Source organism: Marmota monax, unplaced genomic scaffold (assembly GCF_021218885.2).
Source record: "Marmota monax isolate L192 unplaced genomic scaffold, Marmota_monax_Labrador192_F-V1.1 WCK01_AAM20220418_F8-fsc00149, whole genome shotgun sequence".
Taxonomy (NCBI): domain Eukaryota; kingdom Metazoa; phylum Chordata; class Mammalia; order Rodentia; family Sciuridae; genus Marmota; species Marmota monax.
In genome coordinates this window covers 3,225,142-3,329,501 of record NW_026693170.1, presented here as the reverse complement: position 1 = coordinate 3,329,501, position 104,360 = coordinate 3,225,142, and the positions used below count along the sequence as shown (strand labels likewise).

The window sequence follows — 104,360 nt, the reverse complement described above, 5'->3', positions numbered from 1 at the left end:
GAAGTGTGAGGGGAAAGGGGCAAAGGAGAGAGTGGGGTGGTGGACAGTGAGGGGCAAGGTTAGGTTGGGCAAGGAGGTAGGTGGAGGGGGACAGCTCTCAGGGTCCAAAGGCCAGTCGATACTGACTTGTTATTTTAAGGGGAGCAGATCCAGCTGCGCTAGGCCCTTGCCTGTCACCATAGGAATGAGTGTGAGTGCCTGGGACCAGTGGGCATATGAAGGGCTTATCAGTGTGCACGCCCTGGGTTCTGTGACAGTCGGTGTGGGGTGTGTCAGTGGTGTGTGTGGCCAGTGGGAAGGTGTATGTCACTGTGGATCTGTGTCCATGCATCCAGTTGGTGGGTCAGTGGATCAGGGAGTGGTTGTGAGTTGAGGTAGATATGTGTGGGCAGGCTGTGTGTCCTGGGTGTGAATGGTCTCTGTGCTCAGCAGTGTCTTGATGCATAGGTTGTTTTCGAATTCTTTATTAGCATGCCCCTGTGCACGGCCTGGACAGAGGGCAGGTCTGTGTATATGTGGGTCTGTGCCTGTCTAATTCGGGGAGCCCAGTGCGCTCACTAGGCGGTGTCCTGTGTGTGTGGCCGCACTGTGTCACTGAATCCATGCTCCCTACGACCTGTGCGTCTGCTATGCAGGTTGTGTGTCTGCGGTTCCCTGTTCCAGGTTGAGTCCAGCTTTGCGTGTCCAGCAGGGATCCTGGCCACATAGCTGCTACCTCAGCCTGGGGCCTGTCCGTTTGTCCGCGCGTCCTCCTCGGCAGGGGTGGGGCGGGGGCGAGGGAGGGAGAAGCAAAGGGAGAGGAGGGGGTCTCCCGGCCTCCCCGCCCCCCACCCCCACTCGCTCAGTCCCGGGATCGAACCTTATTTAGAGTCGCGATTCGACATCTGTTTTCAAATTTGATCAGCTCTGAACTTTATTTTCCGAGTTTGAGGAAAATTATATTCCATCGATCGCGCTCCCGCCCCCTCCCCCGCACCGCCCGCCGCCGCCGCCGCCTCCATATATCTGCGCGCCGAGCGGGGCCGGGCGGCCGCGAGGGCGGGAGGCGCGCGGCGCGCCGCGGAGGAGCGAGGAGGAGGAGGAGGAGGAGGAGGAAGAGGAGGAGGAGGCGGCGCAGGAGGTGGAGGAGGAGGCGCGGAGACAGGGCCGCCCTCGCCCCGCGCGGGCCCCGCCGGGTTCCCAGCTCCCCGCGTCTCCCTCTCTTTGCGCGTTTCGGTGGCGGCGTCTCTCTGTGCACCTCCCCGTCTCTGCTCGTCCCTGTTCTGCCTCCTTGTCTCGGGGTCTCTCTCGGTTATGGTGTCTCAGTGACTCCCTGTCCTCCTCTCAGTCTCCCCCGGGCTCCGGGCATCTCCCCCACGCCGCCCCCGCCCGGGTGTCCCCTCCCCAGGACGCCGCGGGGCGATGGCTGCGGGATCCGAACTTTGAACACTTCTCCCCGGACGGAGCGGATGCGCAAGCCCCGGAAAGTGAGTGAGCGCCGCGGGACGGCGCAGGGGCGGGGAGGGGGCGGGGATTCCTGCCCGAGGCGGGGGCCGGGGCGCGGGAGGTGCTCCCCAGAGACCCCGGAGTCGGGCAGGGCAGCCCGAGGCGGGGCCGGCGGAGGGGGTCGCCAGCCGGGCGCACTGCGCCTAACTCTGGGGAGGTGGGGGAGAGTGCAGAAGGTGCGGCCTCTGGACGGGGGTGCGACAATTGGGGCGCGGGAAGGAGGAGTGCGTGAGAGCGACTGAGATGGGGTAGGGAGAGACTGGGGTCTGAATGTTGGGGAGTAGGGGCTAGTGGGCGGGCCGGAGGGTGGGTCTGTATATTTGGGACTGAGGAGTCTGGGTATTTGACGCTAGAGTCAGAGGGGGACTTAGGGGTCACCGTTGAGGGCTTGACTATTTGGGACCTGGTGATTCCAAGGGAGGACCTAAATATTTGAAATTGGGAGCTGACTCTTTGGGGCTAGAGGTTAGGGCTGGGGGTGTGCATGTGTCCCGCTAGGGGTCAGCGTCAGGGTTTGCATTTAGGGGATCCATCGGGAGGTGTGAATTGGGGGCTGGAGTTCGAGGCTGAGGGGCTCCAGTTTTGGATATGGATACTTGGGGTCTGGATATTGGGCGTGGGGGACACAGGGTCTATGGGAAGGACATTTGGGGCAATCCTGGGGTCTTCGCAGTTTGAGCAGGGAGTACAGGGGCCTGACCTTTGCTGGGGGCCTCTCTGGAAGGCTCCTTCAATCCACCGCTCCTTCCATCACAGTCACAGTGTCCTGCTGGGCCACATCTGCCATCTCTTCTCTGGCTGGGTCTCTCCTTATTGTCTCTCTGTCTACCTCTGAACTCTCCCAGGATGTGTTTCTCTGTCTCTGTCTCTCTCAGCATCTTTACCTCTTTGGGTTCAACTCTTAGACTATCTCTCCCCAAATCTCTGTGCCTGTCTCTCCTGTTATCTCTCTCTCTCCCTCATCATCTCTCTGTCTTTCCATCTCTGCCTCTCTGTCTCTTACTATCTCTGTCTCTGTCTCCCTCAGCATCTCTGTCTCTGTCTCCCCCTCGCTGGTTTCCGCTCAGATTAAGCCGGGGACCTAATTCCAGGCCCAGGATCGAATTTTCTGGCAACAAAGGGAAATAGCGAATCGATCGGTCGCTCCGGAGATTAAGAGACAAGCGGCGCGCGGATCTATCACGGCTAAACGGCCCCCCCGCCCGGCCGGCCCGCCGAGGCCCAGACGCGCTCCGCATCGCCAAGCAGCCTCAGGAGCCCTGGCTGCCCCGCAGGCTGGGCCTCGCCAAGCCCAGAGCTTACTGCGTGCCCTGCCCAGGGCTGGAGCCATAGGAGGCACCTGAGAGCCGCAACTGGCTCCAAGGTCCGGGAGGAGAGGGGAGCAAGAGAAACTGAGGCAGCAAACAACCGGGCAGAGTCGCGCTGCACATACCTGTAGCCTCAGGTAACACCTTTTACCCACACCTATCAACACACCTGTCACATTCATATTGCTCTTCATTTTCCCGCATCTGGACTTTCAAATAGCATTAGTCTCGGTCCACCTGCCCTCCGCAGGTAACACCTGTCCTCCACACTTGTTCCACTCACCTACTTCTGTAGGTAACACCCGTGTCCTCTCACCTGCCCTGCCAGGTAACATTTGTCCCCCTCAAACCTGCACCAGAGATGCTTGTAACATAATGTCTCTCAATTAATTCATATCCCCTCTTACCTGCCCCTCCAGGTAACATGTATTTTCCAAAATCTGCCCTTCCTCCTGAATCCCTGCACTGTGTCATTTTTCATGTCACTATGTCCCCTTCATACCTGCACTGGCACCATCCCTCCTGTCCCCTAAAGCTGTTTCTCATCCATTCATATTTTTACCTCTGCCTCCCCTCAAGCCGCACCTGTTCACACACACAAACACACACACACAAACACACACACACACGTGTGGGCACACACACCTTCCTTTGCACAGAACAGTCACATGTGCAGCCTCCTAACCTGTGTCCCCCTGCCCACCCTCCTCAAGCACCCTCACACCTGTCCTTCCAGCACACCTTGCCCTACAGGTGTTACCTGTGGCTGAGAAGCACATGTGCCTTCCACACCACTCCTGCCAGTACCTCACACCCTCACGCCCTGCCCCCCATCACTTTACACCAACACCTACTGCCATCTTAGTCCCCTTGCCTGTCTTTGCCACTTGTGGTCTCAGACTACATAGGCATGATTCCCACCTATCTCCTAGTTCCCAAAGCCACGCTCAGGCACAGGGGTCCCAGCTGTCACACATACACTCCTTCCTCAGGCCTGTGCCCTGCCACAGGGCCTCCCCCTAGAAGCTACAACTGTCCCACCTGCACACTTGCTGCTTACCTGCACCCCAACTCCTTCTGTGTCCCCTACCCCTGCCTCTCCCAGTCTCTCATAACATACAGCCCTTCACACTTACTTGCTTTTGTGGAGAGAATCTGTCCTTGGCCATGGGTATTCGCCTCACCTGAATACCTGGTTCCTCACTCCTGTTCCTTTGGTACCACTTATCCATTTCTAATGTTTTACGTTTCTCACTTCCTCTTCCCCTGCTGTACAAGTCACACCAGCCCCTCCCTACATCTGCCTATTCCTCACCTGTTCACCTCAAGGATCACCTGCTCCAGCACCTTGAATGCAGGTCCTGTGACTTCAAGCCCCCCAATCTCTCCAGCACCTACCCACGCTGATCTCTGCTATCCATCTCTTCCACTGGGTCTCTGCCACATTCCTGGTCTCCCCAACCTGTCCCCAAAGGGGACATCTACACCCTAACCCACGACACACGTGGCTCCCCACTCTGGTCCCATGCCTCTCCTTTTCCTCCCCCTCATCTAGTAGCCCTCATCCCCTGCCAAACATGGTGAGCATCACGAACCCCCTGCACACCTCATTTTCGTCTTCACTACCTGCCTGTAGGACCCGTGTCCACACCTTCAGGGACCAACCTTCAGGTCCCTTCTGCCTTCTCCAGCTGCCCCATCCCAAAGACGTCTGTCCCTTTTCACGGCACACATCTCCAAACAGCTGCCTCCTGAGAGACCATTATGCTGTGTTTCTTGGCACATCAGCAGGGCTGGAAGCATTGGTTGGACACACAGCCCTGCTGTCCGTGCACCTCGCTCTCTGCACCCTTAAGTCTTTATCCATCAGACATTGGTCAGTGGGAGCCAATGTGTGAGCAGAGGGCTGCATCCGACACCTGGCAGATTCCTGGGCTCACACCGGGTTGGAGGAGCCAGCAGGTCTGCATTTCTAAGTCTCCAGGTACTGCTGCTGGTCCACCAGGTACCAGGCTTTGAGCAGCACTTATGCTTGTTCTCACCTATTTCATCTCACCTGCCCCCCCGCCAGGGATATCGATGGCCAGGATGATGATGATGATGATGATGATGGCAGCCACTGATTACTAAAGTCTCCATGACATCCATTGTCTTCATTCATCATGGGGCCCCTTAGGAGGCAGTTTCTTGACTCTTATCCCCATTTTACAGAAAAAAAACTGAGCCCAGAAATAATTTCTTTGAGGCCCTAGATCCTGAAAACTATAGAACTGAGTCAAATAGAAGCCATCTGACTTCAGAGACTGCCCTTCTAGCAAGTGTCCTGCCTCCTACACCTGCCCGTCAGGTGACCTCCTTCCTCCACAGACACACCTGTCTACCTGGTTGCCTTGGCAATACTGTTTCCTCGTCTTTCCAGCCTCACCCGTGCCCCCTCCATGCCTACCCTCAGGTGAGCCCCTTTGCCCACACTCTTGGCTCCCACTGACCTTGACTCCAGAGGTCAAGGTTCCCGCATCCTCACCCCACTCCCCTCCCCAGCACACACCTGCTGGCCCAGACACCCATTGGCATCCGGAACAACCCTTCTGCCTGCTCCTTTTCCAACATCTCCCTTTCATTTCCTTTCTGTGTCCACCTTTGCCTCCTTCTGCCCATTTCCCTGCCCTGTTGCCTTGGCCTCTCTCTGAGTCCAAGCCCCCACCCGCCCTGTATGTAGCTCTGTCTCTGTTTCTTGGTCACTCTGTCCCTTTGTTCTCTATATTCCTCCATTTGTCTTTCTCCATGTGTCTCTATCTCTCCATACCTCTGTGTAGTCCTCTGACTCTGTGTCCTCCACTCTCTCTTTCTCTCTCTCCTCGTTCTTTAGGGGGCTCTATCTGTTTCTCTCTCCTCTGATAGTGGAGAGATTGAGGGGCTTGACGTCACATGACCAGCATTCAAGTCTAGGCTTTGCCACTCACGGATGTGGGACTTTGATAAAGTTGCTTTCCCTGTGTGAGCCTCAGTTTCCACATCTGTGAAATGGGCATCACAGCAGTTCCTACCTCACAGATGGTGGTCAGGAGGAGGTACTGAGGAAAGTGAGGGTCTGGATCAGACAGGGGCTGGGCTTCTCACCACAGGTCCCCTTCTGGTACTGTCTCTTCCTTCCTTAGAGCTGCCTTCTGGCCTGGCCACCAGCTGGAGTGAGTGTGTGGAGGGGAGAATGCGGGGGAGAGGTGGGCAGAGGCGTCCCAGCCAGCGAGGCCCGGGCATGGGACCCGGTGTGGGGCTGGGGACAGGGATCGATCCGCCTCGGCGGCAGTGCGCGGGCCAGGATTGCATCTTGTCACAATAATTTATTGCTCTCATCCCGTCTGATCGATGGCGCTGAATTAGCACCGCGCCTGATGCCCCTGGAGCCCCGAGCCTCCCCCATCCCGGCCGGACCCTGCCCTCCTGGGATCCCCAGCAGCCAGGCACCCAGACCTAGCCGGCCCCGCCCCTCACCTCACCCAGGCATGGCCTACTCTCCGCGCCTCTGGATCTCTCTCTCCGGTTCCACTCATTCGCCCTCCTGGGACTTTGCCTCCATTTCTCTCCTTGACCTCAGTCACCCACTTCTCCCCATCTCCCTGTCCCTCTGGTGTTCTTGTGTCTAGTCCCTTTAACTCTCTTCTGTGTCCCTGATTCTTCCTCCCTCTGCCCCCTGTCCCTCTGCCCTTCCTTGATTTCTGGCTTTGGGTCCTTTGACTCACCTCCCTCCCCCCCCCCGCCCCGCCCCATGCCCAGACCTTACTGCCTCAGCACAGACTCCAGGGCACACTGAGCCCCTGGCCCCTGGCGACCCGTCTAGAAGGACACTCTCTTCAGCCTGTTCCTAACCCTTGGCCCTCCAGCACCACAGATGACAGACAGCCTTTCCCCACAAGCCTGTCACTCTGTCTGCACTGGAGACCAACAGGTCTAGCCGAGAAACTGGGGCAGGGTCTGTGGGGACAGAGCTGGGAAGAGGCTGCGGTTGAAGAGGTCCAGGTTGGAGCTGGGGACGACGGGTGGATCAGATGGAGAGAGGTGAGGAGGAGGGTGGAGCCAGTTTGGGAGTTGGGGTACATCTGGCTCCCAGGGGACATAGACCCCCAGACTGGAGCAGAGTGAGGTGGGCGACCATCCCAGGAGGCTGCGAATCTGCACTGCGCTGTGCCTCCTGGCTCCCCGCTGGCCGCCTGGCCTCTCTCATCCCCTCTGCCTCTGCCCTAATCCCTCAATTTTCCGCATCTCTGCCCCCTCCTGCCTCCTCCCTGACCCGGGGTCCCCCACGACCTCCAGCTCTCTAATTTACTTTGTCTCTGCCTTTCTCCACTCACTCCCTCTTTCTGGATGTCTCTGATTCAGATCTCCCCTCTGTCTTTGTCTCTTCCTTCTGTCCATGTCTGTCTGTCTCTTGCTCTCCTTCCTCTTCTCTTTGGGGACTCCCACTTTCTCTGGTCTAGGGTCTCTGTCTCGCTCCATGCCTGCCCCTGCATCTCCTCCCTCTCGGCATGCTTCCCCTTCCCCTCTCTGTTCTCCATCCCCCCCACCCTCCCCTCCTGTGTTCCTCTCTCTGCCCTCCCCCTCCAGCCCCCCTCCCCACCACCTTCATCTCTCTGGGTGTCTGCAGGGAGGGGCCGTGGGCGGGGGAGCAGCGAGCTGGGGCGCAGGGCTGGTTGCACCTCCCTTTCCCCTCCCCCAGAGCTGTTTGGTAGGCGGGGTGCGTGGCACTGCGGCTCCCACCTCCCCGGGGACGCTCCCTCCCCACCACCCCCACTGACACCATTCCAAGCACTGGCTGCAGCCCCAGGGACGTCCGTGCAGAGACTGAGACTTAAGAAGAGAGACAGAGACCCAGAGAGACAAACATGGTCCCAGACAGAGACACCCAGTGAGAGGGGGACAGAGGAGGGAGGGGGTGGGTGTCCATCCCTGCCCTCCACATCCACCGAGTCTCTGTGTCCCTGGCCTCTGCCTCCCAGCCACCCCAGACCTGGTCAGGCCCACTTCCTCCTGAACAGAAAGCCCTGCTCCCGACCCTCTGTCTGTCCTGCTCAGTGCAGCCTTGGCAGGTGTTCCCACATGTGCCTCTGTGTGACTTGTGTCGCAGTGCGTGTAAACATGACGTGCATGTCCCCGGACACAAGGGGCTACGTATGGGTGTGTGAGGCCATGAGTGTGTTTGTGGGACGTGAGTGGCGCTCAGGTGTGCGTGTCTAGTGCAACTGTCAAGAAGTCCAGAGTTGTGCTGTGTCTGGTGTGTCCAGTCGTGTGGCCATGCAGGGTGTGCTGAGTGACTGAGTGACAGCTCCCCTGTCCCAGGGCAAGGAGGCGAGAAGTCCAGGAGAAGGACCATGTAAGCACAAGCCGAGGGGCCCCACCCAGGAGCCCAGCTGGGGACACACAGCCAGAAGGAGCCATGGGAGGTGGCCAGAGCCCAAACCTCAGACACTGGCTGTGGGAGCTTGTGTGGCAGGGCGCTTGTGCTAAGGGCTTGCTGTGCCTCTCAGCCTGTGTCTGAGTCTGGGTTCAGGTGTATGTGTGTGTGTGTGTGTGTGTACATGCACATGTGGTCACTTGGGGGAGCTGAATGGAGCAGGCTGGTGGAGTCTTGGCTCCTGGTGTGAGTGTGCACGACCACCCTGACCACCCTGAGGAACGGTGACGGCAGTGTGTACCCGTGATTCACGTGAGGCTGTCAGTAGCACACGTGTGTGCAACTTGCATGAATGTCCAGTTCCACGTGTGGGCTGTTTCTCTGATCACCTGTGAGCACTGACGTGTATTTGGTTCTTTGTGTGTTGTGTGGGCTGTGTGTGGTGGGGACTGTGCTTCCTGTGTTTTGTGTGTCCACGTGAGGATTACATGTGCAGCACTGAGAGAAGTAGCAAGGTGTGTGTAAGTGCATGTGGTGTGTGTTGTATGTGTGTGGTATGTGCTTGTGTTTGTGAGATGTGTGTGGTGTGTGTGTGTGTGTGTGGCATGGCGTCGGTGTGGCATGGTGTCTGTGGTATGAGTGTGGTGTGTGTGGCATGTGGTATATGTGGTGTTTGTGACATGTGTGTTGTGTGGTATGCGTGTGATTTGGTGACTGTGTTGTGCAGTATGAACGTGGTGTGTATGTGACATGCAATGTAGTGTGTGGTGTTGTATGTGTGTGTGTGGGATGTGGTGTAGGTGTGTGTGTGTGTGGTGTGTGTACCCCAGCCACAGAATCACACCCACCAGGGCAAGGCCAGAGCATTTGGTTGATGTTGGCGGGGTGGGGACGGGGGTGACATCTGGGGTGAGGGTGGCAGGTACTGGCAGGAAAGCCCCTGTCCTGACCCCTTCCTCGCCAGGACAGCCAAGGGGTCTCCTGGTGCCTGTGGTGGGATGGTCCCTGAGCCTGGCTGTGTGCACATGGACAAGGCCATAACCTGAAGGGACAGTGTGTGTGGGTACAGGCACTTGGTGTGTGACAGCAGGGAGTGGGGCCATGTGCTTGGTGGGCAGCGTGCGTGGGCTTGTACTTGTGCAGACAGCGGGCCGGGGCCTGGCCCCACAGCCAGGGGGTTGCATGGCGTGTGGGTGCTGTGGGGCGTCCTGTGAGTCTCTGCTGTGTGCCCAGATGTGGCCTACATGGGTGCGTGGCATGGGAGGGTGTGTCCCCAGATTGTCTGGATGTGTGGCCGTGGGTGCAGTCCGGGCATGTGGGGGGGGGGGGGGCTGGGGTGTGTGTGTGCACTGGTGTGTGTGTGTGTGCAGGCAGGGGCAGTGGTGGGAGAAGGGTCTTGGGCCGCGTCCCTCTCCTCTTTAGACAGAGCCCTGGAGAAGATATGAAATTTAAAAAAAAAATCAATTTTCATTCCACTTGTGCAGATTGTGTTAAGGGGAGGTGGGGATGGGGGGGCCTGGGTGAGGGATGAAGGGGCTGGGGGGGGGTGAGAGGCCCGAGGCAGCTCCCAAGGCGGCCAGCGCAGCTTAGAGAAATCAAAACAACTGGTTAAACCCCAGCCCAGGGGGCTGGGGTGATGGGGGCTAGGAGGCAGGAGGAGAGGCGGACAGAGCTGCCTGGAGACAGAGGGACAGACAGGCGCCCAGAGACATGAGAGAAGCAGAGACTCTCTCGAAGATGGAGACATTTAGAGACAGAGGCATCAGAGAGACAAAGACCCTCAGTGAGAGACAGACAGACAGACACCGACACCCGGAGAGGTGCTGCAAGAGACAGAAGCAAGTCTGAGACAGTGCACATTTTACACAAACACACATGAGCGTGCAGGGTGTGCAAAAATATGCTTGAAAAGTCCACAGATGATGAATGGACAGACAGATGGACAGGTGGCAGCGGGGAGGCAGGGAGCCTGGGGTAGGTTACCTCTGAGCACACCTCCCCAAGCAGCCTGTCCTGTGGGCTGAGTGTGATTGGGACTGCAGCACAGGCTCCCTGCTGTGCTGGTCATGAACTGTGATCTGTGTGTGTGTGTGTGTGTGTGTGGTTGTGACTGTATCTGTGTGACTGTGTCTGTGAATGAACTGAGGCCACCAAGGTTGCTGTCTGGCTGTGGCTGTCTACTGTGGTGTGTGTGTGTCTCCATGATTGACCAAGTGTGTGCATGTGTGGCCAGGGTCTCTAGTGCTGGCCTGTGACTGTGCTTTTGTGTCACTGGCTTGGCTGTGCTGCTATGTGTCTCCTGTGTCTCTGATTCTGTGTGACCTTATCTCAGTGTGATTGTGTGATTGTGAGTTTCTGTATGTGAGTGTGAGCCTAGATGTGTGATTACATGTTTGTTAGTGTGTCCATCTGGGGATTTGTGATTGTGTGCCTTTATTTCTGGGTGGGATTGAACTGATGTGTGTCATGTATGTATCTGTGTAAAACTGTGTCTGTTTCTGTGTAAATGCGACTATGCTGATGTGTGTGTGATTGTGTATGACTGTGTTGGTGTGTGTGACGTGCACCTAAATGATGTGAGTTGTTGGGGTGTGACAATGTGCCTGACTTTGTTGATGTGGGAATCTCTGTGATTGTGTTGTGTGACAGTGGGGGGGACGTGTGTCTGTGTGGCGTGTGCCACTCTGTTGGTGTGCGTGTGTGTGTTGTGTCCTGTGTGAGGTGGCGTGTGTGCCTGGGTAGGTGTGGGCTGTGCAGTTGTGCTTGGCAGGAGAGGAGGGAGCAGCCTCTGCCCGCCCAGCCCCGCTGCACACGGCTGCCTCACACACGCACACACTCGGTGCCATGGCTGCGGGCGGTAGAGATGGGGGCGAGGGGGGGTGGAGGAAGCAAAATAAAATTAAAAATTAAAGCTCGCCCGGAGTCCCCATCCGCACCATGCCGGCCGGCGGGGAGGGGCGGGGTTGGGGCTGCTGGCTGCTCCCCCTCTACAGCCACCAGGGCTGGGGCCGCCTGTCCATCTGTCCAGCTGCCCTACCCGGCCCCTGCCTGCTCTACAGCCCCGGGCCGCAGGCCCTGCTCCCTCCATGGGTCGATCAGCGATCAATGGGGCCAGGGGGGCGCCAGGGGCAGGGCGAGATCAAAGGGGCCCCAAGAGAGGGACACCGGGACGAAACAGAGACGTAGAGATGGAGACGTGGAGACAGAGACATGGAGATGGAGTGCGGAGACAGAGACTAGGGGGCAGAGACAGAGACGTGGAGACCTGGACTTTCGAAGAAGTGGAGACGGAGACATGGAGACAGAGACAGGGAGACAGAGAGGCAGAGAGGTGTGGAGACCCAGAGACTCGAGGACAGACAGACAGAGAGAGATGTGGAGACCCAGAGATACCAGACTGGGCAGAAACAGCAGGCTGGGCAGGCGGGCAGGGAAGGGGACCAGCCGAGGGGTCAGGGGTCGAGGTCCCCAGGGGCCTGACATGGGGCCGGGGGCGGGCCCAGAGACAGGGGGACGTGGCAGCAGAGACCTGGAGAAGGCAGAGACGGGGAGAGACGGGGGCGGGCGGGGGAGCGTGGGAGCAGGGCCCGGAGCGCCGATCCCACGGCTCCTCGTTATAACGTGTCCGGAGGAGGCGGCGGGGAGTTGAAAGCGTCGGGAAGAGAAATCAAAACCAACACGGAAATGAGAGGGGCCAATGGGGGGTGGGGCGGGGGAGGAGGGGGGCCCGGAGAGGCGGGAGCGAGAGGGGCGAGGTGGGCAGGGAGGGTGCGGGAGAGGGGCGTCCAGAGAGACGGGAGCGGGCGGTGGGGGCTGAGGGAGGGCGAGGGTCGGATGGCGGAGGGAGGGAGGGAGGGAGGGAGGGAGGGAGGGAGGTGTGAGGTCTCTCAGAGACAGAGATGGACGCGGACCAGGGAGATAGAGGGGACGAGAAGAGGGCGCAGGGAGAGACGGGGAAAGAGAGGGGCAGCAAGGAACCAAGAAGAGAGGGACAGGGGAGAGTGGTGGGGACCAAGGGAGGTGGCCAGGGCGACAGGGAGGACTCCAGGTGGAGGGGAGATGGAGGAGGGGTGTGGGGAGGGAGGCCGCGGGAGGAGACGGGGTGAGCTGTGAGAGGCAGAGGAAGTCAGGAGAGGGGCTGCAGGACGGGGTGCAGAGGGGCCTCAGGCCGGGGAGACCCAGGAGGCAGGTGAGGGGGTGGTGGAGCTCAGGGGTCAGGATTGGGGCCTCTGGGGACATGGGTTATCGGAAACATCTTGCTCAGTGTCCAAGGGGTGAGGGGCCGCTCGTGGGGGAAGTGTCTGGGGTCTGAGGGGCTCCTGAGGGCACGGGCTGCCTGGGAGCCGTGGGTACCTGTGAGGGGTGGCCTGTCGGGTATCCAGGGGTGCGGTATCAGAGAGGGTGTCTAAGGAGGGAAAGGAAGACCAGAGGTGGGTCTGAGGGTGGGTGGGGTTCCTGAAAGTGCAGGATGTGTCCTGCCTGACGGGGTGGTGTGTGCAGGGTGTGTGGGGAGCAGATGGTTGTGGATGTGGGGTGGGTGGCGAGGGGCACGGGCTGAAGGGGAAGGTGTGAGGGAAAGAGGAGGGGATGGAGCATCTTAGGGCCTGAGGCATCTGAAGGGGGTGTCTGAGGGGATGGGGCCGAGGAGGAGGGGCCTGAGGGGGAGACTCAGTGGGAAGGGGTGTCTTTGGGGGGCTGAGGGGAGGCAGATCCAAGTGGCAAGAATCTTGGATGAGCAGCAGGTTTGAAGCAAGGGGGTCTTGGGACTCCCGGGGGCACCCTGTGCAGGGAGGGCAGGGGCTGGGCCAGCTCTGGGGTGACAGAGTGGGGGGCAGCTGGCCCAGATCAGCCAGGCAGGGCAAGTTTTGGAGCAAGATATATCTGGGGTAGCTGGAGAGACACAGAGGGAGAGGAGCCCCCCAAACGCAGGGAACAGCCCCAGAGGTCAGGCGAGAGACGGTGACAGGGATGGCAGCAGAGACTGCACAGGCGGGCTGAGGGCGGGCGGGCTGGCGGGCGGCGAGAGCCAAGAGAGAGTGAGTGAGAGGCGCGGAGGGAGGAGGCTGAGCGGCTGGCGAGAGCTAGGCAGGGAGTGAGCGGGAGGCTGAGGAAGGAGAGGCTGGCAGGGAAGGTCTGCTGTCCAGGCCGGAGGGGGACTAGGGACAGAGGGACCTGTGGGAGGGAGCAGGAAGGGAGGACCTGGGGGGCAGAGGAGGCGGGCACCTGGCAGATGCTGGGGACCTGGGAGAGGGAGAGCCCTGGCAGCACCCCGCTGCTGACCCCTGTCTGTCTCTCCCACTGTCCTCCATCCTGTCCCGTGTCTGTCCCAGACTCTGCAGGGTCAGCTCCGCCATGGACTGTAGCTGCGTCTCCGACCTTCTCTTCGCCCCGCCTGCCCTGCCGGCTCTCTGGACCCCTGGTAACTGGCCTGGACTTCTCCCACCCCACCCCTCAGCCCTCAGGCCTCCGCGGGGCCACACCCCCTTCTGTCTCCCCCTCCTCTATCTGTGAGTCTGTCTCCCCTGGTTTCCATCGGAGTCCCCTGAATAAAACCCCTTATGAAAAACTTGGCTATAAACTTTGCAGCCAGCTTTCCCTGCCATCTGCCTATGGGACGTGGGGGTCTTCTGGAGGGCAGGGGAAGCATGAGGCGGGAGAGGGACGAGGTCCTGGCGTCTCTGCCACGCACATCTCAGCCTGCACCTACCTGTGTGGCAGACAGCAGGCTGGGGGCTGGAGGAGAGGGACTAGGATAGATGGGCAGAGGGCATGGCTCAGCCATCCAGAGCCCAGGGAGACAGGATGGCTTGCCCAGAAGTGGATGCTCAGATCTGAGGATGTGGACAGTGAGGCGGGCTCGGACCTGCATTTGAGCCCAAGTCACAGCCCCCCAGATGGCAGTGTGTACCTGTGAGAGAGGGAGACTGAGGCTGTCCGGTTGTTTGAGGTCTCATTTGGAGTGTGTCCCTTTGTCACACTTCAGTGTTTCTGGAGAAAGTGGTCACACTAGGCAAGTGTCTACACGCATCTCCTGTCTTTGTGTGAGCTTGGGTCCCTGCTTGTACGCACATGGCGGAGGCCACCTCTGTCTCTGAACTGGCAGGCAGGTGGACATTTTAGGCTTGTGTGTGAGGGGGGTGTCTGCTGACCCGCCGAGTTGAGTGTGCCTCTGCCTCAGTGGGGTGAAGAGGCTTTGCCCATTTCCTGGGGTCTGTGGTGTGCTCTGTGGCATTCTAGGGACGTCTTGATACATTTGGGGCTGTGTGGGTGGATGTGCCCCTGGGTCTATGTTCTGGCTGCGTCTCATTTTTAGCCCAGAGGTGAGTGTGTGACTGGATCCTGGGGTTGCATGTCAGTGCATGTGCCTTTGACCACTGAGGTGGGATCCTCTAGCCATGTGTCATGTCTTGGTGGTGCATTGGAGGTCGCGGGTACAGGGCAGGTGGTCTTCAGGGTTGGGTTTTGCATTGTCATCTTGGGTTATATTGCTTCCCGGGTAGGATGTGCTCTGGTTGTGGAATGGGCTAGGGCTTTAGTCTTGACTGAGCCTGTCATCAAAGGTGACAAAGGAATTGGAAGGCCCCAAAAGGAATTGGATAAAATTCTCCCCTTGGGGAGAAAAGTGCCTGGCCTTCCAGCAGGGGAGTCTCAGCCCCCATTTCAACACAGCAGGCAGCCCGATGGGGCCCTGCTCCTCCTGCTCCCTGCCCCTAGAACCTTAAGACAGCGAGAGAGCAAGGGTCTGCCCAGTGGCCACATAGCAAGTGGAGAGGGGATCCGGGTCTCGCAGCTTTGCAGGTTCCTGCCCCAACCCACAGGCCATTGCCCTCCCTCCCCAGCCTGCTCCTCCTCTCCTGGGTCTGGGGTCTCTGAGCAGAGAGGAAAGGGACAGAGAATACGGCATAGGAGTTGGCACAGAAGCTGGACTCAGGGCTTAGGACCTTCTGGTTGGGAGGTGAGATTTAGGGGTGGGCAATAACCTCTCTTTGCACCCAGTTTCTGGGTGTATGTGGAATGGGACCCAACCCCTGAGTGTGAGACCCGTGGCTCCGAGTGAGCTGTGGCAGGTGCTGACAGGTGGGTCCTGTGGGTGTGGGTTTGGAGGCTGCTCTGCTGCGCAGTGTGGCTGTGTTCACCTGTCAGGCTGTGCATCTAAGGCCCCGGATGTCTTGATCCATCTCCATCACTGCTTTTGTCATTGGGGCCTTTGGGTTCCTATGTAACACAGTTGTTCAAGGGGTCCCAGTTCTGAGGCACCTGAGATGTGTAACTGTGTTGTGACAGGTGGGGTGTGCAGTGCTGGGTCGTTGGCATGACGCAGCCTTGTCTCGGGTAGCCGTGTCTGGTGTGCCTGCATGGGTGGTCCTCGGCAGGAGTGTGGCACACTGGCGTGTCCACCTTCCCTGGTGTAGTGTATGCGATGTGCTGCAAGTGCGGGAACACACGGGCACACAAGATCACACAAGTGGACATGCAAGACCTGAGCATGGACACAGTGGGTGGGTGGGGACACGGGGACATGAAGAGTACACACACACACAGGTAGGTGCAGAGACAGATGTGCCAAGGCTTAGCCAGAGTGTGCCGGGAGCCTCGGGGAGTGGGGGAGGAGCAGAGGGCAAGGGACTAGGCTACAGAAGACAGCAAGAGCTGGGTGCGTTTCAGGGTGCCTGAGATGCCAGAGGCCTCCTGGGGCAGTGGGGAGAATGGCTACCACTGTGGAAGATGTCCTTCCCCGCTACACCTCCCTGATCACCGAGGCAGGAAATGGTTCCCTCACATCCTTACCCCTTCCCCTGCTGAACCTGGGTAGTTGTGCCCAGGTAGAGGAGCAGGCTGGGAGGACCACTCAGGGCCCTCCCCCTTTAGGCAGCTGGGGGACTGGACACACCAGCGGGGCAGGTCTGGAGGTGCCTGAGGCTGGGTGGCTGTTCCTTTGGCGTCAGAGCAGCACTGGTGGCCTCTCTGGTTGCTCAGTTCAGCCTGGAGCTTCTGACTTGGCGTCCCCATCCAGGCCACTCCCTGCCTCCCGTCTCCAGGGTTTGCCTTCCCGGATTGGGCCTACAAGCCGGAGTCATCCCCTGGCTCGAGGCAGATCCAGCTGTGGCACTTTATCCTGGAGCTGCTGCAGAAGGAGGAGTACCAGGGTGTCATCGCCTGGCAGGGGGACTACGGGGAGTTCGTCATCAAGGACCCTGATGAAGTGGCCCGGCTCTGGGGCATCCGCAAGTGCAAACCCCACATGAATTATGACAAGCTGAGCCGGGCCCTGCGGTGAGGAGGGGCTGTGGGCCTGATTCCTACCTCACCAGCTTCTCCCCTCACTTTCCCTCAGGTCCCCACCCCCTGGGGGCTTTCCCTTCACATCCTGGGGCCAAATCCTGTTGGATCCCCAAATTCCTTGTGAGTAGAAGGGCAGCAAGGACCCCCAGCTCTGGACCCTGGAGCCATGCAGGACAGGATCCCAGCTCTGCCTCACCCTTCCTTGCCCCATGACCTTGGTTAGGGGACTTCTGTGAGCCTCAGTTTCCCCACTCTGCGGGCACAGAGCCTGTGCTAGGAAGCCCTAAAGGCCCCGTCCTCTCCCCACAGTTACTACTACAACAAGCGCATCCTCCACAAGACCAAAGGCAAGAGGTTCACCTACAAGTTCAACTTCAGCAAAGTCGTGCTAGTCAATTACCCACTGCTGGATGTAGCAGCTGCTGCCACTGGCTCCCCACTCTTGTTGACCCCTGGTCCCTTTGCAGGGGGCCCTGGGCCAGATGCTCCTCCCCTCACCCCAGAGGTGAGTTTGGATAATGGGATCCCAGAACTGGAATGGGGATGTCTGGTGCCCCCCTCTGCCATGAAACCCCTGGGAGGGGACAGTCTGAGTGGTGCCACCTCCCCCTCCAGGCCCTGCAGACCCTGTTCTCTGCCCCACGCCTGGGAGAGCCAGGGGCTCGGACACCCCTGTTTACCCCAGAGACGGACAAACTGCGGCTGGACAGCCCTTTCCCGTTCCTGGGCTCTGGTAAGAGCCTCAGGGTCCTGGGGGAAGATCTGCGCATGTTTGAGAGAAGAGGAGCAAAGACCAGGAGAGGGGCTGGAGGGGGGAGGCGGGGGAGGCGGTGACGAGATAGAGGACAAGGTGGGAGAAGGGCTTCAGGGGTACTAAAGGGATGGGAGACAGTGCGAGAAGGGAGGAGGTGGAGAGGGAGGAAGCCCTGTGGAGCCAAGTGGGAGGACAAAGGGGAGAATGGGATGGATGTGGCGGGAAGTGGCACCCTTTACCAACTCCCATGCAGGCCGCCCCCAGGGGGAGTGGCCCAGCCTGACCCATCCCCTGTGCCCCCCAGGTACCACTGGCTATTCCAAGCCCCCGGGCCTGCTGGGTCCCTACGGCCGCGCCTTCCCTGAGTACCCCTGGAACTTTAACCCATACCTCACGGGCCCCTTCCCCAAGCTCTCCCCTTCTCTCTATCCCCCACACTTCTACCCCAACTCCCTGGCCAGTTCCCTGGGCCACCTGCCTTCCACAGGAGCAGGGGGAGGCCCCACGGCTGCACCCCTGCTGGCTGCAACTGGGGAGGGCCCGGGTCCTGAACGCCCCTCAGGCCTGGTGGCAGCCCCTCGCCTGGCACTGCCAGGAGCGGGGGGTCCAGAGACCACGCTGGGCAGAAAGGAAGACAGTGACTCAGAACTGGAGATTACTGATGTCAGCGGCTGCAGCTCTGACAGCGAGGGCGATGAGGGCCTCCAGGTGCCTCCCAAAGCCAAGGCAGGCAAAGGGGGGACCGGCAGCTGAGCCAGCGTGGGGTGATGGATTCTGCCGAGGTGGGGACCAGGACAGCCACCCCTGAAGCCTCTGCCATCTGGTCTGTCCTCGATGTCAGCCAAGGCCTAGGACCAGGCCCCGGCACCCTCCCAGAGCCCAGTCTCCCTCCCCAACCCCAGAGTGGGGGTCTCGCCTTCCCCTCCATGGAGGGGGAGGGAAGAAAATGGCCTCCAGCCTCCTCCCCAGGCTCCAGTTTGAGGGGGGGTCCCCGCCTGGCCCCACTCCCAAAGTGCAATACGGCGCCCAGCCTCCCCTGCCCACCCCTGTGCTGTGACCTGTGTGTTTGTGTGGCCGTGTCTCCAACCCCCTGTGCCGGCCCCCATCCTGATACCCTCATACAGGCCCCCCTGGGGACAGGGAGCTCAGAGCAATAACCCCGCCCCCAGCCCCTACCCAGGAGGGGCCCCCTCCCCACCAGCTCCCCATGACCTCCACAGCCACCTACAGAGTTTACTACAAAAATAAAAGAACAGAGGGAGATGTGGGGTGCCCAGCATTCTGGATGACTGGGGGCTGGGGCCTCCCTCATATCGTGTGTGTGTGTGTGTGTGTGTGTGTGTGTGTGTGTGAATAGTTAATGAGAAGGACTGAATGAACGACTCAAGGGCAGCAAGAGCCACAGCGGGCGATGTGGTGGGTCAGACCCAGAAGTCGAGGTCGGCAGTCACGGAGGGGCCCAGACACTGCCGCACTGGGCTCTGCCCGCCCCTCACACGCACAGCTGTCTCCTTAGATAATATATATTAAAAAATAAACCTCCAATTCAGGATATAAAAACAGAGCAAAGGCACTTAGGGGTGGGGAATGGGGGGGTGGCCCCCACAGGCAATACTGAGATGGCCTGGGAAGTGGTGGGGGTCATGGTGGTGCCCCCAGAATGAAGCCCTGAGTCCCCCGACAAGGCAGGAGAGAAGGCCGAGGCCGGTGGGGAGACAGGGACCCCAGCCGGGCCCCTCCCAGGCATGGCTGGCAGCCCGCTCCCTCTCCTCAGGCCCTTGGGGGTGTGAGACGCTGCAGCAGCTGTGGGGTGGGCCCCCTCACGTCCTCTCCCCCATTCTCTCCTTCTTGCGAAAGGCCTGGGGGTTGGAGAAGGGAAATAGGGAGAGAATGGAGGGAGACAGCGCGAGATGGACAAAAGCAAAGGAGAGAAAAAGGGCTGAACAAACAGAGAAGTAAACTGGGGGAAGCAGGGAGATGGAGGGGGGTGGGAGGCGAAGGCGCAGGGAAGGGAGAGGAGACACCAGGGCTGCAGGGACCCCATGCCACTCTAGCCCCTCTCAGGGTAGCACCCCGGCTCCCGGCTCCCCCACTCACCTGCCTGGGCAGGGGCCTCAGGTGCAGCCAGGCTGGGGGACAGTATTCCCCCCAAGCTGAGACAGGAGAGGTCGCAGGCGGCACAGTTCCTCCTCCAATTCCTGAAGAAGGGTCGTCGGTGAAGGGGTGCCCTTCCTTCCCGAGCGCACCCAGGTTCCCCCTCACCCGACGTACCTCTAGCTGCTTTATGGCCTCTTCCAGGCTGAGCAGGTTCTCTTGAATTTCCTGGGTCTGCGCTGGGCCCAGAGGGCTGCCACCTGGCACCTCATCCCCGTTCCGAGGAGGCCCAGCCCCGTTGTCTTCCTCCGCAGGAAACAGGAGCTGCTTCAGGGACAGCACTGGAGCGGGGCCGGGGTGTGGGGGCACAGGGGACAGAGTCATGAGGGGCAGGGGCTCTGGGCTGGGCCTCAGGTGGGTGGGGCAGGCACAGGCCAAGGGCCTGCTGGGCTAAACAGATGGGGCTGGAGATTCAAGAGGGAACAGAGGTGAGGCTGGAGGTTGGGGCTGGAATGGGGTAGGAGGGCGCTAGGGAGGGAGCAGCTGCATTCAGGGTCAAGTGAGGATGGTGGCCCCAGGAGGACGGGGGGGGGGGCACCCAGGATGGTGGTGCAGGTTGGGTGGGTTGGTGCTTTTGTTTTCTAGCTGCTGGACATGGAAGAAATCTGAAAGGGGGAAGACTTTTTCTAGTTCCAACAGAGGTGCTATTCGGCTGGCTGGAGGCCACCCTGGAAAGGGCAGGGCTGGGCTACCTTTCTGAAGGGCTGTGGCAGCAAGCTGGCCCTCAGGGCCTGGTCGGCAGAAGGGCAGGAGGTCACTGAAGATTCTCTCAGTCCGGGCTGGATGGGGGAAGGGAGGGTGTCAGACCCGGTCAGCCTCCCCTGGACACCTCCCATTACCCATGAAGCCCCCGGACTCACCGTCAGCTGGAGGCATCTCTCGGCTGCAGCTGCCATTCTCAGAGCTGCTGAGCAGGGGTTCCCGGATGCTGTGGGGAGGAAGTACTGTGTGACCCCACACCCCTGTTCCTGGGGGGCAGCAGGGGCAGGGAACAGAAAGCTGAAGATGGGGAGGTCTGGAGATGGAGACAGAGAGAGAGGTCGAGGCCAGGAGACAGAGAGGCCTGGAAACAGGACATAGCCGGGTCGTGGCAGGACTGGTACACAGATATGCACACTCGAACGCTCATGCTCACACTCGCTGAGTCAGGGCTTGGGCCTGGGTTCTGGGGCTGCAAGGGAAGCCATTCTGTCCCTCCAGCTCCCTCTATGGCCCTCCTCACCTGCTTGGGCTAGGTCGGGGTTTAGGGCGGGAGGCAGGGGCGGGGACCTTCAGGGATCCAGCAGTCTCAGTAATGAGGGCACACCAGCTGGGGAGACAGGCCAAAGTCCAGGACAGTCAGTGCCCCTAGACCCTGTGCGATGCCCCCCATTCCCACACTGAACCCAGAGGCCCCCCTCTCACTTCTTCCGCTCTGACATGGTCTGTGCCACCAGCTCATATATTTGGGCCTCTTGGTCCCAGGTAAAAATGACGTAGAAGGCTTTGTGATCTGTAGGGGGCGGGAAGAGATAGGAGACAGTGCTCAGGGCCAGGGTCCCCGTGTGCACCCCTCCCTCAGCACAGGTTGGAGGCTGGGAAGCCCTGTGCTGCAATGCACCCTCACTGTCCTGCAGATACCCAGGGCTACCCCCACCCTATCCCTTCACTGTCCACTGTCCCTAGCCCCTGATCTGATGCTGTGGCCGGTCCCTGGCCACTCCGCCTACAGAAGCTCTCCAGCCACCCCACAATCCTGCCACTCCCACCGTCCAGGACCCCAGTGCAACTTCTTAGCAGTATATTTACAAATTCCTCCTCCCTGGGCTCCCTACAATTCCCATGCAGTCAGCCACAGTGTCTTGTCAAAATGCTGATCAGAGCGAGCGTACACGCCTGCGATCCCAGCAACTCAGGAGGCTAAAGCAGGAGAACTGTAAGTCCAAGGCCAGCTTCAGCAACTTCATGAGGCCCTAAGCAACTTAGTGAGACCCTGTCTCTAAATAAAAAGTATTTTGTGACTCAGTGGCAAAGTGCCCCTGGGTTTAATCTCTAGTACCAGGGGAAAAAAAAATACCGATCAGGGCAGGCCAGGCACTGGGGGCAATTCCCCTCTATTTTAATATGCCCCTACCTGGCCTGCTTATCTCTGCCTCAGCCAGCCAATACCTTTTTATTTATTTACTTTATGTGGTGCTAAGGAGTGAAACCAGTGCCTCACATGTGCTAGGCAAGTGCTCTGCCACTGGGCCCCAGCAGGCCTCTTCTTGCCCGCTACAAAGATCAGAGTGGTCTCCCTGGCCCTCTAGAGGGTCCATGGCCCACCCCATGGGGACCAGCCCTGAGCATACACCACTGCTGCACTCACCGGTGGCCACCTCGCGGGTCATGGCGGAGGTGAGCCGCAGCACAGGCCGCAGCATGGTCTTGCCGTCGGGCGTGGGCGTGAGCGTCCGGCTGTGCGACTTGAGCAGCAGCCTCTCGTCCTGGCGCTGGAGCAGTAGTAGTAGGTCGTCCAGCAGCAGCACGTGGACCTCTGTGGGGCGAGTCCAGCAGATGCTCACCCTGACCCTGTTTACTAACCCCACCCCACTGCCACCTGGCACTCACCCACAGCTTTGTCCTTGGTCACCCGCCACGTCAATGGACCCTCGTGCACCAGCTTCTTCTTGGTGATGTCCAGGTTCTTGGGGCAGGAGAGAGAGTGAAGGTTGGTTAGGGAAATTGGGGAGGGGAGAGAAGAGTGGCCACTAGGATAGCCACAGGGTCAAACGCAGGGGTCGACACAGGTGCCTGGTTGGAAATGAGGTGGGGGCAGAGGCGCACTGGGTACATGAACAGACGGGCAGGGTGGGCTGTGTGTCAGAGTATCCCCGGGGCAGCAGCCCTGGCTGAGCCACGGGGAGGGGCAGACAGGCAGTGCCCACCTTGAACTCGCTCAGCATGGGGTCGCTGCTCTGCCGCAGGTGGGACAAGTCCAGGCGCCGCTGGTAATCTTTGAGCCTCTGAGGCAGAAATGAAGAATGAAATGGGGATAAGTTCTGGGGCTGACCCTCAGTGACCCCAAGGAGCTGAGAGGCAAGGCCAAAAACGAGGGACAAGCTGAGCCAGGCCTGACCTCCATGGACCCGAGGGCGAGTCACGAGGGACAGTCTGGGCTGACCTTTGGACAAAGTGAAGGTAGTCCCAGCCCCCACACATATACCACACCCCATTCTTGCTGGGGCGGGGCCAGGCCAGGGCTCACCAGCAAGTCCTCCATGTCACGCACAGCTTGGTTGACATGGTGCAGAATCTCCCGGCAGCACTCAGCTGCCAGCTCCACTTTCTCTCGTTCCGTAGGCTCTTCTGTGGGCAAGGGACAGACTGGCTGCAGTGAACCCCAACCCTGGAAGCCCCCGGCTCAGCAGCCACTGCTGGAGAAGGGAAGTTAGGACCCAGAGGCGTGGGCCCCCTGGCACCTGTGTTCTGCCCGATGCTCTGCAGGAGCAGGGGGTACTTGGTCAGCCGCTGCATCTCGGTGGGGATCATGTCCTTCAGTTGCAGGCGGCGGCACCGTGGGCGGCTCTCAGCATCCTGTGGGGAATCAGCGCTGGGTGGCCTGTGGTTTGGCTCATCCCAGGGTTGGGACAACAGCCCCATCCTCCCCTGGGACCTGGAGTCCAGGTCCCACTTCACCTGCACGAAGGTACAGAATCGGGGCTCCTTGCGCTGTTTGGCCTTGAGCTGCTCTAAGGCAAATGACTGGCGGCTGCAGAAGCGGGAGGAGATTTTCTGGAACCAGGAGCCCTCGGCACCATCAAACTACAGCGAGATTCAGGCCAGGGAAGGTCTCAGGGGGGATGGGCAAAATAGGATCTCAAGCAGGGATGGGAGTCTAAAGTCGGACAGGCCTGGGGACCAGACCCCTAGCTGGGATGAGGGACTGGGCAGGGCATTCTCACCCTGGCCAACAGCACGTCGCCAATCTCTTCAATGAGGCAGCCACTTTCCTGTCTCCGTTTCATCAGGCGATCGAGGAACAGGGCTGTGGGAGCAGTGAGGAAAGCAGGTGCTCCGTTAGGGCCTAGAAGGTTGTCTGTAGTACTGAGGTGGGAGACAGCCACAGGTGTCTATGTCTGACCCTTGGGGTCAGTGAGCCTGTCTCCCACCCTCTGTGAGCTTAGACAGAATGTCTGCTCCCCTGAGGTATGAGGTCTGGGGGCCCCAGACAGGTGGCCCCCAGTAGTAGCACAGAGGCTGTCCATGGTGGGGCTCAAGGAGAACAGGCTGAATTCCGGGTCTACAGAAGCCTCCAAGGAGGAAGACAGGTGGGGTGCGGGGGCTATGGCCTGACACTCACAGTGCACCTCGATGAGCTCATCCAGGCTGGGGAAGATGTTCTGCAGTTCCTCCAGCGGGAAGAAGCCCCCATCGGCCATGGGCTGGTAGAAGAGGTCATGCAACACCCGCAGCATGCGCACGTGGGCTGCCTCTGTCACCAGAAGCTCTGCAGGGGGGACCCCAAAGCAGGAGAGTGTGAACTCTGGGGGATGGCTTCAGAGGGGGCTGGGAGAAAGAGCAGGGGAGGCCCGAGCCAGAGCGAGTAAGGAATGTTCCCGAGGAGTTGGTGTAGGGGACACACTTTCTAGGTAGGGTCATCTGCCCCCTTAAACAGTCAAGGAGGACTCCTTGACCCACAGTGCCTTTCCCTTCTCCCAGCCAGAGTGAGCAGTGGTCCCAATTTGCTGGTCATGGGGCTTTCAGTAATAAAACTGGGGAAGTCAAGTGGGGGCTGTAGCTCAGTGGTCAAGTGCTGGCCTAGTATGCCTGAGGCCCTGGGTTCAATCCTCAGCATTGAAAAAACACAACAAAACTCAGAAAGTCCGAGGCAAACCAGGATGAGCTGTATGCACCCACACCAGCAAGCCTGCAGCTGTGTATACTGTCCAACCGTCCAGCCATTTTCTCAGCCGTAGTTTCTGGTACGATGGTTCCCTATCGTTGGTAACTCAGATCCAGTGATTCCCCCTAGAGGGTGCCTGCACAAATTCCAGGGCCCCCTGAAGTCTGCTGAAACTAAATGCACTATTTTGTGTGTTATGCATATTTTTCTGGTGAGAGAAATTACTGTGCTGGCCAGTGGGGTAGCCACTAGCATCATACATCTGTTTACATTTAAATTAATTAAAATGCAAATGAAACACAAGAATCCAGTTCTCAGTTGCATCTACCACATTTCAAGACATATATGTGGCTGGTCTTCCCATGTTGGACATGTAGATAAAGCACATTTCCCATCATGTCAGAGATTTCTATCACATAGTACTGTCTACATTTTTATCATCTTAGAAGGGCTTGTGACCCCAAAAGTATTCACTTTGTATCTGAAAAATTCTTCAGGGTTTTGATTTTTGCCATGCAGTGGAATGAACCCAAGACTGCATGCTAAGAATCACCCTACCACCGAGCATACCCCCAACCTGTGCCCTAAAAACTCTGAATGAGCATCTTTCCTACTATTAAGTAACTTGTAAATAAACTTTCAAACAAGCTTCCAAATGTTTTTTTACTTTTGCCTCCTTCCCACACACCATCAGAAAGCACATGCACAAACAAATCAAGACCAAAAGATTCACCCACATCTCCCCATCCAGAAGCAAGCCCTGTTAATACATCGATCATTTCCCCAAACTTTTCCCTGTGGGAACCTTTTTCCCTTAAGCCATTAAGATTGTACTAATAACAATAATCCCATTAAAATGCTCACCCCCTGTGCCCCGCACTACACAGAATGTTCACAAGCTCATATCGTCTTCATGACAATCCTGAAGGAGGAAGTGTTAGAGCCCATGTTTCACAAATAAGGAAACAAAGGCTTACACTGGAAATGCAATTTTATATACTGTTTCTGGTACTTTATTTTAGCAGTGCTGGGGATAAAGCCAGGCCTCACACACGCTGAGCAAGTGCTGCCATGAGCTACACCTCAAGCCCCAAGCCCCAAATTCCCTGAAAACATAGCTTCGATAGCTGCATTCAAGTTCCATCAAGTGGCTGCTCTGTAATTCATGTAACCCGCTGACCTGTGCTAGCAACGAGCTGCTCCCCAGCACTCCAGATGGTAAATAAAACTAAGACGGACATGCCACGTCTCTGCCACCGGAGGACGGTCAGGGATGGCACTCACCGCTGATGACCTCCTGCCGCTTCACCTGGCTTTTGGGCAGGTTGAGGAGGATGTCCGGAGGGACAAGCTCCCGCCAGCCAGGAGGCTCTTCTGGTTCCAGCTCTACTCCTGACCGCCCTGGCTCCCCCTCATCTCCAGGCTCAGGGCTGTGGGCAGAGGCCTTATAAGTCCCAGCCTGAGGCACCCCAGGAAGGAGTCTTTGACTCCTTAGTGTTCAACTTCCCTGTGCCCCCAGAGTGGTCCATGCTGCACAGCAGTCCCCAAAACTCCAGACAGAAATGCCCCACCCACTCCTCCAAGGTCTGCGATCATAGCTGGCTTCCAGTGACCTCAGCATCTGCTGCCCACTGTGACTGGCAACAACCCCCTCCCTGACTCTCCGGGCTGCCTCAGTGGATGGGGAGAGAGACGTACGTGGCTCGTCGGGCAGGGCCAAGCACGGCCGTGGCGGAGCTGGGGTCCATGTCCACGTCGCTCCGGGAGCGGCCCCCACCCCGGCCCTTAGCCCCGAGGCTGCCCCGGGAAGGCCGGCGGCGGTCGCTCACCCGCAGGCTCTCTGAGCGCCCCAGACGCCCTGACAGCCTGGACCCCGAGGTCAAGGACAGAGTCAGGCAGAGGCCAGGACAGAGACGAGGACAGACCAGGACAAGAACAGAGACAGGGAGAGATCAGGACAGGGACAGAGGACCAAGACAGGACAGGAGGGACCAGGACAGGGGAGACCAGGACAGGACAGGGGAGACCAGGACAGGGACAAGGAGAGACCAGGACAGGGACAAGGAGAGACCAGGACAGGGACAGAGGAGACCAGGACAGGATAGGGGAGACTAGGGCAGGGGAGACCAGGACAGGGACAGGGAGAGACCAGGACAGGAACAGTGGAGCACAGGACAAGGATAGAGGGGACAGGGACAGGGACAGGGGAGATCGGGACAGGGACAGGACAGGGACGAGGAGAGAACAGGAGAGGGATCAAACATGCAACAGAAGAGAGGGGAGAGTTAGAAGTAGTGGGATCTGAGGTGCCAGGGCATGGAGGGTGGTGAGGAGTACTGAAATTTGACGGGGCAAGGGGGACCCAGTGTGGCACAAGGACTGACCCCCCCTTCCCTGAAGCAGGGGAATGGGGACAGAAGGGGAGAGAGGAAGATTTCAATACTTAGCTCTTCAACTGGGAAGGTGATGCTCCCACCCACCCCTCACAGGGGCTGAAGGGGAGAGGGTGGCCGAGGGGAGGGGACAGGGGCTGGGAGACATGGGGGAGGGGTTAGCCCTCCCCCACCAGGGCCCAGGCACCCACCTCTTCCACCTTCTGGGGAGAGAGGGGCACAGGGTCAGAGGGGGACCAGATGGACCCAACCCTCCTCCTCACACCCACCAAGGGGCCCCAAAGCAGCAGCACAAGGACAGGCAGGGGGCAGAGCCTGCCCCCCAACTGTGAGGGGGACAGGGCCCCCAGGGCACTGAGCATGGAGCATGGAGCACAAAGAGGGGATGAAGGGCACCAGGAGCAGAAGCGAGGCTGGCAGGGGCCTAGAGAAGAGGAGAGAAAGGGCCGGAAATGAAAGGGGTGGGAGAGGAAGAGAGAAGGAGGGAGAAACCTGGCCAGAGGGAGGAGAGGAAAGAAGGAAAGAGAAGAGGAGAAAGAGGAGAACCACAGCAAACCAGGAAGGAGGGGAAGGAGGGGAGGAAAGAGGGAAGAAAGGAAAATGGAGGGAGTGGAGGAAGACACAGAGAAAGCAGAAAAAGGGGTGCAGCTCGGAGCTAGCTCAGGAGAGGCAGGTGCAAACGGCAGCAGCCCCCTCCCCCACCCCAGTAAGCTGACCCTGCCCTGCCAGCCCTCCCGGGACCCAGTCAGGCACCTCTCCGTCTCAGCACTCTCCTCTGTGCTCTCTGGGGGCGCCGGGGGCTCCAAATTCACTGTGCCCTGTGGGGGTGGGTCCCCCAGGTCCAGGGGGGCATCCACACCTGCAGAGTGGAGGAGGGAGCTAAGCTGGCTAGAAGGCCCTGGGGTGGCAAGACTCTCCCTCTAGGGGCTCAGTCTCCCCTGCTGTGGAAGGGGGTGGGGGCTAAGGCACCCAGTGCCTGGCAGACACGTGCCATAGCAAGGTGCCTCAAGGAGAGACAGACGTTAAGAACGCTGAGCACACGGCAGGGGACAAGTGGGTGGTGATGCCTCGGGACTAGGGGGCCCCCTGCACACATCCACCCAGCCAGACTGCAGTCCTGGAGGCAGGAGGGAACTAGAGATAGCAGGGCCTCTGCCTCCATTCCTCCTCCCAGCCCTTGTGGGCAGAGGGAGACCCCACGTGGAGGTGAGTGAACTGGGGTTCAGCAAGGGGACGAGCCAGACAGCACAGCACAGGTAAATTGCAGAGAGGGGACCTCATCGAGGCCAGGCCAAACAGCCACCTCAGGATCCAAGGTGCTGAGGGCCACACAGCCCTGAGGAACATGAAAAATGAAGTTACTGGGGCAGCTGGCCTCAAGGCTGATGGGGGATGGAGTGGTGCTCTGAGGTGGACTGCCTGGACTCAGACTGGTCCTGGGAGACACAGCCTGAGAATAATGGAAATGCTCGTCCAAAGAGGGGCAGACACAACACTGGGCCTAGAAGCAGGGAGAGCAGATGCCCAGAGCAAAGGGGAGGCCTCCCCAGGGACCAAGGCCTTCATCTGAGCAGGCCCTGCCCCGGCCCAGGAAACTCACCTGGTTCCCGGTCTGGGCTGTCTCCAGACAAAGGGTGCAGAGGGACTCCAGGGGTGTCCTGTCCAGAAGTCCCAACATTCCGGTCCCGAGAAGGCATTCCCAGGGCTCCCTTCCGGTCTGTAGGGCCTAGCTTTTCAGCTGGGGAGACACAGGGAGAAAGAAGGAAATGGGAGGGCAGCACCGCCAAGCCACAACTGCAGGGGACCCAGGACAGCTCTGCCCCTTCTCCCTTTCACAGGGAGACCTTCCTCCCTGTTCAAGGACCAAGAGTCCTCCCTATCCACCGTCTCCTTCTCCAGACCCAGCCCTCCTCCCTGAGACCCAGGATGGATGATCTGGCTATAGGTCCATTACCATCAACCTCGCTTTTGAGGTGTCGAAAATCTGGAGCTGAAACAAGAGAATGGGACAGTGAGGCGGGGGTAGCCTGGAGGGGACAGGGTGGGGCTGAGGCCAGGGCCACCTTACCCTGGGGCTCTCCCCGGTTCCAGCGAGCAGCATCCAGGATACTGCTCAGTCCTTTCTTGGTCTTAGGAGGCTCATCTGACCGCTTGTTCCCCATCATCTGCAGGAGGTTGGGGGGCAGAGGAGGTCAGCATTTCCAAGATGCAAGAAGGCAGAATAAGATCCCAGGTGTCAGGGTCTTGAGGGTCCCCCAGGGCATCTTTGGAAGTGAAAGGGCCAAGTTTGGCATCAGCACCTTTTTCCGGAAGAAGTTCCTCCCTGACTTCTTGTCCCCGCTCTTGGTCCGCACCCCAAGGTGGCGCATGTACAGGCTGATGGCAGTCACCACAGCAGCACTGTGGGGAGGGGACAGTGAGGGCCCCAAACCCAAACAGACAAGTGCACACTACTGTGCCAGGGCAGAGGCGTGGCCTTGCCTCCCCATCCCCACAACCACTTCCTGAGTCTCTGAGGAAGGAGGGGAGGGCTCAACAGGACAGGGCCAGGGATGCTGCTCTTGCAGGACTGGGACCCAGGCCTCAGCCCCCTCCCGCAAGCCAGGGGGACCAATCGCCTCTCTCTGCCATCCCCCCACCCCATTACCTCTTTTCTTCGTCGTTAGAGATGGTATGCCTGTAGGGAGAAGAGAACAGTGTTGTGGCAGAGTGGTGGAGCCTGGGATCCCTGCCAACCAGCACACACCTCCAGGCTGCTCTTGCTCTCTGGAGTAAGAAGGGCAGCTGCTGAAGCACCGCCGGGGAGAAGGGAGGCTCTCTTCCAGGCGGATGGGAGTTGCCTAGACAGGGCTAAGCACAAGATCATGGACAAGACCCAGAAACTGCAAAGGGACCCAAAGCCAAGAAGGGAAGATCCAGAGCCAGGATGAATGAAAAGGCCAGAGAGGGGAGCAGCCCACCTGCTAGGAAACAAGCCCTAGGGCTGAGGGGAGCCTGCAAACGGGGGCTGAGGAGCGCGCAGCCCACCGGCCCACTCACTGCATCTCCTCCAGGTGGGTCAGCAGTCGTTCGGCCACATGCCGTTCCCGGGCCTCGTAGCTGGCTCGGTCCCGCCCAACCCAGGCCTCCAGCTGGGCTAGCTCCTGCTCCCAGGGCGTCATGCCCATGAGCCGCTTGGAGCGGAAGTCCTCCAGCTGCCTGCCCACGGTTGCCTGCTGGTTCTGCACCACCTCCTGCATGAACCGCCGCTGGACATCCTCAGAGAGGAGGTCAGGCCGTGTGCGGTCTGTAGGGACACACACAGGCTGGGGGCCAAGTCTCTGAGCAGGGCTCCCCACTCCCTCAGACCACAGTCCCCACCCACCTGCAAGCAGCCAAGCTTCCCTGGGCTGCCACTATCAAGGGTTGAATGAATGTGACCTCTCTCCCCAGGTGTCCTGGGAGGCACTGTCCCTGCCACAGACCCTCCCTCAACCCTAAAACCTTCCTTCTCTCCTTACCAAGTTCAAAGGTGACGCTGGAAGGGGCTGGCACCCGTAGGACCTGCTCAGGGGAGAGACTGGTGTGAGGGGGAGCTCTGGGAGCGAAGGGGGTGCAGCCCTGGAGGCCTGGTAGGAACAAGAGTGCGAGGGAGGATGCTGGGGAGGGCCTGAGGGGGCAGGGGGCGGTCACCCCAGGCCAGGCTGCCCTTTAAGCTGCCTTAGTGGGTGGAGGTAGGGAGGTGCATGGAGGCTCTCCAGAGCCAAGTGGGTGGGGATGGGTGGCTTGAAGGTGACTCTCACCGCGGTCTTATCTAAGAAGCTGTGGCAGAAGTCGAGGAAGGCCTTCTTGGTCTCCTTGGGGCCCAGGGAGCCCAGCATGTCAGCATGCAGGCAGCAGAGCTGGGGAGGACACACAGTGTGACTTCTTCCCTCCCAGGCCCAACCACACCCCCACTTTGGATAGCCTAAGGGGCTTCCCCGCCCCCAGGCACCCAACGACTGAAGGGCTCTAATGCTACCTCCTGGGGAAGCACTCCCTGATCTCTATTTCTACCCCCCAAACCCTTGCCTCCCTTAGCCTCTCTGGGGGTGATCAGCATGAGTACTTCCTAATTTTTTATCCCATATGATTCTTTGTGGTTCTGTCTCTTCTCCACTACTTCTAGTCATACCGAGGGCTCAGTGTATACCAGAGGTGGTTCTAAGTCTTTGTTGTGCATGAATTTATCTGTTCAATCACAGGGATCATCATTACCCCCATTTTTTTGTTTTGCCTTTTTTTAGAAGTACTGAAGATTGAACTAGGGACTCTTGCATGCTAGGCACATACTCTACCACTGAGTTATATTCCCAATACTTTTTTAGAATTTTATTTTGAGACAGAGTCTCACCAGGTTATCCAGACTAGTTTCCAACTTGCAATCCTCCTGCCTTAGCCTCTGCCCCAAGTAGCTGAGATTAAGTGTGCATTACAGATCCTGGCATTTATTACGCCCATTTTATAGATGGGAAAACTGAGTTTATGATGCCTACTCAAGGTCACACAGCTAGTAAGTGGCAAAGCTGGGATCTAAATGCAGAAAGCCTGACTGCCTCTACTGCTCCCCATTGTCTAGAAGTTATTGTGAGCAACTTGAGAGTCTGTCTGTGGACACAGCAGTGGTAGGTGGGTTCTGATTCCTATGGCCCTGTGCACAGCAAAGGCTTCATAAATAAATGGGTAGAGGAGCTGGGCTCACTCAACATCTCCTGAGGTTGCCTGGGTGCCAGCCCTGGGTTGAATGACTCTGGCAGTGCAGCAGGGAGTCCAACCTATCCTGGCTCCCGGGGGAGTTCTCAACTGGCAAGTGACGTGGCCTTAAGTGTGCTAAGGACTTACTCCACTGTTGGCAGACTCTTTGAACAACTTCAACGAATCTACATCCACTCTCCTTACCTCCACCCCTAAAGTACAGCCTGAGAAGGTCTACAAGAGGACAAATTTCAAAATGCCAGAGGCCATCTGAGGTCACTCCAGGCAAGCCTGGCCCTCTCTCGCTCTCAGTTTCCACATCCATAAACATATGGCAGTTGGCACCATCCCTGTGCTTAGGTCTAGGAGGGATCCTTGTGTTCTAGAACCCCAGGACTTAGGCTGGACCTCTGGTGGAGGGCCACAGCATTAGGGGAAGGGCCGCCACTTTCTGGAGAAAGCAGACAGGGACGATACTGGCAATTTCCCAATTTTCTGCCAGTTTCTAAAGCTTTGGCATCAGAACACCCAGGCTTTGCCTTTGATGTCCCCTTCCTTCTACACCCCAAAGGGTTTCCTCCTTGCTATTTCTTTGTCTCCCAGTTTTCTGGAGGAAGCATCTGTGTTTCCACACCGTGCATGCCTGGGGCTGTTTCCCAGCTGGCGGCCTGTACTGGGCTGCTCTGGTCTTCATGGCATGAGACATTGTCTACAGACTCCCACTGGCCAGTGCTGTGGCTTTTCCTTCAAAAATCACCTCCTGAGTTTTCTAGACTGGAAAGCATGGTCCTGGATCCACAAATCCCAGGTATCTTCGGCCTGGCGCAAGAGGTTTCTGGGTTAACGATTATGCCCTGTCCATATAGTGGGCACTTGTGGTGGCTTCCTCATTTCAGGATCAGGGGCTGCAGTGTCATCTGGGCTGGGATGGCTAACAGCTTTCTCCCAGGTACCAATCCCGATGGTAACTGGTAACACCTGCAGAGGCCTAGTTCGGTCCTCCTTCAACAGCCATGGGAAGGGTGCTATCACTGATGGGGGACCCCACTCCAGTCCAGGAAGACAAGCAGCAGGACGTGGTCTGTGCCAGGCTACAGGGTTCTCTGTGGCTCTATGCACGGCCTGCCATAGGTACACTCCAGGCCAGTGCTCATGGCCCACTGAGGTTTCTATGGGGCCCCCCAGTCTAGTCTAGACCACACAGTGTGCGTTCTAACTCTCAGCTGTGGTGCTAGTTCTAGATTCTGTGCTGTGCGCTCTGGGGCTGGTTCCCAGGCCCTCCTGGCTCACCTGCACTGGTCTAGCTCACCGACAGGCATGGCTTGCCCAACCTCACTCCCCCCTCCCTCTGCAGTTGTGTCCTCACCAGAGGTCCTGGCTCAAACTGCAGGGCCACATGCTGTAGGAAGGCCATGAGGTGGGCCGGGCGCCTCTTCACCTGCTCCAGGCTCTGGAACTGGCTGTTTTGCTCCTCTGAGCTCTGGGAATGGGAGAGAAGGTCGCTAAGTGCCATGGGGAGAGGTGAAGAGGCCTTGGTGGCCCCACCAGGTCCATGGCACCTCTCAATGGATCCTAGCTGGGGAGGAAGATGCTAGGAAGTTGGCGGTAGAGATATGTCTCCACCAGAATGGTGACAGTAGGGGCAGAAGGGTGGAGAATGAATGAGATTTGATGTTCTATTGGTGAGTGACAAGAACTGAAATTAGGAGAGAAGGAATGGGACTCCATGGTGGGGGCAGTGATAAATTGGGGCCAGAGTAAGAAGTCTGTGCTGAATGGGGGCACTGATGGCGCAGGGAGGTGAGGAAAGTGGTATCAGGAAGAGGAAGAATAAGAGAAGGGCAGATGGCACAGCCCAGGATGGGGGAACCGGCCCTATGGTGAAGGGGACACCGACTAAGGATGGGATGGAGATTTTCCACTCCATCTCCCACTCACAGCCTCCAGCTCATTCTCGAAATCCTCATCCTCAGCCCCGATGATGCTGACGGGCACCAGGCCAGGCCGCGGGGGCCCTGGAGCCTGTGGAAGGGGAGGCACGGCTTAGCCCACAGGGCTCCCACATGGCAGCCCCCCAGTCCCCACACCCTCCCAGGCTCTCTTCACTCACCACCCCTCGGGCGACGTCTTCCATCTCCAAGGCTCTGTGGGGCAGGGAGAGGAGGGGCTGTGGTTAGGGGTGGGAGGAGGCGGCCCAGGGCGGTTACTCAGAGATTCCTGGCCCAGGTGTGAAGGTGAGTAAACAGCCTCCCCCCATCCCGGCCTCGCAGCTCAATGGGGCCTCTGTGTGGCGACAAAGAGCTCTTCAGAGGCTAGCCAGGGGGCAGGGAGCCCAAGGACCAGAGGGGGGGCACAGGCTGGAGGCCTAGGAGCCTGGGTCCACAAAAGGACTGTGGGTGTGAGCTGGCAAACTGGTCCCTAAAAGAGGAGGGACCAGAGGCCTGGGGGTTGGCTCCCCAAGGAGGCAGGGCCTTTGGGCAAATGGAGTTAAAGGGAAGGTTGAGGGGAGGTAGGAAGGAGAGGACTGGGGTGTAGGGGGCTCTTCTCTGATCTGTGACAGGCCTAGGCCAGGATGTTGCCTGTGAACCCACCAGCCCCACTTCCTGTGACAGGAAGTCACAATGGCAACCCCCAACCCCCAACTCTCTCCACACAAGAAAACAAAACTCTGAACCTTCCTTTCTCAGGGACCCAGAGTCCCCAACCTAGAGGTTCTTCTTTCTTTCAGGAACCAACTATTTTTCCCAGCATTTGGTCCCAGAAAACGAGGGAGGGGGCCCTTGACAGCCCACCCCCAAGGTGTGAGTCTCCCTCTACATTATCTTGCGGGGCTCGGCCTGACTGTGTCTCCCTGGGATCTGTCTCCCATCTCTGTCCTTCCTTCTGCTTCCTGGGCTCTTTCTCCTCTTCCAGTCCTGTCTCCTCCTGCCTGGTCTCTGCCTGTCCACCCTCCTCCTCCCGGCTTTCAGGGCTCCCAGCCTCTCTCCCTCCGTGTGCCTGTCCTTCCACAGCCAGTTTCTGAAGCCCCAAGTTGCTGTCTCATCTCTCTCCATCTCTCAATGTCTCTCCCATCTTTGTGTCCCCTTCTCCTTGAGTCTTCCAAAGATCTGTGTCCCTAAACAGTTTGAACAATGCCAAAGGAGCTATGTCAGGGGGAGTGGGGGTGCAGCTTCTTACACCCCAAAGCTATTTATTATCCTAGCCACCTGAGACCCACCCTTGCCCAAGACCCACTCTTTTCCCTCTTCCATGGCACCTGATAAAATGGTAGCTGAGATTTTGCTACAATGACTAAATAATGATGTTTTTGGTGGTGTCCAAATACCACCTTTAGGGTCTACCCAAGCAGGCATCATTTTTATAAAAAGTGTGTCTACCATTCAAGCTTAGGTAATTTCAAGATTTGAGCAGTTAAATGTTCACATAAATAAATTTGCAAACCAAGGCAGAAAAATAACAGTAATTATTTATCATGAGAGCTAAACTCACAACTCACCTAGCACTTATATTGGGTACTGCTCTAAGGACTGCTCATGTATTAATTCAGTTAAACCCCACAAAAGTAAGCACCTTATGCTAGTCGCATTCCCATGAGACACAGGGATGCCTTTACTAGGCCACCACCTGCAATTTCATACAGAATCCATGCTTATCTCACTCAGTGATGAGAAGTTCAACTAGGGAAAGAAGGTCCCAAAGAAGGTCACAAAGGATGTAGCTCAAGGGGTAGGGCACTTGCCTAGCATGAATGAGGCCCTGAGTTCCAAATCCACAGTGGAAAAAAAAAGCAGCAAAGGAGGGAAGGCATATTATCTGAGCAATGTTCAGTGCCAGGCCTAAAGTCATGCACTTGACAAGCATTACCTCCTTATTCCTCATCATAATAATATGAAACACTTATGGTGCTCTCAGTAAGTGCCCATTACAGCACACTGCATTACCGATGCTTACTCACTGAATCCTCTCCATAACCTCATGAGGCCAGCAATATTCTGATTTAATTTTTTTGACCACTATTATTCTCGTCCCCATTTTACAGAGGAGGAAACTGAGGCACAGCTCATAAACGACAGAGCCAAGATTCAGAACCAGGCAGTCTGACTCCAGAGTAGATGAATTTAATAGACGGTGGTCCTTCAGAGCATGAGGATCCCCCATCACACCCTTAGGAAACTAAAATCTGAACCAAAGCTAATACACATTAAGTTTCCTTAGATGCCTGGGAAAGTCAGGGGTATGTAGCTGCTGCAGCCTGGGCAGGAGTGCAGGTTGGACCTGACCTGGGGCTCAGGACTGGGAGTGGGGCGAGAGGGAGGGCTCAATGTTTAGGGCATAGGAGGGGAGGGGGTCCCCACAGAAGCTGGGGAATTATAGGTGAAGCTGTCCAAGGGCAAATGTGATCTACAGAAGATTGACAAGGCCTGGGATCCAGCAGAGGGAGCACTGTGTGCAGGAGGCTTTGGTCATCAGTACCGGTTGAGAAGGTTCATGGGGTGGGGATTCTAGAGGAAAGTGGCACACATGGACCCCTGGGTTCTCTGCAGGGCTCAGGGTATATAAGATATTGAACAGATGATCTAGGTTCTCCAAGAATCCTTGGGAGCCTTGAAGAACCTCAAAGGGGCCCTTAGAATTTATCCAGCCCCAGATTCTACTGACATATCTAAAGAATCTGGAGATCATACGGATTATGATTCCATAGGGAAAGCAGCCAGTCTCCGAGACTTATGGAGACTTAAAGAATTCTTATAGGGGTGTGTGATGGATCCTCGGGACCCAGCATCTATTTGGCCCCGGATTCTAGGGGATGTTATTGACCTATCAGAACCCCATGTTTACAAGAGTCCGGCTCTCCTCAAGGGAGGCCAGGAGGAACCTGGAGGGTCTGTAAGATCTTGTAACCTATATGGACGTGGCGGGTCTTCATGAGCCCCAAATCTTACATGGGACGTGGCGGGTTTACATGGGCCATAAATTCTACAGGGACTCAGAAGTATACACAGCCGGGGATGCCGGGTCGAAAGCACAGAGCCTGACGCCCACCAGGAGCCGCGTCCCTCACCTGCTTGGGTTGGAAAAGAAGTCACTGCAGCCGCCGAAACCGAAGCCTCCGCGCGCGGACTTCGGGTTCCCCCACCCCTGCCGCCGAGTCGCTCTAGCCGCCCCAGAGTCCACTTTACGCCCACCTCCACTCCTCCCGCCGACCGCTCTAGCCAGGCTCCTATCAGGCTCCTGCCCCAGCGACTCTACTCCTCCGCCGGCCGCTCTAGCTTTCCGCTGCGCCACGCTGGCCAGACAGGGCCGCTCTGGCCTGCCTTGGAGGGCCGGCGTTTCCGTATCTCGACTGCCCCTGTCACTCTCTCGGGTCCCGCCCCCTGGCCGGAGGTAAGGGTGGTTCCAACTCCTGGCCAGAACTCAATCCCAGATTTACCGACTCACTTGGTCCCTAAATCTCCCGACCTTGCACAGGGGGTCCCCGCTTTATTTGCCTCCCCAGCACGAGAACCTGATGAATTCCCAACGCTCATACATCAATTCCCTCCGCAATCCCACCACCTCCTTCCGCGGGAGCTGGAGAGCTAAAACCTTGGATTTGAGCATACTTTTCCTTTTGACATCAGGGTAACACTGAAAATGCAATTACTGTTTCCAAGTCTCAATCTTCCCATCTGTACAATGCGGGAAGTTTCCAGCTCTTTCCCCTACTCCCATCTCCCAGGGTATAATTAACGGCCCAAAGAGGAGCTTCCCGAAAACGCTTTCAAACGCGCTCTGCAACTCTCAGCTTCACAGCGGCCCGCGGCGTTATTGTTGTTTTTCTTTTTAGGTGGCCCTAGAGCGTGCAGGGATGGAGGACGGCGCTTAGCGGGAAGCAACTTAGAATTCAAATCCCAACTGCACACTGTCTCACAGAGTGTGTCGCTGGCACGAGTCAGTTCGGTTCCCTGGGCCTCAGTTTCCCCACCAGTACAGTGGGTGTGATCCTAGGTCCTGAACAGTTGGGAGCCTTGAGCCCAGCTCACGGCTTTCATCCCCACCCAGTGGGCACTTGACAAGTCTTCGTGCGCTCTTTGTCCCCTTTGACAGATGGAAAAACTGAGGCCCCAGGAGGGCGGCCGCTGGTTCCGGGGGGCTCGGAGGAGGCCCCTCCGCTGCCGGAGCGCCCCAGCCCCCTCCCTCCTCCGCCCCACTTCCCCCGGCAGCCAAGGGGAGGAGGCCGGGCGGGGCCAGCGACGGTGTACCTGGTGTCCGCGCAGGGAGGTGACCGGCGGGGCGCCCGAGGTCGGGCTCGGAGATCCCGGGCCCTGCGTCCCGGCTCCTGCTTCCTGGCTCTGGCGGGGCAGGAAGTTGGGGCGTTTTTCCGGAGGCCCCCGCCCCGCTGCCCCTCCCCGCTTCCTGCCCGCGCCCCGCGCCCGCCCGGCACCTCCGCTTCCTTCCCCTTCTCGCAGCCCGCCCGGCTCCTCCTTTCCCCCCGGCACCGGCCCCGCCCGGCCCTCCCGGCTCTGTCTGTCTGTCCGCGCGCAGCCGGCGGACTCCCCGGTCCTCGCACCTCCTGCCGGGTCCCGCCTCGCCGCGCCCACGGGCGGGGGCCGGGATGAGGCCCGCGCCGGGGCAAGGGCAGCCTCCCCTGCTCTCAGTCTCCGTGTGCCCTTGCTCTTCCTCTTTCTTCGCCCCTCTGAGCGTCCTGCCTTCTGTGTCCCTGTCCCCTGGTCCCAGTCGCTCACTCCCTCTCCTGTGGGGTCTTTCCCTCCCTGGCCTGTTGATTGACCCTACTGTTCCTCCTCTGTCCCTCTTCCCCTTATAGCCCTTCTCCCCCTCTCTCATCTTTCTGCATCGCTGTGTCCTACCCCCAATTTTCTTTGCTTTCTCTGACAGTCTCCCTGGCCAGCCTCTCCGTGTCCAGTTTGCAGTGGACCGTCTTTCCTTCTGTCTCTTCCTTGCTGTCTCTCTTGCCCCCTCCTTATGCCTGTGCCTTGGATTCCCGGGGTCCGAATCATCCCTTCTTCCCTCGCTGGCTCTCCTGACTGCCTCTGTACCTCTCTGCCTCTCTCCTTACTTCAGTGACTCGGTTTCACAGCCTATCACTTCCCCCTGGGTTTCTTCCATGTCCTCCCTTCAGAACAAGCCCCACAGTATAGTCCACTCTTTCCAGAGCTTAAAAAGGCAATAAAAAAAATTTGGTGGCCATGATACCCCTTCCATTTACCCCCTTTGCTTGGGGACAGAGGGAGGGCTGAGGCACTACAGGGGGCCAAACCAGTCCTTCTGTTGGGGTGGGGGCTTTGCCAGGAGACTTCCTGTTCTGGGGGTAGGGGGGTGGCCAGGTCAGGCTACCTGGTCCAGGTGTAGGGAGTGGGCAGGGCATGGCTTGGGCCCAGAACACTGGGTCTGAAGGAGAAGGGGGCTTAGGCCTGGACTCCTGGGTCCCAAGGAAGGGGGGGGTGCATCCTTGTGAGATCCATGACTCCTGCCAAGATCTGCAGTTGGGAAGGATTTATTATCACTAAGTGGCCATGACAGATCCGGGAGGAGGGGGTGACACTAACGAGGCTGTTGTAATCAGCTCCCCTAGAGGCAGCGATTAAGGGCTCATTACCCGCTAGGGAGGGAGCCTGGGAAAGGCAACAGGGGAGGGCTGGGTTAGTGGGGGAGGGCAGTCTCCAGGGAAGAGTGGGACACTCCGAGGGGGAAGATGACTCAGGAAGCTCCCAGGAAAGAGGAGAGAACATTCCAGGAGAGAAGCTGGAGTTGGCTGCTCGTAGCAGGCAGGATAGGTCTGGCAGGGTTCCTGTGTAGAGGGAGGAGTCACGGCTTCTCCAGTTGGACATCTCCGATGTGGAGGCTGCCCACGTCCTGGTAGGTACCCTGGAGGCCCCTGGAGATGTCCTCATACATGGAGCAGTCATCGATGTTCAGGCCCTGGAGGGACACCATGGGGCCAGGGACATCAGTACCCTGACACCTGGGATCCCTGCCTTCAGTCAACCCCAGGGAGGGACCCCTTGCAGGGATATGTTGGCAGGACCCCCAACATACGTATTCCTGCCTTGTCCCCACCGTCCACTTACTTCATAAAGATTTTCATCTTCGTAGTCATCCTGGGTGTCCACCCCAAACCTTTCATTCTGCCAGCGCTTCTGTGGGGTTTGAGTGGGTGGTAGGAGGAGTGAGTAGGAGGAGATGGTGAAGACTTTTTCAGACCCTCCTGGATGCCAATGGTATTTTTCCAGAAAGGGTATGGGACATGCCCAAGGCCATGTATAAGCTATGTGACAGGTCTCTCTGGGTTCAAAGCTAGTGTCCTTTTGACTGTCTCCACTGCATTATTATTCTTCAGGATTGACAACCACAACAATAACAGTGAATAATAATAGTTGGGCTGTGGCCTGCAGAGACCAAGTGGCAAGGACTGAGTGAGGACACAAGTCCTGTGTACCTTGCTGTGGGCTACATCTGCAGGGGACTGCACTTCTGGGTGCAGGCAGGAGGATGAGAGACCCTGGGTGAGTGAGCATCTCTCTAAGGAGGAACAGTGGGGACACAGTGAAAGGGGAACAATGAGAAGGACCCTCTAGCCCACACCACTTAAAATGCTCTTGTTGTGTTAGTTCATTTAACCCCCATCTCCCCAGAGAGGTGCATGTTTTCATTCTCCCAAGCTTTGGGGGACGGAACCCTGGGGGTCTCACCCTGAACAACAGCAGTGTCCCCGGCACCACAGCACAGAACAGCAGGATGATGCCCTCGGCTGTGATGATGCGGTTCTTGGTGCCCTCTCCCATGTCCAGGAAGGGTCTGGGGGGTGGCTCTGTGAGGAGGGGTTGCTGCTTAGAGCCTTGGCACCTCCTGTCCCCCAGTTCCTTCCTGGTCCTCTCCCTCCCCCGGCCAGGCCCAGAATCCCTGAGCCCCAGAACCGCAGGTGCAAACATCAGTCACTGTGTTCATCCAGTTCCAAGCCCATGACAAAGGCACTGGCTCTATTCCCACTTCACAGATGAGGAAAGTGGTGTCCTAGCCAGGTGGTGGGGGACAGGGCGAGGCTACTCACCTCGAATACGCAGGTAGGTACCGCAGGAAGACATTGATTTTCCATTATCTTCCACTCGGCACTGGTACACGCCCCTGTGGCTCTTGTTCACTTTTGGAATGGTCCACTCGCCCTTGGAGCCTTGGCCTGAGCCCAGGAACTGGGGCGGATAGGAGTGGTTGCCCTGGATGAGGAGCCACCAGGTGACATTGGGCCTGGTGGCATTGTTCTTGCACTGGAGTCGGGCCTCGTCCCCCATCCTCACTGTCACAGATGGTGGGCCCCCATGCACCCACAGGGCCTGGCATCCAGGGCCTGCAGAGAGGTGGGTTGAGTCAGGGACTAGGGGTGGGGATGCAGGCCCCCGGGGTAGCCCCAGTGCCCCTGGAGCACGGCCCCTCCCTGCTCACCCACTTTGTGCTTTGGCCTCTTCAAATTCTGACTTTTGAGTGTTTGATTTCCTAGGACTAAAGTGTCCCTGCCTAGACAGCTCCTCCCAGAGTCAGTGCAGACAGCAGCGCAGCCCAAGTCCTTCTGGTGCATGTTCCCACCCGCAGCCTCAGGCCAGCCCTGCGCCCAGCACTTCACCCAGGGTAACCCCATGGCAGAACCCGTAGTCCTGGCTTCTACTGAATGTGTGGTGGGGGGCGGCTGAGGCCGAGGAGCAAAGGGGGTTGCCCAGCATCAGCAAGGTTGGGGCTGTTCCAGTGGCTCTGGGGCTCAGACTCCCAGTTCCCTAGGCCTGTCCCTGCCTGGCACCCAGCAAACAGTCTAGGCCTGCCTTGGCTTGTGAGCCTGGACCTGTCCCCAATTCTCTGTAACTTGAAAGTGTCAACCTAGGGGGCCTGGGAGGGTTTATCCCTTCCCCGGGGCCCAGGATTGGGAGGCGGGCATCCCAGGGTGGAGACAAAAGTGTCCCAGAGGGAGGCAGGGGTGGCCCAGTGGCCACGGTAGTGTCTACTCTGGCCTCCTCCGGAAGTCCCAGCTCTCAGACTCCCCAGTTGGCTCCACTCGGCCAGCTCCCCATCATCTGGAGGTAGGAGGAGGAAGGTGGGAAGTGGGGAAGACAGATGAGTTGGGGAAGGAGGCTGAGCAACCTCATGGTCACAGGCTTCAGACTCAGACGTGAGCTCCAGTCCTGTTCCTAGGGTCACTGGGGAGAGTGACCTTCCTCTCTGAACTCCTCAGTCAGTGTTCTCACAGCCCTTGCCAGCTGGCCTTGGGTGGGGGAGGGGAGGAAGGAGGGACTAGAGATGAGGCATGTCCTCCCCTCCTCCCACCCCACTTGCCCTCCCCCCGCCCCCCCTCACTGAGAAGGGGCTGCCTACACAGAGGGCAACTTTCATTTAGGGTAGAGGAGAAAATGTTTGCTCCCCTTTGGCTCTTAGTGCCGCCGCCCCCAAGTCCCCTTCCTGCCTGCAACTATGGTGTTCAATCAAGAGCCACCTTAGTTCCTCATTTTGACTTGTGGGGACAAGCAGGGGGAGGGGGCCTTCTAGGTCCTCCCTCCCTCCATGGGACTGTGGATGCCCAGTCCACTTCCCGAGCCTCCTCCAGCCTTCCATGGTGGCTCCAGCCTTACCGTGGCCCAGCTTCGATTGGTCAAACCAATAGCTGCGATTTCTGCAGGGGTCTTCCCCAGCTCCCCCTCCACCGGCCCCCTCCCTGCCCCCACTACCTGCGCCTGTCCTCCCGCCCGCTGGCCTCCTTCACCCCTTCACACAGCACCTGCCCTTTGGCCACATACCCAGGCAGGCTGCGGACAGCAAGAAGAGGCCGCAGATGGTGGCAGGCAGAGCTGGAAGGACTCCTAGACCCCCAAGCATCTTCTCCCAACTGGTAGGTGATTCGTGCTGCAGCAGTTTGGGGTACCAGATTCCACTTCAAACCCCGCCCCACTTCCTGCCCTACCCTGCCGCGGAGATAGGCTCCACTGGTCTTCGCTGCTAGGCCTCTTGACTGCCGGCCTGGGGGCAGCCCCTGCCCCTTTGCTTCAGGCTGGTAGCAGCTGCCCCAGAGCAGGGAGAAACTACTTTCTGCACCTGCAGTGGCCGCAGTTCCCCTGAGGCGTGGCTGCTGGGTGGGGGCAGAGATTGGTTCAGGCCTGGCTCAGCACTGGGAGGTCTGGGGACAGAAGCTTGAGGGAGCCAGAGTTCAGAGTGCTGGCTGCTGGCAGTCTGTGTGGTGGTTCTGAGCTCCGCTTCTGTCTGCTCCTTGACCTTGGGCAAAACTTGTTCCCCTCTGAGCTTGTTTCCATACTTCTCGGGGTTGGGAACGAGGATTTTCCCTCTTCTGAGTCTTGGCTATTTTTTTTTTTCAGTACTAGAGATCAAACCCAGGGCCTCGCTCATTCTACGCAAGAGCTCTATCACCGAATTGCACCTCCAGCCTTGGCCTTGGCATCTGTAAATCCACAAGTTGAGGAGCAGAGGATCTCCTTGACATTGTGACATGAGACGCTGTGCTCAGCACCCAGGAGTTAGAACCATATGAGCACTTTACTAGAGTTCTTTTTTTCGGGGGGGGGGGGGGCGGGGGAGTACCAGGATTGAATTCAGGGACACTCGGTCATTGAGTCACGTCCCAGCCCTATTTTGTATTTTATTTAGAGACAGGGTCTTACCGGTTGCTTAGCACCTCGCTTTCTTACTGGAGTTCTTTTACATGGGTCTTCCCACATGGGACAACATAGGTCATTCGCCACTTTACAGAGGAGGAAACTGAGGTCCTGAGAAGGGAGGTTATCACTTTCCCGTTGTCATACACTCTAGGAGTGACCTTGAGGGATTCAAAGGCACCTTTTTGTCCCAGGTTTTTTTGAGCCTATCATGCTTGGCCAGGGAAATGAGGTTTGAGTAGGGAAGGGGGGAGTTGTTGAGATACCTGTGAACAATTAGGAGACCCATGTACACACACACACACACACACACACACAGAGAAAATTCATGCTGGGTGCAGTGATGCATACTTGTAATCCCCACAACTTTGGAGGCTAAGGTAGGAGGATCACAAGTTGGAAGCCAGCCTGGGCAACTTTGCAAGATCCTGCCCAAAAAAAAAAGTGGGGAGCTGCGGATGGAGCTCAGTGGTCAGTGGTAGAGTACCCCAGATTCAATCTCCAGTGCTGAAAAGAGAAAAGATCATGGCAGGGAGATTTTTATTAGCAAAAATCTAGAAGCAATCCAAAAAGTCATTTACAGGAGAGTGGATTCACGGGTGGTGACAGTCAACCAACCAAATACCACAGAATAGGGGAAGCGTCAATAGGCTGCCACTCAAATAATTCGAGGATGAGAAAAAAATCTAGTGTGATGCAGTTGACTTGTTTTCAAAAGGCAAAACAACACCGGGTACTACTTTAGGATACAAGCCTGTAATGGTGGTTTAGTCCCACATAAGGTGACAAATGCCAGGTTCTGAGAGGGGTTACTTCTCAGGGAAGAAAGGAGGACGGGGTTGGAGCACACAGAGGACTTGGCCAGTTTGGGTCTTATTCCTTGTGTTTCATTTTTGGTTTGTTTCTGTGGTGCTGGGAGTGAACCCAGGGCCCTGTGTACACATGACATGTGCTCTACCACTGACCTGTACTGCCAGACCCCCTTGTGTTGTCTCTTAAGCTGGGTGGTAGGTGTGTGGGTGGCTATTATGTTGTTATGGATACTCCTTTGCATGCCTGAAGTATTTAATTTTTTTAAATATATTTTTTAGTTGTTGATAGATCTTTTATTCATTTATATGCAGTGCTGAGAATCGAACCCAGTGCCTCACACATGCTAGGCAGGCGCTCTACCATTGAGCCATAACCCCAGCCCATATTTTTTTTTTTTTTATTTCTCGGTGGACACAACATCTTTGTTTGTATGTGGTGCTGAGGATCGAACCCGGGCCGCACGCATGCCAGGCGAGCGCGCTACCGCTTGAGCCACATCCCCAGCCCCCCCAGCCCATATTTAATAATTTTTAAAAAAATGCAACTGTCACCCACAGAAGAGCACGGGCTTCAAGAATCCAGGATTCTGGGACTTGCATCTCAGTTCTGCCAACTCACTGGTCATCTGAGCCTCAGTGTCTTCTCTTATAATATGGGTACAATTCCTGTTTGTGAAAGTGCACAAATATTATGAAGGCAGCTCCTAGGACAAGGTTAGTTCTTTTCTGTTTCTAGAGACCTGCCCTCTTCCTTCCAGAGGCCCAGATGTTCTGTTGGACCCCTGCCGTCACTGAATAGCAGGTTGTCAGCCCCTCTGTGCCTCAGTCCCTCCTTTTAAGGCCTTCCCAGGAAAAATCATGGGTCCAGAGCTGGAAGCCCTAGGAATTCACATTTTTCAGCGTCTTTCAGAAGCTGTTTCCAGGCCATTGGCTGCCCCCTAGCGGTTGGATAGGCAAAGCTGCAGGATTTCAGGCACATGGTCCAGTTTACTTAGCACCTCTTTCTGGTGCCCCACCCTGTGCAGACCAGATGCTTGGCATTGGGTCCTTATATTAGCTCTGGGAAGTGTTTTCATCCTTGGTGGACAAAAACAAAAAACAAGATTCCAGAACTGGATGTTGACAGGTCTGGGGTCATGCCAGGGAGTGTAAACTCTTGTACTTCATTTTCTCAGCTTTTTTTTTTTTTTTGATAGTGCTGTAGCAGGACGGGGCTGCAAATCCTCCATTAAGCTACATCCCCAACCTATAGCTGCAACTTAAAACTTGCCCATCTCTCAAAACTCTCCACTCCAGGTTTTGCTTTCAAATGGATCTGGGTTAAGTATTTTGGGGGCTGGGTACCAGGTGGTCCTAATTGCCCCACTAGGGACCTAAGTAACAGGGATTTCTTCAGGTGTAAACTTCATGGGTCCAGCCCTGTGCAAAGGTCTAATAGTTGGCTCCATCAACACTTCCTTCCCAAGGCCACTACCCTAAATCGAAAAGCAGAGGCTCAAGTAGGCCCACCCTGCCCATGCAGGCCCATAAATAGGTACCAGTCTAGAAAATCACTTTGGGCAGCAGTGTGCACCTGTAACCCCAGCAACTGCAGGAATGCAACCCAAGTAACTTGGTGAGATCCTGGAGGGGCTGGGAATATAGTGCAGAGGCTAATTACTAAGGGTTCTGTCCTCAGCAAAGCCCCCAGCAGAATAGCACCAGTTCTGCAGGTCTCTCTTCACTTCCTCCCAGGAAAGACACATGGGCTCTAGGACCATCCCTATTCTAACAGATGTCACCTCTGCAACCCAGCATCAGATTTGTCACTGCTTAACCAGTCACCCTTTGTTTTCTTGTTCCAGAGAATTGCAAACACAGGACATGGGGGAGGGATATAGTCCCCTCACCCACTGCAGGAAAATGTTCAGTTAGGGAGGTGTTTGAAGTGGGAAGACTGGCCTAGTGCTCTGCCAGCTACTGTTCAACATAACCATTCAGAGACCCCTGGTCCCTAGGAATGTGCTTTCAGTCAATCAAGAGACCCAGACCAGAATTACGAATGAGGCAATTTATTAACCCAGCATCCTTTTGTTCTAATGCTTCTTGTTGGCAGCTGCCACCTGTGGGAAAAGATTAAGAATTCAGATGAGTGGTGGGGTCTCTACTGTGCACTCCACTGGCTGCAGTAATAAGCACACTAAATTCTAGATGCCAAATGTACTCATTTAATCTTCATAACTGAGGTCATCTTCCCATTTTACAGGGACTCAAGCAAACGGATGAGTCCAATTCTGCCCACTGCCCCATGAGGGGAATGCTAACCATCAGCACAGATGTTTGCACCAGGCTCTCTTCCAACTCCCAGAGGGCGGACACCTTTCATTCTTTTGTGACACCTAAGTGACTACACATTTCAAGGCTTCTAGGAGGCCTGAGCCAATGATTAGGAACCAACACAGAGCTCATGCCAGGACCCCTTAGGACCTGGGGCTCCTGCTGTACTGCAGCCTGTGGAATCCTCACCCCCAGTTTAGGCTGGTGAGAGTGGGTCATTCCATGACAGGGAGATTATAGGGGTGAAGGGACTTTGTCCGAGTGTCATCCACCCAGGATCTGGGGCCTGACCCAGCATGCTGAACCCACCTGTTGCCAAGTAAGCACAAGATATGGGAAATGGAACCACCAGTGTGTGGGGGCAGATGTGCCCTATAGAGGCCAAACAAAACCTTGGCCTGGGCTCCCTCTACCCCAACACCCAAATTTTTGATCAACTTAAGCAGAAATGATCTTTTTTCTGCCCCTGGGCAGCCCCTTCCTGAGGTATGCCCTTCAGGGAAGGAAATAAGTCACATCTACAACAGGTTCTGGAAACTGGGGGAGTGACTGAGGGTCCCACCCTGAACAAAGTCACATCTTACCTGTCCAGCGATTCTGTCCAGATCTCTCTGTCCCTGAGGTGTCAGCTTGCGGCCCCTGAAGGAGAAAAGAATCTTAGTCATTCCCTGTTGAGTACAGGCTCTCAGCCCCCTCCTCTTGGCCACAAGCCAGGCTTCCCAAGAAGGTACCTGGCAGAGGGACCACATACCAGCTCCAGCCAAGTCCCACCCAGGCCCTAGTCAGTTGCATTCCAAGGAGCTGGGGGTAGGAGCACGAGCTCTCCCGGGAGCTGACTGGGTGTCGTTTGTGCAAGCATTAGATCAAAAGCCCCGAAAAATCAATTCGGAAAAGTTAACGAGCAGGCTAATGAAAGCGGACAGTCGCTAAATTACCTTCCTGGAGCCTGAGTAAGTCAGCCAGAGAGGTCGGGGTGAGGCCCCCTCACTGTTTTGCTTTTCTGTTGAATGCCCTGCCTGGCCGTGAGAGGAGCAGGTGGGAGGCACCCGACAGCTTCAGTGTATGTGACCTATGGTACTGATAACCTGGCCCCCAGGTTCCCTTTCTGCTTACCCATCTTGGTCCTTCTCTACCATCTTCAGTCCCTCCAGGGCTTGGAGGACGCGGCGGGCCACACTCTTAGAGCCTCTGCTGAAGTGGCTGGGCATGACACCATTTCTTTGACGTCCCCCATAGATCTTGGTCATGGAGCCAACCCCAGCACCACCCCGGAGGTACAGATGCCGTGCTGTAGAAGCTGGAGGTGGAGTGAGAGGGAGCTGAGAACATTTCTTAGGCACATATAACAGTTCAGTGAGACAGCTAATCCTCACCATTTTAAGTGGAAGAAGTGGAAAACACATGATGACCACTTGATGTGCCCAGAACCAGCCCTCCCAGTTTGTCAAGTCACTATGTACTCTAGGCAGGAATCTGAGGCATGGTGAGGGTGGAGCCTAGTCAATGTTTTAAGAAACTGACCATATCTATATGCCTGAGTAACAACAGGGAGAGGGCAGACACCCTATGTAGTGGATGCTCCCAACTTGGAACCCGCAGCATGCCCTCCAGGACACAAGGGTTCTTATCCCTGGACTGGCTTGATCAAGTCTCCCCCGGGGGCCAGCCTTGTTGTCTAAAAGGCAAGTTCTAGCAAAACCCAGAACTGCTGTGGAACGGGAGCATAGGTCTGCTAGACCCTGTGCCAAATGCCCTGCACACAATCACTCATGCATTAAGATGGCCTCAGAAGCTGGACTGATATAGCCTTAGGCAAACCGCTTAACCTCACCAGGAGCAGGACAGACAGTCCTCTAGCCATCATATAGCTCTACCAGCTGGGGAACACAAGGGCCAGAATCTGCTCAAGTGAGCTCTCTTCTGGTTCTGAAAAGCAATAGGGTGAACCAGTGATTCAGTTCAAAAACTACTGACTCAGAGCCAGAGGCTAGGCAGTGTTCTCTGTGTACAACAAACCAAGTGACCAGGGTACTTTAGGGGTATTGTGTCCAATTACAACAAATAAATAAAATCATTCCATCAGTTTTATACCTTCCCAATTTACTGTAGGTCCTATCTCTGCCCTGGGGACTTTTTACTGTAGTTCCGCCCCTCTGCCCGAATCAAGAGACTATCTTGGCATAAACCACTTCACCCCTAGTCTTTAAAAAACTCCATCCCAGAATGAACAACCACCTCTGTCCATGGGCTTTCATCTGGTTGTGTCCTGCTTAGGAGACCTGCTCTCCTGCTAGGGCTTAAGGGCTGGGGAAAGAAGGATAACCTCAGGAAAGGTAAGAAGCTGTGTATCAGAAGTAGTACAGGCAACCTTGGTCTTGCTGAGCCAGGACCAGTGCCCAGAGATCCGGGGTCTCAGCCTGGGCTCAATGTGCAAAACAGGTGGCCAAACACTGAGCTAACAGGCAGGTGGGAGACAATCTCAACGGGGCTCCTTATTAGTAGTGCCACAAAGTACATATATCCAGCTGTCAGGAGGTAGGTACAGTGGCACCAAAGGAGACCATTAAATTCAATCCCTAAATACAGTGACTGGTGGGAAATAAGCGCCATCAAAGCATACTAGTTCTTTCAATTGGGGCTCACAATGGAGAGAGAGTACAAGGCCCTGCTACCCCATTATTTTTGACCCATAAGAAGTGAAGGAGCTCTACTATAAAACACCAAGTTCTGGAAAGCACCGGCCTTTTCCACCCCCTTGAGACCTGGGCCCTACTGCCACACTTTGGTGGAATTAAAAAAAAAAAAAAAAAAAAAAATCCAGGCCATTCTCGATGAATTCGTAGGCGAGTTAGGCCTTGTTACAGACTGAGAGCCCCACAGGCCTTCTGTACCCTTGTACATTCTTAGAAAAGGGGGGAATGGCTGTGTGTTCCTGCTGGGCTGGGGGGACAACAGCACTCTGCACTTGAGACAAGCAACCCAGCTTTTTTGAGTCACCATAGCACCAACAGTTTATGCTAATAAGCACAGACTGGTGGTTGTATCCCCACCCTAGTCAAAAGCGGGGGGGGGGGGGGGGGGGGGGGGGGGGGGCGGGGCAGCGGCTCTGCCTGCCCGCCCTGACCTTTCTCTGAAAAACCAAGGAAAAATCACGTTCCTGATCTTGATTCGCCTCTTTAATTTTTCTGTGATGCTTCCTAAGCTTCATTTCTTCTACTAACACAGCACGACTGAATCCCTGACCCTACACAAGAGTCAGAAGGACCAGCCTTTACCCTATAAGCAGTCTTCAAGTATTCTAGTCTGATCTTGAGCAACAGAGCCTCCCTTTAGAGATTATCTGTTCTCTATATCTCCATCTCATTGCCTGGAAACTTGATCCCATAGTCCTGCCTCACATCCAGACCACCTTCTGCCACAAACTTCTTTATTTCCCACATCTGTATGTTTCTTCACTCTACTCCAGCCTCTACCTCCTGAGGGGGCAAAACAGGCCAGATCTCACCATTCAGAGAGAGAAAATACAGCCTAGAACCTACAGTCAGACAGAGCTGGCTTGCCAATGCTCCCAAAGCTGCTTGAAAAGTCACTCTACCTCTCTGTACCCACATTAGGTGAAAAGCACATTAGATTTCAGAATAGATATCAGTAAGCAAGCATCTTTTGTAGTGGATTAGAAAATAACTTGGCTTCTGCTGCTGTAGCAGTGTAAAAAACAGGCACAACAGCACCCCAACTCCCTATATCACAGGGCCATTGGGAAAGTGAGATCTAAAAGGGAGCTTTGGGAGCTCCCGCTCCACTGGAGGGAGAACACACACCCAGTGTGAGATGTCCAGGGAAGGGCCTGCTAAGCAAAGGGCTGCAACTACTGTATCATGACCAGCAGATTCATCTAGGTTCATCACCAGGGTCTTGATCCCATTTTTAAATCATTCCTCACCTTAAAAAAAAAAAAAAAATTGGTATTTTGGAGGAGTCCTTTCCAAGCAGCGTTAAGGATGTATTTTGATATCACTACCTGGCTGACCCTGGACCTGTTACTCAACCCTTCTGAGATCAACTGTGAAGCAGGCAAAAGCAATTCTACTTCAGGTTTTTAGTACATGCAAAATGTCTATGCACCTCAAATAATGGAAAGAGCTATTACGTTGTTCTAAACTTAAATCCAAAGTTTCTTTAATCTCTCGAGGCACTGCCAAAAAACACTGAGGACATGGTGTGTCATTCAGGTCTTGTCACTGTTGTGCGCCCAGGGAGCCAGCTTTCCTTCACCACCCCCACCTTCCCTTTTTTGGTACTAGGGATCGAACCCAGAAGTTTTTAACACTGACCTTCATCCAAGTCCTTTTAGTTTTGATAGGGTTTTGCTAAGTTGCCCAGACTGGTTTCAAACTTGCAATCCTCCTGCCTCAGCACTCTGAATTGCTGGGATTATAGGCATGTACCATCCAACCCGACAACCACCCCCGTTTTCTAAAACTATAGTGGTGGGTGGGTGGATATGCTACCCATCCTACCCACCTCACAGAGTTGATCTTTTAGTCCTCAGAGGTCAGAGGCTGTGATGAGTCATGTTGGTCCCCTGTGCCCAGTCCAAGGCCTGAAACAAAGTGGGCCCCATGGACATTTGATGCATGAGTGCACAACAAGTCTACAATATGTTGTCAGAGCTAACCAACTTGTACCAAGGCTGAGGCCAACTGATCTCAGGGTCATTCCCGAAACCTGCCAAACTGTCTCCTATCTAATAATGACCTTTGCTAGTTTGGAGCCCCCACTTCACAAAGGGAGATCAGAGAGGTCAAGATCCCATAGAAGACCTGTGCAGAGGCTGTCACCTTAATACAACCCAGCACTGACCCTATCCCTGTAAGTTAGACCTACAGAAGAGTGCGTGATGTGTATACAGTCTAGAAATGTCAAAACAGGCAAGAATTAGCACTGTGAAGTTAGCAAATGTATTTATATTACAACTATAAGATTTAAAAAAAAAAAAAAAAAAGACGAGAGCTGCCACGACAGCAGAGGGTAACCACAAGGTCAGGGTGTTTTCTTTACAGGCACTTAGAAGTCAAGATTAGAGCAAGAAGTTGCCCAGATCCCAACCACGAAGTAAGAAACAACTTGCTAGAGACAGCAGGCTAACATGATGATCTGAATAACAGAAACAAGACAGAAGACTTTAATTACTGTGCAATGGGCGCTTCTAAAATTTTGACTGCTTTAAATTCATTTAATCTTCATGATAATCCTGCAATAGTACCATCATTAGCTCCTCCATCATTAGGATTAGAAACTGAAAACATAAGCAAATTAAGCAATTTGTCCAAGCTTATGGTTAAGCAATGGACATGAATCTGACTCCCCAAATGCAGAAGGGATGTTGCCTCTCTCAAGTGAAGAACTTCTAATTAAACGTGACCACCAATTTGACACCAAGCTTTCCTCAAAGCTCTTAAAACCGCAGTTATTAAAGTCTCAAGTCACATAACATGTGGCAACACAAAAGTCTCTCCTACTGCAACCTTGGGAGGGAGCAAAATGGATTTGTGCATGGGGTCACCCAGCTTCCCACCCTTAGCCAAGGGCCCACACATATTCCTCACCAGCTCGTGTGTAGAACCAGTTCTCATCGTAGGGAGCAAGCTCTTTATGCTTGGCCAGCTTGACTGTGTCCACCCATTCGGGGACTTTCAGCTTGCCAGACCTAGGACAGAAAACAGGAAGGAAAACAAAATTCAGGAATCTCACTAACAATTTTACCCATATGACCCCTTCCTTTGAACATAACTTTAGAAAGAGGTTCCAAGACACAAATAAACAAGCTGAAACGCAAAACCACCAACCCAGGCCTCATACAGAAAGTGCACTCTTCACATGGAAGCCCCGCACAAATCTCCCCTCCCTCCCTGAACAGGGAGCCTGGCGCGCTCACGTGCCAACGGACAGACTGCGTCCACTGACCTCAGCCCCCACACTCACTTTTTAAGGAAGGCTGCCAGAGCTCTGACGAACTCCTGCTGGTTTACGTCTTTTACAGTAACTCCGGGCATCTGTGAGAGAAAGTCCGACATGTGACCATAAGGTCTGGTGGAGGTCTGAACGAGGGTCCGGGCCCTGGAAGCCAACTCGGCTCCTCGGCGATCTAAACCGCAGCACCCGCGTTAACCCCCAAGGCTCACTTCAACTCCGGCCCTGGCTCCCGTGGATCCCACAGAACTTACTGGCGCTCGTCTCTGTGGGTCCCACCAGCCCGGCCTCAGTTTGGGAGCTCCCTGCACAACGCCACCCCTCAGCCCCGGGATTCTGGATGCCCTTACGCACCCCTCAGCTGCCCGCCAGGCCCTCTCGGTTCCGGACCGCGCGGAGCAGGCATGTCCGGGCCTGCCGCTCGCACGTGGTCGCGGCTTCTGGGGGCGGGTCGGCCCCGCGCCGTGCTCACCGGGGCCATGAGGCACGCACTCCTGAGCCGGGAAATTCGGCCCCGAAGCCCCATGCCCAGCCCGTGCCGGAGCGCCAGCTTACCGTGCGGCCTCCGCGCTGCCAGCCAGGGGAAAGGGAGCGACGGGGTTTCCCGGGCGCACAAGTCGGGCGTCAAGTCTCGCGATACTTCAAAGTTCTCGCGATAACGGGGCTAGAGTAGGCGACTCCGCCTGTCTCAGGGCAAACGTGCCTTCATCTTCGCTCAGGTGGGAGGGTGTATGGTGAGGGATAGAGGAGCAACTGGAAATGCTGCTGGGGGGCGCGCGTGGAGGCCAGTGTTTCCTTCCAGCCTTTCCTTTTTTCCGAGAGGAGCGTTAAAGAAGAGGGAACTCCCATCTGGAGCTGGGGGAACCTGGCTTTGTTGGCGTTGTGGTGGCCGGCAGGAGTAGCGGTAGAAGATACTGAGGGCGGAAGCTCGGGGGAAGTTGAGTGGGCGGGAAAGAAGACCTGGCCTCAATGGATGACCCTTTTTCCGGGTGGAAGTGACTTTTCCATGGCCGGAAGTGAAAGTAGTAAGGGCGGAACTGCGACAAGAAAACTAGGGGAAGGGCAAGAAAGAAATGAGGCCACTGCCTTTACTTCTTCCATCACCAGTACTCGCGAGAGCAGGAGCTGGAATCTTCACCCTTCTTAGGGCGGAAATTGCTTCAACTGCTCCTTGGTGACCAGAGTGGGAATGGAGGCGGGGAGTTAAGGGCAGGGACAAAGAGGCAGAAGCGGGACCTTCGGAGAAGTTAGTTAGGTCTTCCTCCTAGTGCTGGAATCATTGCTCTACCCTTAGGCTCACTTGGCCCCTTTCTCGCCCCGCTCGCTCGCTGACTTGTGTAATTAGGCAGAGCGCTTGCCTCCCCACCCCACCACGCCCTGCGCCCTTGGGCTTCGGTCTCACTACTGTGACACACACTCCGAGGTCCCAATCTTTTACCTACTTTAAGTGACTGTTCTGGCACGTGGTGCGCCACATATTCCAGCAACAAATATTTTGAGTGCTTACTCTGTGCCAGATACAAGTAAACATTTGGACATTTTTCTTGTGGCTTGTCCTGTAGTAGTACATGCATGATCTCACATGATCTTTTTTATGAGGCCCAACCACCAGAGAACGTGAAGGATAATTGTGGTCCAAAAAAATTATGTTAGCTTACTGCAAAAAAGAAACACATGTATATAGCCATTTTCTTATATTCAAAAGACAATTTAAAATATCAATTTAAAAATATAAAAATTTCTCAAGTTGAGATACATGCTGTATGCAAAAATGTCTGTTATTTATAAGCCGTTATACTAGTATCTATTAAAAAAGAAAAATCTTGGGCCTGGGAGAGTACCTTGGTGGTAGAGTGCTCGCCTAGCATGTAGGAAGCTTTCTTTGGGTTTGATCCCCAGGATTGAAAAAAAAAATTAACTATGTTTCTAGCATGATAAGATCATGCATTTACTTATCATGCATTTAAATCCTGGTTTTACATGCTGTTGAACCCCATTTCTCACACTTTGAAAACACAAGAATATTTTTAGTATCTTGACTTTTTTCCTCCCAGAAAAAAAATATGTCCTTGAATATGTATTGTCATGTATGCTTAACTGGAAATTTCCATTTACTTGGATAATTTGTTCACTTTTTAGACATTTCTAATACCAGTTCTAAATCATTTCATTGTGGCCAATTCATGGAATCATTCTCTATATCTCTTTTTAAAAAAGAGATCTCCAAAGTTAATGTGGAGTACCGTATAGTACAAGAATGGCGTTAGTATAGGAATTTGGGAAGGGTGAAGCTTAGGTAAAATTTATGGTAAACAGAGTTTTGATGAATTTAGGTACAGTGGGCCCTATGTAATTGTTAGCATCTTGTCTGGTGGAGAAGCAGACTCACAGTGCTGATTCTGTGGAAATAAAGGGTTAGGATAAATGTGCATTGTTGTCTCTAGGAATCCTTTCTCTGAAGTTCTCATCTGGGTTGGAAATCATGACTGCTTCTCTGTATCAGAGTGACTTAGACCCTCCAGGTAAGCATGAGCTGCCCATTCTTGTTATTTCTATGCTTTTAAAGAGCTGACTTTCTTATAGTCTATGATTTCAGAGATCATGGCTTCTCAGCACTGTGTCCTTAGTGTTAATTTTTATACCTGTTAGATTTTACAGATACATAATAAATAACCTTGCTTGGTGGTTATACAGTAGGCAAGTGAGATTTAGTCCAGTCACTTACATAGCCAGGCATGATGTCACAGGCCTGTATTCCCATCCCAGGAATCAGGAGGCTGTTAGGAGGATCCCAAGTTCAAGGCCAGCCTCAGCAATTTAGTGAGGGCCTAAGCAACTTAGAGAGACCCTATTTCAAAATTAAAAAGGGCTGGGGATTTGGCTCAGTGGTACAGTACCTGCTTAACATATATTAGGATCTTAGTATGATCCACAGCCCTCCCCCCAAAAAATAGATTTGAGGCTGTGATACATATAGACAATGGAATATTATTACTACTAAAAATAAATCAGCTATTAAACTATGAAAAGACAGAAAGCCAGGCATGTTGGCACATGCTTGGAATCCCAGCAACTCAAGAGCAAGAAGCAATTTAGCAAGCCAGCCTCAGCAACTTTGTGAGACCCTGTCTTGAAATAAAAAGTAAAAAGAGCTAAGAATGTTGCTCAATGGTTAAGCATCCCTAGATTCAATAACCAGTGCCCCAGTCCCCAACCCTCCCCCCCAAAAAAAGACAGGACTAGAGAAAACTTTAATATGTATAATTTGATCAATCTGAAAAAGCCACATATTATATAATTTCACCTATATAGCATCCTGGAAAAAGGCAAAACTTCAGGGAGCTAACAAGATTAATGGTTGTCAAGGTTTTGTTGGGGGGCGGGATGAATAGATGTTTCTCAGAGGAGTTTTAGGGTAGTGAAATTATTCTCTTTGATATTATAATAATAGACATATGTTGTTATGTTATAACCCAAAAAATGCATACCACCAAGTGTGAACCCTAATGTAAGCTGTGGACATTGGGTGAGTTGTGTTAATATAGACTCATCAGTTGGAAAAAAAATGTATCACTTTGGTGTAGGGTGTTGAGAGAGATGGAAACAGTGGAGACTGTGTATGTAGGAAGAGAGTGGTGTATGTAAACACCACTTTCTTTTTTTTTTTTAAAGAGAGAGAGAGAAGAATGAATTTTTAAAATATTTATTATTTAGTTTTCGGCGGACACAACATCTTTGTTTGTATGTGGTGCTGAGGATCGAACCCGGGCCGCACGCATGCCAGGCGAGCATGCTATCGCCTGAGCCACATCCCCAGCCCCATAAACACCACTTTCTACTTCATTTTGCTGTGAATCCAAAACTGCTCTAAAAAATAAACTACATTAAAAGAATGACTTGAGGGCAGGAAAAACAATTCCTAAGGTATTGGAAACACCTTTTTTACCCATATATTCTGAAATCTCACAAAGAGGTACTGAAAACAGGCCTTGGCCTCTGGATTGTTTTAAAATTTTTTTTTTTGTCGTGCTGGGGATGGAACCCAGGACCTTGTTGGTACTAGGAGAACACTCTGGCATTGAGTTACACCCCAGTCTTAGGTGCTGTCCTCTGAGAATAGTTATTCTGGGCATAGAGATGGACACAGATGGACACAGGCATAGTTTAAGATAATCAGGTCTGTTAAATAGGGGGCAAGGACCCCTAAGGAACATAAGGACTCTGACTAATGGGTTCAATAGAGATGAAAAGGATAATCTTGCTTTAGGGAAGAGCTTAGGATTTTCATGAGTCTATGCAGGACATGAGTTTTAAGGCTGTGTACATGTGAACATTTGTCATGAGCTGCAAAACCAACTACATAAGGCGTCATGGTTACAGAATGAGCCTACATGTTATAGTTTAGATGTGGTGTCCCCCAAAAGCTCACGTGTGAAACAATGCAAGATTTGGAGGAGAAATGATTGGGTTATAGACTTAACCCAATCTGTGAATTAATTCCTAATGGATTAAGTGGTAACTGGAATGTGGGTGTTGTTGCTGGAGAAAGTGGTTCATTGGGGGTGTGGCCATGGGGTATATTATATATTTTGTATCTGGAGAGTGGAGTTTTTCTCTCTGCTTCCTGATCACCACGTGAGCTACTTCCCTCCACTACACTCTTCAACCATGATGTTGTGCCTCACTTTGAGCCCCGAGGAATGGAGCTGCCCTTTTGTGGACTAAGACCTCTGAAACCATGAGCCTCTAAATAAACCTTTCCTACTTTACAGTTATTCTGGTTGGGGCTTTCAGTCACACCAGTGAAAAAGCTGACTAAAACACTACATGATCCAGGAACGAGGGTCTGAGGATAACCTGGACAGGATAGGTGGTGTGATATCATGGCTACCTTGGACTGGAAATGTGGTCAGGAATGGACGAAGTTTGAGTAGGGCTGAAGTGAAGGGAACATGAATTCTCAAATGGCAGAATTGTGAACTGTGCTCCTGAAATAAAACCTGGGTATAGCCCAGCATGGTGGCCCATACCCATAATCCCAGTTACTTGGGAGGCTGAGATGAAAGGATCACAAGTAGAGTGCTTGCCTATATGCTTGATGCCTTGGGTTCACTGCAGAGTACTGCAAAACAAAATTAGCTTGGCATGGTTTCACATGCCTGTAATTCCAATGACTGGGGAGGCAGAAGCAGGAGCACTGCAAGTTCCAGGCCAGCCTCTGTAATTTATCAAGACTCTATCTAAAAGTAAAAGATGAAAAGGGCTAGGGATGCACAAAGTGTAGTGGTTCATTCCTATAATCCCAGCTACTTGGGAGGCTGAGGCAGGAGAATCTCAAGTTCAAGGCCAGCCTCAACAAGTTAGCAAGGCCCTAAGCAACTTGGTGAGACCTGTCTTAAAAAAAAAATCTTAAAAAAAGGTTTTGGGGGCCCTGGGGATTTAGCTAAGTGATAGAGCACCTTTGTATTGAGTTTCCAGTACTGCAAAATGAAAAAAAAATGTATATGGCTCTGGGGAAGGGTCTTGTGAGGAAAGAAAGGAGTATAATGGTGCTTCATATTTGAAATCATTGGTTATTTCTAGAGTGTTGAGAGAGCATGTGAAGGGGAGAGACTTACTCAGTACTCCAGTGGACCATGGCAACACCATTCCCAACTTTGCAGTGGCAAGTGGGAAAGAGGGTTGTATAGGAAAAACAGTGCTCACAGTCCACTGGCTAAAATCTCGGAGGCTGGTTTTCTCAACTGTGGATGAAGAGTGCTGTACTCAAAGAGGTAGCAATGTGGAAGCATGAACAATTTTTAAAAAAATATTTATTTTTTAGTTGTAATTGGACACAATACCTTTATTTTATTTATTTATTTTTATGTGGTGCTGAGGACCGAACCCAGGACCTCACATGTGCTAGGCGAGTGCTCTACCACTGAGCCACAACCCTAGCCTGCATGAACAATTCTTAAATTTACCCCATTCCTAAGGCTGACCTCTTTCAGGAGATCTGCCCGACTCCTCCAGGCACCAATGAGAGGTACTAATGATTTGGAAAAATACTAGCATTGTTGGGGAGGTGGGCTCCAGGGAAATGGAGGTCCCTTCTCATGCCATCCTTTTCCCAAAATTATACTCTCATTTTCTTCCCAAATGAGTGACCCTGGCATACTGGGGAACCTTGGTCAGCCCTGAGTAGCAAAGTCTTAGCATAGTCTGAGTAACAGTGATTCCCTGCTTTGTGACTTCTGTCACTGGGAAAGCATGGCACAGCAAGGCTTAGGCAGGTCTATTAAAGGGCAATCATATATCTAAGTTATAACTAGGGAGTAAAAGAAGATGTCAAGTGGACTTCAGTTCGTTTGATATCTTGCAAGGTCTCCTGAGAAGTGTTGCAGGTTTGTCACTCTGTAATCTGTTAGGAGCCACCTTTGTAAGGCCCTAAATAAGAACAAGCTGTAATTGGACATCATCACTACCAATAAATAAAAAGAGTAAAAAGGGGCATAGGTAACATCAGGAAAAACAGTCAGTGACCAGGCATGTCCTTTGAACTTTCTGTCTGCCCCTTCTAAGGGTGGGTATGGATAGGGTCTCCAGGTCTGCATATCTTTAGAATAGCGTAGCTCATAGGTCTTCATAAGTTTGGAACATCTCAAGGAGACTCAACAGCAGAAGACTAAGAAACAAATGTAGGTAAGCTCTTATTAATGATAGCTTGAGTAGAAAAAGCAAGACATTTTTGAAAAACTTTGATTCATATCTATCCCCTGGAGATAAGATTCTGTGCTTTATAAAAATTATCTATTAATTCATTTGAGGACTGGAAAGGAGAAGGAATCCTCCCGAGTATTGCTTAGAAAATTTCCCTAAAATTTCAAGCAAGTCACTTTACTTCTTTTAGCCTCTTCTTTTATTAATAAAATGGAAGTAATTCACAACTTACTGAGTTACTGTTAGGATATACGTGTATCAAATATAGTGAATACTTAATAAATGGTAATGATTGTTTGGAAGAATTCTTCCAAGCTTAGACACAGAAACCTCCCTAGTTCAGGAAAAACTCTTTTTGATAAAGACTAACTTGGTGCTTCCTGTCCTGATTGGCCTCAGTTTCTCCATCTGGAAAATGTCATCTTAGTTTAGCATCAAATTGACATTCCATTGACCAAAGCTGGCCTTTGGGTATGTTTTATTTGGCCCACATAAGATATAAAGAAGAAAAATGTGCCAACATTAAAAAAATTAAGATGTTGAACATAAAAAAAAAGTTTCTCAATTTTATTTGAAAAATCAGAAGATGTGGCAACTCTGAGCCCATGTTTCTGCCTGGCAACAATCCACTAGGGCCAAAAATGTCTGCCCCTTTAAGTAAAGCATGTATTTTCAGTTTGCTAGCCTTTACCTCCCCCTTTTAACTCGCTTATATGGTCTGCTCAGTCCTGTAGGTATTTCAATTTATTGCCCTCTGGATAGCAGGAAACTGTTATATGGTCATAATAAGAATTCCAAGTTTGTGCTTATTTGTGGTATTTTAAAAAAATATTTTTTAGTTGCCAGTGGACCTTTATTTATATGTGATGCTGAGAATCAAACCCAGGGCCTCACACATGCTAGTCAAGCACTCTACCACTGAGCCACAACCTCAGTCCTTATTTGTGGTATTTTTTCGTGGTACTGGGGATATATCCAGAGCCTCAGGCATGCAAGGCTCAGTCCTTGTAGTAAATCTTAAATAACTGATTTTCATTATGAGAGGTGAATTGAACAAGTCCTTTCTGTCAGGATAGACAAGGTTAGGCTATAGTAACAGATAATCCCCAAATCTCAGTACTTAAAACAACAAATGTTTATTTTTTGCTTATTCACACAAACCTAGACACATAATGAAAGTACTCTCCTGTTTTCATATGCATGGAGCAGACATGAGTGCATAGGTATATACAGAACATGAACTCATGCAGAAAAGTATTTAGATACTGGTCAGCTTAAACTGCACAACTCTTTGTTTCTTGGATACTTAAAAAGATCCTAGACCCAAGGAAGGGTATGAAAATATCCATCTTTGGCCAAGGAAATGCCCACACTATAAAAGGAACTGAAAGCTAACAAAGCACCTGAAAGCTTAAAAAAAAAATCCTGAAGCTTGTAGTATATTAAATTCCATGCAAAAATCTGTAAGTAAAATACCAAATATGCAGTGCCTGTGGGCTATTGGTTTCCTGCCCCAGTGAGGCAGCCTCCACCTCTGGGCTTTTAACTCAGAAGGGAGATGGACCCCAGGCGCCCAATATGCAGAGATACTGAAGGAGCTGGGCTGGGTCGGAGAGAGGGGCCGACAGGTTGGAATCCTCTTCCTCCAGCAGGAGCTACAGGCAGGAAAAGGTAGAACCTGATCATATCCGTTTCCCCTCCCAGCAGATCTCTGTTTACCTCATCTGCTCCACCTCACCCTTGTTCACCTGCTAACTGCACAGACCTCCTCTTGCTGATTTCCTCACCTCCAATCTTGCCTTCTCTAGCCCCTCCATTAAAGCTACCATATTTTTCTTTCTCAAGCTCAGGCTCTCTGGGATATATCTTGCCAAGTTTAGAAACATTTCTTGGCTCCCCTTTGTGCACAGTTGTTTGGGTAAACTCTTAAACCCAGCATGCCATATCTCCACAATCAGAAGCCTGTCTGGCTGCATCTCTCCCTATTGCAGCAATTCCTCTAAGCCAATCCACTATTGGAACAGAAAGGCTCTCAGCCTTCCCTCTCTGTCCACAAATTGAAACTGAGTGTTTCTCACTCCTTAAGAGTTCTATGGTCTCACCACTGAGCCTTGTGAAAGCATCCCTAAGATTCCCTAAGCAGGAAGGAAACCCCTGGAAGGTAGTTATCATCTCTTCTCAGGTCAGACCCTGGTTACTTCTTCATTCCCTTTTCAGACTTCAGCAAGCAGATAGGGTCTGGAGAGAGAACCTTGGGGCTGGAGTCAGGAGACATGCTTCCACACTGTCTGGCTATATGCCATTGGAAAAATCTCCACCTCTCTAATTTTCCTTGACATTGGAATACTAGAGGATCTGAGGACATTCAACTTGTTAACCCCTTCCCTCATCTCCATCCCTGATCTCTGCTTGTTCTAGTGACCTCCATTTAGTGCCATTCTTATTCCATCCTCCCCTTTCAGGAAGCAGGTTACCTGGTGGGCCACAGGGGTGGAGCAGGGAAATCCAGGCAGGGTTGGGGGGGACAGAAGGGGTCAGGCGGGGAGCCTGGGATGAATCTTTCAGACCCACAAGTGCCTCAGCTGCCTCCCGCTGCAGCTGCCGCTCTGAGGGGGCAGATGTCCAGGCCAGGCGAGAGGCTCCAGGGGCCTGCAAAGGAAAGGGAAAAAAGCAGACTGGGAATCCCCACTTCTGCCCACCCTGCAGGTGTTCCTCTGCCCCTGGTTCTTTTACAGTTCCTTGCTTTTTCCTTCCCCAGGCTCAACCTCCTCCCTGGGTCTTGGATGCCATTTCTTTCCCAGGACCTGTGGCTGTAGCAGAAGAGAGTCTGGGGTGCCACAGGACTGGAGTATCAGAGTCGAGCATCTAGAAACAAGGAGAGATGCCAGGTCATATCAGTCACATAAACAGACATATATACATTTTGATCTGGGAAGCTGAGAGGCTGCTGGGCCACTGGACTTTATGGGCCTGGTTAAATCCTGTTTACTGTCTTAGCCTCCTTTGTTTTCCATAAAATGAAAATTCCTGTCAGTTTTTCCTGCCCAGATTATAGGAAATCATTGGTGTCAGTTTTAAAAAATGGACAAAATACATAGAGGGACTGAGATTATGTCCCTGCCCTACCAGATTCTGGTTTCTCTCCCCCAGTTCCCCTATCCCACCTTCAAGAAGCTTTCTCTAATGACCTCTGGCCTCTTTCCTTGGCCTCTAAGGTTCTTGTCATGGTGGCCTTCCATTTTGCAGGCAATCCTAATTCATCTTATCTGTTTAAGAGGATTTCATAGCTATTTGTTCAAGGTTTTGGGACCTGGGCTAGGTATATTACATACATTATTGTTAATTATTATGACAACTGAAAGTAATAGCATATCTTATTTGCCAATAGAAAAACAGGCTCAGAAAAATATGGACATTTATTCCAAGGTTCACAGCTAAGAAATACTAGAGTTAGGAGAACTCTGCCTCACCTATTAGCCTGAGACCTTTCTTTTTTTTTTTAATATTTTTTAGTTGTCAATGAACCTTTGTTTTATTTATTGATACATGGTGCTGAGAATCGAACCCAGTGCCTCACACATGCTAGGCAAGCGCTCTGCTACTGAGCCCCAGCCCCAGCCTGAGACCTTTCCTTTTTTATCATCCATCACAGAGTCAGGCTCAGAATAAATATACATCCTTCTTTCTCTACTCACGTGTGGGGCAGGCCAGGGGGCCCTTGGGGCTCTCCAGAAAGAGGAGCTGTCAGTACTGAGCGAGATCCTGGGAAGGTTGGGAGGGACCCGTGGGTGGGCAGCCGGAGGGAGGTGCCAGGGTCAAAGCCTAAGGTGGGTAAGAAAATGCAGAGCTCTTCATTTTCTGATAGTGGCAAACTGGCACACAAGTATCTGTTGAATGAATGTTGAACTATCTTCCTACCAGGGCAGGGATGTAGAGGGACAGCAGGTTCTTGGCATAGCAAGCGGCATACCACTGGAGGTGGCATGGAGAGGCCTGGAGGCAGCCAGTGCCCTGGTCCCCAAGGGCCAGGAGGCACTGGAGTCCAGGGTAAAGGCAAGGCTTCTGGGGGACGGCTGAGCAGCAGAGGCCCACAGGAGTTCTCCTGAAAGGGCAGAGGGCATAGGTTAGAGTTAGGTACAAGGCTGGAGAAGGAATGGGTATATTCTGGGATGGTTGTAGGACCCCTAAATGGTGGTGGGGCACTTAAAAGTCCAGTACTGTCATTTTGCCCACAAAAGTGACTTGCCCATGATTACCCAGTAAGTTAGGGTAGGGGCTAGTATCAGGTGTTGAGGGCACAGAGGAAGAAGTCTCTGCAGGACTTAGGCTGGGAGCTACTCTCTCAGGGCACAGGCTTTCCTTACCTTCCCAGGAGGTGTCAGTGCCAGTGGGACTGCCCCATGGGGGCTCTGAGGCTGGGGTGCTATGTTCTCCTTTCCAGCTGTGAGGGACCAGAGAGCTCTAGTGAGTCTTTTCTTTTGACCTCTGTTTTATCCCAGCCCCATCTGAGTTCATATGTCCCTCTGACCATGTTCTACCTGCAGATCTCACTGTATCCTCACAACATTTGATCACATTTTAGTTGGGGTGACTTTGCCCAGGGTCAAATATCAATTCAGTGGCAGGACTCTCTTCTCCACTTATGCTTTCTATACCCAAATCCCTGTCCCATTCCCAGTCAGAGACACTCACAGGGGACCCCTGGTCGAGTGGCTCCTTTCTTGACACCGGTGGGAGCTTTGAGAGGGGCTGTTCCTCTCCTCATCAGTCCCTGAGCCAGATGCCTCTTTAGCTGTGCCTCTTGCTGCCTGCGCAAGGCGACCTGGGCAGCCATGACCCTTCGGCGCTCCCTAAAGTGTGTGTGGGGGTGCAAGTCAAAAGTCAGCCACCCTTTAGAGGAAGCCCATCCTCTTCCCCTCCCTTATACTCACAGGATAAGGACACATTTGTGACACTCGCAAGCCTGAAAGAGGCAGAGGCGCTTGTGGCCCTTGAGGTGGGCAGTGACACCATGGTTGCGGCAGCGGGCACAGGTTGGAGAGCGACTGACAGCTCTTCTGGGGATAAGCTCTGTGCTCTGGGGGGCTCTGGTCTCACCTCCCAGGACAGAGTCAGCAGGGCAGTGGTGTACAGCAGGTGTTTCACTGGGTTCCATGGATCTAGGGGCAGGAGTGGCAGTTCAGGATGGGCATGTGGTCCCTCCCCTAAGTAACCCTAATCTAACCCTTCTGCCTTGAAGAGGCCACACCATGATTCTCCAGCCTGACCACTCTGGACTCAGCTTTCACCTCATGACCTTTCTCATGGATCTTCCTAAGAACCCCCTGCCCTGGCCTTTCTTAGGTATGTGTTCAATGCAGACATCATTATCTTGCTCATCTACACACTTTCCCATGACAGAACTCAGTCTGAGGCATATACATGTCCTCCCAGGATCCCCCTCAATGGTATCTGCACCCCCTTTCTACAAACATCCCATTCCATCCAAGAATTCTTCCTGGCATCATTTTCAACAGTTGTCATCCTATGGCTTGCATTTATCTAATCCCTAAAAATATTTTTATGCCCTCCTCAATTCTTAGCCCCACAATACCCACAATTCAGAATTCAGTCTGCCCTTCACACTCCTCCAGTCCGATTTTGTTCTACGTTATTCTAATGAATTCCTTGCTCTTCTTTCCTTTTTCCTTTTGTTTTTGAGCAGTGCTGGGGGATAGAACCCATGGCCTCATGGATGGTAGGGAAGTCCTCTACCACTAAGCCACATTCCCACCCTGCTCCTTGCCCTACTTTCAATAGTTATTTTAATTCACGCATTCCTTCACTGGACAGGTTACTGAGTTCCAGCCATGTGCGAGGCCCTGATCAACACCAAAATTCTTCAACTGATGGCGTCAATTTCTCCACTGCATCTAGAAGGCATCCAGTCTTTCAGGCGAACCTGTGCAGTGGTGGCTGCACCCAGTGCTTAAGCCCCTGTACCCACTAATAACAATTAATCTCATGCATCCTCCCCTCCTTATGCAACCTTATCTCTCATGCAACCCCTTCCAGCAGCCATCCCCCCAAACACTGGACTTGTGGCTCCGCCCTGCTCCAGCGTCCCTGGGAGGGGGCAGGGCACGAGAATGAGCCCAGGGGCCCGCGGGGTGGGGGAAGGGAGAAGAGAGGCACGAGGAGCGCGAGGGGAAGGGCGAGAGGATGCCTGTGGGGAGATCCAGTGCCAAGTGAGAGGGAGCAGAAGGAACAGGGAGGGGGGGTCGTGTTCGCGCCCCGGTCCGTGGTTACCACAGCCGCGAGAGCAGAGTCAGACTCAGACAGAAGGTGACCAAGGGAAAGGACGAGAAAGTGGCTAGAGGAACGGCTGCGCTCGCGCTGGTTTTCCCGCCCCTTATCACAAGGGCCAATGAGCTTCAAGCACCGCCTACTGCTGTTCAGGCCGGTGGCCAATGTGCTTCGAGATCCGTACGTTGATGGCCCGCCCCTTCCCTCCTGCCCACTTCTCCGCGCGCCAGACCATCAGGCCAGCCAATAGCGCGTCGAGCTGAGTCTTGCCCTTCCCCCCATGGCCTGCCTTCTTAGATTGTTCTTCCTCTTTTGGAGAAGGTGACCAATGGGGCGTCGAATACTGCCTCCCGGACCGAGGTTGGCCCACCCCCCGCCCCCAGGAACGGTAGGCTCGGCCCCGCCCCCAGGCGTTGACCAGACTGTGGGCGCATGCGCAGTCTCATTTCTGGCCTGCGCTCCGGGCTTTGCCTTCGCTGCTGATCCTCGCTGCGTGAACTTGCTTGTTCTTTTTCACTTCTCTTCCGGTTTCCCAACTCCGAATCTATGCTTTGCCTCTGATGCATTTCCCCAACCTGTGATTTCCCTTTTTCCTTCCAGGGTCTCATCTTCTCAAGTTGAACCCCTTGTCTCTCTGTCTGACCTTCTTTCTGTTTGTTCAACTTGCTGCTTTTTGGACCCATTTTCTTCTGGTTATTTATTCCCTGATAACCTGCGTCCCTTTCTTGCATTCTTTGCCTCCAGAGACGCGTCTGTACTTTTTCTTCGAGGCCCTCTGCCCTCTGCATGCCTCTAGGGATTTCAACTGTTCCCAGGACTCTTAATGGTAGCCTTCCCCGCGTTTCCCTAACACCCATTTCACACTTTCCTTCCCCATCCTCTCTGTATGATCCCCTTTTCTCTGTCCATCCCACCCTGTCTCCTTTTCTTTCGTTCACTGTTTTGAGTGCCTCACTCCTCATTTCCTGCCTTTTTGCTGTGCTGTCCCTGCTGGTCCTTTGTCTCCCTGCAGGGTTCCAGTCCATCAGGTTGCTTCTCCTCTCTGTAGGTTTGTTTTTTCGTAGGGGTATCATCCCCTCTGACCACTCCATCCTTTGTTCTTTCTGGGTTTCATTTCAAGTCTGTTCTGACTGTATCTCCACTTGTGCTTAGGTTGTTCTATTCTGTCGTTTTGCTTCAAGGGCTGGTCTGTGCGATTTTCTCTGGTTGGAATAACACCTCTATGTAATCCTTTATTAGCCTTCATTTCCCCTTCCCATGTCCCTTCTTTTCTGTGGACCTTAGCCTCTTTTCTGCAGTATTCTGGGCCACAAACCCTGCGGATCTGTGGCATTCCAGGCTTGAAAAGTGACCTCCAGCTGGACTGCTGTGCAGGGAGCCATATTAGATAAAATTGAAAGGTTGTTTGGGGTCAACTTGGGGGTGGTGAGGTGGGGGAAGGCTTGAATGCCAGCTAAACAACTTGAATTGGATCCTCTAAATGGAGAAGGGAGAGAGGAACCAACATTTATAGAGTTCAGCATTTGCCTGTACTTTATATTAATAATCTTATTAATCTTCACAATGATCCTGTAAGATATATTATTAATACATTTTATTAATGAAAAAGCAGACTCAAGAGTTCAACAAATTGTGGAAGATCGCGTAGCTGGTAAGCGGCAGGATAAAGATTCCAGCTTTGGTCTCTCTTTGCGTGCAAGACCTATGAACTTCATACCCCATCCTACATTGTTTTAGTTATTTCCACTAATCCTTCTTCCCCCTTTCATTCCCTAACCTTCCTATATGCAGTCATTCTAAGGTGCTTAATGTGTATCTTTTGGTTTGTGTGGATTGTCCCAAAATTGTGTAGAGATTTTTGCATATTTTCAAATTTATGCCCATGGTATTATTATTTACTACTTAAAATAATCACATCTGTACTTTTATGACCCATGCACATACACAAGTGTACATCTAATCAGTTGCATCTAACTGCCATGATATTGTGTGGTGTATATCCCTTCATGTTGTGTGTTCAGTTGGTCTCAGGAAGGGATGTGCCTATTGCCTCTGCTTACCCATCACAATAATGCTTGTATCCTCAAAAACCTAAGGGTGGAAATTTTTGTATCGAGGATATACCAGAAGTGCATATTTACATACTTAATTTGATTAAATATCGTCAGACTTCCTTCTGCAATGCTGTGTTGGGCCTGAGACACTGATCAGAACTCTCAACTCCTCTGTTCCTCAGGATCTGGAAAAGAACCCTATCCACCATCCCACCAACCATCACATGAACAGCAGTGCACAAGGACCCCTTTATCCCCACATTGCTGCCAAAACTTGTCTGTTTCCAGCTTCCTGATTATAGTCAGTCCAAGAGATGTACAGTTTGAGGAGGCTGCATTTCTCTGATTATTGCTAGGTGTGTTTGTTAGCCTTTCTTGCTTGCTTGTCGGAGGACTGCCTCTACATATACTTGGTCCATTTTCCTACAGGGGTGCTGTCTTTTTCTGGTTGATTTTCAGGAGGTCCTTGGCTATTCCTCCAGCCCCCCTTATTGGGGATTGAACCCAGGGCCATAAGTGTGCTAGGCAAGTGCTGTATCACTGAGCTGCACTCCCAGTGCTGCATTATGTATATTCTTATGCTAATTTTGGCATTTTCTATTACTTTAAAAGTTTATTCACTGCATCTGGGTTTTCAAATTTATCAATGTAGAGTTGTTAATGATACTTTTATTATTTATAAAACATCTGCTGTCACTTCCCATTTTTCATTCTTATTTTATTTGCATCTTTTCTCTTGAGTACATTTGCCAGATAATTATATTATTAATCTTTTCAAAGAATGAACATTAGGGTTTTTTTAATAATAATGTGTGTTGTTGTTTACTGTTTCATTGATTTCTGCCATCCTTTTTATTTCTATTCTTATTTTGGGAGTGTGTGCTTCATTTTTCCTTATACAACCTCTTGAGCTAATTCATGAACATATTTATTTTTCAATGTTTCTTTTTTCCTGATAAATTTATTTAAAAATATAGGTTTACTTGTAAATACTATTGTATCCTAAAATTTGGTATGTTGTTTTTTTTAAAAAAAAAAAACACCCAAATCTCTCAATTGTGAAATGATTATTGGCTCATAGAAAGTTGCGAAAATAATACATGAAGTACCTTGAACCCTTCCTCTAGCTTCTCCGTGGGGACATGTTATATAACTATAGCATATGAGTGAGAAATAGAAATTGGTACAATACTCTTAACTAGTCTACAGATGTTATTGAGTTTTCAGTGGATTTGGCATGTACTCGTGTGTGGTATGCATTATAATATTATTCAGTCATAAATATTTTCTAGTTTCTTTATTGAGCCAAGTGGTGTGTAGTAGTCTTTTGATTGACTTCCACTCATAGGAATTGTGAGCATCCATTTGTTTTTCTGCTGTCATTGTGTCTGACTGGAGAACAGCCTGTGCAATAGTGGTCCTTCAGATCCGACCAAGGCTAGTGGGAGGACCTAAGTGGGAGAATTAGAGCTGTGCTTTGAGAAGCTGATGTGGTGGGAATGGGTTAGATTGGAGGGAAGACCATGGAAATGGGGAGGCTGTGTTCCTGAAGTCCTCAAGTAGCTGATGCAGTCAACTTTCTGCTCCAGAAACAGTGACCCAGAAGTGGGTGAACAGAAAATTTAGGGACTGCCAAGAACTGAATTTGGAACCCACGCTGAAATTGGTTTCAGACTGACTTTTAGCATACAGGACACAGGACCATGGGACCCCAGCATTTGAGACCTGTGCATCTGCTCTGCCTCCTAGGGGCCATCTCTTCTCTACCTTGTATGTCTTTGGGGGGCTGAATGCTATTAAGACCTCAAAAGGTGGGAGGCTGGATTCATGTCATTTGGGGAAGGAGGGCTGGGTATCTAGGTCCAAGGCTGAATTCTTGGTTGGAACTCAGGGCCTGAGAAGGTGATGTGGGGCAGATGCCTGGAAGTTCATTCTCTTTTTAGGGGCTGATACTCTTTTGTGCTATGAAGCAAGAGCCTCAGCATTCAGAGCTGTTACCTTCCATAACTGGAGGTGGTTTCTGATGAGGAGCATGGTGTGTAAGCTGAGAGAAGGCTGTGAGGAGACACTAGTGCTCATTGAGTCAGGTGAAGTGGGGTGGGTTTAATAATCTCCTTCTGCTCACTCTTCTACCCCTAGCTCCACTCCCAGCACTCAGGACTAGAGTTCCAGATATTGACGTCATTGTATGTTTGGGAATATGTCAGGACACTGGCAAGAGCAGTGATGGTCCCAGCTGTTTATAGTGTGGGCTGATTAACAGCACAAAATGGAGATGGGCAGATCTTGGAGGAGGGGGAAATATGGGGTAGAGAAAGGGATGGGACACAGGGAAGAGCAGAGGGACCCCTGTAGGGAGAAGGTTAAAGAGACAAAGATGGAGACCTCAGCATCTGAGCCTCATGCAGCTGCAGTGAGTGAACATGGGGAAGAAGCAAAGGTGTCGGGGTGGGCAGAGGGCACAGAAAGCACAGGGATGAGGGAGAAGGGTGGACTTTGGTGAGGCCAATGACACTGATCAGAACTCTCTAATCCTCTGCTCCTCAGGGACCAGAAGGGGAGTTGTGGGGTTTAAAGGCTGCACTTCAAGCTTATCTTATCATCAGCAAGTCTCCTACCTTGTTTCACCTCCTGGAGTGTCCATTGCCTCCTATAGTCACGTTTGCCGGACCTTTCTCTGCAATAACCTCACCAACTTGCAGCCTTTTCTGAGGCTCAAGGCCAAATCTGCTAAGTCTACCTCAAGTTCTTCAAATACTTGCCCAACGTGTGTGGGCAGGCACAATGAGGAGTGTCTTCCAAATTTTGTCTCCACTGAGACTTGTCCCTCTGTTGCCCATAGCTGTTTCAGTTCCACCTTCAAATTTCAGGCAGGTGAGAGGAGAGGAACTTTGTTTATCAAATGCTTGCTGTATGCCAGGTGCTGTTAATGACTTAAAACAAACCTCTGAGAGAGGCTGATGGGGTCTGGAGATGGGATTCTGGGTAGAGGGGACCAGTCACAAGAATTCCAAGGAGGAAGGGGTAAGGTGCCTGGTGGGTTAGTCTTTGGTGGGAAAAGGAGGTGTCCTGGTTTGTGAGGAGCTTCTGGATAATGGCTCTCTTGAAACGTCCCTGAATCTTCCCTTTCTTCCTTATAGGGACGCTCAATACCACCTTCCTCATCTTGGGCTGTGCTCGTAAATATCAGAATCTCTTATCAGATTTTCATCATATTGGAAGTATCAAAGTGACTGAGGTCCTCAACATCATACAGAAGTCCCAGACTGTTGGTGCGGGGCCCTCTAGTCAAGATCCTTCTTGGGGCATTCTCTTAGGCCTCCTGCTTGTCTTCAGGTACTGACCATCCAGCTGTATCAACACCCAGACCCCTTTGATTAACCAAATAAAGTTGTGGAGTTACCCTTCTGCTTTGTCCTGTGGTCCATGAGAGTATGGAGATGTGGAAGGTATGAGGAGAGCCAGCTATGTCTAGGGAGCGGACAGGTTGGCCTGATAAAATGGCGTGTCATGCCCAGTTGCCGGGGGAACATTTTTCTGGAATAAAGGGAAAATAAGGACATTCTTTGATGAAGAAAATTATTACTGTCTTTAACGAATAGCTAAAAGGCCAGGTTCAGTGGTATATGCCTGTAATTCTAGTGATTTAGGAGGCCAAGGTAGGAGGATGTCAAATTTGAGGCCAGCCTGGGTGACTTAGTGAGACCCTGTCTCAAAAAAAAAAAAAACTGGGGACATAGCTCAGTGATAAAGAGCCCCTACCAGTTTCAACCCCTAGGTACCAAAATAAATAAATACATAAAAAATAACAGAAGACTGAAAACTTCAGAAGGAAAAAGAACAAGAGAATGGGTAAAAATAGAATTAATCATAATATACTGTCCTTTATCCATGAGTTTCTTAGGTCATTGTATTATTGATAAAAAAATTACAGTAATATCTAATACGGTGCTGAATACATGCAGTGGAAAAAAATTAAGAATTGTTGAACATTTTCTCATTAATTTATAATAGCTTTGGGTTGGGGTTACAGCTCAGTGGTAAAGTGCTTGCTTAGAATGAGTGAGGTCCTGGGTTTGATTCTCAGCACCACATAAAAACAAATAAATGAAATAAAGGTTAAATTTTTTAAAAAAATTATAATAGCTTTATTGAGCTATAACACACATGCCATAAAAGCCACCTATTTTAAGTGTCTAACTCAATGGTTTTAGGTATCCATAGAATTGTACACCACTACTAACATCCATTTTAAAAGTTTTATCAACTCCACAAGAAACTCTATATTCATTAGCAGTCACTCTCCCATTTCCCCCCAAATCCCATAATCCTAGAAAACCGCTAGTGTTTTCTGTCATATATATTTGCCTATTCTGGAAATATTAATCACATATAATTGAATCATATTAATCACATTAATCATATAATCTAATATAATTGTGAGAGGTTCTTGTGGTCCATCTGGTGAGTCCAGGTAGTCACAAGGTCCTTTCTTTGTAAGTGAGAGAGGGAGGCAGGACAGACAGAAGAAGCCAGAGGTGTGGGGCAGAAGCAGAGCAGACAGCCTTCAGGGGCCACTTGCTTTCTTCAAAGATGGAGTCGGGCCCACAGGCCAGGGAAGCTAGAAGCTGGAAAAGGTGAGGAAACTGATTCCCGTGGAGCCAACAGAAGAATGCTGCTAATGGACACCTTGGTATCTGCTGTTCGGAGCCACTGTGTGGGAGTTAGTCTGTACCAAGAGCACCAGGACACCAAGGCGAGAGCAGTCACCGTGTGTGACGTGATGCTGTGTTCATGCAGAGGAGCCTCACTAGAGATGAGTCAGGCTGGACACTCCGAGGGTCTCTTCCTACTTCTCATCTCAGCACAGACAGTTCTTGGCATTAGGAGAGTGTCCCTGAGCTTTAGTACATTGACCTCTTAATATCCAGAAAAGTGATGGCCTGATCCAAGTGAACCTACAGGAAAACGTCACGCTTCCCAGTCTTCAGGGAAGGAGTCAGAGCAGTGGTCCAAGTATGTGGAAGAGACTGCAGTGGACATTCTGGGCCCCAGGTCAGGGAGGAGACCCTTTGTCCCATCACCATGGAATCTGGAGAGCCCCATGTGGGGAGCCCTGAGCCTCTGCCCTGGGTGCTGGAGTGTGCAGAGGAGACACCAGGCAGGGAAGGTGATGGGAGGGCAGGGCTGGAGCCTCGGGCAATGCCTGAGGCCCTTGTTCAGGGCCTGAGTTTGGGTCTGGCCCTGTCCCCTGATTACTCTGACAGTCCCATGTCCCAGAAGAAGCGAAGATGTCCTGAGTACTGGCCTTTGAGTAGGAAAGAAATCAGTGGCCACAGTCAGCCACCATGGGTCCCTGGAGTGTGAGGGCCACTGAGTGCTCTGCTGGCTGCAGGGCCTTGGGACCTTCACCCTTCCCTGTGGACAGATCTGACCTTTGCCCTGGCTCCCACCTCCCAGCTCCTGTCTCCCAGGAAGAGGAACCCTGTGGGAGCAACTTAGAGACCATGATTCCCCTGCGTGACACAGGAGAGAGCTGACCTGGAACTTGAGGAGAGTGTCTGCCAAGAGACGTTCCCATATGAACCAAAAGAGCAAAGGAGGGAAGGGGGTCTTTATTCAGCGCCTTTCCAGGTGACCTATAGGGGCCCTTCCCTCTCCCTGGAGCCCCTGCTCCTGGGCACGGGCAGCCTAGTTCTGGCCATTCAGAGCCCAGGGCAGCCTGTCTGGGTCTCCAGAAACCCAGGGAACCCCACCTCCTCCAGGTGCCAGAGTCTCCCAGGGCTCAGGCGCCACCATAGAGGGTCTGGGGTTCTAGTGGGACCCTCCCTCAGCCCATATGCAGCATTGTCTGGTGGGAACTAAGAATCCACATGAGCTTGGCTATGGACCCAGCAGTAGCTGTCCACGTCAGGGTTTAGTAATTCCTGAAAAAAACAAGAGTCCTCTGACCCTGTGTCCTTCTGAGAACAGGGATCAGAGACTCCTAGGCCCTAGCCCCCCTGGGACTGCTCTGTGCCTGCCCCTGGCTGGGCTCAGTGGCTCCTGTTCCCAGGCCCCTCCCTCCCCTGCTCACCACCCTGATCCTGTTTTGGCTGCTGTTTCCTGGAAATCTCAGGAAGGTGTGGGGAGGGGCAGCTCCTGGGTCCCCGCTGGACAGTGGGCCAAAATATTTCTCACCTACACTCACCTGGTAGATGGGAACAGCATCTCTGAGGCTAGGGACAAGGGCCTGGGCGGGGGAGGGAGAATGGACATCAGGGTCAGTGAGGGACAATCATCAAGGCTGAGACTCCAGTGAGCAGGTGCTGGATGGTACCTGGAATGTTCTGGTCTCTGACTGTTATGTTTCTTGTCAGGTCAGCAGCGGTGACTTAGATTAAAGCAGCCCGCGCCGGAAAGAAACATCAATCAGGCACCGATGGAAACGCCTGTCAATCAGCAGAACCCCCTGGCCAATCCTGGATCTCAGCCAGCTCCCCTGACCAACTCCAGCGGGACAAGGGACCCTAAAAATCCCTTTTCCTGTCCCAAGCCCTTCCCTTCCTGCCATGAGCCCTGTAAAATCCCAGTCCGGTGGAGCTCCCACGCGCTTTCTCCTCAGCCCCTCCTCCTGTCCACTCTGTCGGTCTGATGGAGTTCAGCCTGGGAGCGAGTCTCAATAAAGCCTTGTTTGGTGGCCTTTTTAAATCTGCCTCCTTTGGTTGCTGCCCGCCTTGCCCGATCTTACATTTCTCACGACTAAAACACTCAAGGTCACTCCAGGTGTCCTGGGCTGCATGAAATAATCACACAGAGACAGAGATACCTTTTTCTTTGGGTCCTGTGATGGTTCCTCTGACCTTAGGGGTCCGTGGGAAGAGAGAGAGGAGGAGCACGTGCTGACCCCTTTTATTGGGGAGAAGCCATTCAAATGAGGCAAGGGGTCAGGTGTCAGGGGCTGAGTCTAGCTTCCTGACGTCTGCTGTCAGCAGGTTGACTGACACCTAGGAAGGCCATACCCAAAGGCAGAGCAAGAGAAGGGGACACAAAAAGGGAGTTTCCATGGAACATTCTATCCCAAACAGGGCAAAGGGGTAGGATTACAAAAGAATAGGTTGAGTGTCACTCAACCCCAGGGGTATGCCTACTCAGAAGACTGGCCTTGCTATCCGAGTGGGGTAGGGGGTGGGGGGAGACCGAGTCATGAGTCATGGCACTACCGCATCAGAGTACAATGATCTTTAGATCCCAGTGGTGCATCAGGACTGGAAGCTGTGGTAACTCAATGCAGCTCCCCACGTCTGAGAGGACAGAGCTTACTTCCCTGTGTCTGCTTTAGTCCCTTCTTCTCAGGAGTTACCAGCTCTGGGTCCTGAGCACTGACGTCCACTTCTGGACAGACACCCCAGTTTCTGTCCAGACTCTGCTCCCCCCATCATTAACCCAGGGCCACTGACAGCCGCTCCCAGCATCCACTCTGCACCTGGTAGCCTCTAGGACTCCCCTGAACATATGGAGGAAAGCAGGGTGGGCTCAGGACACAGTTATGAGTGGCCAAGCCACTGGCCAGGGCCAGACTAACCTTGTCCTGGTCCAACATGAGGGGGTGCTGTTTGTGCTGTGTTGGGATTGAAAGTGCCTCTACCCTGAGCCAGCACAGCTGGGTCCCCTGTATGGAGGGTTGTTGGGGGTCTTGACAGGGAGGTGAAGCAGTGTCCCTGCCGTGAGCGTCCAGGTGTCTGTGCCAATGTCTGAGGCTGGTGGCTGCAGACAGTGTCCACTGCTCTAGTTGCCTTTCTATTTGGAGAGTGGCCCTGACAGAGCTGTTCACACTGATTTTCAAAATACAATGGCCCCTGGTGAGTAACATAGTAAAGAGAACCCCTGAGCTTCCCATCCCCCTTATCAGCTCCAGGTCACTCAGAGTTTCCTGTTGGTGAGCTTCTGTCTGTCTTCTGTGTTCTGTTCCCATCGGGTTCCCCATGAAGCCCTGTGTCCCCTGTGAGGGTCATGTCCTCCCCAGAGGGCACCAGCAAGACTGTGCTCCACCTCCCACCCTCTTTCAGGGAACTGTCCCCTCTTACCTGCCAGCAGGACCCCCTGCCAGGGGATGCCCCCTCTGCAGGGACAGGCTGAGGGGGGCTGCATGGTCCCTCTGCTCTGTCCCCTCTGTGGAAGGAGCTTCACTGAGACCCGCTGGGAAGCCCAGGTCCAGGCCACTCAGCCCTGCTGCCTGCTCCTCTCTGAGCTCAGCCTCCTCCCAGGGCAGGAGCACTTTCCTGGGTCACAGGGCTGGGGGCGGGGTCTCTGTGGAGGAACCTCTCTGTCCCCTCCCTCTCAGTCCTGCCTCCTGTCCCTTCTGCTTTCCCTGTTGGGTTTCACTACTGCATGCCACACCCTGAGGAGCAAGGCAGGTGGGGACGCTGTCCCCTGAGAGAACTGGCTCACCCAGCACTGGCCTCAGCTGTGTCCTGGCCTCAGGGCTCTCAGCACCACCCAGGGAACCCCTGGGGTCTCCAGCTTGGCCTCTGAGTGGCTATCTCAGGACTTCATAAGCTTTCTGTTCTGGGGGGGAGGACTGTGGTAGTGCACGTAGGTGACCGTAGGCTCTGTGGTCCTCAGGGAGTGGTTTTAAGGAGACCCTCCCTCTCCATTTTTTTGGTAGAGCTGTGTCTCAGGCCTGCCCATGCCTTCCTTGGGTGGCCTCTGTCCTCTATCTAGTGATTCTCCTGTGGTCACCCTGACTTTTTCTATGGGTGATGCCAGGAGGTAAGGGCTTCCTCAGAGACCTCTGGCAGCTCAGGGTCCTCACAGGCCCAGGAAGGAGTGGGGGGTGGGAGCCGAGGAGGTTCGTGGGAGGCACCCTGGTCTATTGGGGATGGAAATCAGGCCACATTTCCACCTCCTGAGCCAAAGCCTGGTCCAAGTGTCAGAATCCATTTGCCAAGTGTTGACTGTGAGTCCCATGTCGCCCCCTGGTGGTCATGAGGAGAACTGTGGCCAGTGTCAGGGACGGTAGCAGGCATACTGCCCAGGGTCCAAATGGTGAGATCTGGCCTTGACCCTGGTCACAGGTAGCTCTGACCTACAAGCTGCAGGGTGGGTCCTGTTCACTGAGGGTCCCCAGATTTTCTGTCCAACACAGGGTGAGTCTAGTGAGAGGACGGGAGCTGTCCTGGGGACTCCTGCTCCAGAGTAGGAGAACTGTGCACCCAGGGGATGGGCAGCCTCAGGAGGGGCCATCTGTTCCTGAGGGTTCAAAGGAAGGGCCTCCAGAAGTGTCTCTTGAGGCTTGGGGTGTAAGCACTGGCTTTGTGAGCTGGGTCTGCAGTTGGCTGGTTTGTTTCTTGTCTTTAAATCTTTGGATCTTAGCCCAAAGGGCCTGCGGGGTTTTCATGTGAGTATTTTGAAGATTATTTGGCCAGATGCATAACACAGTCTCTCATCCCAGATGTTCAGGAGGCAGAGGCAGGAGGATCGCTAGTTTGAGGCCATCCTGGGCAACTTAGTGAAATCTTGTCTCAAAATAAAAAATGAAAGTCCAGTGGTAGAGTGCCCCTGGGGCCAATCCCTAGTCCCGCATACCTATCTCTCTCTCTCTCTCTCTCTCTCTCTCTCTCTCTCTCTCTCACACACACACACACACACCAAAAAAAAAATCTGAGCAGAATGGGTGTATTTTATACATCTTTCCTGAAGACTTTTTGTTGGGAAATATTTATAATAAAAATGTACTATATTAGCCCTTTTAAATGTGCAAATACATGCCACAATTCCATTCAAATATATAACAACTACTACTATTTCCAGGATTTTTTCATTACCTGCACTAAAACTCTAACCATTAAGCAATCAATTCTCAGGACCCCGTAGCCTCAGGTAACCCTGAATCTATTTCCTATCTCTATGAATTTGCCTATTCCAGATATTTCATATAAATGAAATTATATAACCACATACCATTTTGCTTCTTGTTTAGTCATGTTTTCAGGTTTACCTAGATTGTACTGTGCATCAGAACTTTATTTTTCATGGATAATTAATAATCCAACATATGTGTAAGCCATGTTTATTTATGTATTCCTCTGTTGATGGACACGGGGTTGTTTCCACACCTGCCTGTTGTGAAGAATGGTGTGGCGAGCCTTAGCCTGGGGGAGCTATGGCAGTCCCTGTTTCCCATCCTGTGGGCATGTGCCCAGCCGTGGGAGTGCTGGGTGGATGGGCTTCTGCCTGGCTCTGGCAGGAAGTGCCCAAGTGTTCTCCACAGCGCTTCAGAGTCCCTGGGCTAATGTAGGAAGGTGTGGAGTCATTGTGATTTTGTCAGATGTCATTGTGATTTTGATTTGTTTCTATAGTGACTAATGACACTGAGCATCTTGTCATGTGCTTATTGGCCATGGGAACATCTATCCAAGCCCTTTGCCATCCCCCTTCTTTTTTACTACCAGGGATTGTTTTGAGGGGCACTGTACCTCTGAGCTACACCCCCAACCCTTTACATGTATTTATTTATTTTTCTTTTGAGACAATTGCCCAGGCTGGCTTCAAACTTGTGAATCTTGTGTCTGACTCCTGAGATTACAGATGCCCAATATGTGGCTCCTTGGCCTCTTTTAAACTTAGGCTATGCTTTGGTTACAGATTTGTATTTGTTCTTTATATATTCTAGCATGAAACCCATATCACATATATGATTTGTAAATAATTTGTTCCATTCTGTCATTTCAAATATTTAACTTATTCCCTTGTTATTTTATTAGTAATTTTGTTTCAAGCCTATATGGGTCAATACTTATTTACAAAAACAAGTTCAGTCTTTTATGGTAAATACTTTTAGGCTTTTATTTTATTTTTTTAAAAATTGTTTGTGGTGCTGGATGGATCCTAGCGTCTTGTGCATGTGAGGTAAGCACTCTGCCAACTGAGCTATATCCCCAGCCCACTTTTAGGGTTTTAAAGAATAAATTCATTGTCACATTTGAACGTCTTTACAAGTGAGGATCCATTGCCCCTCTGCCTCCCGCTTCCTGGAAGGTGCCTCTCCCCCTCTCTCTTTCCAGAAGCAGAGGATTTTGTGTCCTGGGCATTTTTCTTTCTCTCCCAACAGCTCAGAGGACTGGGGCAGCTTATCTTCCTTCTGTTGTTCTTCTCTGTGCAGAGTTTCTGCTAAACCTGCTCTTCTTGGAGTTGCTGCTACTCTGTCCCTCGAGCACATGGACAAGCTGGTCATGGTCATAAAGCAGTTGTGTTGGTAGAGTTTGTGCAAAACCTTTAGAGTTCTGCACTAAGCCTGAGAGGAGCTCCAGCCGCTTTCCTTACTTTCACAGATTCTGATCCCATGTTACCACCAAATCATGATGAGGATTTCCCTGTCCAAACACGAAAGTGGACATTCTGATCTACTCATGACATTCTCAGAATGGAGACATTTTCAGACTTGGTTTTTCTGTGCCATCAGTTTTGCTCCATGGAAGTCCTTCCTCATGTCTTTTTGCTGGCACCCATCTGAGGATACCCAGCTAAATCTCCTCTATGACACAGTGAGGCAGCTGCTCCCACAGCTGGATGTGGCCCAAGGAGCTCACTGGGACCAGACAGTGCCCAACAGACCTGAGCATAGGTGGCTGCTTTCCAATGGGGGTTCAGCTTCCAGAAGTTCCCAGTACCTGTGAGCAGAGTCAGAGGCAGAGAAGGCAGGACTCCAGGGAGAACTGGAATTGTACAAAAAAGACAAAAAAGAGTGTGAGTCTCTCCATATCCAGCCCCTCAGCCACCAGTCAGGGACCCTGTGGACACAGAGATAGTCCAGGCTCAAGGAAAGCCCTGGGGAGTGCCTAGCTGCAGTGGGTGGCACTGTTGGCCCTGGAGTGGGGGTAGGAGCTGCATTTAGTAATGTAACAATTTCAAAGAGGAAGGGCACAGTCATTTCCACCAGAACACAACATTATGGATGGTATGTGAGCAGAAAAGCCTCCCTCCGATCACCTTAAAAATGAGAACTTGTAAGGAAAATAGTACCATTATTGGTACTGTGATGCGTGTTCTGTTCTTCGAGAAGCCTGTGAAGCCACATTTTGCAATTGTCTCTTAAGGAGATGGGAGAGCTGTTCACATGATGTGGACTTAAGTGGACTGTGCTGTCCATATAGCTGCCATACATTCGTGTGGCTCACCCTCTCTGCACAGCAATGAGGTGCTCCATGTCCATGTCCACTGGTCACCCCGCACACAGCGGGAGGGGGCTCACACTCCCCCAAGAGCTGGAAAGTGTCTTGGTTCCCCTTCATCCCACCACCCAGAATGGTCCAAATTCTGCTGGTCTCAGTGTTGGGACCCCAGGTGGAGGTCTGTTCAGGGCCATATGAAGGGAACAGTCTCTGAGAATGTGTCCCTTCAGATCACATGCAGAGGGCACCTTGGGCCCATGATGATGTCAAGATGAGTGAGAGCAGCAGAGGTCTGGAATAAGGACATCGAATCCAAGAGTGGACAACAGACTCCCCCAGAGCCTGAGAGGTGACAGATGAATGGTGAGGACCCTAAAGTTTCCCCTCTCACCTGCCCCCTGAAGAAGAGCAGCGAAGGCCCCTGTGGCTCCGAGTGGACCCAGGGTTGGGGCAGCAGAGTGCTGCAGGTCCAGGGGGTGGTGAGACCCCAGCTCTGTCCAGCTACTTGGTCTGTGTGGGGTCGAATCAACTTAATGAATGAGCCACAGTCTACAACTTCGAACATGAAGAGAAATTCCTGTGCTGTCCTTTCCTCTTACTAAGACCTTTCTTCCTAACTTAGAACTGACTTTGCCGTCTTTGCTCAGAGGCCTCCTGAGGTGGTGAGAGTGGCCCAGGGACCGTCCAGGGTCCTAGGTGTGGGCTCAGATCACGGACTTCCTCTTCTCAGTGTGCACTGAGCTCCCCACGTCCATGATGTCATGGACCCAGCAGGTGTCACTGATGTGTGGCTACTGACCCTTGGGAAGCCCACAGTGCTGTGGAGGTTCAGGCAGGTTTGCGGCCATCACCTAGAAACATGTCTTCTCCAGAGACTTCAAGTGATTGACAGTGACCAGCACCAGTCAGTCTCTGCCCCTGTTACACTCAGGTCTCCTGCCAAGAGGGGAGGATTTCATCTGCTGAGTAGTCACTGGTGGTTGGTGTAGACCAGTGAGTCTCAGCCAAGGGCCATTTTGCCATCCAGGGGACATCTGGCAGCGTTTGGAGACACTTTTGATAGTCGCAGGTGGAGTAGGGAGTTCTACTGAACTTAGGAGGTAGAATCCCAGATGGAGCTCAACACCCCACAGCACACAGCCCCGCAAGGATGACCAGCCCCAGTGTCAGTGGAGAGGAGAGGGGAGCCCTCTGAGCCCTTCTCTGACCTCCCCAGAGCCTTCCCTCACCCTGCTCCTTCCCACCCCTCTCCGTACCTCAGCTCCCTCCCTACTCCCCACGTTCTCCCCATCTCAGGCCCCTCCCCTTTCATCTTCAGTTCCGTTCTCTGAAGGTGCCCTTTGCCCAAGGTTAGCCCTCACCTGCCCTCTCAGGGGACCCCTGTGCGCTTCTGGCCGGAAGCGTCCACTAGAGGGCGTGCGCGCTCTTCCTGGAGCTAAGGTGAGCCTCTTTGTCCTCGGAGACCAGTGCCGCTGCCTTTCCTGCTCTAGCCCCAGTCCTGCAGATTATCCCAGGAGGAAATCCCTGGGACCGGTACCAGAGACTCCAGGGAAGAAGCTCCTACAGGAGGCGGGCAACATGAACTCGAACCTGGAACAGACGCCAAAACCATCGCCAGTGCCCAGGTCAATGGGGAGGGGGAGGGTCCCAGACTTAGTGGCTGGACACTCAGGGCCCTGATGCCCGGTCCTGTGTGGCCACTGGGGGAAATGGCTGTAAGCCTGTGTCCCTAAAGGCTGTGTCACCTAAGATTTGTGTAAATAGGTGTCATCAGGGCTGCTGTGGAACATTCTAGACTGGAACTTCTACAATGGGAGATGGGTCCTCCCAGGTATGTTCACTTGGAAGAATCAGGAGGGATGTGACAGTCACCAGGCACAGATGCCATCAGGGCCTGAGGGAGCATGAGGATCTGGGCCTCACTGTCACCCCTGAGTGGGGACCAGGGTGTGTGGTCCTGCCCACTCACCTCAGCAGGGGCCATTGCTGGTTGTCAGTAGGGAACTGGGCTTCCCACCACCCCCTTGCAGGGCAGAGGAGGATCTGGAACCTTCCCCTAGAGTCAGACAGTGGAGGAAGCAGGTGAGTTAGGAGATGGAGGTGGGAGCACTTGGTTGATGGGCAGCCAGGAGGCACCCAGGCTCTGAGTGCTGCAGCTGACAGTGGTCAGAGTGGTCCTCTGGGAATCCAGCCTTGTCCCTGCAAATGTTCATGAACTTCCCACCTCTGTGCTCCTCAGTTCCCTTCCTGAGCTCCTAGCCACAGCCACCCTCACAGCTGAGGCCCTGGGTCCTACACCAGCACTTTGTCCCCATCTCACTGTGCAGCTCTGTGTGGCTGCCCACCTCTCTCCTACCCCAGGTCTTCTGAGTGGCTGCCTTACACCCCTGTCCACACCATTGTAAATGACCAGCTGAAGGCAGAGTCCTTCTTCCTGGTAGGTTGTGAAACTGGCACTGAGGCCCCTGAGTCCTGATTATCAGTGAGTCCCCAGGAGGTGGCAGTAGCTGAGCACAGCTGGAGAGCCAGGGAGTGGGGGTGAGTGGGACCTAGGAATGACTGAACTTGCTAGTGTAGATGGCAGGTGGCTTGTGCTGTGGGAACAGGGAATTTAATGGGAAATGTGAGGTGTTTTCTTATTTCTTAGTTTTGGGGGTTTGGAGCTGCAGGTTCCCCTGAATGTCACTGTCAACCTCAGTGCTATACATGCATGGCAAGACTTCAGGTTCCACACTCTGATGCAGGTTGGTACTGGGAGCACCATCAGCCTGGCCCAGGGACCCTCTGCATGTGCAGCTGCTGCAGACAGCTGTGCTCTCTGTTGAGAATAGAGCTTCTTCCTCCTTGGGGGTCAGAACTTGGGTCTGTGTTGCCCGACCCTCCCAGCAGACCCACACGTCTCCCCCTCTCAGTCCTCACAGAAGTCCATGAGCTGACTGCCCAGGGGCATCGTACCTGTCATTTGCTGTGTGCTTCTGATACCTTCCTGGCACAAGATCCTGCAGGTACCCCGAGGGGAGGGTGTGTGTGTGTGTGTGTGTGTGTGTGTGTGTGTGTGTTTGGCACCTGCACAGGAGTGTGCTATCAGGGTGTGGGAATTTTAAAATCATTCAAAATATATTTGTTTTTTTTTTCAAAATGTCAACAGTTTTTACTAAGCAAATAAATATAGTTATTTATGTATATTTATTAATCAAATAATATAATTAATACAGAAATATTTTAAAATTAATTTTGATAAACTTAATAGAAATAATTTGGTTTTTCAAAGTAAAAAAATGTTTGAGTGTTCCACAAGCAAGGATTCAAGGAGCAGGACAATGAATGGTGGTTCCTGCGGTAGGTGGACTCGTGTTCTGCACTGCCCATTCCTTCCCTACCTTTTGCCACTGAGCTCACTGCTCCTTCTACTAGAGGAGGAGTGTGTTCCCCTTCCTCCTATTTATACTGGGCTTGGCCATGAGACTTGCTGAGGCTGATGGGCTACCGGGAGAAATGATCATGCCCCTCCTGTGGGCTGAGCCTGTGTTTTTCCCTAGTGCCCCATGAGTCTGGCAGATCAGAGAAGGGCAAAGACACGTTTCATCTCTGAAACAGAAAGACCAAGCCTCAGGGACCTGCATCCTGAGGAACAGGCAGGCACTACTCCCCCCAGTCCTTGTCTCCCAAGAAAAGAGCAACAGCCTCCCTTGGACACAGGCTGCAGGATGTGCTGATGCTGCAGGGCCTGGTCCCCAGGTCTGGCTCCAGGGTGACTAGGCCGGGTCTTCTGCACAGGGATGGATTTGGCAGTCATCATGGGAAACTGAGGTCAGCACCTCCTGTCATACATGGAAGAGCAGGCCTCATCCCCTGTCTCCAGTCCTGGGGACCAGGGATATTCCTGATGCATCTCTCAGACACGTGAGTTAGGAGGTGGATGTGGGAGCAATTGGTGATGGACAGCCAGGAGCACTCAGAGGCTCAGCTTCTTCTGTCACACCTCATAGAGGACATGGCCGCTCAAGGCTGTTCAGGGTCACTTGGAGGAGGACCAGGGAGTGGTCTGGGCGGGGAGGGGGAAATGGGCACACAGGCCCAGCTGAACAAAGATGTCTCCTCTTGGTCAGCAACCTCAGAATATGCCCTGGGAGGGCCCTAGAGCCCCACTTTTCTCAGAGTCCACTGTCCCATGGTCCTCTCTGGGGAGAGGGCAGCTTCTTTGACTGGCTTCTCCCATTCTGGCTTCTGTGCTTTCCTCAGGCCCAGGACCTGCCCTTCACCAGAACTCTCTCGCCCAGCCTCCCCTCCCACCAAGCACATCCCAGGGTCCCCTCCCAGTACCACAATCAGGTGACCACACACAGATTCCCCAGGGTCCCCCTTGCATGTGATCAGAGTCCTGAGTGCTCAGGGGGCCCGAGGGACACAGTAAGAGCTCAGCTCAAGGGGCCTACCTGCTCGTTCATCAGTCACCTGCCTAGGTGAGAGTGCTGGGGTGTTCATTTCTGGAGGTCCTGAGTCCTGTCACCAGCCCGCCATGGGCTGCGTGCGTGAGCTATGCGCATTTGAGCGTCTGAGGGGACTGGCCTGACATTACTGCCTGATTGAGCTGTGCGACGTATGTGTGCCTTTTCTCTGGCTCTGCTTGGGATCCTACACAGCACCTGAGGTGGGTGTGGCTTTCCAAGATGTCAGTCACTCTGCTGACCGCAAGACATCACCAAGCAAGACTGCACCCTTCGAAACCCAATCCCTCACCTTATTTAGATGGGACATTCTCGAATTTCTTTTCCCCAATAAATACACTGTTTTGGGTGTGCTCTCTCTCTTGCTCCTTCCAGCACTGGAGCTGACCCTTGGGGTCGCTGAGCCATCCTGCCTTAGAAACTTATGTTCATGTACTGCGTGGTTTCTTTGCCATTTTCATAGTTATTGATCCAGCAGCTCCTTTCAACCCAGCTCATATCGCCAGTCTGGCCAGTTGGTGATATTCTCCCTTCCCTTGAGCTCCCTTTAGCCATCTCAATGGGGTAGGACCCATTCCTATGCTCCCGACAGAGAAACTGAAGTGGTCATGTGCTCCCTGGTGACAGGTGTGGAGGGAGGGCATGGAGGTCACCACACTGGCCATGTGGTTGAGGATCTGAAGCCTGGGGAGTAAACAGTGTCAGAGGCAGCTTCATATCAACTGGAGCTCAAGGGTACAAGTTCCCAGAACCCTTGTGGGGAGAGAGATCCCAGAGGGAGAGCCCTGGGCCCTGGGGAGGACTGAGGCTGGGCCCTCCGTGGATTACCTGTGGTCCCTCTATCTTAGTGAGTGAAGACACTCCCCTTTTTTTTTTTTTTTGGTACTAGGGATTGAACCCAGAGGTGCTCAACCACTGAGCCACATCCTCAGCCCTTTTTAATGTCTTTTTTATTTAGAGACAGGGTCTCACTGAGTTGCTTAGGGCCTCACTAAATTGCTGAGGCTGGTTTTGAACTCATTCCTCCTGCCTCAGCCTCCTGAGCTGCTGGGGTTACAGGTGTCAACCACCACACCCAGCTCAGTGCAGGTCTTGATAGGATTTTCCATTTTATTGTACTGACTATTCACAATAGTTTTATAAAGCAAGAGAGTTAGAACCATTGTTTTTATAAGGAGAACATTTTTATTTCTGATTTAATTCATAGCAGGGGATAAAGGTCACTCAGCTAGTTTAAGAGGGTCACTCTTGGTGGAACTGGCGGGGTTGGAGACCTCACACTGATACTCCCCGGCATCCTCCTGTCTGACGGGGTCTATGCTGAGGGTCCTGTGGTCCGGGACAGCTGCATCCTGTCCGTGAGCTGCAGAGTCTGGTTACTGAAGATCCACGTGATGGAGATTCCAGTGTCACCTGAGAGGCAGGTCATGGCCACAGGGCCCTCTTCTGTGATGCTGACATTGCTGGCCAGGATGGAAGGCTTTGTCACAGACTCTGTGAGTAAACTGAGGAGAGGACCCACTGATAGTGGGCCTGCGCCCTGGGGTCTGGGCCAGGCTCTTTGCTCAGAGACCTCAGCCAGCTCTGGTGCCCACAGTGAGCTGTGTAAGGTTGGCCAGACAGTGGCCCTGACCCTCTGCAGAGGTTGAGTGTCTTTGTTCAGGTGATTATCTGTAAGGAGAGGGCAGCCCCTCCTTCTGATCCCAGATCAACCAGGGTGACTCATGTCCGGACCCCTGAACATCTTTGTAGAATCTGCACCAGGACCCTCTTCTCAGTCCATGTGCCCAGCAACCTCATCATCAGGTAGAATTTTTTTCCTATAAACTCCTGTTTGACCTTTTTGTGATTTTCTCAGGTCCTGTTCCTTATTTGAATTGGGGTGTATTTTGAGGAGATCCGGTTTGGCAGCCCTATCCATCTCTGGGGCCAGGAAAGTTTTACATGAAATACAATGGCATTTACTTTTTCTAAAATAATCTGTTCGAGAACAAAGATGGCCCAGAATAGTCTCATGATGGCAGAGTTGGAGAAGTTCCAATCTAAAGGATTTCTCCACCTAAAAGGACTTTGACTTCCTGGCCTGTGGATTGAATGTCACGATGAAGGAACTCTTTAGTGGGAAATAGTCATGGTTTGAACAAAAGACTGGCACTCTTAGGAAGAGATGGAAATCACCTTCATGTAATAAAAGCCACATGTGAAAATCTCACGTAATACTCAGTGGGGAAATACTGAGAGTCTTGACACTAAGACCAGGAACAAGACAAAGCCGTCCCTTGTGTTTCACCACTTCTCTTCAATGTAACTGTGGAACAAATCGACAAAGAAAACAAAGCCATTTTAATTGATGGGAAGAAAATAATCTTTGTACACAGGTCACATAATGTAGGTGGGGTTTGGGCATTTCTCTCTGCAGACCACAGAGAGAAGATTGCCCTGTGGTACCTTTGGTTCCTGCAAAGGTGTCTTTCTACCTGAGCTGGCCTCTCACCTCCCACCAACCTGAGTCCTGAAGAACCAGGCAGGAGTGGGTATCCTGGGCAGATGCAGGAGGATCTGAGGGCTCAGAGGATGTGGGGCTGCCTGGGCTGTGTCTGGGAGAAGCACAGAGTTTCTGACATGTGACTTTAGTTGCAGTATTTGGTCATGGACAGACCTGGCACAGGAAGTCAGAGCCCCTGCACCTCCTGATCCTCACTGACTGGCTGCCTACCTGGCCTTGAATCGTGGTGCTGAGTCCCTCCAACTGCACAGACTCCCCTGCGTAGCCTTTTCAAAGCTGTCCTAGAGGTGGGTCATGATGGAGACCAGGAGTTAAAGGAGAAATAGCACATGGGACACCAGGCACAGGTCTGGAAGTCTGGTAAATACCAAGGCCACAGGACCTTGAGCGGGGGCAGTTCCACCTAGGCTTTGAATAGTGGCTGACCCATGAAAAATAGAGCAGACTCCAAGGAATGTTCTAGAAAGAGAGAGGGGGCAGGCAGGCAACACTGGCTGGCTTTGGAGCAGAACCATGTTCTCTGTCCTTGGTCTTTAATGTCCCTTCTCTCATTGCAGAGTATTGTGGGGCTGCCAATGCCTCACCAGGGTAATTTTTCCTGCTTGGGGAGAATAAGCCACTTGAGAAAATAAACTCTGAAGTAAAGTGAAGAAATAGAAGCAAAGTTTAAAAATAGGTTTTAAAAGTAGAGTGCCTGATAGGATCTTCTAGTCCTTGTAGGAGCTGGAACAGAACTATTGAAAAATGGTTCTGATGATTTATTTAAGGGGGCACATCAAAGGCAGGGATAAGGTTTCAGGGTTGGAGTCTTGCTTCATGGTGTCTTGCAGTCAACAGGTTGATTGGCATCTTGGCCTGCTACATCCATCTCTGAGAGGCTGTGTGGCTACAGCAGGTGTACCCATCTCTGGTGCTGTGTGGGACCTGGCAGAAGTGAACAGGACTCACATATATCTGGGTGATCTTACCAGCTGGATTGCCCCTGGAAGTTCCCAAATACCAGATTTTCCTACTCAGTGGCCTTCCATGCCGATTTAGTCCACAGATGGCTCTCAACAGTGGAGGGCAGGTGAGGACCTTGTGGATCTTGCCTGAAATATAGGGGAATGTTTTCAGACACAGAATAATGAACCGATGGAAATCTGGCCCTGATGGGCCACATGTGTTTGTCAGATATGGGACAGAAATTTGAGGAGCAGCTAAATTTTTTTCCATATGTGAAAATTATTATCAATACCCAAGAGTCTGACTTATTGGAAGGATATTTCTCTAGAAAATAGCAAAAGCTTCAAGGCCTGGGTCTTGGCCCCTGGGAGGAACATGGAATTTATACAATGGTCAGGAATCTGCATCCCGATCCTAGTCTTTGAAGGGATTGTGGATCATTGGCTCATTCCTATCTCCAGCAGCTATTGAAGTTGGTAACATTTGGACCTTGTGCTGAGTGCAGGGTGTAGAGTAGGCAGTGAGAAAGCAAAGTTCTCTCCTTTATACTATGAAGCTGTGGTGGCCTACTAAGAAATGATCAAGAAAGGATCAAGGACTGGTCTTGGGGTCCATGGCCACCTAATAAGGGCTCAAGTGTGGAGGGGAGGGTGGAGCTGTGGCTGCACCCAGACCTGGTATGACTCTGACCTGCCAGTCTTGGTCTATGTGACTCTAATTCAGTGACTTGAGTCCTGTGCCCAAGTTTTCCCTCAATAAGGTAGGATAAATGATATTTGACATCAGATTGTCTTTGAGTTGGCCTTAAAATATTCATAGCACCTGACTTAAATAGATGATAATAATAATAGATTTCATTTATTTCACAAATAAATGAAATCTATTATTATGAGATTCCAAGAGAGAGGGTTCCTGTGCATGATCTTGCAAAAGAGTCTGTCAGGGCAACCTCTTGCCTCTGCTCATCCCCCTAGAGATGCTGACCTCTCCAGAGCGTCCCCTAAGTCCCCTAGGTCAGTCTTCTAGTGGCTGTGAAGACTCGCCATTGCTTTTGCTCAGGTGTGGCTCTTGGGGCTGAGCCCTGGCTGGTAATCAGCTCCAGTAATCCTGGGACTCTGTAAGATGTAAATGGTTGCCCCTCATCAGCTCTGTCCAGGAGGTCCTGGCCCCCAGGACCTGGAGTCAGGAGCCTGGAATAGAGAGGCCTGGGTCAGGAACTTCCCAGAACTATGCTTCTCTGTGAGGGCCACAGGCAGCCCCTCAGGGGATTAACTCAGCACTGACTCAGTCTTTCTCAGAGCCATGTCCATGGGGAGAGGCCAGGGAGGCTGGACTGAGATTGAGCTTCACCTGCGGAGTCACCTGGCAGCCTGTCCACTCTGCAGCGAGTGTCTGCAGGGTGGATTCAGAGAGAGGAATCCAATCTATTGAAGTTTGTCTCCACTGTGTGTGTCCTGCACTAAAAGCTCAAACCGCAGCAAAGGCACACAACATAGAGGAAGAAGTAGGCCCAAACTGACAGTCTTGTGTGTGTGTGTGTGTGTGTGTGTGTAGTGGAATCAACCCCAGCCCACCCCCAGGGGTCACAGAAAACCACTCACAGTATGCATAGAACTGTCCAGATGCTTCCATAGAGAGTCACTCACGATATACACAGATGTGTCCAGATGCTTTTTCAGCCTGAAGATCGCTACTTATGGTTTGCAGAGTGTAGAATCCTGTGTCCTCCAAGGTGACCTTCTGGAACAGCAGAGATCCATTGGGGTATACCGTCTCTCGACCACTGTAGGCAGGCCCTGGGATAATTCCTTGAGTGGCTGTTAGGTATATCGAGATTTGATGGCTGTCAATGCCCCTTTCCCCTTTGTACCAGGTGTAGCCTTTGACGTTCTCTGACACATTGTGGGCAAGTAGAAGAACATCGGTCCCTTCGGCAGCAGTGAAGGGCACAGATTCAATAGCAAGTTGGGCAGTGGTGGGCAGGTTCCAGAAGGTTAAAGGTGAGACCAGAACTGAGGGGAGAGAAATCCATCAGTTTTTGGTGGGAAAATGGAGCTCTGGGTCCTTAGCAGGTGTCTTCATCCCTCAGCCTCGGAACCTGGAGTGAGTGAGAGTGTGTGTGTGTGTGTGTGTGTGTGTGTGTGTATGTGTATCAAGGTCAGCAGTGTGACTCATTTCTTAAGCACCCCTGAACTTGTCATTTCCTTTGGAATGGTATTCCTGGGTGTCTGCAAGGCTGGCCCCTCAGTGCCTGCAGATCCCTGCTCACCCTCAGGCTGTCCTGGGCACCGGCCTCCCCTGACCATCTCCTTGCAGACCCTGGGTCTTCCCTTTTGACATTTCCCAGCTCTCTGCCCTGTGTGCCTCTTTTCAGCCCCTCCTCCATCTCTTTGCTGGCCTGTCTTCCTGCCCACTGGAAGGAGACTCCATGACACGGGAACTAATCTGATTTTGTTGTGGCCCTGGTGCCTGGAACAGGCTCAGACACCTAAGCAGTATCCCAGCCCTGAGTGTCCAGGTGTCTGCCAGTCTCTGAGGTTGGTGCCTACAGACAGTGTTCGTGCCCTGACACAGTTGTTAGTATCAATTTTCAAAATATATTGGCCAGTGGTGATTGAATTGGGAAAGAATAATAGAACTTATTTTCCCCCTTCGTCAGTTCCGGGTGACAGAGTTTCCTGTTGCTGGAGCTTCTGTTCTGCTGTTTTGTTCTCTAACCTCAGGCTCCAAACAGAAGCCCGTGTCCCTGTGAGCTTCTCGTCCTCCCCAGGAGACCTGGGCCAGTCTCTGCTCCTGTCTTCCCTCCTACTCCCAGGGAATCATCTCTTTACCTGCCAGCAGAAGCCCCTGCCAGGGGACATGTCCTCTGTGGGGAGAGGCTGAGGGGGGCTCCATGGTCTCTGCTGCCTGCTCTGTCCTCCCTGTGTGGCAAAGAACCGGGTTTCCCAACCTGTTCCCAAGCAGGCTGCTCAGGCCACTCAGCTCTGCTGTCCTCTCTGGCTGAGCCTCCTCCCAGGGCAGGAGCACTTCCCAGGGTCACATGGGCTGGGGGTGGGACTCAGTCTAGGAAGCCTCTCTGTCCCCTCCCTGGTGAAGGCGATCCCCCACTCACTGTCTTGACAGGGTCACAGTGAGAAAAAGTGCTGGCAAAGCCGCTCTCCCACTGTCTTGACAGGGTCACAGTGAGGATGAATGCTGGCAAAGCCACGCTGGTTGGTGGGAAACCGAAACCATGAGACTCTTTTTTATGTATTTGGGACTTTGCATTTTCATGCTTATGTTTCTGACAGGAGGCGTGAGTATGCTAAATGCCAAACAAATTAAATTTCAGATGGCTAGAACATAACAGGTAGTTCATGCCTTGGAGGCTGTTCTACTACCCCTCAGCATATCAAGGACAAAGTAGAAGGCTGTTCTTCTATCTCAGTACACTGAGGACAAATCTGATAATGGACAACAATCATCCTCTGAAAGGTCATGAGAATTTTAGGCACCACATTGATTATATCAACTAGAACCCAAGCCCATATTTCTGGCCTCTTAGAAAATCTAATCATTATGCTTATTTTACAAAGTTCACCACATGTAGTCTCATTTTTGATCAAGGAAAGTTATATTATACACTTAGGAAAGTTAAAACATATAAAGATATATTCTTCTCTTTTTATAAACCCTTTCTTACTTTACATAGGGATATATGATGAGCATAGTTAATATTGGTGGAAAGTGGATTGATGTTTAGAACTTACTTTCTATTGAGAAAGATTATAAAGATATGAGAACTAGTGCACCTTGACTGAGAAACAAAGAAACTCTTTGAGAAAGCAGCTCAACCAGTTTTATGAGAATAAATTTAGGAATTAATTAAAACAGCTTTATAAGACACAGTTTTAGAATAATGTTAGAAATATTATTTTATTTAGATTCTTAAGTTTAGAAATTCTTAAGTTTGTAGTTGTATAGGTTTCTGATATGTTTTAAGAATGATTTATAAACTTTAGGATGTTTTAAGTATAAGATTTAAGGAGACTTTTTTAGATGGGAATTTTAGATTAGAAATAAAGTACAAGTGTACTTTAGGTTAATGATTGGTTAGGAGACTTAGAGTCTGGTTATGTAGTTTGGCATTAGTTAATAAGAAAATAGCATATCTTGGGAAAAATAGTAAATCTTGGGAAAATCTGAAAAATGTAAATTAGTGACGTATTTTATTAATGATTCTGTACTTTTAATAATTATATAACTGAAGGTCATATCCTGGAAAAATGTAAATTAATGTTACATTTTTTTGTACCCCCAATCATGGTTAAGGAAATGTCATGTCTTGGCAGAGTTTTAAATTATATAATCAATGACGTATTCTGAATGTATAATGATGAGAAAAATTGTAATAAAAGATGACCCAGAGAAAGCTGCATTCGCTCTCTCTCTGGAGATTGCTCCAACGGAACGACTCCTGTCTCATCTTTTCGCCGACGCCACTCATCCTTCAGGACTCCCTGGACCCCGCTAGGGCACGACCCGGCACCTCCCCTTTCAGTGTTGCCTCTTCAAGTGTCAGTACCGGAGACCCCAGACCACACTTGAAGAAGCAAGGCTGATGGGGATCTTGTCCCCTGAGAGAAACCCTGGCTCAACCTGACCTGACCTCTGCTGTGCCATGGCCTTGGGGCTGTGAACACCACACAGGGGACCCCTGGGGTCCCTAATGGTGGTTGATTTTCTCTGTGACACAGAAAAAACCTATTTGCATATGTCCATCTTTGCAGTATTCCCAGTCGCTCTGGGAAGGTAAGTGAGCTTCCAGCAAAGGGGGTCACACAGATGACTTTGGGGGTTAGAATGGGGCCTCCTAGTGATGACCCGAGAGGGGGGCTTAGCCACATGTGGATCTACTTGTGGACTCTATTCTGTTCCATTGATCCTTTTGATAATTTTTATACCAGTGTCACACTCTCTTGATTATTATAGCTTTATAATAAGTCTTGAAGTGACATAATTTAGTCTTCGAAATTATTTGTTATTTCAGAGTTGTCTTGGTCCTTTGTATTGCCAGGAGAATGTTATAATTAGCTTGTCAATTTCTTTCTTTACTTTTAAAGGCTCCTGGGGCATGGATAGGGATTGCATCAAATCTATAGACCAATTTGGGGACTTTTGGCATCTCAGTGTTAGGGGACAGACAGATGAGGAGGACGGTGGATAGTGGTTCTTTTCCACACAGGGAGGACAGAGCAGGCAGCAGAGACCATGGAGCCCCCTCAGCCTCTCCCCACAGAGGACATGTCCCCTGGCAGGGGCTTCTGCTGGCAGGTAAAGAGATGATTCCCTGGGAGTAGGAGGGAAGACAGGAGCAGAGACTGGCCGAGGTCTCTTGGGGAGGACGAGGACCTCACAGGGACACGGGCTTCTGTTTGGAGCCTGAGGAGAGAGAACAAAACAGCAGAACAGAAGCCCCAGCAACAGGAAACTCTGTCACCCAGAACTGACAAAGGGGAAAAATAAGTTCTATTATTCTTTCCCAATTCAATCATCACTGGCCAATATATTTTGAAAATTGATACTAACAACTGTGTCAGGGTATGAACACTGTCTGTAGGCACCAACCTCAGGGAATAGTTCTGTAAATTGGGCCCACTCTGCTGACCCCCACATGCTTTCTTTTCCCAGAAGCAATTTCCCTGCAGTCCTGCCTAAGTGGACAGGCTATGTCACATTCCTCAGCAAGCTACCTGCTATCTGCTGGAGAAACGCAGGCCTGAAAAAATGTCCAGAAGAGGAACCCAAGTTACACTGAAGGGGGAGATTTTTGTGACCCTTTCCACAGACCAGATCCCCAGATTCAGGGAGATAAGGATAATTCCTCTTAATCATGAAGTCTGTAAGATTCATGATTAAGAATCCAATTAGAACTGGTCAGCCTGGGCCAAGGTGACCTAGAGTTGTTATGGCAATGGGGACTTGAAAGTCTGATGTCATCTTGATGTCAGACACTTGAGGTGAACATGGGCAGGACTCTATGGGTCCCCCATAAAACTGGAGGCACCTTGTCCCTCTCCTCTCTAAGAGGACACTCTCTCCCTTGAGAGTGTCTCCTTTCCCTTTTTCTATCCCTTCCATAACTCATGCCTGTTACTCTGAGCAACATGTCTGAGATCTTTCACTCTTGATTACAAGAATCGGGGTTAAAGGGGGGTCTTCACGCTGCCTCAGTTTCTCGGAAGGCCTCAGTTCCGTAACACCATGAGCAAGGTATAATCCTCCCAAGTATAATTCCTCTCAGCTTTTCATCAGTGTTTTGCAGTTTTCAGTACCCAGGTTTTGGACATATTTTTAAAATGAGATTTATCCCTGTACATTTCATTTATTTTTTATAATTTTTTTAAGTGAAAGAGGAGAAAGGAGAGAGAGAGAGAGAGAGAGAGAGAGAGAGAGAGAGAGAGAGAGAGAATCTTTTTTAAAAAAATATTTATTTTTTAGGTATAGATGGACACAACACAATGCTTTTATTTTTATGTGGTGCTGAGAATCGAACACGGGTCCTGCCCATGCTAGGCGAGCGCTCTACCGCTGAGCCACAATCCCAGCCCACATTTCATTTTTTTTTTTAATGATAAACGTGGAGAATTTATAATCTGAAAATCTGACATCAGAAATGCTTCAGAGTCTGAAACTTTTTGAACACTAGCTTTTCAAATTTCAGTTGTTGGGGCATTTCGAAATCTGATTTTCTAATTGGAGATGCTCAATTGGCAAAGTGTAAGCAAATATTTAAAAATCTAAAAAATTGCAAAATCTGAAAGCATTTTATAAGGGACATTCAACCTGTATTGTATAATATGATGAGTTAAGGTCTTGTCTTACTTGTAATGATATTGTATTCATGATATAATATTGCTTTTAAACTTTCTGATTATTTGCTACTAGTGTAGAAACACATTGATTCTTGTATACTGATCTTGTATTCTGCTACCTCACTACACCTATCAATTTGAATAGTTTTTTTTTAAACAATTTTGTAGGATTTTCTGTCATGTTTGAAAAGAAAGAAACGTCTACTCTTTCCTTTCTAATCTGGATGCTTTTACATTTTCTCCTTGGCTTTTTGCCCTGGTAAGTACTGCACTGATGAGAACTGTAAATGGTCCAAACACAACTGGACAAGAGCCATGCTCCTAACTGTATTAGAAAGCTTCCCATTTCACACCATCCAGTATGGTGCCATCTGTGGGGTCTCTGTAGATGTTTTTCATTAAGTGAATTCCTTTTTGTTGAGAGTTTTTGTTTTATCAGAAATTAATTTGAATTTAGTCAAATGCTTTTTCTGCTTATATTGAGATAATCACATAGTCTTTTGAAAGACCATGTGATTATCTCTCTCTCTCTCTCTCTCTCTCTCTCTCTTTCTCTCTCTCTCTCTCTCTCTCTCTCTCTCTCTCTCTATATATATATATATATATATATATATATATATATATATATATATATATGGCTAAGGATTGAACCCAGCGCCTCGCTCGTGCTAGGTGAGTGCTCTACCACAACCCCAGTCCCTAGTCTTTCTTTTGTACTTTGTTAATATGGTAAATTAACATTGGTTGATTCCCTAAAGTTAAACCAATTTTGAGTTCCTGGGATAATCTCCAAATGGCCATGAGGTCGTATCCTTACTGGATTCAATTTTGTTAAGAAATGTTACATCTATGAATATGAGGGACATTGGAGAGTAGTTTGTTTGTTTGTTTGTAGAGTCTTTTTCAAGGTCAACATCCAGAAAAGAGAGATTGCTCTTTAGTTTCCACCTCAATTGCTCATTCAGTTTCTCTCTACTTCCTTTATCTCCGTCTCCAATTTTCTTTTGATCCTATTTTTTTTTCACTTCTCTCTCTTCCTCTTCCTCTTTTCTCTTCCCTCTTCTCTTCTAATCCATTTCTCCTTAACTTGGCAAATCACATTAGTAGATTTTTTGCAGGGGGTGGGTACCAGGGGTTGAACCCAGCGGGTGCTTTATCACTGAGCAACATCTCCAGCCACCTACCCGCTTTTATTTCTTTTTCTTTTTGAGACAAGGTCTTGCTAAGTTGTTGTGTCTGGCTTTGAACTTGCGATCCTCCTGCCTCAGCCTCCTGAGCTCCTGGAATTATAGGCATGTGCCACTGGGCCTGGCACATTAGTAGATTTTAAACAGCTTTAAAAATTGGTTCTTTGCTGTCTGAAATTGGCATTAGCCCCAAAATTTATATAAGAAATCAAGTGAGCACTGGGAATGTAGTTCAGTGACAGAACATATGCTCAGCATGCACAAGACCCTGGGTTCAAAAAAAAAATTAAATAAGAATTAAGGTGGTTCATATCTCTGCAAACAAACAAATAAATTCTACATTCCAATACTTTCTTCTTCTAGAGTAGCTCACAGTTTATTTATTTACTTATGCAATGAATAAGTCCATTGCAATAGATTTTTTTTTAATCTTGTAACTTGGTTACACAAATACAATGGGGCAAAAGCCTTTCTTCCTGTAAGAGGAAATCAGACTTGACTAATCCCTAGATTGGTTCAGAAGAAGTCAAATCAGGTGTTGATAAATGCTGATATATTACATATCAGGGTAGAGACAGTAAATAACAGACCATATAGGAGATATTCACAAACTGTAAAGAGGACAAATTATTTGACTCAGAATAGAATTACACCAGAATTTAACCACAGCACTGTCCACCAAAATCTTCCTATTGGAAGGGTTGTGGTAGTGGTAAAGCACTTGTCTAGCATGTGTGAATCACTGGCTTCGATCCTCATCACCACATATAAATAAATAAATAAATAAAGGTATTGTGTCCAGTTAGAAATATAAGACATTTTCTTTCTTTCTTTCTTTCTCTCTCTCTCTCTCTCTCTCTCTCTCTCTCTTTCTGTACTGGGGATTCAACCCAGGGTGTTCGAACACTGAGTTTCACCCCAGTCCTTTTTAATTTTTAAATTTTGGATAGCATCTCCCTAAATTGCCCAGTCTGGCCTCAATCTTGTGATCCTCCTGCATCAGCCTCCCCAGTCACTAGGATTACAGGTGTGCATTCTTCTAAATAACTCCTGAGGGAGTGCATTTTAGAATTTAATTAGAGTGTCTCTGTTTCACATTTCTTTTCTTTTTTGGGGGAGGGGAGGGTACTGGGGATTGAACTCGGGAGCCACTGAGCCAGATCCCCAGCCCTATTTGGTATTTTATTCAGAGACAGGGTCTCACTTAGCACCTTGCTTTTGCTGAGGCTGGCTTTGAACCCATGATCCTCCCCTCTCAGCCTCCTGAGCCCCTGGGATTACAGGCGTGAGCCACTGTGCCTGGATCACATTTCTTTTTAAATGGAGCCTCTTACAAGCTCTTTAGGAGATTTGCAGTGGAGAACTGCAGGTCTTGGAGAAAATCTATGCCTCCTCCTGCAGAATCTACTCCCCATTAGGAAAGTAGCTCCCCGCTGTTTCTAGGCCCTGTGGAATCTGAATGCCTGACTACGGGACACCAAGGGCCTGTGACTTGAGCTGAACATCACAGTCCAGGTGCTGTCTGAGTGGCCAAACCCTGACACTGGTTGTGCACAGCAGCGTCCATCATTCATGGGAAAGGTCAAGAGGTCAGAGGGCACAGGTAAATGCCTGGCAGGTGGCCCAAACTCCCATGGCGCCTGTTCCTCCTGTCTCTCCCTCTACCACATCTATGGGCTCATGGGAAACTCCTGTGACAATTTCCAGAGCAAAGACCAGTTTTACACTGACACCAAGTACACGTGGACGGTCGCTGCATTGGCTGTCTGTTCAGAGGTGCCCTGAGGGAGGGGCTCACTTGTGTGGATGGAGAGAAGACCTTAGTCCTACTTCTGCATGGATCCAAAGTGGGTCACATGGTCAACGATCTAAAAAGAATAAAAATTTTAAATGGGGACAGGGAGGTATGTGAATGGTCCTCTGAGATGTGCACAGAGTGCTATCCACTCTCTGAGTGCTGAATGGACAGTGTCAGCATCCGACTGGCCTCCCTGAGCTGTGGACAGATAAAGTGTATCATGGGATGAGGGCTCACTCTAACAATGTCACATTGTTCCTCCTGAGAGGTCTGTCCTATAACCCACCAGGGATATTTTTCTGGCAGATCTTCCAAAATTAAACAAGAGGAAGAAAGGACCACAAGGTAGATCTCTAGACAACACTCCTGCCACTGCAGAGTTGGCCTGAGGACTGAGATACCGTATCTCCTAGCCTAGCCTGAGGAAAATGACTTCATTTGAAGTCTGAGCCTCATTTGAAAATGGTGATAATTCCTTCCTTGCAGGCAGGTGATTAAGTTTAAAAGGAATATAAAGAAAGTATGTAAGGCCAAGCCAGGCTGACTTGGGTTTAAGACCTGTCTTGTCATTCAGGGGTTATATAACTAAGAAATAGGGGCTGAGGTTGAGTTGGGTGCTTGTTGTCATCCATCTATTCTGACATCTTGACCTCCATAATCTTCATATTATCTTTCTTGGGCCATCAAAACAAAGTTGTCACAGACAAGGCAGCTTAAGCAACAGAAATTAATTTTCTCACGGTTCTGGAGGCTGGAAGTCCAAAAACAGAGCATTGGCAGATTTGGTTCTCCTGGGGCTTCTCTTCTTGGCTCACAGACACTGTCTTCTCCCTGTGTCCTCATGTCATCTTTCCTCTGTGCACACTTGCCCCAGGTGTTTCCTTGTATGTTTAAATTTCCTCTTCTTAATGTGGTACATATACACAATGGAATATTACTCAGCCATAAAGAAGAATGAAAGGATAGCATTTGCTGGCAAATGGATAAAACTGGAGGCTATCATGCTAAGTGAAATAAGCCAGTCCTAAAAAACCAAAGGCTGAATGTTCTCTCTGATATGCAGATGCTAACTTATAATAAGCAGGGAGGTGGGGAAGGGAAGAACAGAAATTCACTGGATTAGATAAAGGAGAATGAAGGAAAGGGAGGGGGGATGAGAATGGGAAAGACAGTACAATCGGACATAACTTTCCTATGTTCATTTATGAATACACAACCAGTGTAACTGCGCCTCATGTACAACCACAAGAATGGGGAGTTGTCGTCCATGTGTGTATGATATGTCAAAATACATTCTACTGTCATATATAATTAAAAAGAACAAATAAAAAAATTTTAAAAACACACACAAAAAATTTCCTTTTCTTATCAGAATACCAGTTTAGATTAAGTTTCATACCAATGTCTCCAAACACAGTCACATTCTAAGTATTGGGGGGTTAGTGCTTCAATGTGTAAATTTGGGGGAGACACAGTTCGATCCTCTCTCCTCCAAAGAGCAGATGGCAACACCCAAAGTCATAATCTCATCAGGGACACAAAGCACGTCTCCCAGAATATCTCTAGTAGTTCCCCAGATCACTCAGAATAAAGCTGGAGTTCTCTGTTCTCTTAGAAAGGACTGTGACAGAATTGAACAGAGAAAAGGGGCATCTTGTCTTCACCTTTGTGATTCAGATATAGGGAGTTAGGGGAATAGAAAGAATTTATCTAAAAGATGTTGGGGAAGCACTTTCATGCTTAACTTCATTTAACTCCAAAAACACCCACGGGGCAAATATTCTACGGAGGTCCCGATGCAATGTACAAAAAGAAATGTATTTCTAAGTGCTTCTGAAGCCATGGTAACTTTGTGAGTCTCTGCAATAGAAAATACTACCACGTGGGGGTATCCAGGGAATGGTCCAACTGTCCATTTCTTGATTCCAGTAATGAGTCGTGGGCTCCCACTATGTACCAGGCACCGAGCCCACAGCAAGAAGAACAAAATGAATATCATCATTGACCTCCAGCTGTTTACTTGACAACTAGTATCTAAAAGGCATTCTGAGATGGTTTAGGATTTCTGATCCCAAACCCAATTTCTCATCTCAGTGTGTTCCTGGCGCTTCTCTTTCTCTCATGTCCAATCCTTCAGCAAATCCTCTGAACTCCACTGTCAAAACACACCCCACCACCCACCCTGTCATCGCTTCTCACCTGGGTTCCTGCGGTCACCTCCTCCCCTCCCTGGGTTCCCTTTTCTCAACCCATCAGCTTGGTGGGATGCTGACACAGGAGACCAGCTGGCATCCCTGCTCTGCCCGGAACTTTCTAGTAGTTCCCCAGATCACTCAATACAGCTGGAGTCCTCACGCTGAGGATGTCCTCAGGATGTGGCTTCTCCCTCTCTGACTCCTCCTCCTCTCTCTCTCCCTCACCTTCTGCTCCAGCCCTGCTGGCCTCCTCCGGGTTGCTCATGCAGCCCAGATAGCCCCAGGCAGGTTCCCCCTCCACCTCCAGGTCCACTTTTAACCGTTTAACCTTCGACTTCTCGGGGAGAACTTCCCTGATGACCATCTTTTAAGTTTAATCAAAGAAAAACAAAACAAAGCCAAGCATGCTTTGTTTTATTTTAACCCACTAAGCCACTTTGTTGTTGTTATAATTGTCGGTGCTTTTTGGTTTATGGTGTCTTCCCCATTGATTCACATGTCAGCCCCACTGGGGCTGCGATTTTTTTTCCTTTTTAGTTTTAAAGCTGTATCCCCAGTGTTTAGAAGAGTGACTGGACAGACAGTAGGTGGTTGGTTGGAAATTTTGAATGAATATGCAATTACATATAGTGGTCAAAAGAGAGAAATAGGAGCCTTATAATAATGCATAACTGGGGCTTCTGACTTACACCAATTTTCTTTCCCAAGTTAACCTAGAGCTCACCAAGGGGCAGGAGTGAGAGTTCTAGCAGGGGGACACGACATGGGCAAAGACTAGAGGCTGTAACCTCTTAAAGGTCCATAGCCCTTCCCCTGAGACCAAACACTTAATATATGGGTCTTCTGGGGACACTTATCTAAACCATAGCTAATGAATATCCCCCCAAATTGAAAACTGGAACTCAAATACATGTGCACACACATTTTAGCAGTACAATTAACAATAGCCAAAAGATGGAAAAAGCCCGATTATTTTGTTTATCAACAGCTGAATGGATAATTGTGAGACGCATACCTCTGTCTGCTTATCTGCACACACACACACACACATAGTGGAATATTATTCAAACATAAAAAAGAATGAAGTCCTGATACATGCTGTAGCATGGATGAACCTCAAAGTCATGCTCAGGCTATTTTGAGATTAATGCTGTGGCTATCAATAGCTCATTCCTATGTATATCTCTATAGTATCTTTTTGTAAGAAACACATGGTTTCCCAGTTTGGAGGTATTACAAATAAATCTACTATGTACATTATGTTTAGGTCTTCATGTGGACATATGCTTTTACTTACTAGGGGAAATATCTGCAAAACATCTCTCCAACAAAGGACTTGTAACTGAAATGCTTATAACTCAGCAATAAGAAGATTACAATAAGAAATGGGCAAAAGATTTGAACAAACACTTCACTGAGAAGATATTGGATGGCAAATAAGTAGAAAAAGATGGTCAACATCATGGGCTGTTAGAAAAATACAGAATGCAAACACAAATAGATGCCACTACTATTAAAATGGCTAAATCAACAAGGTGGCTATATGAACTGTTAGCAAAGATGAGGAGGAACATGAACCCCCACTCTGCTGGTAGGAATGTAAAATGGAATAACCACTTTGGAAAACCATCTGGCGGCTACTTTAAAATTCAAACCATGCCACTCGGCAGCTTTATTCCATTGCTACATCAATCTTATTAAGGGGAAATCAAGTGGAATTATCTTGGAAGGTGTTTGCCTGACAAATAGACCTTACTGATGAAGGATAGGTAGGGTAGTGACACTTTCAAGTCAATCTGCTGCAGTTACCGTCCCCAGGTGGCTCTCAGCAAACATGGCTCTATCCATGGTGCTAAGTTCCCTCTCTTTACTGACACGAAGATGGCAGTCCTGGCACTACCAGCATTAAACTTTACCTCTTTCTTCTTCTTTTTCCTGTATGGTGAAAAGATTATAAATCATGTCTCTTCAGGTCTGATGGTGAATGCCTGTAATCCCAGCAGCTTTGGAGGCTGAGACAGGAGGATTGCAAGTATGAGACAAGCCTCAGCAATGAAGTGAGACTTTGTCTCAAAATTAACTGGAACTCAAATACGTGTGCACACACATTTTAGCAGTCCAATTAACAATAGCCAAATAAGGGTTGGAGATGTAGCTCAGTGGTAGAGTCCCCCTGGGTTCAATCTCCAGTATCAATAAAATAACATAAAATAAAACATGCTTCATTTTACTTGGGAGAAGATTGAAGGTTAAAAAGAGGAAATAAATTCTTACACACTTAAGGGATTTTTTTCCCCCCAAATGGAGCTCCAGTTCCAAGGTTTTGGTGTTTTAATGTAAGATTGGCCTTAAAGGGGTTAATCTAATCTCCAGTGTGACTGCATTCAAGAGTATTGGCATATGGCAATGCCGGTTTCATCTTTCATTCCTTTGTTTGATGAGGGTGGGTACTGGGGATTGAATACAGGGTGCTTAACCACTGAGTCACGATCCCAGCCCTTTTAATTTTTTTATTTTGAGACAGAGTCTCACTAAATTGCTTAGGGCCTCGCTAGGTTGCTGAGGCTAGCTTTGAACTCACGATCCTCCTGCCTCGGCCTCTGGAGCCGCTGGGATTACAGGCCTGCACCACCACACCCAGCTCATGTTTCATTCTTATTCGTCTCCACATCTTTGGTGAGTGTCTTAAGGCCTGGAAAGATGGCATGACTTTTCATTAAATGATCTAGACTCCTGCTCTTTGTAATACAAAATCCTGTCACCTGAATACAAATCTGTTTGCCAAGTCAATAATTGTGTTTACTGGAGAACACTGGGTGCCTTGGAAATGAATCGTTTGGACGACTTGCGTATCTTTGGTGGTGAGCGGTGGTTGGCAGGAAAGACAGATTGCAGGCCGTGTTGAAGGGCTGGGTTCCTGCCTGTGGCCACTATTTCCTGGTTTTGTAATCCAAGTTTTTACTTCTCCTTTCCAGGGTTCAACTTCTCAGTCCCTGAAGTGCATCAACAGAACCAGTTCTGAGAATGAGCCCCCCAGGTGGAAGGGCTGCAATGATCATGGGGAGGAGTGGACCACAGTGTTGTGTGATTTGCTTTGATAAAGGAAGGTCTTCTGGAAGTCATGTGGACGTGATGCGTGCAAGGAGGTAGATAAATCTTGTGGTGGGAAATAGGATGTCCACAGTCTCAATGGTTCACCCAGAGTGCTTGCTTAGCTAGCTGAGAATTCAACTAACAGGCCTTAAGGGCCTCCTGATGGGACACATGGGTGACACAGAATATTACCAAAAACAATTAAGATGACTCTAATCATACAGAAACCATCAGACAGGTCCATATTGGGTAAGATGCCACAGTACAGTGGCGATTAAGATGACTACAGAGACAAGACGATCTGGGTTTGATCCTGGAATATCTCTTTGATGGGAAAGTAACGACACTGTGAAGGATGTTATTGGGGTAACAGAGGATAATTGAAAAATGGTTTATTTATTAGACACAATATAGTAGTAATGTACACTGCTTGGGTATGATAATGGTCGTGTAGTTAAATAGAACAAATCATTATTACTATTATTATTATTTGGTACCTGGTATTAAACCCAGGGGCACTTAACCACTGAGCCACATCCCCAGTCCACCTTTATATTTTATTTAGAGACAGGGTCTCGCTGAGTTGCTCAGGGAGTTGCTAAGTTGCTGAGGCTGTCTTTGAACTCATGATTCTCTTGCCTCAGCCTCCCATACAGTTGGTATTATAGGCTTGCGCCACTGCACCTGGCTAAAGTCATTATTGGTAAAGAGGTTCTTGCTGAAGCACTTAGTGGTGAAAGTCACAAGGTCTAAAATTTATTTAAAACAATTTTTTTTAGTTGTAGTTGGACACAATACTTTTTTTATTTTATCTATTTATTTTTATGTGGTTCTGAGGATTGAACCCAGCGCTTCACACGTGCTAGGAGAGCACTCCACTGCTGAGCCACAACCCCAGCCCAAATTTTAAATTTTTTTTTATTTTAAAAATAAATTTTAGGGTCTGGGATTGTGGCTCAGCAGTAGAGCGCTTACCTCGAACATATGAGGCACTGGGTTTGATCCTTAGCACTATATAAAAATAAAGATTAAAAAAAATAAAATTTTGTGTTGTAGGTATATAAACAGTAAAATGTTAATGGTCAGTGAATCTAGGTGAAGAGTATACACCTGATCATTGTTGTCTGTTTAGTGGCGCTGGGGCTTGAACCCAGGACCTCATATATGCTAGGCAGGCGCTGTACTGCTGAGCCACACCCCCAGCCCTCTGGTCATTATTCTATCCTTGCAATTTTTCAATAGGTCTGAAAACTTTCAAAATAAGATTAGAGAACAAAAAAAGAAATAGAGAACACTTGGGCAGCTTTGGAGCCAGGTGAGATCGGAGGTTTCCGTCATTATGGTGCATGGAGCAAGCCCTGTGTGGGGCTGCGCTCAGGAATGACAGATGGGGAGACCGCTGGGGAAAGACAGCCACCACGCAGGTGATCAGGCAGGGGCAGAGGGAGGGGCTGGAGCTGGGGAAACCCACGGGGGAAATACTTCTTTCTCGCATCACTGAGCAAGTCTCAAAGGAGTAAAAATGTGTTTTCTGGAAGGTTTATCACCATGAAAGAAGTATTTATACTTCACAGTGTGGTATTTGTCTCCACGGAGGATGCCCCACCCAAGTGCTAAAAGATCTGGCTTAACCCTCCATTGGTAAATATCCAGAGAAAGTCCTGTCATGATCTGGGCTTCTTGTAACCCATGAACCCATCATCCAGGTGAAAAGGAGAAAGAAAGCAGAATGAGTTCGCTGAACTGTGGTCTGAGGGGCCCAGGATTGATTATTCTAGATTGGCCACAGCTTGATTTAGAAGACTTGGAGAAGGCCCTTTCCTTCGCTCTTCCATAAGACAAGAAAGAATTGTAATTGTTGCATCTAACAGCAACCCACCCAAAAAAGTAACAAAACAAACAAAAACAAACCCAGGAGTGGCAGTGCTGCAGATGAACTCCTTAGATCTCTTTATGCCACTGTATGGCACTGACAGTAAATGACAGTGTTTGTCATTGTTAGTATATATGCTCTTATTATGAAGTAGGGATTCATAGAAATCCACTGACACCC

General features: G+C 51.6%; 7 protein-coding genes and 1 long non-coding RNA gene across 26 annotated transcripts; 2 read left to right on the top strand and 6 right to left on the bottom strand.

Annotated features, from left to right (window-relative positions):
* Positions 1–1,358: 1,358 nt before the first annotated feature.
* On the top strand, positions 1,359–18,468 carry Erfl (ETS repressor factor like). Its single transcript, XM_046455769.2, has 6 exons — positions 1,359–1,466; positions 13,512–13,600; positions 16,221–16,455; positions 16,774–16,969; positions 17,080–17,197; positions 17,523–18,468. The coding sequence occupies exons 2-6, from the start codon at positions 13,534–13,536 to the stop codon at positions 17,969–17,971; spliced, it is 1,065 nt and encodes a 354-aa protein (XP_046311725.1). The 5' UTR covers positions 1,359–1,466; positions 13,512–13,533; the 3' UTR covers positions 17,972–18,468.
* Arhgef1 (Rho guanine nucleotide exchange factor 1) lies at positions 15,016–37,674 on the bottom strand. 7 transcript variants are annotated; one of them, XM_058582992.1, is made up of 31 exons: positions 37,585–37,674; positions 33,453–33,486; positions 33,281–33,364; positions 32,709–32,822; positions 30,412–30,510; positions 30,130–30,172; positions 29,669–29,915; positions 29,277–29,306; positions 28,930–29,029; positions 28,698–28,794; positions 28,584–28,619; positions 28,230–28,367; positions 27,383–27,488; positions 26,821–26,832; positions 25,935–26,102; positions 25,521–25,666; positions 23,694–23,840; positions 23,296–23,378; positions 23,030–23,155; positions 22,813–22,927; positions 22,599–22,699; positions 22,279–22,356; positions 21,962–22,037; positions 21,720–21,887; positions 20,777–20,864; positions 20,595–20,681; positions 20,233–20,300; positions 20,065–20,151; positions 19,490–19,653; positions 19,316–19,416; positions 15,016–16,306 (listed from the first exon to the last, which is right to left on the bottom strand). In XM_058582992.1, exons 2-30 carry the CDS (start codon positions 33,474–33,476, stop codon positions 19,333–19,335), a joined length of 2,916 nt encoding a protein of 971 aa, XP_058438975.1. In that variant the 5' UTR covers positions 33,477–33,486; positions 37,585–37,674; the 3' UTR covers positions 15,016–16,306; positions 19,316–19,332. The 7 variants fall into 7 exon arrangements, with proteins under 7 accessions (XP_058438975.1, XP_046311520.1, XP_058438976.1 ...); XM_046455564.1 differs by lacking the exon at positions 15,016–16,306 and adding an exon at positions 18,726–19,077; XM_058582993.1 differs by lacking the exon at positions 15,016–16,306 and adding an exon at positions 18,726–19,077 and having other exon boundaries at positions 19,320–19,416.
* A 1,147-nt stretch (positions 37,675–38,821) lies between these two features.
* On the bottom strand, positions 38,822–42,415 carry Cd79a (CD79a molecule). Its single transcript, XM_046455569.2, has 5 exons — positions 42,118–42,415; positions 40,392–40,685; positions 40,033–40,151; positions 39,412–39,480; positions 38,822–39,262 (listed from the first exon to the last, which is right to left on the bottom strand). The coding sequence occupies exons 1-5, from the start codon at positions 42,194–42,196 to the stop codon at positions 39,149–39,151; spliced, it is 675 nt and encodes a 224-aa protein (XP_046311525.1). The 5' UTR covers positions 42,197–42,415; the 3' UTR covers positions 38,822–39,148.
* Positions 42,416–45,834: 3,419 nt separating this feature from the next.
* On the bottom strand, positions 45,835–52,728 carry Rps19 (ribosomal protein S19). The gene is made up of 6 exons (XM_046455459.2): positions 52,644–52,728; positions 52,101–52,171; positions 51,725–51,825; positions 47,229–47,412; positions 46,700–46,754; positions 45,835–45,901 (listed from the first exon to the last, which is right to left on the bottom strand). Exons 2-6 carry the CDS (start codon positions 52,169–52,171, stop codon positions 45,875–45,877), a joined length of 438 nt encoding a protein of 145 aa, XP_046311415.1. The 5' UTR covers positions 52,644–52,728; the 3' UTR covers positions 45,835–45,874.
* Positions 52,604–73,819, top strand: Lypd4 (LY6/PLAUR domain containing 4). 6 transcript variants are annotated; one of them, XR_006854167.2, is made up of 9 exons: positions 52,604–53,262; positions 54,533–54,610; positions 68,719–68,899; positions 69,073–69,216; positions 69,677–70,003; positions 70,270–70,465; positions 71,647–71,766; positions 72,590–72,763; positions 73,489–73,819. XR_006854167.2 is itself a non-coding variant. In XM_046455458.2 (8 exons), the coding sequence occupies exons 3-8, from the start codon at positions 68,833–68,835 to the stop codon at positions 73,505–73,507; spliced, it is 873 nt and encodes a 290-aa protein (XP_046311414.1). In that variant the 5' UTR covers positions 52,604–53,262; positions 54,533–54,610; positions 68,719–68,832; the 3' UTR covers positions 73,508–73,819. The 6 variants fall into 6 exon arrangements, 1 of the variants encoding a protein (XP_046311414.1); XR_006854169.2 differs by lacking the exon at positions 68,719–68,899; XR_009227921.1 differs by lacking the exon at positions 69,073–69,216.
* Dmrtc2 (DMRT like family C2) lies at positions 59,902–75,406 on the bottom strand. Of its 4 annotated transcripts, XM_046455453.2 has the most exons (10): positions 75,196–75,401; positions 70,533–70,666; positions 63,722–63,949; positions 63,483–63,640; positions 63,155–63,231; positions 62,709–62,892; positions 62,486–62,612; positions 61,595–61,655; positions 61,265–61,439; positions 59,902–60,445 (listed from the first exon to the last, which is right to left on the bottom strand). In XM_046455453.2, the coding sequence occupies exons 3-10, from the start codon at positions 63,943–63,945 to the stop codon at positions 60,333–60,335; spliced, it is 1,119 nt and encodes a 372-aa protein (XP_046311409.1). In that variant the 5' UTR covers positions 63,946–63,949; positions 70,533–70,666; positions 75,196–75,401; the 3' UTR covers positions 59,902–60,332. The 4 variants fall into 4 exon arrangements, with proteins under 4 accessions (XP_046311409.1, XP_046311410.1, XP_058438974.1 ...); XM_046455454.2 differs by lacking the exon at positions 70,533–70,666; XM_058582991.1 differs by lacking the exons at positions 70,533–70,666; positions 75,196–75,401 and adding an exon at positions 69,748–69,860.
* Positions 71,643–73,492, bottom strand: LOC124100129 (uncharacterized). The gene is made up of 2 exons (XR_006854172.2): positions 73,320–73,492; positions 71,643–73,056 (listed from the first exon to the last, which is right to left on the bottom strand). It is a non-coding gene; the product is annotated as an uncharacterized LOC124100129 (long non-coding RNA).
* A 9,491-nt stretch (positions 75,407–84,897) lies between the features above and the next one.
* LOC124100128 (carcinoembryonic antigen-related cell adhesion molecule 3) lies at positions 84,898–90,208 on the bottom strand. Of its 5 annotated transcripts, none has more exons than XR_006854170.2 (4): positions 90,012–90,208; positions 88,782–89,192; positions 87,204–87,326; positions 84,898–86,037 (listed from the first exon to the last, which is right to left on the bottom strand). XR_006854170.2 is itself a non-coding variant. In XM_046455461.2 (3 exons), the coding sequence occupies exons 1-2, from the start codon at positions 90,073–90,075 to the stop codon at positions 88,819–88,821; spliced, it is 438 nt and encodes a 145-aa protein (XP_046311417.1). In that variant the 5' UTR covers positions 90,076–90,208; the 3' UTR covers positions 84,898–86,037; positions 88,782–88,818. The 5 variants fall into 5 exon arrangements, 3 of the variants coding, with proteins under 3 accessions (XP_046311417.1, XP_046311416.1, XP_046311419.1); XR_006854171.2 differs by lacking the exon at positions 84,898–86,037 and adding an exon at positions 86,978–87,159 and having other exon boundaries at positions 87,249–87,326; XM_046455461.2 differs by lacking the exon at positions 87,204–87,326.
* Between the last annotated feature and the right edge of the window lie 14,152 nt (positions 90,209–104,360).

Bases quoted from the DNA above. Each gene is read 5' to 3' on its own strand.
- Erfl (XM_046455769.2), top strand. From the start codon at position 13,534: ATGGACTGTAGCTGCGTCTCCGACCTTCTCTTCGCCCCGCCTGCCCTG. The intron at 16,456-16,773 runs GTGAGGAGGGGC...CTCTCCCCACAG, and splicing joins AAGCTGAGCCGGGCCCTGCG to TTACTACTACAACAAGCGCA. The intron at 17,198-17,522 runs GTAAGAGCCTCA...TGTGCCCCCCAG, and splicing joins TTTCCCGTTCCTGGGCTCTG to GTACCACTGGCTATTCCAAG.
- LOC124100128 (XM_046455461.2), bottom strand. From the start codon at position 90,075: ATGGAGCCCCCCTCAGCCTCTCCCCACAGAGGACATGTCCCCTGGCAG. The intron at 89,193-90,011 runs GTAAAGAGATGA...CTCTCCCCTCAG, and splicing joins GCAGGGGCTTCTGCTGGCAG to TTCTGGTCTCACCTTTAACC.
- Arhgef1 (XM_058582992.1), bottom strand. From the start codon at position 33,476: ATGGAAGACGTCGCCCGAGGGGTG. The intron at 28,368-28,583 runs GTAATGGACCTA...GTGTCTCCCCAG, and splicing joins CCTCAAAAGCGAGGTTGATG to CTGAAAAGCTAGGCCCTACA. The intron at 20,301-20,594 runs GTGAGGAGGGCC...TCCTCCCCACAG, and splicing joins CCCCGACCTAGCCCAAGCAG to CATCCGGGAACCCCTGCTCA.
- Lypd4 (XM_046455458.2), top strand. From the start codon at position 68,833: ATGGGACCCCAGCATTTGAGACCTGTGCATCTGCTCTGCCTCCTAGGG. The intron at 68,900-69,072 runs GTATGTCTTTGG...TTCTCTTTTTAG, and splicing joins GGCCATCTCTTCTCTACCTT to GGGCTGATACTCTTTTGTGC. The intron at 70,466-71,646 runs GTACTGACCATC...AGAGGGAGGCAG, and splicing joins GGCCTCCTGCTTGTCTTCAG to GACAGACAGAAGAAGCCAGA.
- Rps19 (XM_046455459.2), bottom strand. From the start codon at position 52,171: ATGCCCGGAGTTACTGTAAAAGACGTAAACCAGCAGGAGTTCGTCAGA. The intron at 51,826-52,100 runs GTGAGTGTGGGG...TTTCTGTCCTAG, and splicing joins CTGGCAGCCTTCCTTAAAAA to GTCTGGCAAGCTGAAAGTCC. The intron at 45,902-46,699 runs GTAAGATGTGAC...CTTTTCCCACAG, and splicing joins TGGACAGAATCGCTGGACAG to GTGGCAGCTGCCAACAAGAA.
- Dmrtc2 (XM_058582991.1), bottom strand. From the start codon at position 69,773: ATGGACACTCCAGGAGGTGAAACAAG. The intron at 62,893-63,154 runs GTAAGGAAAGCC...CTGCCCTTTCAG, and splicing joins CACTGACACCTCCTGGGAAG to GAGAACTCCTGTGGGCCTCT. The intron at 62,613-62,708 runs GTAGGAAGATAG...TACCCACCTTAG, and splicing joins CCCTCTACATCCCTGCCCTG to GCTTTGACCCTGGCACCTCC.
- Cd79a (XM_046455569.2), bottom strand. From the start codon at position 42,196: ATGCTTGGGGGTCTAGGAGTCCTTCCAGCTCTGCCTGCCACCATCTGC. The intron at 40,152-40,391 runs GTGAGTAGCCTC...CCCTCCTCACAG, and splicing joins TACCTACCTGCGTATTCGAG to AGCCACCCCCCAGACCCTTC. The intron at 39,263-39,411 runs GTAAGTGGACGG...GTGTCCCTCCAG, and splicing joins AAGATGAAAATCTTTATGAA to GGCCTGAACATCGATGACTG.